This window comes from Musa acuminata, chromosome BXJ2-3, assembly GCF_036884655.1.
Source record: "Musa acuminata AAA Group cultivar baxijiao chromosome BXJ2-3, Cavendish_Baxijiao_AAA, whole genome shotgun sequence".
NCBI classification, from domain to species: domain Eukaryota; kingdom Viridiplantae; phylum Streptophyta; class Magnoliopsida; order Zingiberales; family Musaceae; genus Musa; species Musa acuminata.
Window position 1 is genome coordinate 10582503 of NC_088340.1, and position 142505 is coordinate 10725007.

Genomic DNA, 142505 nt, shown 5'->3' on the forward strand with positions numbered 1-142505 from the left:
TCTCTATATGCTTCGTTCTTTCATGAAACGTTGGATTCTTCGTCATTGCAATTGTGGTTTTATTGTCACAAAATATTTTCGTTGCTTCTTTTTGTTTTTGATGAAGATCTTTGAGAAGTCTTCTAAGCCATATTGCTTGGCAAGCTGCTGATGTTGCAGCTACATATTCTGCTTCCAATATCGATAACGCAGTTGTCGCTTGCTTTTTAGAACTCCAAGATATAGCTCCCGATCCGAGGCTAAAAACATTGCCTGAAGTACTCTTTCTATCATCTAAAGATCCTGCCCAATCACTATCAGTGAAATCAGATAATTTACAATTAAAATTATGATAATATCAAATACCATAATCTGTAGTTCCAGCAATATAACGTAGAATTCTTTTAATAGCTCCAAGATGATGTTTGCTTGGGCTATGCATAAACCTGGATACTACACCAATAGAGAATGCAATATCTGGTCGAGTATGAGTTAGATAAATCAAACCTCCAACCAAACTTCTGTAGTATCTTGCGTTTGTCAGACTTGTACCACCTTAAAGTTTCAATTTCTCATTTACATTCATGAGTGTTGTTGTAGCTTTGCAATTAATCATGTTAGATTTTTTGAGTAGATCCATTACATACTTTTTTTGTAAAATAAAATTTTCATCTGATCCTTGTTTCACTTCCAACCTAAGAAAATAGTGCAGTAGACCTAGATTTGACATTTCAAAACTATTCATCATGCATTTTTTAAATTCTGCTACAGAAGAGTTAGATGAACCCATATATATAATATCATTAACATAGAGGCAAACCAATAGAATATTATATTCACCTTCCTTCTCTAGATAAAGAGTAGGTTCATTATTACTCCTCTTAAATCCATTTTGAAGAAAATAATGATCAATTTTACTATACCATACCCTTGGAGCTTGTTTAAGCTCATAAAGAGCTTTCCTTAGCTTATACACCTTTTCTTCATGTCCTTTAATCAAAAAACCTTCAGGTTAAGCAACAAAAATCTCTTCATGTAAATCTTCATTTAAAAACGCAGATTTCACATCAAATTGATAAACATGCCAACTCAAGTGAGCAACTAAAGCTAAGAAAGTTCTCACGGTTTCAAATCTAGCAACCGGAGAAAAAGTTTCATTAAAATCAATACCTTGTTGCTGTGAATATCCTTTTGCTACAAGTCGTGCCTTATGCTTTTGGATACTTCTATCTACATTAAACTTTGTTTTGAACACCCATTTTAACCCAATCGCTTTCTTTTCTTTCGATAGATCCATTAGCTCCCAAGTTTCATTCTTCTCAATTGACTTGATTTCCTCTTTCATTGCTTTTCTCCATTCCTCTTTTTCAACTGCTTCCTTAAAAGTTGTTGGATCTGAAATAAACAAAGCAAATATTGAGTTATAAATTTCTGTTAGTGATCTTGGAGGGGTTTCATCTAAGGAATCCAAATTTGAATTGCTATTGGGTGAGGTTGACGATGAACTTGTTGGAGCAGGATCTGTTATTCGATTATACGGAGTGTCTAGTTTTGTTGGAATCTGCATTTGTGTTCTACCTTTATTGGCCTCCCAATTCCAACTTGCCCTTTAATCAAACATAATATTTCTGTTAATAATAACTTTGACACTAACAGGATTATATAATCGATATGCTTTCGATTATAAGAAATAACTAATTAAGATGCATTTTTTCGATTTTTGATCAAGCTTGTGATGATTTTGTGAATTCACCAAAGCATAAGCAATACAACCAAAAATTCTTAGATGTCTAACACTTGGTTTCATATCATACCAAGCCTCAAAAGGAGTTTGATTCATAATAGTCTTTATTGGTGAAACATTCAACAAATAAACTGTTGTTGCAACTGCTTCTGCCCAAAACTGATTTGGAAGATGTTTTCCTTTAAGTAAACTTTTGTCATTTCAACGACTCTCTGATTCTTACATTCAACTACACCATTTTGCTCCGGTGTATATGGTGCTATCAATTCTCTATAAATACCATTTTCTTCACAAAAAGAACTAAACTTATTAGATAAAAATTCACCACCTCTATCTATCCGAAGTGTCTTTATATATCTACCACTTTGTCTTTCTACAAGTGCCTTAAACTTTCAAAAATTATCAAATGTTTCAGATTTCAATTTCAGAAAATATACTCAACTCATGCGGTTATAATCATCAGTAAACAATAGAAAATATTGACTTACATCAAATGATTTTGTATTCATATGTCCACATAAGTCAGCATGAATTAATTCAAGATAATTAGATGCTCTCCATGTTTTTCTAATAGAAAATGATTTTTTACTTTGTTTGTCATAAATGTATCCTTTACATACATCAAGTGTATTAATCTTGGGCAATCCGAAAACCATTCTTTTTTGACTTAACAACCTTAAACTCTTAATGTTAAGGTGTCCATATCTTAAATGTCATAAATTAGACTCATTCTTTTGAGTTACGACAAGCGCATGTCTTTCAATATTTGACATATCAAGTGGAAACATCTTATTTTGCATTATGCAAACATTGATTATAATCAAACTAGATTTTTTATCTTTAATAGTGCATGAACCATCATCAAATATTACTAAATATCCATCATCTACTAATTGTTCAACACTTAATAAGTTATGTGATAAAGTAGGAACAAAGAAAACATTATCAAGGTATTTTACCTTCTCTTGATTTGTCTTCACCTCAATTATTCATTTCCCTTCCATTTGGATTTGCTTGTTATCTCTAAGTCTAACGTTCAACTTGTGAGTTTCATTAATATCTCTAAATATTGATTTTATACCTGACATATAATTAGAACATCCACTATCTAGAAACCAAATATCATTTGAGATATTACGAACTTATAAATGAGTCATAAAACTTATTATTTTCTTCATTTTTCTCCACATAGCTTCTTGTGTCCTCCTCTTCCATTTCCTCTACCACAAAATCCTCCTCTGCCACATCCTCTTCTTGTTGATTTTTTATCTTCTTTTGAAGTAGAAGACTCTTCCTTAACTTGAAATATTTTTTCTTCACTTTTTTCAAGTGACCTGTTCAACCTTGCTTCATATACTTGCAAGGAACCCATTAGTTCATCAAATGAATATGTAGATAAATCTTTTGACTCCTCAATTGTAGCAACAACATGATCAAATTTCGGAGTTAAACTTCTCAAAACTTTTGTAACAATTATATGATCAGAAAGATGTTCACCATAAGATTTCATTTGACTAACAATTTCAATCACTCGAGAAAGAAAATCTTACATTGATTAACAATTTCAATCACCATAAGTTCAACCTTGCTTCATATGCTTGCAAGGAACCCATTAGTTCATCAAATGAATATGTAGATAAATCTTTTGACTCCTCAATTGTAGCAACAACATGATCAAATTTCGGAGTTAAACTTCTCAAAACTTTTGTAACAATTATATGATCAGAAAGATGTTCACCATAAGATTTCATTTGACTAACAATTTCAATCACTCGAGAAAGAAAATCTTACATTGATTCATTGCTTTTCATGAACAAAATTTTAAACTCATGACGGAGGGTTTGAAGTTTTACCGTAATCACCCTTGTTGAGCCTTTAAATTCATTTTGAAGTATCAGCCAAGCTTGCTTTGAGGATGACGTTGCTGCAATTTTTGAGAAGATTATCTCATGTACAGCTTGTTGAATGAAGAATAATGTCTTTATGTCCTTCTTTCTATTCTCTCTCAGCCTGATTTCGTCATTTGGATCTGCATATCTATTCTCTATTAAGTCCAAAAGATAATTCATAGTTTTTTCCCGAGAAGATGAGAATAAGGGGTTGAGATATGGAATTACCGTTGAAAGCCATAATGCCCAGTTTAGATTGAAACTAGGCTCTGATACCACAAATGTTGGAGAATGGAGGAGCAAGGAAAAAAAAAAAACAGAATACTACTGTAGTATTAAAAACAGAACGATTCACAAGAACACTTACAAGATATCAAATGCACACTCTTTATATCGTTCTTCATGAACTATAACCCTATAGGATCTAGTGATAACTATCCTATAACTACTAGATTGAAGTAGTTATTGAAACCACCCTATAACTACTAGATGATGATTAAGATAATTATTGAAATCTACTAGATCATGATAACTAGAATCAAATATCTAATCGTTTTTACCTCTGGTTTCAAAGACTGACGAAAACCATGTGGAGCACTAGTTTTCAGTTTCTTCGGTGGGTTTCAACTCGATGAACATGAGCAATCTCTAATCGTTTTTACCTCTGGTTTCAAAGACTGGACGAAAACCATGTGGAGCACTAGTTTTCAGTTTCTTCGGTGGGTTTCAACTCGATGAACATGAGAACTGCTGGAAGCCGAAACCCCTTGAGAACGAAGACCAAAACCACGACTCTGCAGTTCTCGAACACGAAACCTGTGTGCGGCTCGCCGAACCATCGGACGGCCAGGATCGAATCGAGAGGCCTCCGGTGATACGACGAGGCAAAGACTGCGACAGCCTGTTCGCCTCGTGATTGCGCAAATCCTAGCCGTCCTTTTTCTCTACTGATCTCAACGTCTCGGTCGCCCGCAGAAAACGACAACGGATGCCAACATCGTTCGATCTCCATCACAAGGACGAGAATCTTTCGATGATAAGACCGTTGTACCCCGCTTTGCGGCCACCACACCGCCATTGTGCACCGTTAACAGCTAGTGAATTGAAGGGTAAATGAGTCTTTTCAATGTTATGGGCTCCCCTTCATGAGCCCCTTGTCAAGCGCCGATGAGGCCGCACGCACTGTCCTAATCTTTGCCGCCGTAGGAGACTCCCTTCCTCTGCTTTATCTTTCTTCTCCCTCGGAAGATCTCGGAAGTACGTTAGCAGGGTTGGGTGTCTGGTGTCTCTGTCAGGTGATGCAGCAAGATGATACGGAGAGCATACTGTGAACTCGGGGGTGGCCGGAAGCCAAGAAAGCACGCCGGCAGGACGTGCCACCGGAAGCACGTCGAGGACGGGTAGACTCCATCTGCACCACTTCCACACCACCGTCTCTGACTTGTTGCGTTGTTGTCTTTGAGAGAGAAGAAAGATCTTGTGCAAGTAGTATAGATATATAGATGGAGGACGTGCCACCGCCCTCGCAGTCTTCGGAAGGCCGCAGCGTCCTGCACGGCCGGTACGAGCTCGGCCGGGTCATAGGACAGGGCACCTTCGGGAAGGTGCACCTCGCGCGGAATCTCCTCACTGGCAAGAGCGTGGCGATAAAGGTGGTGGGCAAGGAGAAGGTGATCCAGGTGGGCATGATGGAGCAGGTGAAGCGCGAGATCTCGGTGATGAAGATGGTCCGCCACCCCAACATCGTGGAGCTCTATGAAGTTATGGCCACCCGTTCCAAGATCTACTTCGTCATGGAGCTCGTCCGCGGCGGTGAGCTCTTCGCCAAGGTTGCCCGCTCCGGCCGCCTTCGGGAGGACGCCGCCCGCAACTACTTCCGCCAGCTCGTCTCCGCCATCGACTTCTGCCACGGTCGCGGCGTGTACCACCGGGACCTCAAGCTGGAGAACCTCCTGTTGGATGATCAGGGCAACCTCAAGATTGCCGATTTCGGACTCAGCGCGTTCGCCGAGCACGTCCGGCCCGACGGGCTCCTCCACACTGCCTGCGGTACGCCGGCTTACGTCGCCCCGGAGGTGTTCGGCAAGAAGGGCTACGACGGTGCGAAGGCCGATCTCTGGTCCTGCGGCGTCATCCTCTTCGTTCTCCTCGCAGGGTTTCTGCCGTTCCACGATGAGAACATCCTCGCCATGTACAAGAAGATTCGGCGCGGCGACTTCCGGTGCCCTCCGTGGTTCTCGTCGGACGCCCGAAGGCTCATCACCAAGCTACTCGACCCAATCCCCAGCACGAGAATCACCGTCGGCAAGCTCATGGAGATCCCGTGGTTCAAGAAGTCTTCGGTGCCGAAAGGGGTGCCTGCGCCGGCGGCCGTGGGGGAGAACGGAGACAGAGAATGGGCGAAGAAAGACGGAGAGGAGCCGGAGACGCTGAACGCGTTCCATCTGATATCGTTCTCGGACGGGTTCGATCTCTCGCCGCTGTTTGTGGGAGGCGAAAGGAGGGAGGAGGAGATGCGGTTCGCGACAAGGGAGCCGGCCAGCGTGGTAGTGTCGCGGCTGGAGGGCGTGGCTGCGATAACGGCAGGGAAGTACCGGGTGACGAAGAGCAGCATGACGGGGGTGAGGCTGGAGGGGGAGCAGCGGGGAAGGAAGGGGAAGCTGGCAATAGCCGCGCAGATCTTCGCGGTGGCTCCGTCGGTGCTCGTGGTGGCGGTCAAGAAGGACGGCGGCGACACCCTCGAGTACCAAAGGTTCTGCAGCGACGAACTCCGCCCTGCGCTCAAGGACATCATGTTGGCTTCATCATCCGACGGTCAGGCCGCTGCACCCAGACAGTAATTACTCTTCATGCCAATTGTAATTATTCATCAACGATAACGAGTCGAGTTAAGAGTGTGGATTGCATTGTTTGCGTGCTTGTTCGAGGGATTAACGTTTCGTCTTCGTCTTCGTCTTCGTCTTCGTCGTCTGTAATCACATCGAGTGTGTTCAATGCATTTGGCAAGGGGATTTGTATTGTTCTACTTTTCCAGCATTGAGTACGATTTCTTCTACAACGATTTGATATGGTGCAGGAAAAACGTTGGCAGCTGGTGTCTGTAGGTGCAAAGGGAAGGCCAAAAAGCGGCATAATAGGTCTATTTTTCTTCTGCTGCTCCTTCCTTTTTTTTCTTCTCCACTTCCGACGCTGATCGTCTGGTGGCCATCCCGGAAAAAGCCGGGATGTACGACTGCAGCAAACTTGATCGATACGCATCACAGTTGATGAAGGTTGGTGGTGCTCTCCAGGTGGAGCCGTCACTTATTTCTCTTCCGTTTGATAAAACTTAAGCCAACATGATTTAATTCATAGGGAAGGGATCCATTTCGACGGATATATATATATATATATATATATATATATATATATATATATATATATATATATATATATATATATATATATATAATTTATTTTAATCTATATTGATTTTTTTTATTTTTATGATTTATTCGTATTTAAAATAATTTTTATATTTTTTAAAATATAAAATATAAGTTCTTTCATCAAATCTAAATTAATAGATATTGAAGTATGAGATATATTAATTTATAATAAATTATTAATATAATAATATATATTATTTAATATTAAGATTTATTTTAGTTCTTGTGATTTTGATCATGGACCTTTTAAATCAGTATGGTTTACTCATGTCTAAAATAACTTATATATTTTTAAAAATATTACATATAAGTCCCTCTAATCAAATCTGAGTTAATAGACGTTAAAGTTTACTTATATAACATACCAACTTACAATAAATTATTAATATAATGATACGTATAATTTAAGTTAAAAAAAAAAACTAAGACTTTATCAATAGTAGGAGGAGATATCATCGCGGAAGTAACTACCAGCTCAACCACTCCTTTCAATGGATGTCACTCGCCTACTCCAAGGCACATGCTACCACGACGTTGCCCGCCACCACGAACAACACCCGCTCCAATCTCGATGAGTATCATCATACCTTGTAAGTCACCTTTTCTGCGAAGCACGACATCACGAAAACAGAGAGTAAGCAGAGGGCGCGGTTGAGTTGGTCCATGTAGCTCATTCATACTCACTCGTTCTCATCGACTAGCTTATCAAGAAAGAGAAAAGAACAGAGGTCATAGTGACGAACGAAGGTAGAGATGCAGAGGTAAGAGAGGCCACAAGCAGATGTGAAGGAGAGCTGAAGCACCATATCGTAAGCGTAGTGGGTGGGAGTGCAAGAGAGGACGAAGTGAGAGGTAGTGGGAAAGGTTTCTAAGAGAATGAAGAGGAACTAAAAGAACACTACATGCCTAGTATCCAATTGGTCAATGCACATTCATTTGAGGTTGGACTAGAAGCTCTTGAGCTCGTAGGCGCAAGAGAGGCTACGTGTATACGATGCCCTGCTAGGCAGTAGTGGGTCAATACTGCTACTAATAATTGCTTCCACGATAACGTCTCCTCCAGCTAGTGATAGAAGTCTCTGTTTTTTTTAACTTAAATTATATATATCATTATATTAATATTTTATTATGAGTCAGCATGCTACGTAAGTAGACTCTAACGTATGTTAACTCAAACATGACAAAAGGGGCTTATATGTTATATTTTTAAAAATGTATGGGTTATTTTGAAAACGAGTAAATCATAAGAGATTAAAAGATCTACAACCAAAATTACATATATCATTATATTATATTAATAATTTATCATGAGTTAACATATTATGTAGGTAGACTCTAACATATGTTAACTCTGAAGAGAGGCTTATATGTTACGTTTTTTAAAATATAGAAATTATTTTAGACATAAGTAAATAATAAGAGTCTGATAGGTCAATGGTCAAAATCGGTTAAAATAAACCTTAACCAAAATCATAACACACACACACCATGAACCCTGGTGTCATTGAAGACATTTTGTTGGTTTCGTCTTTCTTGATTCTAGCTCGTCTTGCCTAGGGTTTGAAGGTAAACTATTAGGATTTACCCGGAAGAGGTAGCCGTCTGAGGTTCGTTTAACCCCTTCCGTGGTGGCTTCACCAGAGCGGAGAAAGATTAAGTCTTCAATGACACGCCATGAACCCTAAGTATTTCTTTCTTGCATATATCTCGCGAACCGCCACCTTCACCTTCATCCCTTGATCCCTTTTTTTGATTTGCCAGGTCGAATCGTGAGTCGTCAGGATCACCCTTTTTTGTGCATTTCTCTATTCGTTTCAAATGCTTCTTGTTTCAGATAAGGAAGCATCATAGTTTTTCTCTCTTTTTTTTTGGAGAATAGTGATGAACCATCGATTATTATCCTCCCTTTTTCTTGTCCCCTCCACCTTTTATCCACTATTTGGAATGATACTGTAAAAGAAGACTGTCAGCAAGGAGCTTCTTTTTGCTTGTTATTTCTCCGGCCTTACAAGTTACTTTCGGCAGATGATGACTCTTTCTCACTTGCTAACCACTCCTCGTGGTCCAGCCACTCATTTGATCCTCTGTCATTTGTGGTTGAAGATTGATGGAAAGACCGACCATTAAAGAACGCGTTCTTTATTGTTTTTTCCCCCAATGGAGGTAAGCTTGCTTCATTTGCATTTTCCCCACTCTATAAATGCTTCATTTTGTCATGTTGCTCAAAATTATTTGTGAACAATGTATATTCCTTGTGCTATGCAAATTAGAGATTGTAGTTTCAAGGTAGAAACCTCATAGTTTGTCTAGGAGTATGGGCCTCTGATCACTAGGGATAACATTTGGTCTAAGTCTCTGTTGCAGTATTGAATAAGAGTGATATGGTTCCATGAAAGCTGGGGATTTTAGGTTTCTAAGCATAGTACGACAATCTTATGAAATTTTTGGTTAAGATTCATCACATAGCAGTGCAATTATTTCGGACCTATGTTAATTATTAGAGAAATATGCTAAATTTAGGTGCCAAAGTCTGTCTTAACTCGAGAAGAGTTATGACCTATGCTTTTTGTTAGTGAATCAAAGAATTCAACTGGAATTTTCTTGCTTGGATGCTTTTAATAACAGTAGGTAATTAGGGTTGTGTCACTTCATCAATGAATATAGTTATACTTAGTACCAATCAGCTATCAGCAAAGCAAACCCCGTCTTACGTAACTATTTATATGGAAGGGGAAAATAAAAGGAAACTTGTGATTGAACTGAAGTTGTAACTAAAAATATGGAGTTATTGAAACCTTGGTTGCAGTTAGAGAATGGATATCAATTAAGATCTTGCTTAAGCTATTGAGCATGCATATGTGAACTAGGCCTGTGGTTTTAGGGTATGCATCATAGGCATCATCAAGATCAACAGGGAAAATAATTAGACTTATTCCATTCCTTTTCTTTTCAAGTTTTTTAGTGTAACAATTGGAGGAAGTTCTTGTTTGAATCTGTTTGTCAGTAATAATTCTGTTCGTTCTTTTTTTTTTTCTTTTTCCTTCTTTATGTTTATAACTAAAACACAAACTTGTAGACCTAATCGTGAAGGGGAAACACTCATGCTGTGCCTCTAAATTTTATGATAGAACTGCTATACTTGTAGATGTCCAGATTATTGTGTGTGTCGACTCCCACAATTAGTACCGGTAGCTGTGATGCATGCCATTGATATGGAAACTGGATAACTTTGTATAAACGTTGATCCACAATAAGTAATGCTTAAGATGTCTTGAGACTGCCAGCTCTATCAAAAATAGCTGTTCCTGCCATGCCATTTATCATAAATGATTTCACAGTATACCAAGAGAGGTAGAGGAATGATTAATATTGATGGTATGAGAAGAGGTAAAAGGTAGATCTAAGAAGACTTTAATACAAATTATAAATAATTTTTTAAATATTCTAAAATTAACTAAACATACAGATTTTTACAGATCTCAATAATGACAAAAGATATATAAAGTCAATCACAAATAATTAAAAAAATTTACCATTTTATTGTTGTTATATCTCAACTACTTATTGCATGTATCATCATTTTTCCTTTTTTAGATGGACCATGGTTATCAATAAGCCAATAAGGAATCACATATGCATTTTATTGATAATTGTTATCTTGAATTTTAGAGAAAAATCTTCATTATAATATCACTTAGATGAAGGTCAATTGCCATCTCCAGTAACGCAATGATCATCTTTTTTCCAGTTCATTGTGATCCAGTGTTTAAACATGGTGAAGACTCTAGCATGCAGAGAGCTAAATTGACTCTTGAAAGGATGTTAGTATGATTTGGTTTGCTTCTTGTCTCGTAAGAATTATCACCGTCTACTTTTGCTTCTTTCGTATATAAAATATCCTTGTGTTTATTAATGTTAATAGCAGTACAAGCCACACATAATAGGCTTATATGAAGCTGCAAACACCAGAGTACTTTAGAGATAGAAGGACCGAGCATAAAGCTTACCGAACTGTGAAATTAGGCTTATATTCTACTCAGTAGTTACTTGCATAGGAGAATGATTGTGGCTGTAAAGTTAATAGCATCATGTTCAAGTTGCATCAACATGAAATTCATACTAATTTTGTATGCAAAAAGTCACACCTTTGATATATACATTGAGTCTGAACTGGTTTATAAATGAAATATAGGAGTCCCATATTAAAAAGGGAGGAGTATTAAATTAGTATTGTGAATTTAGGAATCTACTACTATTAATTTGAGATTAAATATTAGTTTCTTTGATTGAACTATCTTATTTGTTCAATTGAATTAAGCATGAACCTAAGCCCTTCACTCGGGCGCTCGCTTGAGGCGCTTAGTTTTAGACGAGCACTCATGTGATGCTTTATCGAAATGCCTCACTCGAAGATTCTATGAGACGCTCGGGTGAGCACTGACTGCGTGCTTTAATGGTAACCTCAAGTGCAGTGCACAAATTGATCCTGCAAATTCGCAATAGGTATTAGTCAGATACTGCAGTTTTATAATGTGTGTATGCATATAGCATGCAAATAATGTATCATGATTACTGTTTGGCAAAGCATATCTATTATCAGCATAAATCAGTGCCGATGAGGTACCTGTTTAATCTACATGTATATAGCATGCTATGCATAAACATTAGCTGTGTCAATGTCTTGGGAAATTGTTCTATTACTGTGTTCTGCATTAGTAATGTAAAAAAAAAGGATTTCTTTTTAGCATTCTTTCCAAAATAACGGGAGAGAGGCAATCTATTTAAACAGTTTCCTCCCTTTCGGGAATTGTCATATCCCCTCTACTGATTACTTAAAAGGTTCGTGTTCCCTTCTGGAAAAAAAAAACATGTTTCTTTTTTTTATGGAGAAGTAAACTTTCCCTTTCCTTGTTAACTTTCGTTTTGGTTGCTTCGAGCACAATAATTGGTATTAGTCCTTATATAGTCCTTATCAATAACCTACCTCTTATGAACTTTATGTTCTAAAAATTCTTGTTCATATTTGTGTTCTTTTTGTATGCATGCTGGTGTTGCATATGAATATCCGTGCATAAATATACAATCTCGTTTACATATTCGCTAACGTGTGTGCAATCATGAGCAGATAAATTTACCAGAAATGTGCCATACAAGGGACATGCAAGATACATATTTGTTTCTATAAAGAATTTGTTCATGTTTCTTGGATTATGGAATCAAATGTGGGTGGTAATTGCCCGATCCAAGGCTTAAGTGCATAGAGGTGATTGAGACAGAAGAGGTGAAGACCACGCAATCAAAAGCATGTAGGTCTATCTCCCAGGCAAATATGACTGCAGAAGACACCACCATATCAAAGTGTCACTTTGTAACTCTCTAATACCCAGTTCATGTCTCTCTAGCACCACAAAGAGAGGAGGAATACTCTATCTAAGATCGGGTGGAACTGGATGGTGCTGAGTAAGTTTTCATGTGAAGTTGACACCCCACCTTGATGGTGAATAAAATTCTGTGTGCAGTTGGAAGAGAAGCAATCCGGCTTAGGCTTCGATTAGAGATCTCTGCCTCTGGAGCCCTGCTGAGCAAAGCCCAAAGTTACCTTCTGGGGGTCAGGTACGAGTAGTATGGAGAGTGATTTTGATGTTTGCAAAGCTGGTACAGTATTCATTGAGATGTGACTTGTTTGATGTGATGAATGTGCTCATAGGTTGGTGTTAAGCAGGAAATGTACCGAGGTACAAGAGAAGCTGGTGGGTGGTGATCTTTGGGGTACTGTCGCCCTCGGGATTTGCTCTGCACGATACTGAATGAGACCGTCACTCACCCATAGCTGCACCCACCCATTGAACACTGTTCGCACACTCTTATTATGAGAACAGTGGCTTGCTTTCTAATATGTATATGCTCCCTTGAAGATCACTTTGGGCAAAGCAAAAATTCTAACATAACTGAAGTTGTAAATTCTAAGTTGATGTGTGAACTTGCAGATCGACAGCAATGATATCTGCCACTTGGATGAGTTGCAGGAGATCAATAAAGAAATGGTGCGTTGAATAGGATAAGTAGGTAGCAAAATATAAAAAGTATTTTTTCACAAATAGCGAAGATAGAATTTGAGTTCAGGATTTTATAATAAATTATTAAATTTTTGTAAGAAGCTATTACAAATGATATCTTTAAGATATATAAAAGTTGATCTGAGTAATGATAATCTCGGAGTGAGGTATCTCTCTATTGGATAATTACTATATCTGGAATAAATTACTATTCTTAGATACATGATGCATCATCGTACAAAACGGTCCACATGTGGCTCAGGGGGCGCGGTCAAACCCTCACCACTAACGGCCGTCCATCGCCGTCAGCAACGACTGCTTCCGTTAAAAGACTGCCGTAAAAACAGCGTGACTGGACCCCCCCCGCCTAGACGCCGTTAATATTACTCGGTCAAGTGCAGTCAAAAGCCGAAGAATCTCTCTTTCTACCTCCTCCCTCCGCTCGGTTCTTTCCTCCTCTTTCCCCAATCTTCGAAACTGCCTGCCTCTCAGTCTTCTCATGGTGAAACCCTCGGAATCTTTTTGAAGATTCGATGACGGAGGAGGGCGACGGCTCGGCGACGCCGCAGGAGGATAAGCCAAGGGGCGGCGATGACGACGGCGGGACTCCGCCGTCACCGTCTTCTGAGAGGCCTCCGCCCGCCGATCTCGGGTCCGATGCTACCGCGGTGGTGAAGGGAGGCGGTTCCGGGGCTGTGCCGGCGGCCAAAGCTGATGGCAGGTCGTTCTCGCAGCTCCTGGCGGGGGCCATGGCATCGCCGGTGGGGAGCCCACGCCCGCCGCCGATCCTCACCGTCCCGGTGGTCGCCGTCCCCTGCTTGCTCGCCCCTGCCGCGTTGATCGAGTCGCCTGGGTTCACGGTTGGCGGCCCTAATCTCTCCCTCCTTCCAATTTAAGCCATCAAAACCCGAGGGTTGCTTTTTTTTCGTCTTTTCCCCCCTTTTTTGGATAAGTAGTGTTTCGAACTGAATTCTGTCGTTCGGATGGCTAGTCTTGCTTTTGGCTCAATTTCTTAGTGGTTACTTGTAGGCTTTTATGAGCTCGTCATCTCTTCTAATGGCGTTGGGGATTGTTTTGGGACGACTGATTAACTTTCTTAATGGAACTCCTTTCTTTCCTTGCATGTATCCTTCTTTCGTGTCAGAATTCCCTTTTAGGATTAAATATGGTATTTTGATTGTAGATTATAACTGACTAAGATACTTCTATCTTTAATTGGTTTCAATTGATCTAGTTTACTCAAGTCACAAGACATACTAAGGGGAATCTTTTGGTTTATGTATGCTCTGCACTGATATTTTTATGTAAGGGTTGAAACTTTCTAATTGATATATGAATGAGTAGGGGTTGGGCTCATATGAATATTGGGATGAGGGAATAGATCTGACCAGGCAGGTCATAGTTTAGATATTTTTATGCTTAAAAAGCTATTAGTAGTTGCATTATTAGCTATGTAGTTTTAAACTTTTAATGATTCTTAATTATAAGTATTGTATGTAGAGATATTTCCATGCTAAATAGGGTATACAACATTGTTTTCCTTGCATTCCCATAGATATTAATATGGTTCCCATGAAACTATAACAAAATGTCTATGCAAGCATCTGATTAATGAGAAATAACTTCAAGTCCAATTAATGTGTTTGAAACTCTCCTTCCAGGCACACATATTTTCTCTCACCTCTGTGTGAGAGTTAGGAATTACACATGTCAGGTCTGAAGCTATCATTGACACCGAGTAGAAAGCTACATGTCTTTAAAGGGCAGAAATTACTCCTTGCCAAATGAGGAATATTAAACATTTAATAAATTGAAGATGAGTTTGTAAATGGTAAAAGACCTCCAGAGTCTTGACTAAAGAAGTGTGAGAGACTGACCTTGACTTACCTTAGTGAGATGAACTAGAAGTAAATGAGCATGTTTCCCCAAGACAATATTGGAGACAGATTGTTAGAACAATTTTTTGGTACTCCAGTTTAGCTCACATTAGACGTGGGAGGGTTATAGGATTAGAGTTGGTCTACTGCATTAGCTTGAGCTTAAGTATTCTGGGTTAGTGATTCAGTTATTAAGTTAGTGAATTAATTATCCCATTTGAGGGTCATGACAGATGGTACCGGAGCGTATCTAATATTGGACATGGTGAGGCATTCAAATAAAAAATATCTATATATGGATGGTGTTGGAGATACATCACTACATGAAGTCGTCATTAGTTGGGCCTCACAAGGCTCACATGTACCATAGTATAGGGTTTGATTTTGGGTTATGTTTGGGTCTTGACAATAACTTTAAGCAGGGGAGATTAGAACATCTTAGTTTAGTCCCACATTGAATGTAGGAGGACGATCTAGTTGACTTATAGAGCCAGAGTAACACTCAACCATTATTAACTTCGACTCCATTTTTGACTCATGGTTCAATCGTTTTGAATGAAGTCATGACAACTTATGAGATATGAGTAACTATGAAAATGCCTTAGTTTTAGGTTGTAGTAAAGATTAATTGTTTGGACACCTGCTAGTATGGTTGATGAATTAAAGTTGTTTGGACATATCCCGAAAGAAAATTAAAAGAGCCCTAGTTGAGCAGGGTGCGTAATTTTGATTAGTGCTACTAAGAAAAAGCACGAGTAAGATAGGAAGACCTTACCAGATGACTCTTGGTTTGAGTTGCACTGTTGCTCTTGGGAGAGTTTGCTACTGGGAAAGGATTTAATTAGTTGACCCAAATATTTGTTATATACAACTTGTTTTTGTTGTTGCCATTGAACTTAGGTAACATTTACTGAACTTATAAACAAGGTTTTTAATTTCGAATGATACCCCCTGTACCGAGCGGTATATACCGGTCCGCTAGCAAACCAGTATGCGGACCGCTCGCTACTGGGCGGTACCGTCGATTGGGGTTGTTTCTCCCTATTGCCACTCAAAATTGGTTGGTGATAGTTGATTTCGACCGTCGCTTCCCACTACCAAGTGGTATTAGTCGAGGGAGAAGGAAGAAGAGGAAGAAGAAAAGGGAGAATTTGGAGATCCAGCGCTGCTCTCCCTCGACGAACCTGATTTGTCGCTGCCCTTCTTCGCCGAACATCGTATATGAGATGTCGCCTCCTCCTCCTCTGAGGTGACGAGGCCTCGGCGTCGTCGAGGCTTCACGGGGAGAAGAAACGAGGCGACGTCGCCTCAACGACATCACGTTTTCTTTATTTACTTTATTATTATTATATATATATATAATAATAATAGTTAGCAGGATACTCCGGTACGCCAAAGCATACCGCTCGGTATACTCGTACTGTATCGTACCAAGCTGAGCTCGATACTCCGGTACGGTACGAAATTACGAACTTTGCTTATAAAACAAAGAAACTAATTTAAGCATCTCTATCTTTTTTCACACACAAATAGCAGGATAAGAAATTGATAAGTGGTAGGTGCTAAAATGCTATAAGACATTATATTTTGTGACTACCATCAAACATATTTACAAATTGGCTTTGATAAGACGTATTCCAAAATTTGTGACTACTCTATATATTCCCCTAAAAATCCTAAATTCGGAGTAATTATGAATTAATTTAAGAATTACGGAATGTTTCATCCCAAGTGAAATATTTAATTTCTTTTTAAGTGGATTTGATGATAGGATGACTTTAAAAGGAGTTTTAAACTTATACCAACTCTTTTTAACTTAGGAAATAGATAAGAGTTGATTGATTAAAAATTAATTACGAAACCCTCCCTATTCATCATAATGGAACAAGGCCTCGGTCTAAGCGAAGAGGCACGAGGCCATTGTGAGACAGGTAGGTTCTCAGTCTCTATATATTTGGTATATGTAAATTCGTATTTTCACAGTTCAAAGTCTGCATAATCTGATTTATAATTTTTAGGAATTGTTCAATAATATTTGAAATTATTTATTATGGTATTTAAATTTAGTGCATAAAAAATTAGATTAATTGATTTGATTCTAATGGTTATTTAATTGTATATTTATCTCTCTGTCTTCTAAGTATTTGGCAGATTTTTATCTGGATTTTTTTATGTATTACAGGAATTTTTATATGATTTAATTAATTTAATTCATAGAAATAATTTTTAAATCCTGTTTGATTATGTTTTTATTTTAAATAAAGAGTTCTTCATGATTAGAATGTAACTGTGATTTTCGGATATTTGTAATAATTATGGGAATTTTTATATGTAATTATTGATTTTACATCAATTTTAATACACGAAGATAGATTTAGAATACTTTTAAATTATATTTCTGTTTGAATAAACTATTCTGTATGACCAATATTTTGTTTCCTTATTTTGAAATTTTCAAGTAATTATAATTCTAATTTGGAATTATTGATTTGAATAATATTTTAATTCATGAAGTATATTTTGAATATTTTTAATTATACTTCTGTTTCAAATAAACTATTCTACTTCCTTAGAATTTTATTTGTTTATCCGGAAATTTTCAAGTATTTTTATGTATTAATTTGGAATTATTGACTTGAATAATATTTTTAATTCCTGAAAAATAGTTTTTGAATATTATTGATTATATATCTATTCTGAATACTTTAGGATATATTTTCTCTGACCTAAAATATGTTCACATGATTTTATCTGAATTATTTGTGATGTGTTGAATTTCTAAATTTGGAAATACTTGTTATTGATATTTAATTCATGGAAAACGGTTTTGTGATATTATAATTATGTTTATTAAACTCTGAATGTTTGGTATTCTTGTTTGATTATTATGGAATTTTTGAGCTATTATATGATTTGTTTTGAAATTTTAAAGTTTTGTGAAAGCTAAAGGAGATTAATCTGATTAGGTTAGCTCAGATCTGACTCAAGTCAGATCGTCAAGTAGATTGTGTCAGACCCAACCAAGCCAGCGGCGTGTAGTGCCTCACTCAATTGGGTGCAGACCCAACTCGTGCTTGCGGCTTCGCTCGGTGTGGTTATCTTATATGCGGCGCGACTCAATAGGTTCGACACATGTTCAATGCGAGTTCTGCTCAGGCTCGGCTTGGTCCAACAAACCAAAGTTGAGTCAACAGCAAAGCCCAATTAAGTGTGGCCTGTCGTGGCCTATCGATTACGGTGATCCAGCACCTATGGCCCCGATGTGGTCCACTGCACAGCTAAACCAGTTGTCGAAACTTAGTATTTATTCATGTGCATCCCACATTAGAGTGGGCCAGATCAGAGCTTGACTCGGTGCCTGCATACAGGCTGAGCTTGATATCGAGCCTACAAGACCCTTTTCGTATATATTTGGGTCAGAGCTGGCTAACAACATCATTGGGTACTGTTTGAGCCAGCCCAAGTTTTTTCAGTTTGTGCATTCGGGCCTGGGTTGGCCTAGTGGCTCTATTTTGACGTGTTTTATGAGTTTGGATCCAATTGATCCCTAAATTGAATCTGAACTGAACCAGTTTGGTCGACTTTAATTGGTTCAAGGTGATTCCCGATTGATCTAGACTAGTTCAAACTGGTTTGAACCAAACTGGACCTAACCAAGTCCAAGTTAGACTAGTTTAGGGTAATTCCATACTAGTTTTATAAGGATTGTAAGTTGGTTCAATTAGGTTATAGTTGAATTTAGTTTAGTTTGAATCAATTGGATCAATTCAACTAGGGTTCAGACCAATTGAGGGTTTATTAGGTTATGACTTCCTGATGTTAATAATGTTGATAGATTATTTATGAATTTAAGTTATTGAGGTTGCTTTACGAGTTTGATTATGATTTTTCGACAGACAAGTGATCTACTGAGATTGGTATGGATGTGAGATCTCCACTAATTATGCCCCACGCGAGTGGAGCTTCACGCCCATCATGTAGCGAGTAACACCTACTGAATCAAATCCCTCATATGATCCTTCTAGTATGATTTGCTGTCGTTGATGGATGTATGTGGTAGACATGAGACATGAGATTGATATTATAAAAAGACCTGGATGATCTTTGTCAATTATAGAAGGGTTTGTATACTAGAGGACGATTTCCTTCGGGGATTAGTGGGCTGTTAGACATGATAGCTAGATGATTCTTTCATTTATTGTTGGGAGGAACGTGATCCCACTTTGATGGGTGAGGGACATGACTCCATTTACTGTTGGAAGTGGGATATGAATTCACTTCATGTGCTGTTGGGAGATAATCCGTCTTGAGGGATAAGACATTCATCAGCTATTGGGATAAAACTTCATGTGGTTTTGCTACCAAGATTGGTCTTGAGATTTATATCTTATGTTTTTGGTACTGATCATGACTAACTAATGTTTGCACATGAAATGTTGATGATTTTATTCCATGTTTCGTGAGGATGTCTAGGAGGCTCCTGCTCAGCTTTTGTCAAATTCCGTTGCTTATTTTTTTCAGAGTAGTTTCATGATCTAATAACTGAATCTGGCACAGCGAGGAGCATCATCTACTGCTAGATAGAGCTGCAAGAAGACAATTATGTCTTGGTTTGTTTAATGTTGAATTTTGCGATTTTAAAGAAATATTTTGAATAAAATTATTTAATTAGTGGATACTGCTCTGAGTTGTTGTGTGGAAAGTAGGTCACATTTTGTCCAAGTGTTGAAAAAAAAAAGAAATTTAGGCACGGATGTGACAGTCAATGACCAAGCTAGACATGGCTTTGTACCTTACTTTCTGTCTGTAGTTATTTGAAGCTCTTTCAGGTCAATGGAGTATATCAGCCCTAATCTTGAATAGCCTTCTCACACAGATAAAATTTAAGGGTTTCTGTGTATCCAATTTGTTCTGCCATGCTCTGCCAATTTGTTTTCTTATACTACCTTATTGATTTTTTTTCCTAATGGAGTATTCAACTCTTGAAGTTTCCAGTACAAATCCTGTATGTCTTATCTTTGAGGTTTGCTCTCCCAATCTGATGCAGGGTCAGTTTGCAATGACCCATCAAGCAGTATTGGCTGCAGTCACAGCTCAGGCACAGATGCAGATGCAAGCTGCATATCCTCCTCCATCAGAAACAACGACGAATTCATTTCCACACTCTATGCTTCCAGCTGTTAGCCCTGTACCATTGCAACAAATGTCATCGGTGCCTGAGGTAAACTTTACAAGAAAAATAAACATGATAGATTCTTTAATCTTACCATACATCTGAATCTGTTCATGTTATTCCATAGGCATGCTCGGGTGATATTTACCACTGGCGGAAGTATGGCCAGAAGCAAGTGAAGAACACAGAGAATTTCCGAAGTTATTACAGATGTGCAGATTCCAATTGTTTAGCTAAGAAAAAAGTTGAGTGTTACCCAGATGGCAAAATTTGTGATGTAATCTACAGAGGTAAACATAACCATGACCCACCTCAAAAGTATCGATACACAAGGGACAGAGGAGCTCAGTCTGGTGGATCCTCCAGGGAAAATGAAAGTATAGAACGTCTGAAAAACGAACTTAATGAGTCAGGCTCTTCATCCTGTAAGGCTGAGCAAAATTCTGGAAATGACACCCCTGAACAGCAGTTAGATCATTCAAGTGATTGCAAAGGGGTTGCCGGGGTTACAACCAAGAAAGATTTTGGGGATGAACCAGATCCAAAACGAAGGCAAGTAGTCAAGAGATTATTGTGGGGTTCTATTTCTTGTTGGTATCAGTTGTCTTGACTTTTTTGCTCTTTGTATAACAGGCTAAGTGAAAACACAAAAAGCTTCTCAATGCCAGTACCTAAACAGGTTAAGGAACATGTTGTACAGACTGAAATCGATGCAAAACATTTGAGTGATGGCTACAGATGGAGGAAGTATGGACAAAAATTAGTGAAGGGGAATCCTAATCCTAGGTATGTAATTTCTTTGCACATCAATCACAAAACTATGATTCTTTGCCACAAATCATAACATTCTGGATGGTGGTTTCATTGAGATAGATATTTCCGTTGTCAAAGCTCCAAGTTCGTTTGACATGGACAAGGTGTGCCATTGTCATGGCCCGCTTCTGACAGAGAGTCAAAGTTGTTATACCTCTTGGACGAGGAAATTAAATTTAACTTTCACTTGTTTTGGAGTACTGTTTTCATCAATAATTATTCCATTACATTGTCATGGGGGGACAATTGTCTTGCATGCCTTTGTTTGAATTATCACATTATTGAATTTGGTGAGTGACATGAATGAAATTTGAAAAGTTGACCATTGAATTGTTAGCACGAGAAATTAACACTGGTGTTTTAATTATGGTGGAATATCCTACATGGGCTCTCTAATGGCCTTGATGCAGGGTGAACAAGATTTGAACCACTATCTCGACTGACTAGGTAGGTTATTGATGGATTATAATTCTCATGTCAGGTTGTTATTTAAAATATAAGGTGCCTTGTATCAAATAAGATGGGTTCAAACTCCACAACCTAATTGGGGGCATAAGTAAATATAGTTTGTACAGAGAGAACCCAGCTGTGTTAATCTGCATATAGGTGTATTCTAGACTCCATTGTTAGCGATGGAGAGAGCATTGAGGTAAATTGTGCATGGGGTACTTCAATACTCAATTATTGTATTTTTCTGTCAAGACCAGGGGTCATGGCTAGCTGCCAGCTTGAAAAGTGTTATGCAATATGAATAGTTTGGCCTGACACTTGCTTACATCACCTGTATCCATGAGGCCCAATATATGGCTTCCTAGCTATATATACATACATAGATATCTTGATAGTAAATCCTCATATCTTTATATGATAAATGGCACTTGAATTATAGTTTCATATATGTCAAGTTTAATACTTCTTGTTAACATATTGCTGTTGTTGTCCATCTCTTATGAACCTTTTCCTTTGATATTTTGCAGAAGTTACTACAGGTGCACACATGATGGATGCCCTGTTCGTAAGCATGTTGAGAGGGCATCTCATGATGCACAATCTCTTCTCATCACTTATGAAGGTAAACACAATCATGACCAGCCAACACCTAAATTTGCCAGTGATCAGCCAGCTAGTGACAGTCCAGTTAAAGAAATCGATTCAAAAACATCTTTGTCGGATAGAAATTCCTCGAAAGACTTGAATCCAAATAACTTGGCCAATAATTTAACTGGTGACAAGGCATCAGAATTTGGAGGTCACAAAGAACCAGAAGGTGCTCAATCTCTCCCGAGCAGCAAGGGAGGCAGTGAGAGTACTGACCCTGATGGTATGAGAAATCCTCTTCTCAGTGAAAATCCGGCAGCAGTCCCAGTCGAGAACTGCTGAATTTATATTCACACCGTCTATGATATGTTGTAGTGTTGTACCTTATGACATGTCCAATTGTTGTATTTAGTTTGTATAGTTTTGTAATGCTGTGTATCTTATGTAAGTCCACAAACAGTTCAATGTAGTAGTTTTTATTTGAAAGGATAACAACTGATCAGAAACACAAATATTTCTTGTCTCCTGTTGAGAAGATGGGACTTCCATCACCAAATCATTTGCATTGGGATTGGACCTCTAAAACTCTACCTCTGCTGAATCTGATTTAACTGCAATAAATGTGGTTTTGGACATTGTTGTTTTTATTTTGGAAGGTGACTATTCTATCATCATTTTTTATTGCAGCAATTCTGTTTGGTTTTTCTTGAAGTTGAGTTTGATATTCACTGGAATGCAGAGGCTGCAGAAGTATGATAGTTGTCATTCTATTTCATGTGTCATCTCAATTTCGAATAACATTGTAAATATCCTAAATTTATTGAAAATTTTTCAGGACAGGGAGGTTTATGTTTCACCATCAAGGAAGTCTTAAAGATGATCTCTATATACTACTTGACCTAATTGTTGGAAAGCAAGTTGTATCGTCTAAAATAATAGAATCATGCTCGAGCAAGTAATTTGATATTGGTTAAAATATAGTCGATAAATTCTGTTGAGATACTCAGATTGGCTAAAGTGTTAATTATCATGTTCAACTCCAGTGTAAGTGTCATATACGATGTAATCAAAATTTTTAATAAATTAAAAAATATTTGGATAATAGTAATAATCATAAATTAAACTACTAGCTGTCCATTAGCATAATAATTTTAAAATTTAACTTGATATTAATGTCATTTTAAAAACTATTAGATAACATAAGGATCAAATAATTGGTAAAAGTACTAAGGGATACAAGTCAACAGGAATGACATATATGAAATGTCATTTTATATGCGAGATATATGTATATATATACACCAATTCCAAACATGGTAAAAGGACCTAAAGTAAAGAGCATACTTTAATCCTAGGTGGCTAGGTGGACGGTGATGATCGTGCCCATCGTTAAGGTCCGACGGCTCCGCTTCATTTCCGTACCCGAACGCCGACAAAACCCTCCGTGGTACTCTTCTTCCACTCTACTCTTTTCTACTTCAAAGGGTCGATCTTTGACCGGAAGATGTGACCTTCGATCACGGGAAGGATTAAAGACGCCCTCTTTGATTCGATCTTTGTTCCCGAGCACATGTAATCGGATGTCTTTGTTCCTCTTTTGCTTTTTCTTTATTGTTGAGTCGTTTGATTTTTCGTCGATTGGACTCTTGGCATCGAGAGAGCGGAAAGGGGGGGGGGAGAGATGAGTGTCTCGATCTCGGTTATGACTTTTAATCTCCACGAAGGGGATCAGCCTAGCGATAGCCCCAATTCGTGGGAGAAGCGGAAGGATCTCTGCGTGAGTGTGATCACCAGCTATTCCCCTACCATCCTTTGCACTCAGCAAGGTGAGTTCTTGATAGATCTGCGCGGATCTAGGTACTGATACTTGCGTGGAACTCTTATTGTTTTTCCTTTTTGTATTAAAAGGAGGTTTTTTCATTTTTCTATCTTTGTTGGTTGTTTTGTAGGCTTGAAATGGCAGTTGGAGTTCTTGCAGCAGTGTCTGCCAGGTGATTGTTAGATATGTTATATCATTTCTTCATCCGATACACTAAAATTCTTGCGTACTGTTATGTTAGATTTCCTTTTCGCTGCTCTACTGGTCACAAGATTGCTACAGTATTGTTCTTGCTTATATCTTTAATGATTCTGGAAGCACTTTGTTGAATCACATAAAAGTTTCATTGTTATGCAAATATGTACCGATTTGTTTCTTAATTGTGCCAAAATATGCCATTTCACATTTCTGTAATTACGGTGATGATACAAGATTTCGCTAATGATCAGGTTAACGACTTTAATTTGTTAATTCTTTGTGTTAATGTGGCAGTATGGCAGAAGTTAATTCTGCCTCATGCTCTCAGCGTACAGCTCTGCACTGTTACTAATGTGTTGCCATTGTTATGTAACATCATTGTGGATCATCTTAGATGATGCAAGGGTGCATAACTGTTATAATTTCATGATATTTGGTACTCAACACAAGTGTATGATGGTGTTATTTTAGAATGAAAAATGGCTCTTTGGAGTAGGAGTGTAGGAGAACCGTGGTTTTTTTTTTTTTCAATTTGAATCATTATGCTCAACTTCTCATTTGCAGTCTGATCTGATTTCTCGATTGTAACCCTTCCATTATCATAAGTGCCTCAGTGTCACAGACTTAACTGGTTCTACCTAATTCGTGCGGTACCCTTGTATGTTCGTTCGCAAAGGGTCAATCTTTCTAAAACCTCTTATAGTCCCTTAAGGACATGCAAAAGAGAAGATGGGTTAGAATAAGCGTTTATCTCGGGATCCAACAAGCAACCATTTTAGGAAACACTTGATAGGCAACGCAAATTATAAATATAGACTTCGCAAGTTCTAAACGGTCGTGCGACAAAGGGTCCAAGGTTGTCCGTCATGGCCGAAAGTCCCCACAAGTGCCAACATGACACTGCTATGGAGCAAGACAACAAACTAGCCCTAGACACTACCCTAAAGGCCCAATCAATCATGTGTCACCCAGGTAGCTCCTGGGTGCTGTGCTAGTTGACATTCCGCACCACTCTATGGAGCTAGAAGACCCTCAAAATTGCTGCTTGAATGGTATGTTTCTGGATAGTTTTGCCTCTATCTGACGGTTACACCAACCAAAATGGGGTTGCCAAACCTATTGCAAGCCCTATACATATTGTGCAAAGCATAAATAAAATCGAAAGACACAAACATATATGAGCATTACATTGAACACTCTGTTTACAGCTTTGTTCATGATATTCTCTCCCACTTATTCCTTCGATGCCCTCGTCGAAGCCTTTGCAAACGCTACATCTCCTCGCCTTTATTGAATCTTTAATCTTCTGCTCCAGTTACAATGTGTCTTTTGACTTCTAACTGCTCTCCGTTGCTTTTGTTAAGTAGTTGAATTTTGATCCACCATGTGGCTTCAACTTGCCAATGACTCTAACTCTAGTGTGGGGTCGACCGAGTTGTATTGATCGTTATTGGTTCTTGCGGATCCTTCAGATGAAGGAAATTTTCTTATTATGCGTCAGTCTCTCAAACGTCTTACATCGCTTAAACTGGGTGGATGTCTATTGGAGCTTTAACAAGCGTCGAAACTTTAAAGTTTTTGAGGTCTTCCTCCGTAAAATTTGCTCATCGATTCCTTTTCTACGTAGTTATCGCCTTCAAGTAGGTTTGCATCACCTCCTTTTTTATTGTCATTCTGTTGGGAAATGAAGCAGACAGACAATCTACTTTTGGTAGCACCGATCGCCATTGGTGAAGATTTGACAACTGTTGCCTTCCACTTTCTTTGAAGGGTCTTTGAACATGTGCAGAGTTTTTCTGCTAAATAAATAAGTGAACTGGGGTACTCGGTTTCTCCCATTCTCTTTAAAGTTGAGAAGACAAAGATTACTCGACTTCGCTCGCCTTCTCGAGGGTTATACTCCATGCATCGAGCTAGTTACTAGCCTTCGTTTGCTCTTTGCTCACACTTCTGAAACACCCGAAGTGTTTGCACTCCTTATGTTGAGTTAGCTAATGTGATTCGCCTTCTCATTGCCATCGAACTTCTGAACTGCAAGAAGTTTTGCTCGAAAAAAGCAAAAGTTTGCCCCGACTTCGAGCAAGTCTTCAATAGTTTTGGTCTAGGATTGTACCATCTTCTCCATCATTTTTTGTGGCCTACTTTGAATAGAAAAGGTACAACACCGTATACTGCCTACTTTGTTCTATTATCGAGCACTCTTGCATTGACCCAAAGTCCCTCACTTTCGGCTATTTTAATGAGAAGCCCATTGACATCGGTCATACGAAGTTCCCTAGCCTCTACCCTTCAACCTTGTCTTGGTACTTGGAGTTTGCCTCTGCATTCTCCACCTCTTCGACCCCTTTCACGACCAAGCACTCTCCCTCCATGAGAGTAGGAGATCGATGACTCTACGGAAGTCTCGCCTTTACGGTACCATAGCGCTACAATGCCCATTGCCCTACTATCCATCGTCTCGTATCTGCGTCTTTTTCTTCGCGATTGGTAAATCCGCCTTTACGGCACTGCGACACTCATCCAAGTCCACCTTCATTCTAATTGATGCTTGGTTTTGGGTAACTAAGTCCCTCTAAACCCATTGTCACTTCCTCGCCCCTTTCAACCACCTACTTCAATACCTTTGTATTCTCCGAGCAGTTCCCTTTGGTCGATAGAAAGACAGATTGCAACTCTCATATATAGCCTCCGCCATCATGTTATAGGGCTCACGTCAATCCTATTCTCCTTTGCTTTCTTAGTAGTAACATTTGCTTACTCGACCTTATCTTCTGATTTGTCGAGCTCTCTTAAGTAAATATGAGCTCTGGAGCAGTCCAACTCTCCAGCTGCTCCGATCATACCTCTGTATAATTAAGTCCCACATGGGACTCACTGGTACTTGGACTCGAAATTTTCCCTTGGTGGTACACAAGCCCCCTATGCTGATATAACAAAGGCTTTCATCCGATGCAAAATTCGATAAATGCATTGTCACACACTTAGCTAGTTTTGCACTAAGTCGTGTGACACCCTTGTGTGTTCGTCCGCAAAGGTTAGCCTCCCTGAAATCTCTTATGGTCCCTTAAGACCTACAAAAGAGAAAACGGGTTAGAGAAAGTGTTTTACTCGGGATCCATAAGCAATCATTTCAACAAACACTTCATAACCAATGCAAATTACAAATAGACTTCACAAACTCTAAACGGTCGCACAACAAAGGGTCCATAATGGTCTACTACATATCCAAATCCCCACAAGTGCCAACATAACATAACCTTTGTTTGCAAGCCTAAGACGGCCACTAAAACAAAATAAAATGGGGCTGCTAAGCCTACTATTAGCCCTTTACATGTTGTGCAAAGCACGGATATACATGAGCATTACATCAAACACCCCGTTTACAGTTTTGTCCGTGGCATTCTCTCCCACGTATTCCTTCGATGTCCTTGTTGAAGCTTTTGCAGACGCTGCATCTCCTCGCCTTTGCTGGGTCTTCAATCTTCTGCTCTAGTTGCAATGCGCCTCTTGGCCAACTGCACTCCGCCGCTATTGTTCAGTAGTCGAACTTTGATCCGCCATGCTGTTTCAACTCGCCAATGACTCTGACTCTAGTGTGAGGTTGGTTGAGTTGTGCTGATCCCTATTGTTTCCTACGGATCTCTCAAATGAAGGAAAAGACCATCCTTAGTATGCGTCGGTCTCTCAAATACCTCATGCCGCTTGAACTAAGTGTGGATGCTTGTTGGAGCTTTAATGAGCATCACCTCGCAAACTTTAAAGTTTTTGGATCCTTCGTAAAATTTGCCCATCGATTCTTCTTCCACTTAGTCATCACTTCCAAGTAGGTTCGCATCACTTCCGCTTTCGATTGGCATTCTATTGGGAAATGAAGCGGATAATCTACTCTCAGTAGTACTGATCACCATTGGTGAGGATTTGACAACTATTGTCTTCCACTATGTTTCTTCGAAGGGTCTTTGAACCTGTGCAAAGCTCCTCTATTGGATAGATAAGAGAATTAGGGTACTCGGTTTCGCCCATTCTCTTAAGAGTTGAGAAGGTAAAGGTTACTTGACTTCGCCCTCCTCCTCGAGGGTTGTACTCGATACATCGAGATGATTACTAGCTTTCGCCCACTCTTTTGCTCACACTTCTGAAGCACTCGAAGTGTTTGCATTTCTTGCGTTGAGTTAGCTACTGTGATTCACCTTCTCAATGCCATCGAACTTATGAAATGTAAGAAGTTTTCATCCAACTTGAAGCAAGTCTCTAATAATTTTAGTCGCCTTTGGGATTGTACCATCTTCTCCATCATCTTTGTCGCCTACTCCTCTGAGTCGCAAAGGTATAGCACCGTGTACTGCCTATTTCGTTCCTTGGTTGAGCACTCTTGCATCGACCTGAAGTCCTCCATTTTCGACTATCTTGATGAGAAGCTCGTTGATACCGGTCTTACGAAGTTCCTTGGCCTTTGCCCTTCAGCCTTGTCTTCGTACATAGAATTTGCCTCTGCATTCTCCACCTCCTCGACCCCTTTCACGACCAAGCACTCTCCCTCCATGAGAATAAGGGATCGATGATTTCACGGAAGTCCCACTTCTACGGTACTATGGCGTTGTCATGCTTATGGCCCTATTATCCGTCACCTCGCATCTGCATCCCTTTCTTCGCGATCGGTAGATCTGCCTCTGTGGCACTATGACACTCCTTCGAGTCCATCTTCATTCTAATCGATGCTTGGTTTTGGGTAACTAAGTCCCTCTAGACTCGTCGTCGCTTCCTCGTCCCTTTTAATCCTCTACTTCAACACCTCTATGTTTTCCGAGCAGTTACCCTTAGTCGATAAAAATACAAACTACAACTCCCATACATGGCCTCCCATCATCATGTTGTAGGGTTTGCACCGATTCTGTTATCCTTAGCTTCCTTGGTAGCAACATTCATTTACTCGACCTTGTCCTCTGACTTGTCAGGCTCCCTTAAGTGAATATGAGCTCTGGAGTAGTCCAACTCTCCAATCGCTCCGATTATACCTCTGCATGGTCAAGTCTCCCCCCATAGGACTCACTAGTACTTACATTCGAAATTCTCCCTCGGTGGTACACAGCCCCCATATGCTAATGATCAAAACTTTATCCGATGCAAAATTCGATGCACACACGGAAGACCCGCCTCTGCGATACCATGACATTTACTCCTTGAATACATAGCATTTCTTGTCGTCGTGTTGTTCCCTCTTTGCAAGACATCAGGACTTATCCATCGCTCGTTTTTAATTTAATCAACTTTCTGTTTTACAGGTCTTTCGGAACCTGTACGAGGTTGCAACTAGGCTGACCCTTTGCGGACGCGTATGTTGCAAGGGCGCCTCATGACTTAGGCAATCCCAGCTAAGTCCGACAAGTTGGCGCAAGGGTGCTTCGCGACTTAGCCGCAAAGGTGCCTCACGACTTAGGCAATTCCAACTAAGTCCGTGATATTATGGCATCAAAGCGGGCAAGCAATTCGAGCAAGCAGCAAAGGAACTTCGCAATTTCGCTATGGCAAAGCATCGTGGCGAATCAAGCAAGGCAGGGCAAGCCAGACCTTTGCCCCAAGCAACCGCAGGTAGGCTGCAAGTGCAAACTCGCTCTCATGTCGTTGGAGCCGCTTTGGAGGGTCATGGCAGCGAACATGATGAGCGAGACATTGGCTACTCTCCACGAGCGGAGGAGGCGCAATCTGGAGCGCCAACCGAGAAGAAAAGCCATAAGGAGAGACTTATAGCGGCGGAAACCCGCTTAGACGTTCTTGAAGCGAGCTTGGAGGAACTCTACCAAGGCCAACGAAGGCTTCTTGGGGTAGAGAGCTTGCAAGAAAAAGCTGAATCCCGAATCGACAAGGTCAAGGCCCTAGTCGATCGATTGTCGGACGACACCAAAGACTCCGTGCAACATTTGCAGGAAGTCGTGGCAGAACTCACTTCCAGGGTGACCATGCTCACAAGGGCACTAAATGCAGGAGGAAGCAACACCTGCGTTGCGCTGCCACAAAACTTGAGGGCACCCGAGCCACATTGTTGTGGAGGTGCCAAAGATGCTAAAGAGCTCGAGAATTTCCTGTTCGACATGGAACAATACTTTCGAGCTACGAGGCCTGATTCTGAAGAAACCAAAGTTTCGATAGCAACCATGTATTTGAATGGGGATGTAAAACTTTGGTGGCGAACTCGTTGGGAGGAGATCCAACAAGGTCATTGTCGGGTGGACACATGGGAGGACTTAAAGCGAGAGTTGAGAACTCAGTTTCTACTTGAGAGCACAGAGTTCGTCGCAAGGAGGAAACTAAGACAACTCCGCCAAAGTACTTCCATTCGAGACTATGTAAAGCAATTTTCTGCACTAATGCTGGACATACAAGACATGTCCGAGAAGGATAAGCTGTTCAGCTTCCTCGATGGTTTGAAGGCATCGGAGCAACAAGAATTGCATCGAAGGAATGTCATCGATGTGATCGGGGCAATTGTTTCCGCAAAAAGACTCACCGACTTTGTTTCCTCCGAGGACCCGGGAAAAAGGAAACAATCTTCAGGAAATCACCCTCCAAAATATTCTCGTGGGAAGGAACCCGAGGGCGAACAGAGGAAGAAGAGTTCCCACAAAGGGCCAAGCTCAAAAGGCAAGGCCCCAAAACATGGTGGATGCTTCTTGTGCAGAGGGCCGCATATGGTGAGAGAGTGCCCACAGAAGCAAGCACTAAATGCCTTAGCAGCTTCTATTCATCCCCCCAAATCGGACAAGGGCAAGGTTGCCGCTCTCAGTTTGAGTAGTTCAAAATCCAACAACGACGATGAGGAGTCGGAAGGTCCCCGGATGGGAGCAATGCGTTTATTGAACGCTATACGGGGTCAAGTGGGGGAGAACATGAAGGCAAAGCCACAAAAAGTAGGAAGTAGCGAGCTGATGTACGTAGATATTAAGCTCAATGGCCAAACGACCCGTGCAATGGTGGACACGGGTGCTACCCACAACTTTATTGTCGATCGAGAAGCAAAGCGACTTGGGCTGATCTTGGAGAAGAACCCAAGTCGAATGAAGGCGATAAACTCAGAGGCCAAGCGAATCTCCGGGTTGGCAAAGGGAGTTCCCATCAAGATCGGAAAATGGAGCGGGAGCACAAACATGATGGCGGTGCCATTGGACGACTTTCAAGTGATTCTTGGAATGGAATTCATGCACGCGGCGAAGTTGGTGCCAATGCCATTCCTAAACTACATATGTATGATGGGAGTGACGACCCCTGTGTGGTTCCCGTCTCTTAGAGAGGAACCAGGATACCCCAACAGATATCGGCATTACAATTGAAGAAAGGGGTACGAAATGACAAATTAACATTCGTGACTGCTATAAAGCTAGAGCCACTCGACGAGAAGGCTATTTATGAACCTGCTGTGGTGGCGAACGTCCAGAAGGAGTTCACAGATGTTGTGCCACTCGAGTTACCGAAGACCCTGCTGCCATGCAGAGGCGTGGATCATCACATCGAGTTAGAGCCAAGAGTGAAGCCTCCAGTGAGACCACCCTACCGCATGGCCCCTTCAGAGTTGACAGAGCTCAAAAAGCAGTTATGTGAACTGCTAAGCGGTGGTCTCATCCGCAGTTCTAAAGCACCCTTCGTAGCTTAAGTTCTTTTTCAAAAGAAACAAGATGGGAGCCTCCGACTATGCGTCGATTATCGAGCCCTCAACAAAGTGACGGTGAAGAATAAGTATCCCATCCCGCTCATCGCAGATTTGTTCGACCAATTGGGCAAAGCCAAGTATTTCTCTAAACTTGACCTCCGATCCGGGTACTGGCAGGTGCGCATTGCTGAAGGCAACGAAGCGAAGACTACCTGCGTGACCAGGTATGGAGCATTTAAGTTCTTGGTTATGCCTTTCGGCTTAACCAACGCTCCATCCACGTTCTGCACTCTTATGAACCAACTATTCAAAGAGTATTTGGATAAGTTCGTGGTTGTCTACTTGGACGATATCATCGTCTACAGCCAAACGCTCGAGGAGCATGTCGAGCACCTTCGGACAATTTTCAAGGTTCTCAGGGAGAAACTTTGTTCGTGAAAATGGAGAAGTGCTACTTTGCTCAAACGAAGATCTTATTCTTGGGGCATCGAATCGGTGATGGCTCTATTCAGATAGACAAATCGAAGGTGCAAGTTGTTGCGGAATGGCGAACTCCAAAGAAGGTGCCAGAGCTGAGATCCTTCCTTTGTTTCGTCAACTACTATCGACGCTTCATAGCGGGGTATTCGAAGCGTGCAACTCCACTGACAGAGTTGCTGTGTTGGAAGAACCGGTGCTCAAATTGTCGGACTATGGCGAGGCCCTTCGAAGTCCATACTGATGCTTCAGACTTCGCTATTGGGGGAGTACTCATGCAGGAGGGTCATCCGGTGGCCTACGAGAGCCGCAAGCTCAACGAGACCGAGCAGCGGTATCCGGTGCACGAGAAGGAGATGACAGCGATGGTCCACTATCTACGAGTTTGGCGACACTACCTTCTTGGATCGCGATTTGTGCTGAGGACAAGCAACATCGCTTTGAGCTATTTCCAAACTCAGAAGAAACTTTTCCCAAAGCAAGCACGATGGCAGGATTTCGTGGTTGAGTTTGATATGGCAATGGAGTATAAGCCCGGAAAGGGAAATGTCGTGGCTGATGCATTGAGTCGGATAGTGGAGCGTGTGAATGTCGTACAATTGGAGGACATAGGCCAAACGAGTCAGTTGCACTCCAACTTCCTTTTCAGGATTAGGGATGGACTGTACAGTGATCCCTAGGCCTGTTAGTCCAAGGAACCCGCGTAGTAATTTCACGTTTGTAGGTTTCGGCCAGCCTTGCATTGTCTCAATTTTTGTTGGGTCTACCGCCACTCCTTCTAATATTATGTGCCTAAGGTACTTTACTTTTTGCTTGAGAAAGCTACACTTTGGTTGCTTAACAAAAAGAGTATTCTCCCGAAGGATCGTTAGAATAATCCGTAAATGCTGAAAGTGAGTCTCAAGAGAAGGGTTGTAAATGAGAATATCATCGAAAAATACCAGCACAAATTTGCGAAGAAAGCTCCAAAAAATATCGTTCATGAGACTTTGAAAGGTTGAAGGAGCTTTAGTGAGTCCAAAAGGCATTACCAAGAATTCATAATGACCATCATGTGTGCGGAATGTAGTTTTTGGAATGTCATCTTCACATACTCGAGTTTTGTGGTAACCGGATCGGAGGTCCAACTTCGTGAAGACTCGAGCTCCTTTTAATTCATCAAGAAGTTCATCCACCACTGGTATTGGGTACTTGTCCTTGACGGTGATGCCATTTAAAACTCGGTAGTCGATGCACATCTGCCAAGTTTCGTCCTTCTTGCGTACAAGTAGCACTGGTGAGGAATAGGGGCTGCAACTTGGCCAAATCACCCCTGTTTCAAGCATCTCCTTTACGATCTTTTCAATTTTATCTTTTTGGAGGTGAGGATATCGGTACGGTCGAGTGTTCGCTGGTGGCTTGCCTGGAAGGATTGGAATTCGATGGTCATGTTGTCGAGAAGGAGGAAGACCGCATGGTTCAGCAAAAATGTTGGCAAATTCAGTAAGCAATTGGGCAAGATTTTGATCTTCAATTTCTATTTTCTTCTCCTCTGGTTGCTGTTGGAGGTGCATCAAAAAGCCACCATTTACCTTGTGTAAAACTTTCTCCATTCATTGGGTCGAAACAGTGGTAACGTTGCTTCCGCGCTTCCCACGTAGGATGATCTGTTTGCCTTTATAGTAGAATTTCATAATTAATTTAGAAAAGTTCCAAGAGACATCACCTAGTGTAGTCAGCCATACTATACCAAGCACTGCCTCATAGTCATCAAGTGGTAGGAGGAAGAAATCGGTGATAATTTCTTGATCTTGCAATAATAGTTTCACCTGCGGGCATCTTTGGTCGCATTTTAGGATTCTGCCGTCGACCACCTTTACATCGAACTTGCTGCAACCTTCAATATGCAGTGTCATCCGAGCAGCAACCTTACTATTCTGGAAGTTATTAGTGCTGCCCGTGTCGATGAGAACAGTAATCGGCTGTTGTTTGAGAAGGCCTCCAACTAATGCAGCTCATCAAAGAAGGCAAGGCACGACGATTTTGGGTCCAGGAGGGACTCGTTTACATAAAAGGCAATAGGGCTTATGTCCCTCGAGTGGACAATTTGAGGCGTGAGCTCTTAAGAGAGTGTCACGATTCCCTTTGAGTTGTACATCTAGGTATTCACATAACCTTGGCTCTCGTGGAGAGGGCCTTTTACTGGCCGAAGATGGGGATTGATGTGGAGGAATATGTTCGAACGTGCCTCGCTTGCCAACAAGACAAGGTGAAACAGCGGAAGCCGGTGGGACTTTTGTAGCCGTTGCCCGTACCAGAAAGGCCGTGGGAGAGCATTTCCTTGGATTTCATATCAAGCTTGTCGGTAGTAGGGGGACTCGGATCGATACTCGTGTTGGTCGATCGATTTTCAAAGTATGCAACTTTCATTGCTGCACCCCTATACTGTTCAGCAGAGGAGGCAGCCAAGCTGATGATGAAGAATGTGGTGAAGTATTGGGGACTCCCGCACAATATCATCAGTGATCGAAACGCTCGGTTCCTGGGACGATTCTGGACCGAGCTATTCAAATTATTGGGGTCTAAGTTATACTTCTCCACAAGCCTCCACCCCCAGACGGATGGCCAAACCGAAAGGATAAACTCGCTCTTGGAGCAATATCTTCGGTACTACGTGAGTGCCAACCAACAAGATTGGGTGAAGCTGTTGGACATAGCCTAATTCTCCTACAATTTGCAGCGGAGCTCTGCGTCCAACAAGAGCCCCTTCGAGATCATTACAGGACAACAACCGTCAACTCCTCACACCTTGGCTATCGGATATATTGAGAGTAGTCTGTCAGCATATCACTTTGCAAAAGAATGGCATCGAAATGCAGATATTGCACGGACTTACTTGAAGAAGGCGGCCAAAAAGATGAAGAAGTGGGCCGACTTAGGAAGGCGACCGCAGGAGTTCAAAGTCGGCGATTTGGTGTTGGTGAAGGTCCAACCAGCATCACTTCAATTCTTTAGGAACAAAGTACACAAAGGATTGGTGCGCAAGTATGAAGGGTCTTTCCCAATTATCAGTAGGGTGGGCAACGTCTCCTACAGGTTGCAGCTTTCGTCGTGGCTCAAAATTCATAATGTTTTTCACGCCAGCAACTTGAAAGCCTACCACTCAGATTCGCAAGATGCTTCCCGAAGTTTTTCAACTTGGCTACCCCCCACCAGAGCCTCCTACGAGAAGCGAGTTGAAACCATTCTGGCGGATCGCAAGATAAAGCTACCCAATGGAGCTGAGCAGACCGAGTACTTGGTGAAGTGGCAAAAGCTTCCTCGAACTGAAGTCAATTGGGAGCCCGAAGACGCCCTACGACATGAAGAAGCAATAATCAACAACTACCAACAAGCGTTGACGAGGGCGTCGACAGTTTAAGTAGGGGAGAATATCACGAATGGTCGTTGCGCACCCACAACAACTTCGTTCAATGAATCGTTCGTCGCTTTTACATGCTTGTACCGAGATACGATAGCATGTTTTGCCTTAGTTTTGTGTATTTTTGCTTGTAAAAATACATGTTTGAACAGGTTGCAACGCTGCAGTGCGACCGCTCGCCGCGTCGGGCCGAACTTGCCCAAAACAGCTTCGTTTTCACGTGCCACGGCTTGTTTTCTACAAGTCGCAACTGCGCACGAAACGTTAGCCATCTCAGCACCCTGGAACCCCCCGGGTGGCACAGGGCTAGATGGGGCTTCGGTATATTGTCGGGCATTGAAAAAAACTCTTCACAAGTTCACACGTTAACTTGACGGGAACTTGCTTTCGCGCTTGGCACCCGGTGAGCAGTTGTTTGTAGACTTGCAACTGTTCGTTCTACCTTCTAAAGTCCTTGTTTTCCTCCTTCCTCTCTTTTCTCCTGTGCGCACATGGTGCTTGCTGAATTGCTTGTAAAGCTTTCCTCTTTGCGAGACGTCGGGATTTGTCCGTCGCTCGTTTTTAATCTAATCAACTTTCTGTTTTATAGGTCATTCGGGACCTGTACGAGGTTGCAACTAGGCTAACCCTTTGCTGATGTGTATGTCGTAAGGGTGCCTCATGACTTAGGCAATCCCAACTAAGTCTGAGAAGTTGGCGCAAGGGTGCTTCGCGACTTAGGCAACCCAAGCTAAGTTCGCGTCTTGGCCGCAAGGGTGCCTCAAGACTTAAGCAATTCCAGCTAAGTCCGTGACACTATGGAACGACATGATCCTGCTCTTGCCTTTACAAGAGTTCATGTCCTTGACCTCTGTCCAAGGAAAGCTTCATGCCTTCGCACCATATTTCATCTTCTATGCCAACTCCTTTCGTGCAGCTTGGGTACTTCACCAAGTTACACCCAAGTTGCTCTGCTCCCCGATTTGCATTGAGTTGATGGTGGCCCTTGCGCTCACCATTTCACAGGTCAGTCCTCTGTTGAGTCTGATCTTCATATCGGCTCTAAGTGTGCCTTCATTTTGTGTTGCCTTGAGTCGTTCCCCCACTTGATCTCACAATGCATCCACTAATGCATTACCTCATACGAGATCATGCGATGACTCCTCGCCACTCACTCGGTCTGTTGAGCTTTGTGGGGTTGTTGTCTTGAGGTACTCAACATGTGCGGTCCGTTGTACATGATTCTCCCTCTGGAGAATCAGGACTTATCCTTCCAAAGTATCTGTCCCGTTGGAGCAACTTCACTCTTCGCATCTTTCCCTTTGGAAGTTTCGAAGACCATCATCCCTTTGGACTACTCCACCTTGCTGAACAAACTGTGCATTATTCTACCCCTACAAATGCACTTGCCAGATTGAGACTCCTAGCTAATACAGCCCTTGCTGCACCCCTCAAGGCCTAACAATATGCTGAACTCACTGCACACTTCAACCTCCTACGGGCGTATCCTTCTCATGCCGAAGAGAGTTTCAATGCTCCACGGCGTCGAGTTTCAATCACCTTGGGATGGCCACGAATATTCCATCGTCCGCATACAAGCGCCCTTGCATGAGTATCGAATTATTTGAGTTAGCAATTCCCTTCACCTCTGCGAGCTTTGCACAACTCTTTCAGTCACTAAACAACTCATTCCACTTTACACGGTTTCATCCTTTACCAAGCGCCTCGCTTGCCTTGAGCACCATCAAGTATGGTTGCTAACGTCAAGCCGTAGCTCGAACTCAGCCATCACAACCTTAGTGCGCTACGCATTCTTACCAGCTTAATTGTTCTCGTAGTGCCTCTTGCGCGAAGGGTTGGCCATTCCTCTGAATGTCAATCTCAGATGCCCGCTCCTCTGAGCGACTCCTTTTCCCTATATCTTCATGCCCGTTTCCCCTAAACGGTCGCGCGTGCTGGCTGCCCTCAACGCAACCCGGTTAGATCCCCTACGTTTACATGCCAAGTGTTTCTATGTGTGCTTGTCCCGCTCTGATACCATATGTCACGCACTTAGTTGGTTTTGCCTAAGTCGTGCGGCACCCTTGCGTATCCGTCCGCAAAGGTCAGCCTCCCTGAAACCTCCTATGGTCTCTTAGGATATACAAAAGAGAAAACAAGTTAGAGAAAGTGTGTCACTCGGGATCCACAAGCAATCATTTCAGCAAACACTTCATAGCCAATGCAAATTACAAACGGACTTCACAAACTCTGAACGATCGCATAGCAAAGGGTCCAAAATGGTCCACTATAGATCGAAATCCCTACAAGTGCCCACATGACACAACCTTTGTTTGCAAGCCTAAGACAGCCACCAAAACCAAAGAAAATGGGGCTGCTAAGCCTATTATTAACCCTTTCCATGCTGTGCAAAGTATGAACAAAGCTGAAAGACACGGACATATATGAGCATTACATCAAACACCTCATTTACAGTTTTGTCCATGACAGCATGGCAGACCCGCCTATGCGATATCATGGCATTCACTTCTTGAATCCATAGCCCTTTTTGTTGTCATGTTATTCACCGAATTGGAGCTCCCAATAGCTCCCGATCATACCTCCGTATAATCTAGTCCCTTGCGAGACATGTCTTGTGTGTGTCGCATTGTCTCGAACTATTTCACCATAATCTGTTGCATTATGTGACCTCCTAGTGACATCTTCATTGCATTCTGATCCTTGTGAGATGAACTTAGATTGCGATCTCTCAATGTATAACCTCTGCAAACACATCGTAGGGCCTTTGTCACCTCCGATTGTGTTCGCTCATTTGGCAATCGACATTCGTCCACCCACTCTCGGGTCACACCCGGACGAACCACAGCTCTATGACAGTCTGTCGCCTAGTAGCTCTAAGTCCATTGATTTCGTTGAAATTGATGCGCCATTGAATGGATCCTGGGCCTTTGGCCCCCAACACAATCTCCGCTGCACACCACTTTCTTCGTGACAACTCGAATGGTAGCACTGTGACATATTCTTCAAGAGTACTTGCCTCTGCGTCCTCTTGCCCCGTGCCAAGGCCTTTGACCCCAACTTCACCTTCGTAAGTTGAGTTGCCTTAGTTCCTCTGTCAAATGTTTCGTCGAGATAAGGTGCATGTGTTTCGAAGCTCCCTTCGACTTTTGCACCATACAAGTCGAGTCCATTGCATCAAAATGAGGGACCCATGGAACAACATGATCCTGCTTTTGCTTGCAAGAGTTCATGTTCTTGACCTCTATATAAGGAAAGCTTCGTGCCTCCGCTCCAGGTTCTATCTTCTATATCAACTCCCTTCATATGGCTTCGGCATTTTATCAAGTTTCTCCACTCGGTTTGCATTAAGTTTATGGTGGCCCTCGCTACCACCATTCCACTGGTCAGCCCTTCGTTGAGTTTGATCTTCACATTGGCTCTACATGTGCCTTTGTTTGGTGTTGCCTTGGGTCGCTCCCCACTTAATCTTGCAAGACATCCACCAACGCATTACCTCGTGCGAGATCATGCGACGACTCCCCATCGTTCGCTCGGTCCGTTAAGCTTTGTGGAGTTGTTGTCTTGAGATACCCCTCCTCAACATATGTGGTCTGTTGCATATGATTCTCCCTCTAGAGAACCGAAACTTATTCCTCCTGGATATTTATCCCGTTGGAGTAACTTTTCTCTTTGCATTCTTCCCTCAGGAAGTTTCAGAGACCACCATTTCATTGGACTACTCCGCCTTGCTGAACAAAATATATATTGTTCCGCCCCCACGAACGCACTTGTTAGATTGCAGCTCTTCACCAATACAGCCCTCGTTGTGCCTCTCAAGGCCTAGCAACATACTAAACTTACTGCACACTTTAGCCTCCTATAGACGTATCCTTCTCATGTCAAAGAGAATGTTTCAATGCTCTATACCGTCGAGTTTCAATCGCCTTGAGATGGCTACGGACAATCCATTGTCTGCATACAAGCCTTGTCATGAGTACCGAACTCTTCGATTTAGTAATTCCCTTCACCTCTGTGAACTTTGTACAACTCTTTCGGTCGCTAAGCAACTCATCCCACCATGCATGGTCTCATCTTTTGCCAAGCATCCGCTTGCCTTAAGCACCGTCAAGTTTGGTTGCCAACGTCGAGTCGTAACTCGAACTCAGCCATCCCAACCTTTTTGCACTACGCGTTCTTCCCAGCTCGCTTGTCGTCGTGGTGCCTCTTGTGCGAAGGGTTTGTCATTCCTCTGAATGCCAATCTCGAATGCCCGTTCCTCTAAGCGACTCCTTTCCCTACATCTCAATGCTTGTTTCTCCCAAATGGTCGCGCGTACTGATTGCCCTCAATGCAGCCCCGTTGAGTCCCCGACGTTTGCATGCTAAGTGTTTCTAAGTGTGCTTGTCTTGCTCTAATATCATCTGTCACGAACTTAGCTGGTTTTACCTAAGTCGTACGACACATTTGCGTGTCCATCCACAAAGAGTTAGTTTCCCCGAAACCTCTTGTAGCCCCCTTAAGGATCTATCTAGAAAAGAGAAGACGAGTTAGAGAAAGCGTTTAACTCGGGATCCACTATCAGCCATTTCAGCAAACACTTGATAGACAATGCAAATTACAAATATAGATTTCACAAGCTCTGAATGATCACACGATAAAGGGTCCAAGGTGGTCCGCCGCGGCCAAAAGTCCCCACAAATGCTCACATGACACTAATGCGAAACAACGCAGCGAACCAACCCTAGACACTACCCCAAAGGCTCATATAGTCATATGCCACCCTCAGTAACCCTTGGGTGTTGTGCTGGCTGACACTTCGCACCGCTCTACGGGGCTAGAAAACCCCCAAAATGACTGTCTAGATGGCTTGTTTTTGGGCAATTTTGCCTTTGCATGATGACTGCACACAACTTGCGTTTACAAGCCCGAAATGGTCACAAAAATCAACTAAAATGAGGTTGTCAAATCTACTACAAGCCCTCTATATGCTGTGCAAAGCATGAACAAAACTAAAAGACGCGGGTATACACGAGCATTACATTGAACACCTTGTTTATAACTTTGTCTGTGACATTAGGGCAAAAGGATGCAATTTAATTCCACTTGTTCTGTCTTGCTAGATTTTTCAACTGACATTTATGTTTGACATGGAGAGAGGCTGAGAATATACCTTAGAAACAAAATTTCCTAATGTATTATAATTTATAACTTTTACCATTTTCTTTCAATCTTAACTGTGTATATGGGAATTATTTTGCTGACGACATTTGATAGCACATTTTTATCTCCGGAAATAAGCTCAGCTTATAGTGGTGGTTGTTTTCACTAACTAGTGTGAATATCCAGCATATGAACAATTTGGTATTTCAAGGAAAGGATCTCAAGACACCTCAGATGAATATTGCACAATCTTCTATGATAAGGACAAGGTTTATATTTTTCCCTTGCCTTTGCTTCATTGGGTTTCTCATAGAATCTATTACTAAGAGAATCTATTACTTTCTGAGTTTTAGTAATCATGTCATTGTTGTCCCTGAACGATTTCTTGGATTTGATGAAGGTTGAGCTTCTTGAAGGTGGTACATTCTGGTTGTCAGAATCACCCTCTGTTCCAGGGAGCATGTCATGGGGAGCCACAGTGCCATGCATTGCTACTTGGGCGATATCCTCTCATAATTTGTTGTTAAAGTATATTATAATCTTTGATATTTGATTGTGTGGAACCTGCAAACACTTTTTTTGCTATTTGTTACTTTGACCTGCTTTGCACACTTTTCAACTCAAGAGAGTTGAGCCACCAGGATTCAGCTTCCAAATCGTGAATACAAACCTGGATGAATTCAGTCCTCGTGCACGTAGACGAAGTGCCTTGCTCACCTGGCAACACATAGCTTCTTTGCCACCAAACTTGCCTGTTGTATATTGTGGAGGATTTAATACTCAAAAGGAATCAACTACAGGGCGGTTTTTGCTCGGGAGATCCAGGTAAATTGTAAAACATGATGTGTACCCATCTTTGTAGGTTATGACATTTTTAAGCTGATCAGTTTATGGATTTGCAGTTCGAGTGATTCCTGTGAGTTTTTTTACCCATATTGCTGACTCAGTAAAAATGTCAATCATATATAATATATTTTTTTCTCTTTATAAGGGAATAGAGCATTATCAACTAATGAATTATTGTCTTTTGGATGTTGCAACTTCTAATCTGTTTTCACTCTTCTTATTCTCTTAAATGTTAGACTTGGTATTCATGATCCTCTAGAACATATGTGCTTCAACGTCTATTTGGCTAGATTACATATGGACTGTGAATGTTTAGAAGTTATTTGCAAAGCAGAAAGTCTGCGTGTTGTTGATTTGAAAGTCATCTTTCTTCTAGATTGCCACTACAATCGGTCTGACTGTTTTGTCTGAATTGCTTCTAGCTTCAATCTTCAATTAAGATGTATGACGGTTGAATGAACAAGTGAGATGGTTTTCTGTAGTAATGAAATTTTTTCTCCTATAGATAAGCTAGAGGTTTTATTTTGATTTTGTACTTTATTAAATGTACTTGAGAATTGCTCATCAACAAGGACTACATTATGAAAAATGATCATAATTTGTTAAAGCGGACTTGCATTTATTTCTTTTATTGATGAGGTACCATAGCCAGCAGTGACAATGAAATATCTAAATCAAATAGACACATTGAGTTCCATTGGGGGATGCTCTTCATGTCAATCCTTTGAAAACTAATTTTGAGTCTCTTCACGTTGGTATTTTCAGATTTAACAGCCAGCCAAGGACTCATTTTGCATTTTCTTTTTTCCTTCTATCTGTTAACACTCCCAAGTTGCTTGCGGTAAGAAATCATGTCCGACTCTTTCACTTGGGTAATATCTGGCTACATTTATGGCAACATCCTTGTTTCGGATTTGCTTATTTTGTGCCATCACCACCCAAGAGTTTATTTTTCTAGCTCTTTGTAATATGCACAAATGAGTCCCAAGTCTACCCATTGCCATTCCCAATATTGTTTTAGAGTGCATTGTAATGTTCAATCTTGTCACTTGCCATAGTTTAATACTTTTATCTTGTCTATTAAGTCAATCACTCATTAGGTAATTGTTTTTCATGATCTAATAACAGAGAGCATGGAGTCGTGGGCGATATGAGAGATGCTTGGCCAAATGCTCGGGTTCGGAAAAATATCTCTCTAATACGCACATATCATGGGTTCAAAGGTAAGCCATTTTATCTTCTTGATATTTTCTTTTGCTGAGCTGAGAAAAGATTTCATATTATCCACTTGACTGTCCTTTAAATTTTCCCACCAAGATAATCAAAGAGCTCAGTAGACATTCTCTAGCATTTATTCATCACAGTATGGTCTTGCAGGTGACAAACAAGGTGCTTTGGAATTCCTAAAGCTGATCTTTAGAGCTCTTTGCCTCTGCTGGGATCGCCAGACTCAGGATTTGCATGTCGACTGGATCCTGTTCCGAGGGCGGTCACTGGTTCCTGCATCCTGTGAAGTCGTGAACGATAACATAGACAGCTTCTACCCATCATCTCACTATCCCATCTTCGTGGAGTTCATGCTTCCACGCAACGTGCGGTTCGTCGAGACATCATAAAAAAAGATTTGTCACTTTCATTTCACGTTACGTGCTCTTTTGCCTTCTTTTTTTTCTTCTTTTCTGAATCCAAACTTTAAGCTTGAAAGTTCACCCAGAACACCAGAGTTGTATTGCCCCATGGGCGATCTACTTATCTAATGTAGGGTTCTGCTTGTTGTTTCCATGCCCCCTCAAATTAAGTGCCCTAATAATAAAATGATTAAACATAGCTTATTGTTTCTTTAATTTAGTTTGATCAATAGTTGTTGTGGCTTGTATTAGCAGTGGTTTGATCAATGGCTTTTAGTAATTGCTAAAAGGGATCATTTGTTTGTGAGAATTCATATCCAAACATGTAGAGACAGCCAATCCTTCCTTGTATCTGTGTTCTAAAATTGTGTATTTATTTCTATAATTTAAAATTTCCTAACATATCTCCATAAAACTTTAAATTTTACATAAACGTAAATATATATTACGTTAATTTTCTAAAAAAACCCTAAAAACGTTATATTATATTATATTACAGTATATATATATGTATATGTATATATATATGTATATATATACGTATGTATATATATATATATGTATATATATATATATGTATATATATATATATGTATATATATATATATATGTATATATATATATACATATATATATGTATATATATATATGTATATATATATACACATATGTATATATACATATACATACATATATATATACATACATATATATATGTATGTATATATATATATACATATATACATACATATATATATGTATATACATATATATACATATATATATATATATATATATATATATATATATGTATATATATATATATACATATATATCTATATATATGTATATGTGTGTGTGTGTGTGTGTGTGTGTGTGTTACGAATAACGAGCTGCAGCATTTGGAGTCGAGAAAGGGAGGGGGCGAAGAGGAGGATTCACGTCTTTGTTAGAACCCTAACAAGGAAGACGATCGCTCTTGAGGTTGAGAGCAGAGACACCGTCGACGAGGTCAGATCTAAGATCCAGGTCCCTTTCTTGACTCCGACGGAAACCCCCTCCGATTTGCTCCAATTTAACCCTTTTCTCTTTTGATCTTTTTGCCATCCAATCTTTGTCCTTTTCTTTTCTATTCCTTCGCAGATATCGTGAAATCGTGTGTTCTTGGCTTTCGTCACGCTCTAGTAGTTGCTACTTTTCGTTGCGTATTTAGCTTGTTTTCCTCGTTTTTCCGCAGAGAGGAGAATTCATGTATACGTTGCGATGGTCTTCTTGAACGGAACTTGGAATGCTAATTATGTCTTCAAGTCCATTCAAGAATTCATCTTGAAGCAATTATATATTGTCGTTGTTGCAGCCATTCAAGGATAAATTGGCCATGAGAGGTTTCTTCCTCAGACATTTCGATAGAGGTAGATAGCAAAGTGCACAGCTATCATGTATACTTCAGTTCGCTATACGAGGCATCATTTCATGTTAGGTGATCGGCTATTATGGTGCATGTATATAAGAGGATTAGGCAATAGGTCTCAGTTAGAGTGTCTTTCTATCCAATGATCGCCCATGATTGTTTGAGGGTACTTACTTGATGATTATCAAATAAATGTGTGGTTTCTTGCGATAAAGATACTATCACAACACTTAACAGTTTACATTTCCTTTCACTTGCTGGTGCATGGTGATGGAATTGTGAATGATGAGGGCATATAGGATGATATGGTGTAAGAAAGTGTCTATCTTTCTTTGGTCGTATGCTAGATTATAGGTTGTGTGCCTACTGTTGGATTCATTATTTTGGCATTTCAGAGCTTCCTGCACCAGCACCTGTTGTCTTGTGTTCTTGGTGACTTTATCATAGAACTTTACGATTTATGTCTAATTTGCAAAGAGGCCATGTCAAATTAGATGCTAGTTTCATAAGTTCCAAACCTAACCAACATATGTTCTCAGAGGAAGCTGAGTCAGGTAACTGTCACAACGGAATTTTTTTTTTTTTTTGCAATATAATATGTTCTGTCAAAATAACAAAATAATGAAGGGAAAAATTAGAAGAAGTAATACGATTGCCGATGGATACACATTTTTTACACATGGACATCAGAGAGACATTAACATCTCAATATGTCAATCTGCTGTTAACTATTTTGATTATCCACTGTTGTGATTGTGAAGGTCAATTGTGGAAGATAAGTGTTTGCTATATTTGAAAATTTGTTAATCATTTTTAATTTGTTTGGGATATGTATGTGAAAAAAGAATAACCACAGCTGAGATATGTTTATAAATTTGAAAATTGTCAATGGTATGGTTGTATCCTGTTCTATTGCAATCTTCATTCTTTCAATTTTTGTTGGATAACCATTTCTTTGTGAAACAATATCATTCAGTTTGATTTGCTTTGAAAGAAGTGGCAAGGACATTTTCATCGGATGTTCCTCGAAGAACTAAACGTCTGAGATTTAGGAGAGGGGTAGCACATAATGGAAGTAGCATGTAATCTGACATAGAAGTGCCTAATTTGCTACAATCTGCTCATATGGACCTCGCTGATGCTATGGTATATTTTTCAACCCACAATATTATTTCATAGTTTTCAACTCAGCCCACTCAAATATGACAGTTCATAAGCATATTTTTTGGATAAAGTTATAGATGTTTCAAGGTGTTTTTTTTCATGACTAAGGAATGCATTAAAAAAGTTAGTTACCAACTATAAAACATTTAATTTCGAAATTTCCTATGCATGAAGAGTTGTTTCATGCATTAGTACTTATTTTGGTGTTTAAGAGTTAGAAAGAACTTTAGAAACTGATGATATTGGCAGAAGCTCTCTTGGAGTGCTCTCTTAAACTCTGTATCTCTTGAATGTGTCCTTGAGTGGTGAATCTTTTGTTTTTAGTTATGTATCCTTGTTTATTATCTTTAGCGTGGTGATCTTTTTGTATCCCTTTGTGATTTTAAACTTGATGGTGAGCTTTCTTTTCGATCTTATTAAAGTTTTATCATGAGTTTGTTCTTTTCTTACTATCGGCTTTCTTCCGAAATCCATTCTGCATTATTCCCCGGTATCAATATCATAATCTCAGCACTCGAATCTATCTATGGCACACATGAGAACACTGTAAGTTGGATAAACATCTTGAAGTTTAGGGCAACAATAAACCCTTGCACCGATGATATAAGGCCATTGGTTTCTTATTATACATTGACCAATTTATCCACTGAATCTATTGTAGATGCATCAATCAGTTTCTGCAAAATTTGTCTGTCTTGTACCAGACTAGTGTTTCCAGATGTCTACATAATAGTCATATTATTTCCTACAGTCTGATATTTGGTGAACCAGAAGTAATCATGATTGACGGCAAACATGGGATATCAGGGAACTAGAATCAGTGAGCTCAGCACATATCTATATTTGATCTTGATTTGATAAAGATGTCCTGAAAAGTTAGTATTATAGGAATTAACCTGCTTTTACCTGATAAAGAATTACTTTATCTATTAATTAGTTTATTCTGGTGCAGGCAGGACAAGGAAGGCATTTCCTCGGATTAACAGAGATTGACTTTTGCCGGGAGCCAGCTGGAATATGGTTGAAACACTTGCGGATTACAATACTTAAAAAGGAGTCTACATTTCATCTGATTCCGAGGCTTAGGTTTGGAATGATAACAAAGGCAAAGACTTTAACAGGAAAAGAGATTGAAAATGGGCATTGAACCCACATACACTGTTTGTAGGATCGAGGAATGGGTTGGGGTGATAGGGAATACCCAACTTTCTTTTACTTGATCACCTGGGCTCATTAGATGGACCACGGACCAATTGGTACCATGTGGTTCTCAAGGACTGCTGGTTTACTAAGGCCAAGTGAATCGTACTTACTGCTGGAATTGTTATAAAAGGGGAGAAATAGACATGGTGAGTGAAATAATATGCTCATAGGTTTGTCGAGAAATGCTACCTCGGTCTCACCATGTTAATTCTAGTTCTGTTTTGGCCGAGGGTTACTTTGTAAACACAAGATATTAGCATGTGCAACTTAAACCATTCGATGTCTGAGTCGACAATCATTAGCAACAATGTATTAGCCATTCAATGTCTGAACACAAGATATTAGCAATGTATTTGCTACTCGTTTCCTACAGAGTATCCTTGACTATTAGAACAATTTTTGCCACTTTAAGTTAATGGTTTCAGCATATAATCGATCCGTTGAGTTGGATTTCCAATGACAAAACACTTTTTAAGATAAGTAGAATCATATGTTGGATGCCAAATCTTTAGCTGTTGCAACTCAAAACACTGATCAGTTGCCTGCAACACCTCTTCATGGAATTATATCAACACAAATAATAGTCGTAGCCTACACATTTGTTCAAACACAGAGAAAACCTCCTATTTTTTCCTCCTTTTTGAAGAACATTAAGGTGTAGGATTCAGTGTGACAAGCACAAAACAAAAGAAAAGGAGCAAGCGACTGAGATATTTATATCTTGTAGGTTCATCTTGTCTTCCCTACATACACCAAGTTGATGGATCTCTAAATATTGAAGTCATGATAAAATGCAAATGGATCATCCAATGCAAATCAAAACCAGAAACGTCCATCACCTCCTCCTTTATCCCCAAGCTGTGATGTGACCTGCTCAGGTGGTGGCAACTGGAGACCATCACTTGATCCATCAGATTCTTCCCATAGGACTAGTTTATCTCTCCCCAGTCTAATCACTCTCCCAAATCCAACTCCCACCGCCTTTGGTAATGCTGCTCATCCCACCTGCGCACCTTTGTTTTTGCTCCCTCTTAAAAGCAGCATCTACACAAGTCATAATCCTATACCAGTCTCCTTTTCCTCTTCAAGATACACTGGTGAAAAGATACCCTCTCCAACCAATGCCACAGCTTATTCCCACCACATTCCATCCCTCCCTCGGGCCACAAATGAATGCCTCAAGGTGGCTTCTCCTAGGGGGAGGAGGGGTGGTGGTGGTGCTTGCTTGCTACAAATATTATATGTGGCGTGGGAATGAGGATAAAGGCATGGATAGAACTGGACACGTTTCTAGTGTTGATTGGGAGCTCTGAGCTGAGCTAAAGCAAGACACATGGCTCCCCCCTTGCCTGCTTTTATTTGCTTTCACCAATTTTCTAGTTAGGGCAGAAAGGTCTCCAACTTTCTTTGCCTTAAACTTATGCAAAGTGATCACTGCTGCGGCATCTGTTTAGGTGCCAAAGCTAGATTGGCAAGATGGAACAATGATGGGGTGTATAAGCGGTTGATGTTCCTCTAGCAGTACTTTTATCACCTCCTCTGTGATCTCAGTACTGTTTTCTCTTTGAAGCCCTTCTTTGAAACTTTAAGGATGCATAGAAACCTAATTAATTAAAGCTCTCTCCTCTTTAGTTCATGCAACAAGAATGAGGTTTCTTTTTGGTGGTGCACTTCTTGGTTACATCAACCTGAATGACCTTCATGCCAAAGGAGTATACGTCCGGAGAGTATCTAAAGAGGGATTACAATGTCTCACCCTAGTACGAGTCTCGTCAATTAGACTTGCTTTAGTCTCACTCCCTGCACCTCGCATGCATGCGGAGGTGAAAGAGAGTGGCTCGACAGGCATTGCAACGCCACCGTGTGTGACTCCACCGAGGGATTGGTCTTCCCAAAATAGAACAAGCATGATGCAGAATCTTAGGCCACGCTGCCCGGGGAGAAAGCAATGTTCCCAAGGCATGACCCACTCACAGGAGGAGGAGAATGAAGAAGAGTTTAGATTGGAGGAACAATGATCACTTCACTTTTCTGTGAAGAACAAGTAGATGTGCGAGCGTGAGTAGAGCTTAGAGGGAATCATAGGATGCCAGCTTTGTTCCCTGGAATATTAGTATAGCGATTGGATGGTGGCGTTCCTGCTGGAGAAGAAAAGATTATGCGGTGGATGACGCAGAGAGAGAGAGAGGGTTTTGGTATCACGTCCCTTGTTGTCTTCTCGGGTCGTCCTGGATTCCCAGCCGAAGATGCCTTCTCCGAGCTTGAGGAGCGGCAGATAGTTTCATGTCACGCATGATTAGCGTCCCATCTACGTACTTCCCGTGCAGTGGCTGCATAATGCGACGCCCGGCGAGTCAAAGATAACTCGATCCCGGCGGAGACCCTTTTTTGGCCTCACACCCGCCTCTGCGAGAGAGAGATAGAGAGATAGAGAGGGAGGCTTGTTTTGGCTCCATATGTTGATAGGACTCCTCAAGCAGTGGGGCCCACCTTCGACCGGATCTGATTGGCCAAAAGATGTATTGGCAATTTTAGCAGGATGACAACTTCGTTTAGGTATTAAGTCCAATTTTAGCAGATTTTTTTGTTTGTTTTAGAAAGGGGATTTTAAGTGGGTTAAGAGAACCAAAAAATAGGACTCAAGTGGACCAAAAAAAACCCCTGAAAAAAATATATAAATATATATATATATATATATATATATATATATATATATATATATAATATTCAGAAAATTATATCTACAATAAAGCTATAAATAAATATTAAAATAGATATTTCGTATTTCCTTTACATATATAGGAATGTCTACATGTTTCATTTTCTATTAGTTTATGGCGTTATATGCATAACTTAGCCACACAAACTGCTACGAGAATAGTGAGGGCAACAACCCATCACATATGGCCCCACTTATCGTCGTGCAAGTTGTGGTCCTCAATCTCATCACACGATTCGAACACCATTTGACGACATTATCGAACCTCACGACAATCGGCAAACAAATCGTCCCACGAGCGAGCATCCCGATCGCCCATGGCGACCATAAACACCGTCCACAAAGAGCCACTACCACCATCGCCTTCGTCGTCAGTCTCGACGTCGATCCATCTTCATCAATTAGACAACTTGCAACCGATCCATCCCCGTCTTCATTGACTGCACTGTTCCCCCACTCCCCCGATGATTGATCGAATGGTGGGATTGGCTCGGATGGTCCAAATCATTTGGAGGCGATCGGGCTCACAAGGAGGTTGTCTTTTCCATGCTAATAATGGCAAGAGGAGATGGTGTGTAGATTCGATTCGTTGTACGAATTCAAGATGGATACATCTCGATCACGTAACTTCACCTCTCAACCACCTCAAATTAATCAATCCGAGCTTCAATTATTTTAAAGAATTTGATTGGAAATCCACAGATCACCACGAAATTGTGAGTCCCAATGCTCATTTGATTTCAGGAAATTTTATGCATGAAGACTCGACTCGAGTAATTCGGGCACCGAATCGTTCGAAGCTTGGCAGTGACATTACAATGCGCGGTCTTCATCATCGTACGTACACCAAAACATGAAGAAGACATGCGACGACGGAGAAGAAGAAGAAGAGAGAAGAGACGATGGATGACGACCATCCGATCCATGGCTCAGAACTCGCGGGGGTCCACGAATATGACGTCCGTCGTCGGCGGCGAGGCGAGCCAGTCGTCGCCGTGGATCGCGTCGTCGCCGCCGCCGCGTAGTCTCTTCATGCACCACACGTCCTCCTCGCAGGAGAAGCGCTTCCAGTGCGGGACTGCTGCACGAACCGGGTCGCCGCGTCCGAGCTCCGCCACCACGGCGGCGCAGTTCTCGTCGGCCACCGCCGCATTGTGCGCCAGCCGGCACAGGCTCCGCATCAGCCGCGGCCCCTCGGGCCCCGCCATGTGGAGCCCGTACATGATGTAGACCCCGAAGGGCCTGAAGATGTCGCGGATGGAGGGGACCCGCATCCAGGGGGCCCTGGCGTCGACGGTGCGGAGGAGGGCGAGGGCGGCGCGGGCGGCCGGCGGGGCCCCGGCTACGCGGAGGCGGAGGACCCGCGTGGAGTCCCACAGGCTCATGATGGCGAAGGAGGAGGGGAGGTCGGAAAGGGAGAAGGCGTTGGTGGTGATCACGGAAGAGGCGGAGGAGGAGGAGGGGATGGCGAGGAAGGTGGAGAGGGTGAGGTCGTGGGAGAGGAGGGTAGGAAGGTCGGAGGGGAGGAACTCAACGGCGGAGGGCGGCAGGAGGCGGGAGTAGAGGGCGATGGCAGCGGAAGGAGGGAGGCGGAGGACGGCGACGGAGGGGGACAGCGGCAGGAGATGGGAGTGGACGGGGTGGGCGAGGAGGACCGGGGAGCGGAAGCGGGAGTAGGAGAGGCGGCGAGTGAAGAGGTTGAGGGAGGCCGAGTTGGCCGGATCAGTGGCCATGTACGCGTACTCCGCGCCGCGCGCCGCGCACCATAACTCCACTCGTTCCACCAGCTTCGTCCCGATTCCCAGCCGCCTGCGAACTCGGACGAGTCAGAAAAAGAACCGAGTGAGTATGACACACGACTCACCATAATAACTGAGTTTAAAAAACAGCACTCGCTACCAAAAACAAAAAAACAAAAAACAGAAATCAACACAACATTATTCATGTTTCCTATCATCAATGTTGTCGTCGTCTTCTTTGGCTTGCAGGTCGAAGAACAGCTGCTGCCCCTGAAACAAATGGGTGCATTCTTGGACTAATCCGTGGACGGACACCGACACTTAGTCATCTCCAATTTTCCCATCCACATCTTCCCCGAACGCCGTACATGTTGATGTCCCATACAAAGGTCGATGGGCTTTATCTCCCTCCCGTCTCTTTATACATAGTCTCTGTGTGTGTGTATATATATGATTCTCCTTTTCTATGTGAGACGACCGTCCATGTGCCCGAGCACACCCTCTCACTATCTTATAGACTCGTGATGGACCAACCAAAACAGGGGAAGGTCGTAAGAACCTATTGACCTTCTTCAACATCTCAAGCTGAAGGTTTCATCTCAACCATCCATGTAAACAAAGACGCCGACTGTTCTCTCTTCTACCGGGGCTTCGTCCTGATCCATGGACTGCTGCTGGATCTGCTGTGTGGGGTCATTTGGTGTACTAAAGCTTGTGACGCCAAGTACATTGTTGTACCTGCGTCACTGTTCTCTCCTCTTGTTGGCCTTCCGATACTGGTGCAGCTTATACACGGCCGGCATCTTTATCCTGCTATCATGTTTCCCTTTGGGGCCTATTGGATAGTCACTCGGATTATGGGAACTGTGGCTCGGGTTGCAGATCTGCATTGGATACGACACCAATCTAGACTGTGTCTACAGCAGAAAGCAAGGGAGAAGAGCTACAGAATCACTTATGTTTCTCCATTCTTCTTATTGAAAAGATCATTCACCAATAGGTGAAGGGAATGGCAGACAGTACTTCCATCCTCCTTTGCCATCTATACGTTGTTCTTGAGATTAATACAAGCAAACATATATAGGTTATGGAAAGATTCAACCAACAGAAGGCCTACTGAATCACCCACCTGTGAAAGGGAGAGACTCGGAGGCCGAGAATGTAAGCGATCCTGACGTAGGCAGGGAGAAAGCCGGAGGATGTCCGTCCCCTCGTCACCATCTTAATGCACGCCCGTATCACCCCCACCATCTCCTTCTTCTCCCCGTACTCCGCTACCTACATGCCAGCACAGCCAAAGTTATAGATCGGAACAAGCACCAGGAGAGGTGGACTCGACGGAGAAGGCAAGGTGAGCAACCAGCATAACGTGGTCAGGCGCATGGCGGACGCGACACAAGGGATCGCCTAACAGGTCCACATAGAGAGACATGCTTCTCTTCTTCTTCTTCTTCTTGTTGCTGCCGGCGCCAGCGTCCGTTGGACCGACCTCGCATCGGCTCTCCATCTCCTCCACAGCCTTCAAGTCCTTCTCCACATCGAACTCCCTCACTCTTATCATCTCTCTCTCTCTCTCTCTCTCTCTCTGTATGTATGTAGACCTCAGGCTCATCAAGATTGATGCGCTTTTATAGGGAGATAAGAGCACATCAACACTAACGAAAGGATGTGGCGAGAGGGTTTAGATGGGAATATAATGATAAGATGTTGGTAAACCGGATTACCATAAAAAATGGCGACCTGCACACCATTTAAGTCCCTCCTCCCCCATATATTCCCTCTCTGAATATGTGATTAGATTTGCATATACACTACTCTACAATTTCTTTGTCACTGCTTTTTTCTCCTTTTGAAGATAAAGGTGAGCATATCTCCTTTGCATCTACCCATGACAAACAATCTCTGCATTGTTATGTGCTGTGGAGTGATGTAGCCGGAATCTCACATCTCTTAATCTTTCTCCATCTATTGGAAACTTCGCAACCCCCAAGGAACAGGTAGCGTACTAATGGCCAATCCTGTGGCGTGGGATTTTTTGTAAAAGGCACTCATGAGAAATGAATGTTACTTTCACGTTAAACCATTAATGGCTTCTTGTGGTTCAAGTCTTAGGTTCTGTTTCATGTATCCCACAGTACACGTATCCACAGACTCACACAGGGCATACGTATACTTGTCTTGAGCCACATCCATGACTGGAATTGGAGCTACGAGTGCAGAATGCATGAAATCACCAATGCTGTTAAACTCGACAAGCTTTTCGACTCCTCTTTAGATGTTCTAATGCAGCCGTCTTTCGTAAAAGATAAAGAAAAGCAAAGCACCCCACCCCACTATGAGAAGTCTAGGAATGACTACCACGGAATAGAATTCCACTGATCGATCACATGACATATAATAGCACCGAGGTCACCTCCAAATCCAATCAAAATCCAGCTGCCGAGTGACCCGTCAAACATGCTTGTAAGAATGCCGTCATATCAGAGGAAAGGCAACGAGGACCTGAGCACCAACTTCATGCATCTTTCTTGTCACCCATTTTTACCAGATGATGCCTTATTTGCTTCGAAGAACCATCGATGTACAGATTAATACTCCGATCTGTACAGACTAACAAGTGTTCATCAGCATCATCGCTGAGCATATTAAATCGAAAGGTTCTGAAGACTCCGAAATGGACTTAAAAAGTTATGCCTCTCTGCAGACTAGTCGCACAAGCAGCACCAACTCATGCATGCAAAACATGAAAACAACATGGATAGATATGGTCATGCACATACGTACTTCCATGACTGTTAATGCAGTCCTTCTCCAATCATCAGTCGGCCCTATGTTGGCCTCAACAAGCATGCAATGTTTGCACCAGATATGGCATGGTCGGATGAGGAAGGTTGTGAGTGCCTCATGCCATTAATTCCCAGTCCAAACTGCATGAATGAGGTCTCACTTTGCCCACAGGTGGTGTATCCGCTAGTCTAATTAAGCCTAGCTCACTGACATCCCTATGTCAGATATGATTCTTACCTTCTTTGACACATGTAGCATTTATCTCCTACATTTATTCCTTCGGTCAAACACTACACATTTCTTGAGAATCGTGTTGCTGATATAGATATATGTAGCCACTGCAAACTACCCTCTCCCACCACCCAGCCGCAGGGAAAGATCACAAGGGACATTTTGCTCATATAAACTAATTGGTTGATCGCCAAACTTGTACTGCCGCTCTTCCGCTTAATCATTGTTGCCCATTAATTTAGCTGCGTCCGAAGGCAATAATTGAGTGAAAGGCAAGTGCAACACAATAGCTATCGTACAGTGAGAGTCCCTGTTATCCAATCAAACTTGATCCTGGAAACCACGCTGCAACAGCTGCTGGATGTATGATCCGAAGCAGAATCAGATGGTAATGGTTGGCAATGGATGGAGAATCCCTCTTCCTGCTGCTTAACCTCCACCATCGACGGGTTTGGTTCTCGAGGAAGCGGGAAGCTAAATGATCCGTGGGGCCATCTCGTTCTTGGCGCCACATGCCTCATGCATGCATCCCATCATCGTCAGATATGCTGGCAGAGGCACGAGTTCATCCAGCGGTGGGGTCCGTCTGCGCGTCAGTAATCATGACGTGGCAGTGTGCCGGGCTTTGTCTGCTATTGGTTGACTTATCTGCCCGGGTCAAAAAGAGGTAGACCCACATGCATGAAGCTGGTAGCGTGCATGGTTCATGGGTCTTCTCAGACCGATCGATGGCCCTCCATAAATTTCCACCGAAAGGGGAAGAAGATTAATATTGAGTTTGCGTTTTAATGCGTCATCAAGATTTGCATTTGGTCTTCCATTGTTTTTGCAGTATTACATGTGATGCTGACACATGAAAGCACGTGTCTCTCTCTGTCTCTCTTTCTCTCAATCAAGTCCAAGTCTAAAGGCAAAAGTTTTGGAACTCTTTTCTTGTGGTCCTCCAAGAACATATCAACCTATAACAAGGATATCATTCATACATGATCTCCACCACACACCAAATCATTAACAGCTAGTTAAAACATGCTTTTTGGAGACTAGTCTTTCGTTCTTTGTGCTATTCTTCGTCATCTTTGGCGTAGGTTTTCTGGCATGATCTCAACTAGATTTACTGACAGGGAAAAGGAGTAACACTAGGAAAAAGATGCCACTATCTAAGTTGTTCAGAAATGAGATCTAATTTTCCATTGTTAGATCTCAAAAGTTAGAAACTTAGAGCAGAATCATTCCTCAAATCATGCCCACTGCTGCACCACTGAGCTGTGTATTATATGCAATGAACATGAGGTGCTCCCAGTTCATCATGATCATTCTGCATGCTCTTATCCTGCAATCACAGAAGAGTAGTATGGTCTTGGTATCATATCTATCTATATATATTAACCTCCTCATACTAATTGGGTTCCAACTCTTACCATCATGTATTTATTTATTTATAACAAATACACAACATATAATCGATTTTAATTGGATAATAGAATTCACCGAAAACAGCTATTATCGACGTTTAATTATAAGATGACGTTCAATTATAATTTCTGATAAAATTGGCCTTATAAAATTAAGCTTATTAATTTCAATATATTTATGCTCAATCTTTGTATGAAAACTAGACTACTTTTTTATTGGTGATAAAATTAATTTCACAAAAAAAAAAAAACATCATCAAGTGCTAAAAATTATGGAGTGGAAGAGATAGTGTTGACCCGCAAAAGACAATATGGCCAAGAAATGGGAAACATTCTAACCTAAACTAATTTTATCCAACAACAAATGAAGAAAACAGCTTTTAGTTAATACTGTATGCAACATCGGCTGCATCTTCCACACCTATCAATCCTAATAAGTGATCAATACATCTTTCTTGTAGGCTTATGAATTAATTGTGTCCATCGATGGCCTTTTACTCGAATCGTTTGTGATCACAACACTTCTATATACTATGTTTATCTAAAGAACAAGTATATGGCTTCATTTATATTCTTGCCATAGATATAGTAGCTATTTTAATGGTTGTAAAGGCAAATGCTACTTGCACTAGTGTTCCGTATCATCACTAAGGTACAACAACAAATAATCTACGCTTTTATCAGGTATTTTTAGAGGAGAAGATACGGAAATGGGCTATTAAATATATCGTATATGCTTTTGTTAGGCCTTTAGCATCTTCCACTGAGCCTAATCCTATATGATAAACCATCAGATAAGAACATATCTAATCCAAACTATTCTTGTATAGTTATATGTCATATCAATGCTAGCTTTATGTGGTATATACTTGAAAAGCACTAGCTACATGATAAATCTTTTATACTATTTGATGAATGAGTGAGTGAATGAAGGGAGGAATAAAAGTTTCATACCTAGAATTAAGTCATGGATGTTCAATGATGCAACATTTGGATTAAAAGTGGAGGAATTCTGTGATTGATGTGGCCCTTGTTTGTAATCAAAAAGTAAACAAAAAGTTCTTATGAAATTTTCTGATTTCAATGGGTAGATGTGCTTAGCAATACCAAATATTTTAAATTTATGTAAAGGTCACATATGAATAATTTAATGCCCCAAATGAAACAAGAAGTGATCAAAGAAGGATGGAACTAGATGGAGATAGAGATGGATACTGGAAGGCTTCTTTTATTGGATTTTTTTCTTGAAGCTTTATTTTATGGGCTTGTTCATAGATATTCTATTTTTAATGCACGGTAATATTTCACTATTTAAAGTCGAGTGCATGAATTGTTCTGAGTTGTATATAAGATAATATCCTTAGTTAAATTAGAAACACATAAATTCTTATCTTTCCTAATAGTACCTATACTAATTAATTATTAATAAATATTTAATATAATAATAATTAAATATAGATTTTAACTATTTCGGGTTTGTTATATAGATATTTTATTATTGTTGAGATCTGTAAAAATTATATATTTAATTAAATTTAGAATACCTAAATATTTTTAGGTATCCTGAGCATATGTTTATATCATCTTAAATGATTTTATCATATTTTATCATCTATCAAAGTGATATTTAGTTATTCATAAATAAAAATATTTTTGTTCCTAACTTTTTTAATAAACCCATCGATCTTAATATTCTTATCTTGACAACACAAACGTATATATATATATATATATATATATATATATATATATATATATATATATATATATATATATATATATATATATATATATATATATATATATATATAGTTTCTTAGTTACCCAATATTCAAGATCCATAAAATATTATTGGTCCTATGACCATCTTATAAATTTTTTTTAATATTAAAAGTATTAAATAATCACACTAAACTCCTAATATCCCTTGTCATTTTAACTATCTTATTTTTACTTTGTGAATAATATCTTCATCAATCTCTCCATCTTGTTGAATAATTAATTAAAGATACCTAAAGCTTCTACTTAAAGAGATTTCTTGTCCATTCAGTTTAACTATACTCTTTTATCTATTTCTAAAATTACTAAAATTATATTTTATATATTTAATTTTATTCTACTTAATCTAAAGTATTTAGTTTTTAAGGTTTACATTTAATTATATAGTCTCTTATAAGAAAATAATATTTATTCTTCTTCTAATCATAGTGTCTATCAATTCTAATCTCTTCTCTAAAAGTCTTTATATATTCCAAGTTACTAATATAATTTTTTGTTCTTAAACTAACCTTTTTACTTTCATCAGCACAAAATAATGAGAGAACTCTTACCTAGCACTACATCCAAGCACTGATGTGATGGGTTACTTTTGAATGACTTTTTAGCCCATCGTTTGTAGTTTGGGATATCTAAATGGTGAAAGTACCTTGCATCACTTCTGAGTAATAACCTAACTCTGAAATCGATTAAGATATATGTTCATCAGATCTAACATAGTTTTACGCTAATTATCAATGACCTAATGTAACCCATCATCCTTTTAATTAAAGCTTGGGATTGACATAGATGATGTTTTTTAAATAAATATTGAATATTTTATCTAAATCCAAATCTTGACTAAGTCTAAGAAATAATGAACTACATAAAGTAATCAATTGATCTTGATCCCTAGTTAGTTCTTAGGTTCTTCGCCAAATATGTATTAATTATGAGCTATATGGAAATGTGATTTTATTAGTGTATCATCTCTATGATATGTACAACAAGAATGATGCTCCTGACTTGGGCAAATCAAGTTGCACATATGAATGTAGAGAGATACATTGCAAGAGCAACTTAGAACAAATGATGGGCCAATCTTGAATTCCAATGGCCCAGAATAATGTCAAGCCCAAAGGATGATGAGTTCTTGAACCAACAAGGACAGGCATTATGACTTGACTCGGAGAAGCTATGAAACAAACCATAATTGAGTAATATTCAATACTGTATATTATAGTTATTAATTAAGTGTCCTTTCAAAATATGAAAATAGAGTATATATCCATCAAAAGAAACTCAGGTTAACCACAATTAATTAATCTAAGTTAAAAAGATAAAAATAAGACCTAAAATAACTATATTTTATTAATTTTATAAAAAGAATATATTAATTATTAGAACTTTTAATTAAAATCAAATTATAGTCAAATGACATAGATTAATTATAATGGTATTTATATATACAAGTTTTAGTATTATACATATGTGTACATATCTGCTAAATTTAAATTTAGAGAAATTAATGCTAAAACACTTATTATGGAGAAATGTATATGTGGTTTTTTTTTTCTTATTATTATTTCTGGTCTGTTCGAATCCAAAGCGTCAGAGTTACGGCCGTATCAAAGTCAATTATTCCTCTCCGCCATGGTGGCTATGATCATGCTGCGAACACTGTACAGAGATGCCTCCAAGTACAACCAGCTTGAAACCCAAGAAGCCCAAGAAGTGATAGGGTGGAAGCTAGTTCATGGGGATGTATTCAGGGCTCCAACCAACTCAGATTTGTTGTGCGTATATGTTGGAACAGGTGTTCAGTTCTTTGGTATGCTACTGGTGACCATGATTTTTGCAGTTCTCGGCTTCCTCTCTCCATCAAACAGAGGGGGACTGTTTGGCAGCTATTCTCCTACTTTGGGTCTTTATCGGTTGACGGCATTCACTTTTCCTTGTATCGTTTCAGCTATCTTCTTCATCTTGAATGCTCACTTGGGCTTGATAAAGTGATAGAATAAAGAGTGAAATTATAAAGGTAAAAAAAAAGTACATCTCAATTAGTATCAAACAATGTCTATTTATATATAGTGAAAGAGAGGATTTTTTTTAACTGAGTAGCGAGATTTCCTTATGCAGTCGAGGAAATCTCTCATATGTTATCATGCTTCCACAAGATCGAGCTCATGTCAAGGATACCGATCTTGGACCAATGCAATAAATATAATTTGTAAGCTAGAGGCTTCGTGAGTGAGTTTGCTAGTTGATTAGCTGTATGAACATGAGAGACACGAAGTTGACGTCTGACAACTTGATCTCACACGAAGTGAAGGTCGATGACAATGTGTTTAATGCATGAGTGGAACACTAGATTGACGCATAGGTAGGTAGCTCCAACATTGTCACAATATATTGTAGGAGTAAGGGTAGACCTGACTTTGAGTTCTTTGAGGAGATTTGTAACCCAATTGAGTTCAGCAGTAGCGGTAGCAATGACATGATATTCAGCTTCAGTTGTAGACCGGACGATTATCTTTTGCTTCTTAGAACTCCAACTGATTGGATTAGACCCAAGAAAGACGACATACCTTGAGGTGGAGGTGCGATCATCAAAGTGCTAAAAGGAAGTCTATGACTTTTATTACTGAGACAAACATCAGATCGAGACATCGATGCCACACATCAATTAGAGCTACAACTGAGGAGTAGACAGTGGGTTGTTTTATTTGTGTAACTGACAGCCATTCATAAACATTGTCTTTACTCTAGTCTTGGACTAAGGATGCTCCCATGCTCAAATCTTTGACAAGAAATGAGTTAGGAAAGAATTCAATGGAGGTATTATTTTGTTTGCAAAATTGAAAAACGGAAATAAGATTTCGTTTAATGTGAGGTGCACACAAAACATCATCGAGTGTAAAATTATGGTAGGTGAATTAAGCATTGTAGAACCAGTATGAGTAATAGGAATTCCTTTACCATCACCGATGATGATGTCTTCATTTCCACTGTAGTTGTTGTGGATGGACAAGTTCTGTAGATCAGATGTGATGTGATGAGATGCACCAAAGTCTACGATCCAATTTTGATCACTAGTGTTTAGAGTAGTCATGAGATTTACTTGAGGCCAATGTGATTGAGTAGGGAGTCTGGGTCGAGATCGATAGACCTTTGCAGAGTGATCGACTTTGTCACATAGTTGGCACACAACTTTTTATTGGTAGTGAGGGCGCTAGGATTGCTGAGGAGTAAAGTAGCCACCTTGGGTGTTGTGATTGAAATATTGATGATATTAAGGAGGTATGGTTTGTTTGGAGCTTATAGGTTTAAGAGGTATCTTGGTCAAACCTTTGTTGACAGTCTTATTATACGGATTGCCCCTCCTCACTTGAGCTATGATGGATGATCCTGATAATTTGTCTTCATGCTTTAGATATATCTCAAAGTCAGTCAGCTTATCGTAGAGTTCTTCGAAAGATACTGATGAGTCACATGCCCGTATTACTGTTACCAATTCCTTGTACTCATTGCCGAGGTCATTGAGGATATGAACAGTGATTTCTTCATCAATGAGAGAATGATCTATCAAGGCCAAATTATCGATGATAACCTTTATATTGTGTAGATAATCAGTAACAAGACTTCCCTCTTGTCTAGTTGTCATGAGACTAGATAGGAGACTAAGCATACGAGTGCGTGAACTATTCGCCAGGGTAGTTTTCAACTTACATTAGGCTTTGAAGATATGAGCGGGGCGAGGGATCCAGCAACCGAGGCTTGAATTGTCTGGAGGATGAGACGATCCTGGCATAACCATAGTTTGTGGTCCGAATTTGGTACTAGACTAGGTGCTCTTGGGATGTTTAGGATTGCCGGTGGCCAACGAAGGGAGCCATCGATATAGCCTAGAAGATCATAGCCAAATAAGAGATTAGAAAATTGAGCACGTCAGGATGCATAGTTGCCTAGATAATTTGAAGAGGATGAAGGTTGCTGCATTGATGGAAATAAGGCTTGTATGTGGGAAAGTACTATGGTTCCCTGCGACAACAACTAAAGCATCAGAGGTAGATGATGATGACATATGGAAGTAGGTAAAAGGTTGCAGCAACGCCAATGATCAGGGAAGAAGAGGTGGTGGTGGTGCAGATCAATGTCACCCGAGGAAGGTTGTTGGCAAACGAGGTCTTTGTTGAAGGAGAAGATTAGCTTTGTGTAAGATAATTGCAGATCTTTGTACAGCATATCAATAGTTAGGAATCTGGGCAGCGATGTAGTGATGCAGCAAGTGGTATAGAAAGATTCCAAATGCTGCTTATCGAGGCAAAGGTGGAGCAAGATGCAGTGGCTGCCCCGATCACCGACCAAAGGCAACGGGAGAGAACTGCAAAGATTGTTTGGTAACAGTAGAAAGGGATGGTAGGCCTATACCAAGACAAGGTCCTCGCTAGGACCAAGACATGACCCGGTAGGAGTGTCTCTGTAGGAAGATCAAAACGTTGCCATAGGATGCCGCTGGAAGCAGTGAGGACGATGTTGCTAGAGGCGAGGATAGCGATGGCAGAGGCATTGGTAGGAGTGGAAGGTGGGAGGTGAGAGGTGGGTGATTGCGGTGGCTTGAGTTCGTGCACGTAGCAGTGATCCACGCGTTACTGTGCATGGCACAACTGTATGTATACGCAGAGGAGAGCACCAGACCGCCCAGCGTGTAGACTATTGAAGGCACAGGCGTCCCCTTCGATCTCCTCAAGTTTACTTTTATGGCAGATCAACGAAGACTGCCACAGTGAGGAAGATGAGGATGAGGATTGACCGCAGAGTCTTGCTTGGGAATGTAGCTGCAGCGACGATGGTCGCTGGCCGGAGACAAAGAGTAAAATTGTAAAGGAAAAAAAAAAATACATCTCAATTAATGTCATATAATATCGATTTATATATAGTAAAAGAGAATATTTTTCTTTGAGCAGCAAGATTTCCTCGTGCAGTTAAGAAAATCTCATCTGCAGTTGAGAAAATTTCTCATCTGATAAGCTGTCCCCTTTAATATTTGCTCTTGTACTACTTTGGTTTGGTATATCCGTGCCTCGTGTTTGTTGGAAGCTATGTTGGTTTCAAGAAGCCTGCAATCGAGGATCCCGCGAAGCCGAACAAGATTCCCAGGCAGATACCAGAACAGGCTTGGTACATGAACAGGCCAATTTTCTCGATACTAAATGGTGGCATTCTCCCTTTTGGAGCTGTTTTCATTGAGCTCTTCTTCATCCTTACATCAATCTGGCTTAATCAGTTCTACCACTTCTTCGGGTTCCTCTTCGTTGTCTTTTATCATTCTCATTATCACCTGTGCGGAGATCACAATCGTCCTATGCTATTTCCAGCTGTGCAGTGAGGATTATTTGTGGTGGTGGAGATCCTACCTGACGTCTGGATCTTCTGCTCTTCATCTTTTCCACTATGCAACCTTCTACTTCTTCACAAATCTGGAGATTACCAAGCCAGCCTCTGGAATTCTGTACTTGGGATATATGTTGATTGCTTCTTATGCCTTCTTTGTGCTGACAGGCACAATTGGCTTCTGTGCATGCGTCTGGTTTACTAGGTTGATTTAGTCATCAGTGAAGATAGACTGAGGATTCTCGACTCATATTGGTGTTCTGAAGCAAAGATCACGGTCAACTGTCAGCTCATCTGGAATCAATTTTGTAGTCATGGATGTTCCACTTAAAAGAAAATTATGGGGTGAGATTTTATCTTCTTATTTAGATCCACTCTTACTCTTTTTTCCTTGATATTTCAATGTAGCTGGTGTTCAACTGATGATGATGCTTCTTGAAATTGTAGGATTAAGGTCACTGTATAAGACATCCTTTCAAGGCTGTGTTCTTTTCATCAAAAAGTGGTTGCGGAAAAATTATACGAGTTAGAGTCCATACCCATGTCATGTTCAAATTGTCATGCAATATCATCCTACATAAGTCAAGAAGATTTCACTGTTTCTTTCAAGGCCATGAAAGCTTTTACGCTATATGAGGGGGCCTTGACATAGTTGGATTTGGTCGTTCGGCCTTGTAGTAGAGCTCCAAGTAGCCGATGGCGGCGACGACCATGAAACCGCCGACGGCCATGGTGGTCGGGCTGTGCGGCATCTTGCGCCGCTGGTGCACCACGCCGAGGAGTCGGCCGGTGGCCGCTTCGCATCCCTCTCCTTTCTGCTCATCGCTTCTCTCTCGATCTCTGCCCTTGCAGTGAAGGGAGCAGCTTGGCTTTAGGTGCCACGTTCGTACGTGCATGGCGGATTCGAAACGTGGCAACTGGATGATCCGTTCGTGGGCACGCGCGTGAACCGCGAGGAAGGAGATGGTTACGTGGACTTGAGGGCTTTTTAAGGGGGTGGCAGCACAGTTGATATTTTAATGGCTTTTGCGCTGTACCGAGCTTCGCCTCACATAATAATAAAATAAATTCAATGCAAGAACTAAAACATCAAAATTCGTGCAGCCTCATCAGGACCGAGGTAACACGGTAGCTGCGAAAGCTCGGTTCACATCAGCATCCCCAGAACCACCAGAGAGCATGCCATGCCACTCCCGAAAACCACCGCCCTCCGAGCGGCGCTGGTCGGAGCGACCGCCGGTCCCTCGGACTCCGCCAGGGACGGCGCCGTAGCGAGGCCGCGGAGCGAGTGGCGCTCCGACATCACCACCACGATCAGCTTCTCCCCCTCCTCGCAGGCGCCTGCTGCTCCGCTGATGAAGTAGTTCGCTCCGGGGAGGTGCAGCCTCACGACGGTCGCCCCGTCCTTGTGCTCCGCCACCGGACTTGAGCGGTTGCAGCCCAGGTAGGCGTCCCTGGTTACCTGCAGTACCGAGTCCTTCGCGGCGTCGTACTTCCAGACTGGCGTGCAGGAGATTGGAGACTTGTCAGTGTCTTGTTTCTCTTGCCTGGGAAAGATGGATGTAAGGAGCGGAGAAGGTTACCGAGGGAATCGCCGACTTGGAAACGATTCTTCTCGGCCCATTGGTTGAGGGAATCCGTGGTGTTGGGTGGGACTCGCCACGCGTTGTCGTTGCCTCCGACCAAGAAGTCCCTTGCTTCTGAGCTTCCCAAAATGCTTGCGAGGAGAAGGGCGAGGCAGAAGGGCGACAAGGACTCGGATGAGGCCATGGAGAGAGAGAGAGAGAGATGGTTTTGTTGGGAAGCTTGGTAGGGCTTTATTTAAAATTGAGGGAAGTAGCCGTTGGAAGGAAGCTGGGGGTGTTGTTGGGAATGGGAACCAGGTGTGAGCTCGTCCCGTCGTGCATCAACGGCCACAACATATCTATCGAGGAATCTGGGGATCAGACGACACATTTCAACGTTCGCATCACTCGGTTCAAGATCTAGGAACAGGAGATCTATGTGTTGATTTCATCCATGTTCTCGAGTTACAACTTCGGCCCTAACAAAGTTTGGCACACATCAAAAAGCATACATCGGATGATAATTCATTATCTTGCGGCGTTGCTGAGAAATTTAAATGCGAACAAAAATGATAATTCAACTTCAAGGGCGAAAGTAAATGGTATGAGATTATAGGAATTGCAACAAAAATGATAATTCAACTTTAAGGGCGAAAGTATATGGTATGAGATTATAGGAGTTGTCATCAACTTGACTGAAAAGCAAATCAACAAAATGGCCCCTCGACTTCATATCACGAATTCTGTCAAGGTGAGGAACACGAGTTCCATGTAGACCATGGTTAGATGAACCGGTGTATTCATTGCTTCAGTCCTTCGCTGAGGCCTGGTGGCATTCCCAAACTCTGGGCAAGATTGCTCATTCTCTCTTTCATAGCCTGGAAGATACAAACATCATGTCATCATGCAAGATAAATCTTAAGTTGGATCACCATATGGTAGCAAAGTAGATCTAACCTGAACACTTTTCTGGTGCGCATCCTTGTACGCTTCGGTTACCAACAGAGAGAGCTTCTGCGAATAAGGGAAACAATCTTGGTCCATTGAGATGTTGATGCATTGAAGACGAAAGAGGTTTTGCTAAGAAATTGTTGAGTTCATGATGAGACATGGGCAACTTCCAGATTAGTGGAGTAACAGGTTTGAAGCATTGCATGACAAATACCAATTTGAGATTCACATTGGGATGTCATACAAGATAATAGTACAAACACAGGCCAATGCAGCTGACAATTCATATGTTCTCACACAGTTAAGACATTAGCCTGGCTGCATAAGAATCTTATCAGTAAAGCAAAACATTTTTGTGTGGTTGCTGAGCATGCAAACTGCAGTCCACAATTTTCAGTGTCAACTATTTACCAAAGATACTGATTGGACTTGACGATAGGGCCAAGTCTTGGAAATGCAGTTGGTATAAATTAACAAATGAGAAAAGTTATATGTAACTACTTAAAGATGCAGGCCACTAAATAAAGCTTTTTCTCATAATTCTGTGTTGTAATTGGACTTACACAGAATGTACCACAAAATGAGGACAGGTTCTGGTACAATTGTATGGTTGTTTCTTAGACCTACCCAAGGTTGAGAACTCAAAACCAAGGATGTCATCTATCCTAACTGGTCAAGACTATGACTGTTTGATATCAGTGTCTAAGTACCTACAGTCATCACCATTTGCCAAAAATAAAAAGGGAAAAAGAAATGGCCGTTTCTGTTCATGGCACATCACAAGGTCATGCATGTCCCTAGACTAGGATCACGAGACCCTTGTGCTCAAGAAACATCGCCTAAAAGAATGTACTGATAAAAATCCAGAATAAAAAATCAAAATTATCTTTTCCTAGCAATAAAATCAGTATATTAAATCAGTTTAGTGTTCTGTAGATCAGCGATACCAACATAATAACACAATTAGAAACAGCAGTTGGAAGTTGTCATGATATGCACAATGCACATACAGTTTATCTGAGAAGTACAGTTATATCATTGGTGCAAGACTGGAACTTACTTCAGAACCCAGCTCCATTGCAGCCTCGGTGATTTCAATGCGTATGGGTTGCTGGTTTCCAGAAAGAGTTGCCTGGCAAAAGCATTAAATGTAACCAATTTGAAAATTGCATACACAACTATTTAAGGTTGCATTCATTAATGTTCAACAGCACGGAATAAATGTAAAAAAACCACCACCAAGCAAAACTGAAATTGACAATTCCTGAATTGATCTTATCTTATTTGATACAGAATAATTAGTGACTATAAGCATTCCCAACTCATTACTTCTGCTGTCACATTAACCTATGGTTTTAAACCATTAAATTCTTAACGGTAACACTACAGGACCAAACCTAACACAAATGCTATAGCCTATTCCGAAAGCAATGAAGAAAGCAATTATTTGAGTGGTTCCAAGAAAAACATGATGAACCTTTATCGTCAGTTTCTGTCATATCAAAAAGGGTGAAAATAGCATTTTAAATACAATAACATACATGCACATATATATACATAACGAGAATGTTAGAGAAAATATAAGATCTGGAAAGGTGATGAACAACCAAATCACCATGTGCCAATATATGCATCAGAAAAGGAGAAAAAACTGAGACAAGGTTGAAGCTAGAATCATCATATGGGGGACCACATTAATATGCATAAAAATTGGATATTATAGAATAACAAATATAGTTATTGACAAGGTTCACAATCTTGCATACTGGTACTATACCAGTTAGAGCTTGGACTGGTACAGTACCAGTCCATACCAATGTACCTGAGTGTTGGTACTTCAAGGTACATATCAAGTTTTAAAAAAATCTAGAAAAAAACAGAAACTGCTCAATACAGAACCTATGCCAGGCATACCGGGAGGTGAAGGGCTCGTACCACTCAATGCAGGTCCAGTGCTAGACATACCACTCGGTTTACATAAGTTTGTGTACCAGTGGGATAGATAAACACAACCGTATCGAGGTAAACATGACCAGCATCAAACAGTCTGAGCTGTAACAGACAAAATTCTAAACAGGATGTTTGATGTAATGTTTATGTATGTCCGTGTCTTTTGGTTTGTTCATGCTTTGCACAGCATGTAGAGGGACGATCGAAGGCTTAACAGCCCCATGTTAGTTGGGTTTGGTGGCTGTTTTAGGCTTTGTAAATAAAGATTGTGTCATGTGGACACTTGTGAGAGATACCCAGTCTGTGGTGGACCATTTTGGATCCTTTGTTATGCGACCGTTCAAAACTTGTAAAGTCTGTTTGTAATTTGCATTGATTATGAAGTGTCCTCTGAAATGTTTGCTTGTGGATCCCGAGTGAGGTGTTTTCTCTAACCTGTTTTCTCTTTTGTAGGTCCTAAGGGACCATGGGAGGTTTCGGGGAGGCTGATCTTTACGGACGGACGCGTAAGGGTGCCGCACGACTTAGGCAAAACCAGCTAAGTCCGTGAAACAGATGGTATCAGAGCAAGACAAGCACTCATAGAAACACTTGGCATGCAAACATGGGAGACCTGACGGGGCTACGTTGAGAACAACCGGCATGCATGACCGTTTGGGGGAAAGCGGGTGTCATGACCCGAGTCTAATGGGCTAACTGGCCTATCAACTTCGTTTGGTCTAAACCACTGACCAAAATGCTTAAGCTGAAGTTGATAGTAGCACACTCATCAGACCCTTATAAGTCAATCTTAATCTTGCCCATTTTCAATGTAGAACTAATCAGGGGTGTTACAATCTCCCCCACTCAAAGGCTTGACATCCCCGTCAAGGCCCAACATAACCCAAATCAGACCCTAGCATAGTGCATGTGAGGCGTAGCCCAGTGGTGGCTCCACGCCGTGACGAGTCCTCTGGCTCCGTCTACGGGTAGCCCTTTCTTACTCGAGCCACCTCACCATGCCCAAATGCTAGGTCGGCTCTGATACCAAATGTCACGACCCGAGCCTGATGGGCTAACTAACCTATCAACTTCGTTTGGTCTAAACCACTGACCAAAATGCTTAAGCTAAAGTTGATAGTAGTACACTCATCAGACCCTTATAAGCCAATCTTAATCTTGCCCACTTTCAATATAAGACTAATCAGAGGTGTTACAGCGGGCATAGAGATGTAGGGAAAAGGAATCGCCTAGAGGAGCAGGTATCTGAGATTGGCATTCGGAGGAATAGCCAACCCTTCGTGCAAGAGGCACCACAAGGACAAGCAAGTTGGGAAGAATATATAGCGCACAAAGGTTGGGATGGCTGAGTTTGAGCTATTGCTCAATGTTGGCAACCATACTTGATGGTGCTCAAGGCAAGCGAGGCACTTGGTAAAGGATGAGACCATGTAAGGTGGAATAAGTTGTTTAGCGATCGAAAGAGTTATGCAAAACTCACAAAGGTGAGGGGAATTGCTAACTCGAAGAATTCGGTACTCATGCAAAAGCTTGTATGCGAACGATGGAGTGTTCTTGGCCATCCCTAGGCGATCGAAACTCGGCGCCATGGAGCATTGAAACTTTCTCTTCAGCATGAGAAGGATACGTACGTAGGAGGCTGAAGTGTCCAGCAAGTTCAGCATGTTGCTAGGCCTTGAGGGGTGCAGCAGGGACTGTATTGACGTGGAGTCGCAATCTAGCAAGTGCGTTTGTGGAAGGTAGAACAATGCACAGGTTGTTCAGCAAGGCAGAGTAGTCCAAGGGGATGGTGGTCTCCAAAACTTTCAGAGAGATGGAAGCGAAGAGAGAAGTTGCTCCAACGGGACAGATATCTAGGAGGGATAAGTCTCAGCTCTCCAGAGGGAGAACCATATGCAATGGACCGCACATGTTGAGGAGGAGTACCTCAAAATAACTTCACAAAGCTCAACGAACCCAGCGAGCGACGAGGAGTCGTTGCATGATCTCGCTTGAGATAATGCATTGGGGAATGCATTGCGAGATCAAGTAGGGGAGCGATCCAAGGCAACACAAATGAAGGCACACTTGGAGTCGATACGGAGATCGAACTCAACAAAGGGCTAACCCGTGGAATGGTGGGCGCGAGGGCCACCGTCAACTCAATGCAAAACGAGGAGCGAAGCAACTTAGGTGTAACTTGACGAAGTACCCAAGCCGCATGAAGGGAGCCAGCATAGAAGATAGAACATGGAGCAGAGGCACATAGCTTTCCTTGGACAGAGGTCAAGGACATGAACTCTTGCAGAGGCAAGAGCAAGATCATGTTGTTCCATAGGTCCCTCATTCTGATGGAGTGGGCTCATCCTGTATGGAGCCAAAGACGAAGGGAGCTTCGAGGCACGTGCATCTTACCTCAGAGAAGCATTTGACGAAGGAACTAAGGCGACTCAACTTGCGGAGGCGAAGTTGGGTTCAAAAGGCCTTGGTACGGGACAAGAGGACGCGGAGGCAGGTACTCTTGAAGAATATGCCATAGTGCTACCATTCAAATTGCCATGAAGGGAACGGTGCGTAGCAGAGATTGTGCTGGTAGGGGCAAAGGCCCAGGATCCAGACAATGATGCACCAATTTCAGCGAAGTTGGTGGACTTCAGGAGCTACTAGGCGATGGACTATCCTAGAGCGGTGCTTTATTTGGGTGTAACTCGAGAGCAGGTGGACGAAGGTCGATTGCCAAAGAAGTGAACACAATCGAAAGTGGAAGAGGCCTTACGATGTGTTGGCAGAGGCCACACATGGAGAGATCACAATCCGAGTTCATCCCACAAGGATCAGAATGCAATGAACATGTCACCAGGAGGCGACATGGTGCAACGGATCATGGTGGAACAGTTCGTGGCCCGATACACATGAATAAAGCCCCGTGAGGGACTATATCATACGGAGGTATGATCGAGAGCTATTGGGAGCTCCACTTCAGTGAACAACACGACGACAAGAAGGGCTATGGATTCAAGGAATGAAAGCCATGGTATCGTAGAGGTGGGTCTTCCGTGTGTGCATGGAATTTTGCATTGGATGAAAGCCTTAGTCATCAGCATATGGGGGCTGTGTACCACCGAGGGAAAAGTTCGAATGCAAGTACTAGTGAGTCCCATGGGAGGGACTTGATCATGCAGAGGTATGATCAGAGCGGTTGGAGAGTTGGACTGCTCTAGAGCCCATATTCGCTCAAAGGAGCCTGACATGTCAGAGGATAAGGTCAAGTAAGCGAACGTTGCTACTAAGGAAGCTAAGGAGAACAGAATCGGTGTGAACCCTGCAACATGATGGTAGAGGCCATGTATGGGAGTTGTAGTCTATCTTTCCATTGACCAAGGGGAACTGCTTGGAGAACACAGAGGTGTTGAAGCAGGGGGTCGAAAGGGGCGAGGAAACAACGACGAGTCCAGAGGGACTTAGCTACCAAAAACAAAGCATCGATTAGAATGGAGGTGGACTCGAAGGAGTGCTACAGAAGCAGATCTACCGATCGTGAAAAAAAGGGATGTAGATGCAAGGTGACAGATAGTAGGGCCATGGGCATGGTAACGTAATGGTACCGTAGAGGCGAGACTTCCGTGAAGTCATCGATCCCTTGCTCTCATGGAGGGAGAGCGCTTGGTTGTGAAAGGGGCCGAGGAGGTGGAGCATGCAAAGGCAAACTCCAAGTACCGAGACAAGGTTGAAGGGCAAAGGCCAAAGAACTTCGTAAGACCAGTGTCAACGAGCATCTTATCAAGATAACCGAAAGTGAAGGACTTCGGGTCATGCAAGAGTGCACGACCAAGGAACGAAGCAGGCAGTACGCAATGCTATACCTTTGCTACTTAGTGGAGTAGGCGACAGGGTTGATGGAGAAGACGGTACAATCCCAGAGGCGACCAAAACTATTAGAGACTTACTCCAAGTTAGGGTAAAAACTTCCTACATTCCAAAAGTTCGATGACATTGAGAAGGTGAATCACAGTAGCTAACTCAATGCAAAGAGTGCAAACACTTCAAGTGCTTCAGAGGTGTGAGCAAAGAGCAGGCGAAGGCCAGTAACAAGCTCGATGCATGGAGTATAACTCTCGAGGAGGCGGGCGAAGTCAAGTAACTTTTGCCTTCTCAACTCTTAAGAGAATGGATAAAACCGAGTACCCCAATTCTCTTATCTATCCAGGTTCAAAGACCCTTCAAAGAGAATAGAAGACAATAATTGTTAAATCCTCACCAATGGTGATCAGTGCTACTGAGAGTAGATTATCCGCTTCATTTCCCAACAAAATGTCAATCGAAAGCGGAAGTGATGCGAATCTACTTGGAAGTAACAATTAAGTGAAAGAAGAGTCGATGGACAAATTTGGTGGAGGAATGACCCAAAACTTCAAAAGTTTACGAGGCGATGCTCGTTAAAGCTCCAATACGCATCCACCCAGTTCAAGCAGCATGAGACATTTAGGAGACTGGCGCATAGTAAGGATTATCTTTTCCTTCATCTGAAAGATCCGCAAGAACCAACAGGGATCAACACAACTCAATAAACCCCACACTAGAGGCAGAGTCATTGGCGAGTTGAAGCAGCATGGCGGATCAAAAGTTCGACTACTCAACAACAGCAGCAGAGAGCAGCTAGGAGCCAAGAGGCGCATTGCAGCGGAAGCAGAATATTGAAGACTCAGCAAAGGCGATGAGTTGTAGTGTCGGCAAAAGCTTCGACGAGGACGTCGAAGGAATAAGTGGGGGAGAATGTCACAGACAAAATTCTAAACAAAATGTTTGATGTAATGCTTATGCATGTCCGTGTCTTTTAGTTTGTTCATGCTTTGCACAGCACGTAGAGGGACAGTCGAAGGCTTAACAGCCTCATTTTAGTTGGGTTTGGTGGTCGTTTTAGACTTGTAAATAAATGTTGTGTCATGTGGACACTTGCGAGAGATACTCGATCTGTAGTGGACCATTTTGGATCCTTTGTTGTGCAATCGTTTAGAGCTTGTAAAGTCTGTTTGTAATTTGCATTGGTTATGAAGTGTTTTCTGAAATGTTTGCTTGTGGATCCCGAGTGAGGTGTTTTCTCTAACCTGTTTTCTCTTTTGTAGGTCCTAAGGAACCATGAGAGGTTTTGGGGAGGCTGACCTTTGTGGACGGACGCACAAGGGTACCGTACGACTTAGGCAAAACCAGCTAAGTCCGTGATAGAGCGGTATGGAAAACCTTGGTTATTGAACTGAAAATAACATCCAAAGTTTCTTCTAAAGGTCAGGATAGTTCATAGATACTAAAATTCTCATGAGCTTTTGGAGTTTAACTAAGAGTCAAATAGATGATCAGAATCATCATTCCAGTCAATCACATACCTTAAGTCCTCATTTCCTGATTCAAGAACTCCAAAGTGGAGGGGGAGTCTAATTTTAATTTAGTCATATCAGAAGGATCCCTAAAATTACAAAAAAAGCAATTCTTCTACTACAAATTTACACATAAGGCTCCCTATTGCATCACACGATAGACGAAATTATGCATCAGGTGCAACCAAAGATAAACGTCACTGAATCCATGTGAAGCACCTTCATACGAACCATAAATAGGAGAATAAAAAAATTGCAATCAAATATACTGGTCCGTTTGTAAATTTGCGAGGAAAAAAACAACCACCAATCACACACGTACCTTGATTAGCTCACCTTCACAATAACCATCAAATTCCGCACTACATAAGATTAGAAAAAGGCCAAGTGTTAAAGTTTCACAAAAGAGAACGAAACAGAACTATGTAAAATAGCAGCTAGCTCATACGCTTCAAGTTCCTTTTGTACTCGAACAGCTTCAACTTGGACTACCATTTGGGCTTTCTTAACAGTCTCGTATAAATTTTGCATATTTCCCAGAATGCCTGCCTATAAAACAGATTGAATGTGAGGAGAGTGATCCTTACTTTCTGTTACATTTTATTTATATGGAACAAGGACAGACTAGAAGGAAAGAATCAAATGAAAATAGCTTCAAAGTTACAAGAAATTCTTTAAAATTTTAGTACAACCAACAAAATTGAGATATAGATGTTTTCCAATATTACATAGCCTTACAACTATAATTGTCATCTAAAACACAATTTTACTAGTAGAGAATCTACTCACTATTGAGATGCACGGAGTTAAACAATAAGAGAAAGGGACCACATAAGTTATAAGGCATAGATTTTCAGCGGAAGAGTGCTTTTCATGTCTTTACCGGGCATCTCATTTGGGCTTCATTCCCATATTACATGAAAGCCACTATAACAGTTTGCAGGTTGGAGTTTTCTGTGGTTCAGTCATTGTATTTGATTCTTGCCAAAAGTTTTGACATATTCCCCTCTTCGAAACTCTTCTCAAGCTAAGAGCAACTACAGAGGATTGCTCTATGGTTGCACAAGCTAAAACTGCAACCAATGTAGATACAGCATGTGTATCACAAATGGCCTTGCGTGTTGAAAGTGTTTTAGTACCCCTCTCTTCCCAAACTTTGCTTTGATTGCTGACATCTAGCTTTAAGAATTTGCAAAAGACTTCTTGATTTCAACTCTCCTCTAAAGCTGACCCTATGTTGATAGCAAATTGCACACGTGAAGATGTGCAATATTTGTGGCTTGCACAACTCCATCTTTGGTATGAATAATGGGTGTTAAGAGTTATTGGTTCCAAAAATGAAAACACACACATGGCATCTATCAAGGACTTTAGGTACATTAGTTCTCACATAAGGTCTTTGCTGATTTGCATAAATAGCCAGACTGCATTGTTTTTTCGCAATTTGAATGATTTCCATAATGTCCACAGACGTATATTTGCTTGAAATATGTTTGCACCACAAATTACGCATACATATATAAACGTAACAGCCAATCTTATTTTTGTGTAATGTAAAAAATGAATATTCTTTAAAGAAAAAGAGGAAAATCCTTTTCCATGGCTGGCTATCTTTTATTGATGCCTATGAGATTATCTCAGAACATATTAGCAATTATAAATTGATAAAATGTACTTCTATCAGCTAACAATTGTTAACCAACTTCTTGTCCAATGTGTGGATACCAATACCACCAATCTAGACAACACCAAAATTAGCTTGATATGTCAAAAATTTGTCCGAACTGCAAAGTATTGGATTTATCCGGAAAGAGAATATGGAATTCATATCCCTTCATTCAATTATATGAAAATAATACAAAGGGCTAAATTCTCATGATGTCACTGAGAAACATAAGGAATTTAAGGCATCCTTAAAAGTTCTTGATTGTATGGCTCTCTTTCTAACAACATGTACTTCGAGGAGTCTCCTCTTCTCCAACAGAAGCAATGTCCGGTTCATGTCAGGAGAAAAGGAGGCAAGTGATTATGCTAAATTGTTGGCTCTAGTATTACAATGATACCAACCAAATAAATCTAATATTAGAAGTACTCCAAAAGTCTCAAGTTACTTCCATATCTGAATCAACAATAGAAATTGCAGAGCACTTATGTTATTCACCAAGAGCATTCTTATGTATAAAAGTACAGAACAATGAACAGGACATCGTTAGATCACTTACCTTTGATGGTGCATCATCAGCGTTCTCGCTCTTGTCCTTCTTTCCTCCAAATAAACCATATACACGCAGAGATCTCATTTTATGTTCTCCTCTGCTAGAGGGCCATGATATACATGGTGCACAATTTGCATTTAATCTATGACCTGAAAGAGAAGATGCACGAGTTCATATAAAACTTATAAAACTGAGAATAGGATGAATTGAAACCAAAAAAAGAAAATTATCACAAGCTGCCATCCACTCCAATAAATATGATCTGAATTTTAGATCAGACTGCAACTTAAGACATATTGTTAGATAACAAAATGCATCAACACTATATTTGTCGATCTTACTTAAACAAATACGTGACTCAATAATTTCCTTTTAGGATATATACATAACCCTATTGCACAGGTTAGCAAAAAATAGTCACAATTACAGCTAATTCTTCATCACATGCAAATCATACTCCGCACTGTCCTCGTCACAAGTCAATCCTATTCTGGACGCCCAAAAGATCTCATGGTCACAGGTAAAGCAATTAACAAGACGGTCAAAGAACTGGAAGAAAAAGTAAATTAACGGAGGCAAACACACCAAAAATTCAGAATCTACTATGCAAGATCCAATTCCTTTAAAGTGCCCACGAATTGCAACAGGTACGATGGCCCCAAAAAGAAGACTTTCGTAATCTAAATCTCCTAAAGAACAACGCTCGTAAAGCAAAAACATAGAGAAAAGAGAAACGGGAGGCAAGATGAGCAGGGAGAAGACAACCTAAATCAAAAGACCAGGGAACACGAACAAGGGAGGGGAAAAGATAGCGCCTTGGGACATAAACCCTTACTTTGGGAGGGGCAGGCGGAGGGCTTCCACGCAGCTGATCTCAGGACGTTCGACATGTGACCGCCGACCGCGCTCGTGGACGCCATTCGGGAGCAGCAGCAACCCCAAAGCTTAGAGAAAGCGAGAGAGAAGGGAAGGGAAGGGAAGGGAAGGGAGCGAGCTCGCTTGAGATGGATTAGAGTGGCTGTGGATTTGGAGAGCAAAAGAAACATTATTATATTCGCAGTGCCACCGGGTTGGGGAAATTGGTGGAACAGGATCCGAGTACATCTTATCGGATCCGAGTACAATATCACGAACCCTTTATACGTATATACGTACATAAACGATTAATACAAGTACAATACGAAACATAAATAAAAGATATCTTATGTTATTTTAATAGTATTCTTCACGGACGGCCTTGATCTTCCAAAGCCCTGGCACGAATCGTGGGGCATCCATTTGGTAACAAGCGCAGCACGCGGAGGGGAGCCCGAAGAGTCTAGGGAAGCATGGGCCGTGGCGAAGGAGGACCGGCGGAGAGCGGCTCCATTCCCATAGCCGCTATAAGCGCAGTCGGAGAAACCCTAGCCACTGTGGACGACCTCTGCTCCCATCTCCACCAGTTCCTCTCTCTGGCCGACCGCGACGTGCTTACCGAGCTCCCCCCTCTCCACCGCGCCCGCGCCTTCCTCGTCCTCGCCCAGGCCGCCTCCACCCTCTTTTTAGGTGACCTCAGTCTGCTCCCATCTTTTTCCTCTGGTCCTTCTCTTCGATCGCATCTCAAGTAATCTCGATTTGTTTCCTTCGCTTTGCTTTGATTGGACAGTGAAGCTGAGGTGTAGCGGGATCCAACCGGATGATCACCCTATCAGCAAAGAGTTTGTAAGATTTGTTTCGTTTGTGTTTTTGATAGTTGCATTCTTTTTTTATATCTGTAGAGAAAAAAATTAATTGGAGAAGCTGCTTTTGATGATTTCACGATGAGGGTTCTGACTGCAGGAGAGGATAAGCTTGTACCGAGAGAAACTGGAGCGATTTGATGAATGGAGTAAAGGTATCTATTATACTTCTGTTGTTTTGTTGATGGTTTCCTGTTTAACTGTTTGCTTAGTGTAGTTTGAGTGCTTTCTTACTGTTACCATTTGTTCTACAACATCCGGTAGCTCCTTTGCGGCCATCGACTAGGTTGAATTCCCAGGCAGCAACACGTTTCATTGGGCACTCGCTGCCCAACTTGACTCCAGGTACGCAAGTACACTTTAATTGCCTCTTGTGGATCATTCCACTTCTTCTGTTGGACTCAAATAGGATACATGTTTATATTTCAGAGCAGAGGCAAAGTTTGCGGGATATTAGTCGAGGGGACTTTGTCAGAATTAGGCCTTCTGACAATCATAGAGCAAAGAAGAAGAGGAAACAGCAAAAACCCGAAAGACAATCTGCTCGTGCTGCTGCACAAGAGTTTCTTGAGAAAGCAGCTCGTGAGCTTCTTGGTGCTGGTGAGCTTGGTTTAAAGGGTCCCTTACAAGAGATATCAGACGAAGAGGATGAACAGATTGGTTGACTTTCATTATCTGTCTTTGAGGTAAGTTTGAATTTTGACATAAGTTATGCTCTACGGTCTGCTGCAGTGTTATTGCTATTTCAATTTCAGCAGCTCTTAAGTAGCTACATTCTTCCATGTTATAACCTTGAAAGTCACAGTGAATCATAGTCCTTCATCGTAAGGCAAAGTTCAATCTTAGTAAGCATCCTACATATAAATTGTTGTCGAATCATTCATGGAAATTCATAGAAACATGTTATGTTTATCTTTTGTCAGTGAATCATTCATGGAAAAACATGGATCTTTAGTCTGCTAGAGATCCATGTTTTTCCCCTCCACCAATGATTTAGGTAATGGAAGTTGCTGTTCACTTTTAAATTTCAGCTATACATTCTTCAATGAATTTGGATCAGTTTAAACAAAAGATTGTTGACATGTTGTTGTGATTCTAAGTTATAGCTCATATTTAAATTTGTACAAATTATTGAAAGTAGATCTATTAGAAAAAGGAATTGAAATTAGATGTGTCTGTTCATTTTCTGAATTATTACACATTATTTTGTTGTATTAACATTAACTACTTTAGTATATGTATATATTTATATATTTGAGAAACATTTGACATGGACAGCTGTGTAAAAATTATGAAAAGCATTTTGCAGTCTTCCCCCTTGTATAAATTGGCTATACACAATGTCAGTCATCAAATGACATTATGATTTATAATACTCAGTTACTTCTTCTGTTTAAACTAACCATAATTAACATTTTGATAATTGAATGAGCATGGCTAATCTTGAAGCCTGAACACATAATGGTTACAAACTGAAATTTAAACGGCTATGGAAGGCTGCCTTGCTCTACATGTCTCTGCCATATAAAGGTATAAATCATCTTGCTAGTAGTGAACAATGTTTAGCCTGATCTGTGTTGCCATAAGCTGAACCAGAAAATCTGACCATTAAATGTCATAAACCTGGAGAGGCCAGATATGTTTTCTGTTTGATTTCCAACAGCATTCAGGGATTTCAGATAACATTATTTTCCAGTTAACTTCATTAGTCGAGTTTTAAGGAGACTCATTCCAAGTTCACCATCGAAGGACAGAGTCAATCTATGAAATTCATCAATGCTGAACTCGGAACTCTGAGACTGAAAACCAAATTGATGAATAAAAATGTTCATATTCTTGGGTGACTCGACCTAGAATTGTGTTTTGCAATTGCATATTAGCTAAGTAAAAATAAAGGATTACTGACCAGCATCTATCCTTCTGAAGTTGCCTATTGATTCTCACAAGGGACTTTATTTGTTAGACAGAAGAATCATGAATAAGAGAAGCTACGTCTTTGTATGAAGCTGTTGAGAGAGCAGCCATGTTTGATGTCTAGAGGCATGGGCCAAAGTTGCCTCTATGTTCTTCTCTGAAGCGCCTCTATTATGACTCCATAAACTGGCATAAAGAAATAAAGGAGAAGAATTGAAGAGATACGTAATTATGGAGAAAGGAGACGCAAAGAAAGGTTTATGGTAACTGGAAGGTAGTCTGATAACTTTTCAGGATAAGTGGACAAGGATGTCAGCAGCATCAGGAGAATGGGTGCTATATTTGAGGATTACAAACATTTTTGGAACTGACTAGGGCATTGATAATGGTGGAATGGTGCAATCAAAATAATCTCAAAAAAATGTGGAATTTCTGATCATGATATTATTATAGGTGAATAGCAATTATCTAAAATAAAGGGTCAAGTGACTACATACGGTTTATTGAGACCTGAACAGATTAACCATTTTGGACAATGACTCCCATAGCAGAGCTATATATTGTTAATAAACAGGAAGAGAAGAGAAGAAGTGTAAGAAATAGTATAACTTAGTGGTGGTGTAGATAATGATGTCAGTTCATTTAGCTATAGTTGGATGAAGACTCTGTAATGTTGGTTACATTCCATTTTAATCATCAACCTGGCCTTCACTTAGTGGTCGTTTCTCTTCTACATTATGAATGGGTACTTCCCCTTCGTATTTTTCTACTACAATGTTTTTTTTTCTATTTAATTATTGCTTTCTTAGGCCCGTTTGAAAAGAATAATAGGATAGTGTTCATATCCATGTAATGAAAGACTAGTACTCAAGACTTTATATCCGTATAATGTTCATATCAATGTAATGAGGCTCACTCTAGGGGATCTGATTTAGACTTTATTGTAAACATGAACGATGATGGTGTGATTACAGATATGAACTAATGAAGCTCTTTTTTTCTTTTTAAAAAAAGGACTTGTACTTTATCTAGGACATCACAAAAGTTTATAGTGGGGATAGCTAAAAGTTTACATATATGAGTATGTTGTGGTGTTTTCTGCACTTACCTCAAGTCTTAGTAATGCAAGTGCTATAACTTACACAGCGAAAAAGACCTGTTGGCTCCATGCTTGCCTTGTAATCAAATCCCTTGGAATTCTGATCAAGCAGAGGAAGATTTCGATGAATCATAGTGATTATTGATCCAGGCAGTTGTAGTCTTAGGATGTACTAGCAGAATGCTGTTGTAAGCTGTTAGTACCATTCATTAAACAAATATTTTGTTTGTCCTGCTTTTCAGTTTTATGTGCATAATCCATATAGTAACTATTGTTTTAGACCTTTCCACGATGATCTTGCCAATGCTTTTAACACTATTTTACTCTTGGAACAGGAGTAATCAGCTGCCCGGAGGATTTTGGATTGTTGGTTCTTTCAAGCAGTAACTATGGGTTTGCATGTTCTTTTGTCATTTTATTATCTCAGACTGCTGTTAAAAGCCATATTTTTGTTGATTTTCTTTCATTGAAGTGGTCATCAGTGGCGTTGTCAACATGAAGCTATAACAAGTTTAACATATTTATGTGATAATTCCAGCTTGGATTTGAGTGTTTTTTTTTTGCAGAACAAGCCCAAGTTTTACATGGACTTGTTCTTAATGTGGTTGTGTTGGAGTTTGTCCTCTTCCATCAGGAAACTGAAAACTTGTTGATGATGTTGGCATGTTCATTCCCACTGGAAAGAGAGGATGTTGACATTTTCTACTGACTGATGATGACAGATGGTCCCAATTCTTGGATTAAAATGATATGCTTGCATTCAATCTTTTCCGGCAGCAGGAATTATAGCTGAGATTTATGTGGTAACCAAGACTGAAATGGAAATGTAATTACTTTGAACTCTTTATTGGTTGCTCCCTAGCTATTTGCATGTATAGAATTATTTATTATTACAGTGTAGCCAATGAGGGGATTATTCATGCAATCTGAAGAGTTTGTGGAAACTTGAATATATATATATATATATATATATATATATATATATATATATTCTCATTTAGATCCATAAGGTTACTGCAGCTATCACATGAAAGGAGTATTCGAACATTATCTCAATAAATTGATTTTTTTATTACCAAACTGATTAATTTTTAGGACATTTAGTTTAATAATTTAATTTAAAAATCTAAAATCATACATTTATTGTTTCAAATAAAGACAGCTTGTCCATTGTTTTGAGATGAATTTAGTCTAATTTCTAATAGCTTGCTATCTACATCATCACCATTTGGATCATGAAACATCAAGTCAGAGGTTGGTGTATTCGAACACCTACAAGGTAATCTGCCTACCCATGCTGTCCTTGTCACCTTCTCAGCCTTGTGCAGAGGCCAAAAGGACTGGCCATGGTGATGGCTATCAGGAAGGAAACAGGTGGAAACTTCAACAGGCCCTACAGTGAAGAACACAGGTAAAAAGACCAGAATGGAGCTAAAGTCCATCTCAAGCTTCTCCAACCCTGAAGCACACTTCCAGGGAAGAGGTGGAAACTTCCTCAAAGCAAAAGACCAGAATGGAGCTGAAGTCCACCACAAGCTTCTCCAACTCAGAATCCCTTCCTTTTTAGGTGCTATCACCAGCATCTCCATGACCACCATGCCCATGATGATGATGCTCTCAACATGTTCATGTTCCCCCCCCCCCTCTCTGCCTGTGTGTGCTGTAGTCATAACTCACAAGCTTCCTCAGGTTGCTGACTCTTTTAATCAACCAGCCAATTTCATTACCTTGTGAGAGAGAATCTCTTCGCTTTCTGTGCAAATTTGTCAAACAGTCTACTGTACACTGTAGCAGGGTTTGAAGCACAACGCACAGACTGTCACCCCTTGATCCACAAGCAGGAAGGAGGAAATGGTGGGAAGCTTTGGCATGTTGAGAGAAGAAGAATGGGAAAAGGTTATTCCATGGAACTTCATGGGCAAGAAAAGGCAAGCATTTATGTAGGCAGACAAGGACTTATCAGAGAGGTAAAGGGAGGACATTTTGGTAACTCCGAGCAGAGGCCACCAAATAAATGCCACATTCCACCATCTCCACCCATATGAGGCCATGACAAATGTACCAGAGCAGGCAGCAGCAAACAGCTGCAACATCACAGCACAGCAACCATTCATCTCTCCTCCTCCTTTCCATCATGTACACGCCCCTCCAATCTCTCCTTCCCCGTCAACCAAGCCAGGGAAGAAAATTAAAAGAATCTCCACCCTCCAAGAAGCAGTGCAGGCTCTCTCCCAGCCATCTTTGCTCCCGATGGCCCATCTGGACCAGGAGTTATGTGAGGGGAGGAAAACCAACGCCAAGGCCAAAAGGAAAAGAAGCGAGGTGAGAAAAAAGGAGGAATAGGAAGGGGGGGGGGGGAGGGGGGGAGAGGGAAGACAAGGCAAGAAAGATAACGAAGGGGGGTGTCCTCAGATGTGCATCACCCAACCAAACCTCTCTCTTTCTCTCTCTCATCCCTCCAATTCCCAAACAATACCACTGCCTTGGCTTGCCACAAATGCCCCTCTGCAGCCCAGGAAACCCTTCCACCCATCTCCACCGAGCAGGAAAACGCTAACCCATCTCCTGTTCCCGATTTATATGGGCCTTTTGGTCATGGTCAGACCTCAGCAAAACAGGCGAAGGAAGAAACCCCACCTTTGTTTCTCCATCGTCCCTTCTCTCTCTGCAAAGGGGGAACCTTTTCCCGTCCCGTTCCTTCCATCTGTGGATCTCTCCTCGTCTCCCTTCTAAAGGTGGGATTTTGAGGCCGTGGTGATGAAGAAGGGAAAGAGATCGGTCATGGGGTCTTCTCCGGCTTCCACTTATTATCCGGTCACCGAGGAGGCCAGGGCGCGGTTCAGGCACCAGAGTCTCTTGCAGGATTATGAGGATCTGCTAAAGGTAAGATCTTTGGGTATTTCTTCTTTTTTTATCTGTGCCTGCTATGTTTTAGGTGTTTGGATTTCCTGCATAAGAATCTGAGTGAGATGTGTTGTGTTAAGGTCTTCTTTAATTTGATGATCTTAGAGATTTGGGCGTCTTTTTAGTTTGGTGGATTGTGTGGGGGAAATTAGGGATCTGTAGCCCTACTTTTTTCAGCATGAATTTTTGGGAGTCTTAACTTGTGGGGTTTGATTGTCACCAAAAAGTTATTTGGTTTTAGGTATTTTCTTTGTTGGGTTGGATCTTTTGATCAATTATTTTAAGATGTGTTGTGTGATGGGTTTCTTCAATTTTTTTTTCTTTTAATCAATCTACTTTTATAAGGAGATCCAAATCCAATGTTTCTTGATGTTACCTTTTGTTGTTGTTTTATTTTCTCTAAATTCTGCTTTCTCAGATCTACATGTTTCAGATTATTGTTTCCTTTGGCTACTAAGGAATTGCTCCTTTGTTTCCCTCTTCACTAACAAAACCCTTAATCTGAGTATTAAGAGATATAATCATCCTTTTTGTTTCATTAATGGAGAGTTCTTTCTTCGAAATGTCGGATTAGTTCTTTTGTTTTAGGCTTTCTTGATCACCATAAAATTTTGTACAATCTTGCTTCTCCAAAATCTTACCAGCCTTTTGTGCCAGGAAACTGAAGCAAAGAGGAAGAAATTGCAGAAGGCAAATGAGAAGAAACTTAAGCTTCTGGCTGAAGTGAAGTTACTACCTCTTCCTTCTGGCCTTTTACATTATGTTTCTTTTGTACTTCGGCCTTTTGAGTCCAAATTGCAATAGTTGTGATGGAAATTGTTCTCTAAAGGTTTATACTTCTTGTTCATCTGTAATGCTATAGATTCTTGCGAAGAAAATATAGGTGCCTGTCGAGTAATCCATCAGGAAAGACTCCATGTAGGCTGAACAAGAAGCCACAAAGCTCGCCATCATCATTGCTGTTAACTGGTCGGCCTTCAATTCCATCCTTTCAACTCCCTGCCAAAGACCAGAGCTTCACAGCAAGAGATGCTACTACTCCAAGCACTGCAGCAGTAATAGACTTGAACCAGGTCTCCTTGCCGGTAACTAATGCGGTCGAAAACTACATGCACAAATCACTGATGTTTCATACTTACTGTGAATGTTCATACAAAACTACATGCACAAATCACTGATGTTTCATACTTACTGTGAATGTTCATACGGCAGATTGGCGAAGAAATGGATGAGTACCAGATCAGCTTGGAGCCTGCAAAAGCCGATAGGTTGAGGAAGAGTCCAATGGAAGGTGATGCCATGGCTAATGATCTGAAGCTCTCGATCTGCCGGGATGTTGGTCATGGATCAAACCAGGTGGTTAAGAGAAAGATCACATGGCAAGATCAGGTGGCTTTGAGAGTGTAGGCTGGTTCTGTGGCTTATGAGGGCGAAAAAGACATGCCCTAAACTAATTTAGTTTCTGTTTGTTGGTAATTGTTCTGCCTGTAAAGGATAACTTAGAGGTCTGATCCTCTTAATAGTGATCATGAGCCTGTAAAGTTAATGTTCTTTGTCACTCCTGAGGATGAGCTTGATAAATTAGTCATAACCAGCAGATGAATGTTTATCATTGGGTTTGAGGGTATAGATTGTGGAAGTTCTTGGAGACTCCATAAAGTACTGCCTTCTCTAAAGATTATTTTTCATTGCTGCTTCTCAACTAATCATTTGGCTTCATCAGTTGTCTTGGATCCATCAACTCATCAATTGGCATCAAATGAAGTTAGAACTTTCATGTTCAAAGTAACATCTGCTTGATCTGGATCTGAATGCAACAGTTGAATTAGTACAACTTACCAAGAGACAGTAAGCTAATCACAGTACAGATGATATTATAAACAGTTTATCTTCTGGCATGATTGATATTCTAAACACATTTGAGTGACACATTTTGCACTTAAACCAAAAAACAATCTTTAATCTTCTTACTAACCATTATAATTATCTGTCATTCGCACTTAGCATCACAATCTGCCCATTAAGATAAGTCCTATAGAAAGTCCAACTAATTGACATCCAATTAGAAGTTATTACAGAATGCATATGCATCATCAACATTGTAATGAACATATATAATTACATACATATATATATAATATTTCCAATAAAGTCAGTATACCATCTCAATAAAACAAGTAGGATTTTTAACCAATGAAAACAAGGAGAAATGCTTGGGATCAACAGCAGGAGCAGATTGATGATAGCAATAGCTTAAATAACAAATCAACATCAGACAATTTGTCTAATTAGAATAGAAATATGTATCTGAGTTAGGCTTGAATACAACAACCCTTCTTTATGTACATGTTTCTGTATCAGAAGGAAGTTTATTAGGAGTTTGATTAGATGTAGGGGTTGATGTGGGATGAGTAATCTCTGGTGCCAGCTCCCTCCCAACCCATCCATTCCTCCCACAAATCCCAGCTCGGGTCATACATCCCACTCATCGGATTGCGATCGACATCCTTGCTCCATCCTTGTGGCTGCCACTGCTGTTGCTCCTCCTCAGCTCGTCTCAAACTGCTCATAACAATCTGCAGCAATCATGGATGAATTCAGTCACACACCAAGAACAGTAGTATGGATCAATTCATCGATAGTTTACGACACCTCCAAATGGTGAGGTTGCATTTCTCACAATATAGAGACTGGAACAACTAAGAGAAATAAAAACATACATAATAGATAAGCATATAATGTAGGATTAAGGGTCAGCAGATTTGGTTCAAATGGCAAGAGTTCTGGTAGTCTCCTTGTCATGGAGATGATGAACAAAGAACAAATTTTGAACATGATGAATAATAATACTAGGTCTAGCAAGATCTCCAAGCGAAAAAGCCTCTCTTTAAATCCTTGATTGCAAAATCCAAAAGGAACACAAAAAAAAAAACAGGGAATGTGGTTAATACTTACATCATAGGCTTCATTGATACGATGGAACTGGACACCGCAATTGCTGCCTTTGCAAACATCTGGATGATACTGCAAGAAAACCCATATAAATATTTAGCAAGATCACAAAAATAAATGACTTTTGGTCGAGAAGATAATGCATTGATAAACTCAAAAGTCAGAACAACGTCCTACATCTTCAGGCAAGATCCAAGGTAACAATTACACACCAAAATCATAAGGACTCGACTGATAGAAAGAAACCAGAAGGAACGTCGGCATCAGACAATCCCCATGTTTAAGATGAATTAGATGTCTTTTTTGTCCCTCTGGTTGGTTCAAAAGAATTGATGATGGGACTGTGTCGTTAAAAACTCTTCAAAAACACATCATTCATACCGATTATAAACTAATTTGTCCCCCAGTTTGCTCCGCCTACCGAATCAAACCAAAAAAAAATCCCTCCTTTTTAAGAAATCCTGATTTTGAAGACCAAAAAAATAATCAAAAGAATTTTTTTTTTAAAGATTTAATCCATTGAAAGAGGGGCACCTGAAGAGCGAGCTTCCTAAACGCCTTCTTGACTTCCTTCTCCGACGCTCCCGGATGAATCCGAAGCATCCGATAGTGATCCGCCATGCTTCCTGCGGCGGCGGCCGCGGCCGCGCATCTCACATTGCCTCCGCCCCTCCCCCCCTTCCTCATCCCCTTCAACACCTCACCTCGCCCCGCACACCTCCCGCTCGAAGACGAAGACGCACCGCCCATCGACCCCATCATCACCAACGACATCGCCATCCTCCGAAGCTCAAACTACCCCCCCCAAAAAGCCCAACTGAAAAAGAGCGACCTTTCGCACAGGAACCGAAATCACAGAGGAATCGCAGAGAGCTGCAAACGAGAAGACCGACTTGGAATCGCTCGCTCCTCGAGACCCGTTTATATAGGCAGTGGCGTCGGGAATGGCGTGCTGAACACGTGCTAGAGAACCCTTTATCTCATCTTATCCAACCTTATTATACAATTTTGGATAATTCTAAACCTAATCAATCCAATTTTTTTTTTAATGGTGTGAAAAATGTGAAACATGCGGATAAAATAAAAACCCAGGCCGTCACACCCGTGATCCGACACGTGCTTCTTGCCATTACATCACGTGTTGGGACCGGAGGACAATAGGATGATTGCGAAGAACGATTCTTGATGCACGCACCTTCCCGAAAATTTTGCTGCTTTGCATGATGACTTGGAGCCACGTATTCAAGTCTCCGTGTAGTAGTTGCAGAAACGTGTTTCTCGGTCAAACTGTAGTGGTTGGTGGCAGGGATTTGTCGAGAAAAATGTTCTTGTTAGAATATCACATCAGAATTTTGATTATGGAGTTTTTATTAGGATATAATATATATATATATATATATATGTGAGTTATGATAATTGAAGGAATGGGAGATGAAAAATTAAGATTGGGAGAGATGAAGATGATGATGATGATGAACCGAAAAAAAAAAAGAATTTGCGGTGCCAATAAAACAAGATGTGTAGCGGTAGATGCATTGCACCTATTTGCTTGAGGACGACAACCGAGATGGTGACAGCAACTCTGCATGTTGATGCCTTGGGCTGAGGTGGAAAACTTATCTGATCACATCACGCTCCCTCGCGGGGTGACAAATGATTAGTGGAAGTATCTTTGGATGTAATATCATTTTAAATATTTGATATTATTATTATATTAAAAAAATAAGGATAAGTGATCTCAATTTAAAAAAACTTAAATTAATAGATAAAATCCATTCATATGATTAGATAATTTTATTGCTATTTACTTGAACATAGATTTTTTCAAGAAATGATTCAGCTTATCAAATTAATGTAAGCATAAAGTCTATAATTATACTATATCTAAAATGCGGAAATAACTTATATGCCAGGATTGAAATCAAAATGTATAGATCTAAATATTACGATGCATACCTTTTGATACCATCTCTTCAGAGATCTGGTTTGATCTGCTAAGCACTATCTTTAATCCAAGATTGCTGTAGCCAGCCATCGATCCAAAGTTGTAGGCACCATCACCGTCTGCAATGCAAGGAGTAGATCATTTCTCCTCTCTTTCTATCCTTTCACAGGACCCATTAAGAGTGATGGATTTTGGGGAGAAAGGGGTTTTGGGGAAACTGAAATCCAACGGAGAGGTGCGTCTGTACGTAATACCAACGCTCTAACACTCTCTCAACCCCTAGAGGTATGGCTAAAATATCTGAACGGAACTCAATTAGTTATTCTATTATATATCTTATTCAATTATAAAAGGGCCACATATTCTAACATTCTCCCACTTGACCCATTAATTGATAAGATATAAAAGAGATATTTAAAATCAAAATAAATAAAACAAAATTTGTTTAAAAACCAATTTTACCTAATTGGATTCCAAGGAATTTTGAAAAGCATTTTATATACATGGTCATGTTTTTTAAAATAAGCCAATAAGTCTAATAAACATAATAATACTATATTAAATCCAACTATCAATGCGAGTCATAGTGGTTGTATTTCATCAATGTCATACTCCATTCTATGTACCACAACATTGTTAGTTTTTTCTAATATAGTCCATAATGACCCATGTAATTTGCCTTGTCAAGACAATCCTGTTATTACATTCAACCATAATATACATAAACATAAATGTAAACAGGATAGCAGAAACAGATAATTAAGCAAGAAGAATGTCAATAATAGCATCCACATAAATATGCATCACCATATCCTTTATGACTTGCTCACAAGCCCCATTCTAAGAACATGTTCTTTGAATATTTTACACTGTAAGACTTTTGTCAATGGATCAGCAATCATCATAGTGGTGCTCAAGTTCTCAATTGACACTTGTTGTTTCTGGACTTTTTCTCTAACCATCAAGTACTTTATCTCAATGTGCTTGGAACCACTAGAGTACTTGTCATTCTTAGAGAAGAAAACTGCTGTAGTGTTATCACAAAATATCTTCAGCGGCCTAGCAATTGAGTCGACCACACCAAGTCCTGAGATGAAATTTTACAGCCATAAAGCTTGATTTGTGGCCTCAAAGCATCCCACAAATTCAGCTTCCATTGTTAATGATGCAATAAGAGATTGCTTTACACTTTTCTAAGAAATTGCCCCACCAGCTAACATAAATACAAATCCTGAAGTGCACTTTCTACTGTCGAGGCAATTTGCAAAATCAACATCTGAATATCCTATCACATCAAGCTAATCTGATCTCCTGTATGTGAGCATATAATTTTTCATCCCTTGCAGATATCTCATTACTTTCTTTGCAGCTTTCCAATGTTCCATTCCTGGGTTGCTTTGGTATCTTCCCAACATTGCAACTGCAAAACTGATATCTGGTCTTGTACAGATTTGAGCATATAATAGACTTTCAACTGCGCACCCATAAGGAATATTCTTCATTTGATTCTTTTCTAAGTCATTTCTTGGGCACTAGTTTTGACTGAATTTTTCACCTCTAGTAATACGTACATCATTGGCTGAGCAAAGCTGCATATTAAATCTTTCCAAGATACGATTAATATATCATCTCTGAGACAATCCTAATAATCCTTGAGATCTATCCATGAATATCTCAATGCCAATAACATAGGCTGCCTCATTCATATCAACCATCTTAAAGTTCTTGTTGAGAAATATCTTGGTTTCGTGCAATAAACCAAGATCACTACTGGCAAATAAAATATCATCCACATATAAGACCAATATAATAAACTTGCTCCCACTTACCTTCAGCTATATACACTGATCAACAGTGTTTTCCTTAAATCCAAAGGAAGTAATGGTATTATGAAAATATACCATTGTCTGAAGTTTGTTTAATGTCATAAATGGATTTCTTAAGTTTACAAGCCCAATTTTCTTTTCCCTTTTTAATGAATCCTTCATGTTGTTCTATATAGATTTCCTCATCCAGATCCCCATTCAGAAATGATGTTTTCACGTCCATCTGATGTAACTCAAGATCATAATGAGCTATCAATGCCATGACGATTCTTAATGAGTCCTTTTTTGAAACTAGAGAAAAAGTCTCATTATAGTCGATGCCTTCCTTCTGAGAAAAACCTTTAGCCACAAGTTTGGCTTTATATCGTTCGATATTGCCCTTTGAGTCACGTTTTATCTTAAAGACCCATTTACAACCGACTCTTTTACAATCATTGGGCAATTCAACGAGATCCCAAACATCATTCTGGACCATTGATTTTAACTCTTCTTTCATTGCATCATACTATTTTTCAGAATCGTTACTTTCTATGGCTTGTGAAAACGATAAGGGGTCTCTTTTTATTCCTATATCATAATTCTTGTAGATATACTACATAATCATCAAAAATGACATGTTTTATTTTCCTTTGAGATCTTCTCAAATCTGCCAATTGTGATTGTTCTACAAGATCATCAGCGACGACATCAACATCATGTGAGAGTTCTTCGATGTTATTTTATTGTTCACCCTCATCAATACTCTCATTGATTTAAGGAACAACAATCTCTCGAATAGGAGATGATATGGGAGAATTAACCTAAATCTCCTCGATATCAAAATTAATCCTTCGAGATTTTTCACTCCCACTGATTTCGCCATTTTCAAGGAATTTTGCATTACCAGATTCTATTATTCTCATACTATGATTAGGGCAATAAGATATGTATCCCTTAGATTTTTCTGGATAACCAATAAAATATCCTGAAATAGTTCTTGGATCCAATTTCTTTTCATGTGGATTGAATACTCTTATCTCTGCGGGACATCCCCAAATATGTAGATGTCGTAGACTGGGCTTCCTACCAGTCCATAACTCAAATGGAGTCGATGAAACTGACTTGCTAGGAACTCAAATGGAGTCGATGTACATAGTTGTCCTAAGAGCTTCACCCCACATCGACTCAGGTACAAAGGAATAACTCATCATGCTCCTAACCATATCCATCAGAGTACGATTTCACCTTTCAACAACATCGTTCTACTGTGGCACACCTGGTAATACATATTGAGCACAAATACCCCGTTATTCTAGGAATCTAGCAAAAGGGCCAATATTCTGACTAGATCCATCATATCTATCATAAAATTCACCACCTCCGTCAGATCTAACAATTTTAACTTTTTTATCTAATTGTCTCTCAACCTCATTTATGTATACTTCAAGAGTATCAATGGCTTGAGACTTTTCATGTATTAGATATGTTGGGAAATCATGGGGGTGACATCACATGCGCAGCGGAAGAACAAGAAAACAAAATCCCTGATTCCCAAAGAGATGTTCGTCGTCATGCGAAGATTGGTGCGTAAAATCCGCGAAACTTAAAACTGTGTATAGAGTAGGTTGTGTTACCTAGGGAGATCGTATATCCCTGTTTCCTTACAGATCCTTAGGAGAGGGTGAAGGAGGTCAAGCGTCCTCCTCTCTAGCGGTGATCCACACAGCAGAGTTGCGACGACGCTCCTCAAGACTCCAGGCAGGTGGAGAGGAAGAGGAGAATAGGAAAGGCAAGCAAAGGCTCTAGCCTATGAGGCTCTGAATCCCTCCTATTTATAGAGGTCCCCTGTTAAACCCTAATGGGTCCTCCCCTAGTGGGTATTGGATCTGCATCCAATAAGACAAGGGCTCCGTCGGATATCTCATATCTGAACCTCTACTCATCGCAATGCCTACCATGTGTGTGACCCTCTAGGCCTAATATCGAGCTGGCCGTGAGTCATATCTGTCAGAACTCCTTCTAACTCAGTGAATTATTATCTCTATAATAATTCACTTGACTCATCGACTACGGAAGTACTAGGCCACTACGCCGTAGTCCCCAAACGATACAGGGGAATCCAATCCATTGGACTTGTCTGTCCTCAGTTACCGTGTACCTATAATCCATCATCCATCTAATATCCCAGAGACCGTATATCGAGCATGGTGTTGTCAGACCCATACGGTTTCTACTCGAGTCTCACTCTAATCGGATTCTCCCGGAGAACTCTTTCTCTCTCAACCCGAATGACCCTGGCCAGGGATTTGTCTTAGCAAGAACACATGGGATATTCCTCTCATGATGCCGAGAGTGGATGATCCTTTATCGACACTCAATAGCCCTTGTAAGGTCGACTACCACTCCCAATGACCAGCTGTACTAGATCTGGGACAGCCAAACCTATAAGTCTGGTATCAAAGAGTGGAGAACTCATACAGGACATCCTTGGTGTCTCAAGTCTAAGGATCAAATACACCACTAGGACTACGGAATCGCTGTCTGACAATAAGGCATCATCAACCATCCAGCATTCCGTAAGCGGATCAATCAGTGAACTCATTCTCCATTGAGCACCTGTACTGTATCCCTAGTGTCCCTACACGAGCAGCTATGAGACCAGCTGCATCCACCATATGGATGGGTATACAGAACACCAGTCTGTCCGGTTATCACGATGTCTCTCTCGAGTAACCTATGACCGGGATTATTTAGGATATGTGTTTAAAGGTGAATCGATCTCATTATCGTGATCTCATCACGATCCGATTCCCATTGCACAAATTCAAGGACATCACAATATATGTATGCATTTATACAATAGTTATAAAGTGATATACGCCAAAATATAATAAGCAAAAAGATTCTGTATCAAGTCACACGTGCCATCACTCACGTGATTGGCTTGCTGGGCACCTATGACTAGCAATCTCCCACTTGACCTAAAGCCAATCACCTATGTGTCTGATCCCTATCAGACCCCTGTGACGCTCAAAGACAAAATGAGACAACGACTTTGTCAATGGATCTGCAATGTTATCTTCGGATGGAACTCTTTCCATTGCTACATCTCCTCGGGTTACGATCTCTCTGATAAGTTGGAACCTCCTCAGAACACTTCTGATGAGACCTGGGTTCCCTTATTTGAGTAATCGCCCCGTTGTTATCGCAATATCAGGAGATCGGCTCCTCGCTACCCGGCACGACTCCCAAATCTGTGATGAACTTCTTCACCCAGACTCCCTCCTTTGCTGCATCTGATGCAGCAATATACTCCGCCTCTGTGGTCGAGTCAGTAGTAGTATCTTGCTTGGAACTCTTCCAACATACTGCTCCTCCATTCAAGGTGTACATATACCTTGAATTCGACTTGCTATCATCGACATCAGACTGAAAACTTGAGTCTATGTAGCCTTCAACCTTAAGGCTATTACCTCCATAGTAAAAGATCCTTAGTCCTTCTTAAGTACTTAAGGATACACTTTACTGCTTTCCAGTGCTCCAAGCCTGGATCCGCCTGATACCTGCTCATGACACTCAGAGCATGCGCTATATCAGGCCTAGTACATAGTATGACATACATGATAAACCCTATTGCTGAGGCATAAGGTATCATATTCATGTTCGCCCTTTCTTCTGGAGTCTTTGGGGACATACTCGTAGAAAGCGATATCTCATGTCTCATCGGTATGAGACCTCTCTTGGAATTTTCCATGCCAAACCTTTTGATAATGGTTTCTATGTACCTGGACTAGGACAAGCCAAGCATCCTCTTGGATCTATCTCTATAGATTCTAATCCCCAAGATATAGGATGCTTCCCCTAAGTCCTTCATGGAGAAGTGTCTAGATAACCAAGCCTTTACTGTGGATAGCATTCCTACATCATTCCCAATGATGAGGATGTCATCCACATATAACACCAAAAAGGTGATAGTGCTCCCACTTACCTTTCTGTATACACAAGGCTCATCTTCGTTCTTAACGAAGTCATAAGATCTGATTGCCTCATCAAATCTTATGTTCCAACTTCGAGAAGCTTGCTTTAGTCTATAAATGGATCTAAGCAACCTACACACCTTATCTGGGCAGTTCTTGGACACGAATCCCTCAGGTTGCATCATATACACCTCCTCCTCAAGGTTCCCGTTGAGGAATGCGGTTTTCACATCCATCTGCCAGATCTCATAATCATAGTGTGCTGCAATAGCCAATTGAATTCTGATGGATTTTAGCATTGCTACGGGTGAGAAGGTTTCGTCGTAGTCAACACCTTGCCTTTGACGATACCCCTTAGCCACTAGCCTTGCTTTATAGGTCTCTACCTTTCCGTCTACTCCGTCTACTCCGGGCGCATCAACTAGGTTCCAAACCTTATTGGAGTACATAGAATCCATCTCAGAATTCATGGCTTCTTGCCACTTCCCGGAGTCTATACTCATAATAGCCTCCTCGTAAGTCTAAGGATCAATATCCTCAACATCCTCTCCTCTAATATGTCCCACATATCTCTCAGGAGGATGAGATACTCTATCAGACCTGCATAAAGTTGAAACTTATGTATTAGGTACCTGAACAGACTCGGGCTGTAGAGTGGTGCTTGAGCTTGGTTCTCCAACCTCGCTCAACTCTATCATTCTCCCTCTATCTCCGCCAAGAATGTGTTCCTTCTCAAGGAACACTGCTCTCTTAGCTACAAAGACGTTTTGGTCCTCGAGATGATAGAAATAATACCCACAAGTTTCCTTGGGGTGTCCCACAAATTTGCATCGCTCTGTCCTTGATTCTAACTTATCGGGATTGTGTCTTTTAATGCGGTCTCTAGGGCATATCCCTAGAATAAGATGGGTAGGTCAGCGAAACTCATCATGGACCGTACCATATCTAATAACGTACGATTTCTCCTTTCAGAGACACCATTGAGTTGAGGTGTATAAGGAGGTGTCCATTGGGATAATATCCCATGGTCCTTGAGGAACTGAGTAAACTCTGTACTTAAGTACTCACCTCCTCGATCTGATCGAAGAGTTTTGATATACTTTCCAGTCTGGTTCTCCACCTCATTCTTATACTCTCTGAATTTCTCAAAGGCCTCAGACTTGTACTTCATTAAGTACACATATCCATACCTTGAGAAATCATTAGTAAATGTAATGAAGTAGGAGTAACTTCCAATGGCATGAGTTGACATGGGTCCACATACATCACTATGTACGAGTTCCAACAACTCAGTGGCTCTCTCTCCAGTTCCACTAAATGGAGAGTTGGTCCGTTTTCCACGAAGGCAAGGCTCGCAAGTTGCATATGACACATAGTCAAATGGATCTAGATATCCATCATTTAGCAACTTTTGAATCATTCCCTCATGGATATGACCTAGCCTACAATGCCATAGGTATACACTATTCACCTCCTCTCGTTTCCTCTTAGGCACTTACATTCATGATATGTGGAGTAGTGTCTTGCATAAACAAACATTTATGCAATATTCCTCTCGTCAATCTCCCCTTATCTTTGCTAGAATTTACAATAAATTATAGATGTGATAAGCAATATTGGTATCCAATACCAATGCACTATCACAAAAATCTAACAATTGGAGATTGATCATGAATGTACCTAAAGCTTCACCAAGCTTCTTGTTTCGCCCTTTCTGCAAGGTACTCTTTACAGTTCCTCTTCCAGTGCCCATCTTTACCACAGTGGAAGCATTGGCCTTTGTCCTTTACTGGGTCTTTCTTAGCAACCTTTGCTTTACCTGGTCTGCCCTTGCCCTTTCCCTTCTTAAGGGACCTTTCTACTTTCCTTTTCTTTTTGGTCTCACTAGTGTAGAGAACTGGCTTCTTTTTCTTAATAGTACTCTCTACCTCCCTCAACATATTGAGGAGCTCTGGGAGAGTCACCTCAAGCTTGTTCATATTAAAATCCATTATGAACTATGAAAAGGAATCTGGTAGAGACTGAAGTACAATGTCCACACACAAGTTATCCTCTAGGACCATTCCTAGACCTATGAGTTTCTCTATCCACTCAACCATCTTTAAGACATGGTTCTAAACTGGTGTCCCCTCAGTCATCCTAGCACGGAAGAGGCTCTTAGATATCTTATATCGCTGAGTCCTTCCCTGTTCCTCAAACAATTTACGGACATGTAGGAGAATGGATCTGACATCCATCTTTTCATGTTGTCTCTATAACTCAGGAGTCATAGAGCCCAACATATAGCACTGAGCAAGAGTGGAGTCATCAATGTACTTCACGTAGCAAGCGATCTCATCCTCGCTTGCCCCTTCTTCGGGCATAGGCATCACTGTATCAAGGACGTACACGATTTTCTCCGCTGTGAGAACAATTCTCAAGTTACGGAGCCGATCCATATAATTTGGACCAGTGAGGCGGTTGACATCAAGTATGCCACGTAAGGGATTTAAAAGCGACATTTTCTGAAAATAAAGATGCAGTAGAAATGAATAACATACAGATTTTGCAAGAAATAAACTATCAAGATATGGACTTCTATCTTAATATGCTCCCACTATTTTACTAACGAGTCACGCGACACCCTTAGCACGTGAAACGGAAGTCTCCGGCAGACTTCTAGTGGGGATCAGGATCCAATCAGCGTCTTAGTGTAACCTCGAGGGACTCGACCAATCACACTAAGCCTAAAAGGTAGGCAACTCTTGCCGATCACAACTCCTTGTGATTCCCGTCTTGTTCGACCTCCGAATCACCATGGCCTCGAGGGACTCGACTAACCATGATGCTCGGTTAAGTCAACACCTTCGTTACAAGATGAGTCTGATTTGATGATATACCCTCGAGGGACTCGACCAAGTATACCATGCCTTCAGGTCACCGGTGACATCTCTATGTCATAAGCAAGATAGCAAATCGCGATATAGGTGAGTCTCGAGGGACTCGACCAACTCAACCTACACTGGGAATCGGTTCCTACTTATAACGATGGAAGGCCACGTGGGTCAATCTAATTGCCTCACGTTTACCGACTTAATATTATCGAGAGATGTTTCTAAGATTTGGTCTCCTAATATGACATGTCACACATATACATATTTAATATATATCTACATCACATGCAAATATATATACTTATCTAGTATGTGTATAATCAATTACACCAGATGATCATGGACCACAACCTAATGTGATTAGGCCCGAGCCAGTAGGCCTAATCACTCACATCAAGATCTATGTGTGCAACGGTGCATCTACATGCCCTGTGATCGTCTATCTCGTCCTCATCGGTTCCGTCGACATCTTGATGCATCTTGATGCATCGCGATCGTCCGTCTCGTGGGTCCTGCTATCGCATTCACGCTCCCGCTTCTCCTCATGTGATTACAACTTAATCATAGGCACGCAGGCCCGATAATAAATGAGAAATATAATGGAGGCTCGCATACCTCAATAATAATAATCACAAGTACACACATCACACGGTCCATGATCATCCGTCCACACATCATACATCACATGTATAAATAATCATCATCATGTAGGACTACTAGATAATAATAAAAATAATCATCATCATACATCACGGTCCATGCCCTGTGCTGCCCGCCTTCAGCTGCGCTTCACGTACGCAGATCGAGGGCAACAACTGTTGCTGCCCTTTCTCGCTTTTGCGTCAATGATTTTGACGTCAATATTCTTCCTAAACACAACACACGCAGTTCAAAACCAATCACACGCACGAACAACCTGGCTCTGATACCACTGTTGGGAAATCATGGGGGCAACATCACATGCGCAGCGGAAGAACAAGAAAACAAAATCTCCTATTCCCAAAGAGATGTTCGTCGTCGTGCGAAGATTGGTGCGCAAAATCCACGAAACTTAAAACTGCGTATAGAGTAGGTTGTGTTACCTAGGGAGATCGTATATCCCTGTTTCCTTGTAGATCCTTAGGAGAGGGTGAAGGAGGTCAAGCATCCTCCTCTCTAGCGGTGATCCACACAGCAGGGTTGCAACGACGCTCCTCAAGACTCCAAGCAGGTGGAGAGGAAGAGGAGAATAGGAAAGGCAAGCAAAGGCTCTAGCCTATGAGGCTCTGAATCCCTCCTATTTATAGAGGTCCCCTATCAAACCCTAATGGGTCCTCCCCTAGTGGGTATTGGATCTGCATCCAATAAGACAAGGGCTCCGTCGGATATCTCATATCTGAACCTCTACTCATCGCAATGCCTACCATATGTGTGTGACCCTCTAGGCCCAATATCGAGCTGGCCGTGAGTCATACCTGTCAGAACTTCTTCTAACTCAGTGAATTATTATCTCTGTAATAATTCACTTGACTCATCGACTACGAAAATACTAGGCCACTACGCCGTAATCCCTAGACGATACAGGGGAATCCAATCCATTGGACCTATCTGTCCTCAGTTACCGTGTACCTATAATCCCTCATCCATCTAATATCCCAAAGACCGTATATCGAGTATGGTGTTGTCAGACCCATACGGTTTCTACTCGAGTCTCGCTCTAATCGGATTCTCCCGGAGAACTCTTTCTCTCTCAACCCGAATGACCCTGGCCAGGGATTTGTCTGAGCAAGAACACATGGGATATTCCTCTCATGATGCCGAGAGTGGATGATCCTTTATCGACACTCAATAGCCCTCGTAAGGTCGACTACCACTCCCAATAACTAGCTGTACTAGATCTGGGACAGCCAAACCTATAAGTTTGGTATCAAAGAGTGGAGCACTCATACAGGACATCCTTGGTGTCTCAAGTCTAAGGACCAGATACATCACTAGGACTGCGGAATCGTTGTCTGACAATAAGGCATCATCAACCATCCAGCATTCCGTAAGCGGATCAATCAGTGAACTCATTCTCCAATGAGCACCTGTACTGTATCCCTAGTGTCCCTACATGAGCAGCTATGAGACCAGTGCATCCACCATATGGACGGGTATACAGAACACCAGTCTGTCTGGTTATCACAATGTCCCTCTCGAGTAACCTATGACCGGGATTATTTAGGATATGTGTTTAAAGGTGAATCGATCTCATTATCGTGATCTCATCACGATCCGATTCTCATTACACAAATCCAAGGACATCACAATATATGTATGCATTTATGCAATAGTTATAAAGTGATATACGCCAAAATATAATAAGCAAAAAGATTCTGTATCAAGTCACACGTGTCATCACTCACGTGATTGGCTTGTTGGGCACCTATGACTAGCAAGATAAACATAGCCATATATGGACAGATCATCTATAAATGTGATGAAAATATTTTTCTCCACTAAAACAAGGAATATGGAGTGGTCTACAAATATCAATACGAATAATCTCAATGAGTTCTTTACTTTTTGTGGCATTTTTCTTTATATGTTTAGTTTGCTTTCCCTTTATGCAATCTATACAAACATCAAAATCAGGGAAGTCTAAATGTTCCAAAATATTATTCTTCACTAATCTTTCAATTCTTTCCTTGGAGATATGCCTCAATCGTCTATGCCACAATATAGAAGATCTTTCGTTATTGAAACTACGTTTCAATCCAACATTTGATTGTAGGGTCATTAATGTCTTTGCAAACTCAAGATCCAAATTAATTCTGTACAAACCATCACAGAGAATTTCAGAACTAACTTTTATTGAATCATAAAATATACTGAGTTTGCCACTACCAAAAGAAAGACAATATCCTAACTCATCAATTCTAGAAAGAGAAACCAAATTTCTAAAAATTGTAGGGACATAACAGGTGTCAACAAGATCCATCAAGTGACCCGTTTCTAAGCGTAGATGATAAGTTCTCATTGATATCACTTTCGCTTTAAGACGATTTCCCATAATGATGAATTTTTCATGTTCTTTTAGTTTCCGAATTGAAAGAAATCCCTGCATGTTATTTGTAACATGAGTTGAAGCACCAGAATCAATCCACCAAGTGTTAGAAGGAACTTCTGTAATGTTTGATTCGAAACATACAAAGGTCGAGTTAATGCCTTTCTTTACGAACCAAGTCTTGCGTTTAATGCAATCCTTCTTCACGTGTCCTTTCTTGCCACAAAAGAATCACTTTACAATAAATGCTTTCTTTTCATTAGTCCGTTTAATATTTCCAGACCCAACAAATTTCTTTGATTGATAATGCTTCAACTTTCTTTTCTTATTACTAGCTCCTTGAGTAGTGGTCATGACATTATGTGAACTTTCCTGCCTTAATCTCAATTCTACCTGAACACACATGCTAGTCAACTCATTCAAGTCCCACTTATCCTTATTTGTGTTGTAGTGAATCTTGAATGGGCCAAACTGAGAAGGAAGAGAATTGAGAATAAATTGCACGAGGAAAGATTCATCAACATTCATACCTAATGTTTTAAGTTTTGCAGCTTTGTCAGCCATATTGAGGATATGATCCTGAATTCCTCGAGTGCCATCATACTAAGCCGTAGTCGGTTCTTTCATTAATGTGTCAGCGAATGACTTATCAGTATATTTAAATCTATCTTCAATAACCTTTAAATATTCCTTTGCGCTAGTTGTAGTCGGTAATGAAGTCTTTATGTTATTTACAATTGTCATTCTTATGAATATTAAACTAAGTCTATCAGATCTTTCCCAACCCTTCATTTCATTTACTTGTTCTACATTACTTTCATCAGTCAAGTCTGTAAGCTTTTCAACTAGTAATGCTAAATCAAGATCTAATACACCTAGTGTGAATTGCACATGCTCTAACCATTCTGAATAATTTGATCCAGAGAGTACAGGGACACTTGAAGCATATGAATGTATATGCAGAAGTACCACTGTAAAAATATAGAATAACATTAATGCTTTGAGTTTGTCAAAAATTGATGAACTATTGATATCATCTATATTACACCTTTGGGTGAAATATTGACATATCTAGTGTTCACTCAAGAATATTTATGGATGACTGATACCATCCTTATGGAATAATGTTGTTACCTTTAGGTATACAACCCTAAACTATAAGGATATCCAAAAATAGTATCATCCTACCCCATCATATAATTATTTGAATTAGATTTTCCTTTGGGATTATCTAAATCTCCTAATTATATGTGTCATTATGAATATTATTTTTTTAATATCATTTAGGACTAATTCCTTAATATTATTTTATAAGTCATTAGTTCAGGTCACTTTGATGGCTACAAGACTAATGCAATGATATAAAATAAAAATATCCTATAAATGATAAAACTTCTATTGTAATTCATATCACAAAGGTCTATCATCCTAGGTCACTTTCGCAGCTACTAGTCAAATAAAACTTAGGGAAATGAATTACAAATAATATTCATCAATTTCTTTAATTTTTACTAAGTAATTCAATAATAAAATGACCATAATAATTATTGAATATTAATGCAAAGTAGTTCAATAATAAATAACAATAATAATTATTGAACATTAATACTAAGTAATTCAATAATAAATAATAATAATTATTATTAAACATTAATGCTAAGCAATTCAATAATAAATAACAATAATAATTATTGAATATTAATGCTAAGCAATTCAATAATAAATAATAATAATAATTATTGAATATTAATGCTAAGCAATTCAATAATAAATAACAATAATAATTATTGAATATTAATGCTAAGTAATTCAATAATAAATAACAATAATAATTATTGAATATTAATGCTAAGTAATTTAATAATAAATAATAATTATTATTATTGAATATTAATCAATACGAAAACTTATATGATAATCATGATAATATATAAATCATGCCTTCATGAGAAAGGTAAATATTATTTCACAATTTCATATATATACATGTGAATAAATAAATAAAAGTCCAAAAAATAATAATTAGATTTTAATTTTATTTACCACATGTAAAATCAATAATTTATATAAATCATGCATGTGAAAGAGATACATTATTTCACAATTTCATATATATACATGTGAATAAATAAATAAAAGTCCAAAAATAATAATTGGATTTTAATTTTATTTATCACATGTAAAATTAATAATTCATATGAGAAAACTGTAAAATAAACCATAATTTATATTTTTTTAATCAAAAATTAAATCTAATCAAATAATCAAAATATAATTATGATTAAAATTAATCATAATTATAATTAATCATAATTATAATAAATCATATTTATCAATTTATAATTGAGAATATGAATTAAATTTCTTAATTTTTGATAAAACCATAAATATTTGAAATGGAATAAATCAGAAATATGCGAATGGTAGAACTATAATTTTTGGCATAAATTAAACCCGAGGGTAAAATCATAAATATGTTGACATAATATAACATGAAATTACGAAATTTATAAGGGTAAAACTGTAATTTTTATAAAACACTAGCCTCGAGGGTAAAACCGTAATTATGCCAAAAACCCTAATCTGCCTTCGCCGTCGCCGTCGCCTGCGCGAGTGGCGCTGTCGCTACTGCCTGCGGCGTGGCCGCTTATGCTCGGTTGCCAGCGGTCGCCTGTGCGTTGCTGCCAGCGACAGTTCTAGCCAGCGCGTGGCCGCTGCCACCGCGGCGCTGCCGCCGCGGGGCTGCTACTGCTCATGCGTGGTCGCTGCCGCTGCGGCGGTTCCTGCTCGCGCGTGGCTGCTGCCAGCGCGCGGTCGCCGCCTGTGCATGGCCTACTCACGCACGGCCACCACTTGGGCTGTCTGCCTGCGTATGGTCGACCGTCGCATGGACGGGTTCTGGCCGTGTGCGGCCGGCCGTCGCATGGACGAGTTCCGCATATGGGACGGATTCTGTAATGCCTACATATAGGACAGGTTCTGTGATGTCCGCATATGGGACGGGTTCTGTGATGCCCGCGTATGGGACCGGTTCTGTGATGCGTACGCTACCCTGCGTGGTCGCAGATTCGCAGCAAGGTCGACGGTGACCATTGCTGCTTAGCAATTCTTGGAAGATGAAGGTAATTTTATGCATCGTAAATAAAGTCTAAATTATATAATTATGCTATATCTGATACCAATTGTAAGCATAAAGTCTATAATTATGCTATATCTGAAATGCAGAAATAATTTATATGCCAGGATTGAAATCAAAATGTATAGATCTAAATATTACGATGCGTACCTTTTGATGCCATCTCTTTAGAGATATGGTTTGATCTGCTAAGCACCGTCTTTAATCCAAGATTGCTGCAGCCAGCCGCCGATCCAAAGTTGCAGGCACCGTCACCATCTGCAATGCAAGGAGGAGTAGATCCTTTCTCCTAAGAGTGATGGATTTTGGGGAGAATGAAATCCAACGGAGAGGTGCGTCTGTACTTAATGCCAACGCTCTAACACTCTCTCAATCCCTAGAGGTCATGTCCTTTTATAGGTGAGAGCAGAGGGTCTACGATGAGATCTCAGGAGATTTCCTCTCATCAAGGTTATCTCCCGCTCTAACACTCTCTCAACCCCTAGAGGTCCTGTCATTTTATAGGTGAGAGCAGAGGGTCTACGATGAGATCTCAGGAGATTTCCTCTCATCAAGGTTATCTCCCGAGGTATCGTTCCGTAGTGGACTTAGTCTATTAGCTAAAATATCTGAATGGAACCCAATTAATTATTCTATTATATATCTTATTCAATTATAAAAGGGTCACATATTCTAACAATTAAAACATATATGTGCATCATATGATGCGATTGATGTGCTCACTTAAAACATACTAAATTCCATCTGGATGAACAAGGAACAACATAAATTGTCGTGAAAGATGTTAATCACTACTCAGCCCACCATCCAAAAACTTTTGGGACTTGTAAACCCTCAAAATGCACAAGGGATCTTGGGTTTCAAGTTTCTTCGTCGATCTAGTTTTTTTAAGAAGAGTAGTCTTTTTTTTTTTCATTCAAATATATTATGATTATTATTTTCATCAATCGAGCCGCGGATAAATAGAATACAATTAGTCCCCATTGTCGGTATCTCACATCAATAATTCATTTTAAAGGAATATTCTCTTATTAAATTGGCAATTAAAAGAATACAAGTAAAATTCTACAAAAATCATAAAATTTATATTTAATAATTATAAAATATATTTTAAAATTTTATATTAATATTTTTACATGAAATAAAAATATATCAATTCATCATAAAGCTCATGCGTCAAATAAATGAATACAGTAAAGAAAATCATATATTAATTATATTCAACATATCTCGATGACATGTATGACGTAATAAAAGAGAATATTAGATAGTGCACTCTCTCAATAACAAATATTTTATTTTCTTCTAATAGTGGATAAAGAAAACTCATATCATACTCTCAATGACAAACCTAGTCGTGTCCGTCGCATGCTCAAGTGAAGATATGATTTTTTCAATAACAGAAAAATGAATCATCTATTCATCATGTCCGATGATTCGTTAATCACTAAAGGATCTCGTCTTATCAATATTAGTCTGTCCGTCCTTGATAAGGAATCAAAATTATCATTTATTTTCATGTCATGTTCATTCATATATTTATGGAAGTCATTTGATAAAATATTATGATAGATTATAATTCGTATACTATTTACTAGATTCAGTCGACTAGTAACAACACACTATAATGGACTTTTAGCTCTTTTTATAAGGTACATATTTAATGTGGATTACCTAGCATAATCACTTATATCACATGATAATAATTACATAAATATTATCTTATATTTTTTATATCTTAAACATTGGTTTGGTAGTGATGTATAATATCTATTTACCTAAGTGTCACGGATGGTCTCACACACCTGCAATCCCTTCATCAATAAACTATTTGTCGCTTTTGTTTGCTTATACATATGTTTGGTAGCATGATTTGCTTTATTTTTATGTGTTTTTGTTTGAAAACTGTAAGCATAAATAATTTGTAATGCTGCAAAACGATCACTCATCAGAATGGGCAAAACTATCCCAAAATGATTTAATTTTTACATATCATAACTTATTTTCTATGGGCTACAATATGTATTACCCATCTCAACCCACCAGAACCTCCCGGGTAGTACCTAGCTAGATAGGGATTTGGAGTAGTGTTAGGCATTGATTGAATTTACAAGTTTATATGTTAAGCCAATGGGAACTTGCCAATGCGTCTGACACCTGGTGAGTAATCGTTTGCATACTTGTGACTAATTGTTTGTCTTCTAAATCTTTGTTTTCTTCTTACTCTCTTTTCTTTATTTACTCACCTTTACGTTCTTGAAGCGAGTCTAAAGGAACTTTTTCAAGGTCAACGAAGGTTTCTTAGGATAAAAAACTCACAAAAAGAGATAGAATCTTGGATTGATAAGGTTAAGTCCCAAGTAGATCTATTGATAGAAGATACTAAAGACTCAATACAACACCTACACAAAATCATGACGAAATTCACATCTAGGATTACATTGCTCACAAGGGCTCTTAATAAGGGAGAGAGTAACACCTATATTACTTTGTTATAAAACTTGAGGGCACCCGAGCCGTATTGCTATGGGATTGCCAAGGATACGAAGGAGCTTGAGAATTTCTTTTTTGATATGGAATAATACTTCTGAGCTACGAGACTTGATTCTATAAAAACTAAAGTTTTAATAGTAACCATGTATCTAAATGAGGATATAAAACTTTGGTGACAAACATGTTAGTAAGAGATCCAACAAGGTCAATGTTGAGTAGGCACATGAGAGGACTTAAAGCGGGAATTGAGAACTCAATTCCTACCCATGAATATGGAGTTCATCACAGGAAGGAAGATGAGACAACTCTGCCAAAGTACTTCAATTCGAGACTATATGAAATAATTTTAGCATTGATGCTAGACATACAAGTAATGTCCGAGAAGGACAAGCTATTTAGCTTCCTCAATAAACTAAAGTTATAGGCACAACATGAACTAAATCAAAGGAATGTAATCGATGTGGTCGAGACAATCGTAACTTCGGAAAGGCTCACTGACTTTGTTTTGCTGGAGGGAAAAAAGATAATTTTTGAAAAATCGCCCATCTAAGTATTTTCAAGCGAAGAAGTCCAGAATTGAGCAAAAGAAAAGGGGTTCCCATAAAGGTTCAAGTTTAAAAGGTAAGGCCCTAAAACCTGATGAATGTTTCTTATGTGGAGGACTGCACATGGTGAGGAAGTGCCCACAAAAGCAAGCACTCAATGCATTGACAAATATCAATTCATCCCCTAGATTAGACAAGAGCAAGGTCATCACCCTTAGTTCAGGTAGTTTAGAATCTAACATGAGCGATAAGGAGTTACAAGGATCTTAGATGGGAGCAATGCATTTGTTGAATATGTTGCGAGATCAAGTGAGGGAGAACATAAAAATGATGCCTAAAAAGCAGGGAGTAGCAAGCTGATGTATGTACACATCAAGTTAAATGACTGATAATTCATTTGTTGAATGATATATGTGGTTATCAAGCTAAATGGCTAACAACTCATGCGATGGTGGACATCGATGGCGAAAACGATGAAGAAGTAGACAGATTTAAAAAGACGACCATAAGAGTTTAAAGTCAAAAACTTGGTGTTAGTGAAACTCCAACCAACATCATTCTAGTTTATTAGGCATAAAGTATATAAGGGACTGATACTCAAGTATGAAAAACTTTTCCTAATTATTAGTAAGGTAGGTAACTCAAAAATTACAATGCCTTTCATGCAAGTAACTTGAAAGCCTAACACTCAAAACTGCAAGATGCTTCCCAAAGTATTCCAACTTAATTAACCCTCACCAAAGTCTCCTATAAAAAATGAGTTGAAATCATTTTAGCATATCAGAAGATAAAACTATCTAACAAAGTAGAGCATATCGAGTACTTGATTAAATGGTAAAAGCTTCCTCGAACAGAAGCTAATTGAGAGTCTGAAGATGTCTTGTAATATTAAGAAGTTATCATTAAAACCTACTAGCAAGCATTAACGAGGATGTCGATAGTTTGAGTGGGGAGAATCTTACAAACGATTGTCGCGTATCCATAATACTTTCGTTAGTAGATTGTTCATCGTTTTTGTTTACTTGTATATACTTGGCAATGTGTTTTATTTTATTTTTATGTTTTTGTTTGAAAACTATAATTAAGAATAGTTTACAATGCTACAGAATTACCGTTCACCATAATAGATAAAACTATCCCAAAATGATCAAATTTTCGTATATCATGACATGTTTTCTACAAGCAACGGTGTAGAGAAAAACATCAGCCATCTTAGCATCCCAGAATCTCTCAAGTGGCACATGGCTAAATGGGGGTTTGGAGTAATATTGGGCATTGATTAGATGTGCAAGTTCATATATTAAGCCTACAGAAACTTGTCATTGCTCCTAACACCTAGTGAGTAGTCATTTGCGGAGTTGTGACTGTTCATTTATCTTCTAAAGTCCTAATTTTTTTTTCTCTTTTTTTTTCTTTTACACACGGAGTGTTTGTTGAATTACTTATAAAGTTATTTTTTCATGAGATATCGGGACTTTTTCATCATTTGCTTTCGAACTAATCAATTTGTTCATTTATAAGTTCTTCGGAGCGAGGTTACAATTAGGATGACCTTTTATGGAGGAATAACGCAATGATGCCTTATGACTTAAGCAATCCCAACTAAATCCATGACATAAGGTTAAAGATTCAAAACCCCAATTAACATAGTATCAACTAAACTAAGCTTTATAGTTTATCGCAAGGTCAATTAATGGATTTGAAACCTCGAATAGTGCCTTCACCATTTATCATTTGGAAAAAGAATAATCATATCAATATTATCAACATAATCTCAAAATAATTAAAAAAAACTCATCAATTTTAAATCATAATTTTTAATAAAAATTTTAAATTTATTAAATAATAAAATCATGAGTTATCAACGCCCTCACTAGAATCGTCCAATTGATTTGAACTAGATAAGTTTTCTGCAAGAACCAACTGAACCAACATAAAATTCACTTAAGACTGGTCTAAATCATCCTAACCCAGTCTAATTTTCACTTTAACGGATCCAATTTAGGTTAAACCAACTTAAACCTGGCAAGCCAAGTTAAGAATAACTCGATCAAAATTGGTCCGGTCGAGTCAATTAAGAGGGCTCCAACCGGACGACACGGGCCACTTGATCATGTCCCGCTAAGGAGGCATAGAAGCTGCGCCCGTGTGCCACGGGCTAAAGGGGGTGGATCGGCCCGCGTCTAGTGCACAGGCGCATGGGGCCAAATCTGGACCAAGCCTAATAGGCCATGAACCGGACACGTGAGACATGACTGAACCGACGGGCCCCATGGGCTGAACAGATCAGCACCCAGACCAAACACGCACGTTGGTTAGTCTAACCGGGTCCAGTCTGCGGTCTGACTTCGGTCAGACCGAATCCCAACAATCAATCCCTCGGTTCCGATTTCAAACCATATTAAACTAATTAACATGATATTAAACACGTCCTATTTAATATAAATATGGAATTCTAATAATTCGAATTAAATAAACACATGAATTAACCCATTAATCAATAGAGATTTTAATATGCAGCATGTTACCAAATAATTAATTCAATTTGATTTGAAATAAAAAAACAAGTATTTCATAAAATTTATCGATTAAATAAATCAACATGCCAAACTAATCAGATCAACTTTATCCTTACTAAAATGGAGTGAGCTAAATAACATAATCGGTACATTTTTACTGCATAAATACAATATGGCAAAGTGTAAGAACGTAAACTTAGGAGCACAAACAGCAACGATCCAATTTACTCCATACAAAAGCATAACAAAGATGCCGATCTGTGCAGTTGCATAACAAAATTATCGAGCAAACGACGTTAATGTTCCATTCTCGTCAATAGGAATTCAGACATCATATGATATTAAGTAAGAATAGCAAATAATTGTTGTAGATGCAGTCAACATCAAAACAGGAATGCCTTCGAGAATTTTGGGAAGAAGAGAAGAAGAATATGGACTGACACAACAGCAGCAGCAACTCGTATTATTCTATTCTGCAAAGCGGAATTCCACTCGAAACAGGAAGGGTAGTTTCGTCCGATTACTTCGTCGTGAGACTAATCCGGTTCGGGCTGGGGGAACGCCCCCAAAGCCGTGACACCGACATATGCTACGATCACCTTGTCCAATCACCCATCAATGTTGGATTAATTACGACATTACTCGCTCTTAATTTTCGTCCCTTCGATCGTTAAAGGGTTTCACCCCTCCCCGTTTCTCATCGGCCCCCTCTTGACGAAGGGGCTTCCTCCTCCGTCTCTGCTGCATCGCTTTCGTTCCTTTTGTTTCCCTTATTTGCCTTCTCAGCGTTGATCGGGATCGTTCCACCGCCAGCCTTACAGAGAGCGACACGTTGAGGTATGCAGTCGGATCCGACGGTCATTAGCTTGAGGCCTGGCGGCGGCGGCAACCGAGGCAGCAGACTCCCAGCCCCCCGCTTCGATTCTGCCTCCCTCGGCTCCTCCGACATTCCTGTCCTCCGGCCCCACGGCGGCGCCGGTGCAGCTCTTTCGCTCAAGGTCCCTGGAGAGATCTTTTATTGATCTATGGTTTTCGCTCATTTGGATAAAGTTCGTGCCTTTAAGCGGTTTCGTGCCGTGTTCCAGCTAGGGCTTTTGGTTTCTCTATGTTGGATTTAGTGATTTGTTGATGTGATATCTTGCGGTTGATCTGGCTTGTCTTGCCCGTGTTGGGATGATTTTGCTGGGAAATTTATACTTTTATTCGAACTCTTCAGTGTTTGAACTCAAATTTCGTGCGTTTCAAACGTCAAAGATTTTTTTCCCAGCATTTAATACGACAAAAATTGAATCTGGCAAGTTTCTAGAATCGTGAATGCTTTCTACGTGATTGTTAGTATGAAAGGTGAGCCCATGCATTTCGTATTCAATTGAATTTGTAAATACTTTTCAAGGATGCACATTATTTAATGTTTATTTTTATATAATTTGGAAGCATTATACTCGAAATAATGCCTTGAGGTTGTAAACTTGTGTCTTGAAATTGTTAGTACTGTAATTTAATTTGAGATCTATTGAATATAATGCAAATACTGTTGGTCTGTTGGATCATTGTCCCTTTATATGCTATCCAATTTCTGATGTTCATTATGTTTGATATGCTTGACATCTTGTCCATATGTTGTTTGTGAGACAACTATGTTGTTTTTTTCTTTTTTATGTGTTAGTTTTGAGAGTAGCTGTTACAAGACTTCTTTATAATGCATAATTCTCCTGGCAGACTTGGGATGCAAGATTTGAGAACCGTGAGCGCATTTGTTACACAAAGGATCAACTTTTACAAATCCGTGAGGTACATATGAATTTTGGTTTGGACTGATTTTTTTTTAATATTAGCTCTGATCTATGGGTACGTCACCTTGTTGATCTTTAATTTGAGCCTTTGAGGAAGCTTTGGTCTGTTACAATCCCTTTTCTTTCAGAAAGGTTTTCATCTTGTACTTGATTAAAAAAACATCCACCTTTTTTCCCAAAATAATTCCTAATTTTCCCCCTTTTTTTGGTTGGGGGGTTCAAGATTAATTCATATTGCAAAATTTTTTTAGACGCTCATAATTGCTAGAGTTAATTTTTTATGTAAATCATTCCCATATCTAGTGAAGCTACTTGTTGTTTTGATTTTAGTGTGCTGTATTTTGCTGATAGAATTAGTGTCATTTCTTAAATTAGTGTTTGGGAAGAATGCTGTTAGCTTTGCCATTTGTGAACATTTCTTGTCATCAACAAATGTAATCCCATCATAAGAAAAACCCTCTCCTGCATCAAACAAGATGAAAGCTTTGTGCCAAATAAATGAGCTAAATGAAGGTATTCGTTTTATTGGATACAATATCTTCAATCATGTTCTTGATATGGCTTTGACTTTTTTTACTTGACAGCATGTTGAAGCTCTTGAAGATATTCTGAAAATCAAGCAGGAGATCGAGGCTGGTTTGTTCATTGAAGACCAAACATGGAGTCACGGTGATGCAAATGTATGTTGAGATCATTTTGTGTGGAATGGCATACATTTTGAAAATGTTTTTTCTTTTTGGTGTACTTGTAGAGAGTACAGTGGAGCAGTTCGAACAGACTAGATATTTGGTCTTCTAAGATATATTTAGTATGGATATTTCGTGCTTGTTACTTTTAAGAATGTTTGAACATTTGGTGACGTCTTGTGTAGTTTTATGTGAATATTTTCTGTTCAAGCTTCTTCAGGCTTCTGCATGTATTATTTAAATAACTATTTTTGCTTGCCAGTTGCTGAGTCAATCACAGAACCATTATTATGAACCCGACAATCGTGATTGGCGTGGCCGATCAGGGCAGTTGCCTTCACTTAGAGATGAGAATCCTGACAACAAGGAATCAAATATCTTGAGCTCCAGATCTCGTGAAACAAACCAATTGAACAGGCAGGAGCAACCAAGCAGCCAGTTCTCTTCAAAAGTCCAGGTTGCAAATATCTTCTTTTTTTTTCCTTATCTGACCCTGACTAATAAAGCAAATGCTGGCTGTATCTGTTATCTTTTAAAGCCTACTTCTCTTGTTAGTTATTGTTTATTATGTTCTTTTGGCTTGCTTCTGTTCTTGAATTATTTGTATCATTTATCTCCTAATAAAATATCAGAATTGATGTTGTGTCTCTGATGATTAAGTTATTCATCATGCTTATCTTTCAAGATTAATTCGTCAAATCATACATATAATGGTTTCTTCGTAGTTTGTTGTCTGTTCCTTCCAGAATTTCTAGTAATATACTTTTTGATTTCTTAATTTTTCACCTGGAATACATGGCTTATGCACAACTTTCAAGTTTGTTTATGCTTTCTGTTATTTAAAGGATGTATTTTGAGGGTTCTCTTGTTCATTCCTTAACTTGGTTCAAGTTCATGTTATTCTTCTTCATCTATGACATTCTAGCGGCTGAACTATGACATGTTCAATTTTACTTTGCATGTTTAAGCTTATGTTTGTCAATTGGCTATTTAATAGTTTCTTATCTCGACATCCTCTGTCCTCAGTATTTTTCAACAAGGTGACATTTATTATCGGAAGCCTCATTGTGTCTGCTGAATCTTTTGTTTTTCTCTGATATATTGCCGATGGATAGATGCTAATGGTAGGTTTGTGCCTTTGTGATCAACTTGTTTATGTATTCTAAGCTTCCATAATAATTGCCTTAACAAAAGTCTGGTATCTCTTGCTGAGCTTTAATGGAATCCAACAGGAAACATATTTGTTGACTTTTCTCTTACAAGGTAGCAATTGGTGTATGTATAACAAGGATTTAGGTTTTTGGTATGGTGCCTTTGTGATTCAGACATTAGTTCTAATTAATTTCTCTACAGTACCATACTGTTTTGTTCATCCTTGTAACTAAATTTTCTTACTCATGCCTTCTTAATTTCAAATAACAAAGAATATCCTTTATTCCAGTGATTTAAAAAGCGCTAAGCGTCAAAAGGCGTCAAGGTCCAAAAACGCTCGAGGCGCTAGGCGCTCGCCCCGAGCGAAGTGAGACACTAAAATATAAAAATATATAATATAATTATTTAAAGTTTTAAATAAAAATATGCTATTAAATTAACAGTATTAAAATCAAAATAATATATTATTAATCTAATAAATATAAATACATTATTGTTATTAGTATACTGTATACTGTTAACAGTATACAGTATACTGCTAACAGTAACAGTATATAGTATACTGTTAACAGTATACTTTCGAAAGAGGAGAAGGAAGAGGAGTGTAAGGGAAAACCGAGGGTGCAGCGACAGCGGTAAAAGTGAGCAGCGGCAGTGAGAGCAGTGAGCAGTGACAGTGGCAACGACAGCGAGCAGCAGCAGCGGCGAGCAGCGGGAGCGACGGTAGCGGCAGCGGTAGCGTGAACGGCGAGCAGGGTTAGGGTTGGGCAGCGACAGCTGATATCGGTGCTTTAGTTGGTTCGATTGAACCAACTAAAGCACCGGAGACCGAACCAGACCTAAAACGTTGGTTCAGTCGCCTGGTTTAACCCAGGCGCTCGCCCGAAGCGCCCGGCGCCTGGGCGCCCAAGCGGTGCCTCTTTGAAGCGCGCCGCCTGGAAGTGTGAAGCGAGGCGCTCGGGCCTCGCCTTGCCCGAGCGCCTTGGAAATCACTGCTTCATTCCAACTGCTGTCAAAGAATGTAGTTTTATTCAAGATGGCATATGTGCCAATAAGGTGCCAGCAGGTAAATAGTGATGCCTATATCTGTTTATAAGCATGGTTAGTTCCTGGCTGTTAGAGCCTTGAGAGACATATTAGAAAGAGAGAGAAAAGATCCAAGTATTTGTCTGCATTGTTTATTGTTTGAAAATAAAACTATAGGTGTTTATGTTTGACTGATCTGGAAATGCATAAGTAATCATGTCTTATGAACTGTGATACCTTTTTTGTCCTTTTGCAAGGGATTGTTGCTTTTCTTTTGTTGGAACATTAGTCCTTCAAGCCTGCAAGGTCCCTCGACTTGTTAAGCATCCCTCTTACTTATGCCTATGAACTCCCATTTCTTGTTCATAATTTTGATATTTGGTACTTTTTAATTGCAAATTTTAGGGAGGGCCTGCTGCTGCTCTTATTAAGGCTGAAGTACCATGGTCTGCTCGAAGAGGGAGTCTTACTGAGAAAGAACGTGTCCTGAAAACAGTAAAAGGGTAATTGACCTAATTCTTTAGTTCGCTTGTTGCAAATGTTGGTCAAATGGTATTGTATAGTTATTTAGGGTAATTGACCTAAAATATATGTGTGCAACTTTTTTGGTGTTGCATCTGTTGTATACTGGTTTGGGTTTCACTACTATATTCTTTTCATGTAACCTCAATATTGTTGTCTATATGCAATCCTATATGGCAATATTGCTTAACTTGCTTTTTTTTCAATTTTCAAATGGAAGCAACTATATGTGAAGGCTTTGTGTCAAAATCTACATTTACTGTGATGTCTTTTCTGCAGTATTTTGAACAAGCTGACACCCGATAAATTTGATCTTCTCAAGGGTCAACTAATCGATGCTGGAATTACAACACCTGATATCCTGAAGGTTCTTACTTTGCTTTTATGTACTAAAATTCACTCCTGAGAAGCTCATTTGGTTGTGTTATTCTAGATTTAACTTGGTTAACACACTAACGCTGCAGGGTGTCATTACACTCATATTTGAGAAAGCTGTTCTTGAACCAACTTTCTGCCCCATGTATGCTCAACTCTGTTCTGATCTAAATGAAAAGCTACCCTCGTTCCCCTCCGAGGAAGCTAATGGGAGGGAGATTAGCTTCAAGCGAATACTGTTGAATAATTGTCAGGAAGCATTTGAAGGTGCTGGCCAACTGAGGGCTGATATAAGAAAGCTGACTGATGAAGACCAAGAAATGGAACGAAGGGATAAAGAGAGAATGGTGAAACTTCGTACTCTTGGTAATATTCGCCTTATTGGTGAGCTTTTGAAGCAGAGGATGGTCCCTGAAAAAATTGTCCATCATATCGTTCAGGTAAATTTTCTGTGGTAACTTTTTGTCTGTTTACAGCATCTGATGATGTGTTCCTTTAAATGCTTGTGTGATTATTGCAAGTAGGAGCTACTGGGGCCTGATAACAAAGCCTGTCCTGCTGAAGAGAATGTTGAAGCAATCTGTCAGTTGTTTAACACCATCGGTAAACAATTGGATGAGAGCCCCAAATCTCGGCGTTTCAATGATGCCTATTTCAATCGGCTGAAAGAGCTAATAACCATTCCACAGCTTGCATCTCGACTAAGATTTATGGTCCAAGATGTGCTTGATTTACGTGCCAATAACTGGATCCCTCGTCGTGAGGAGGTATCTTTTCCACTTCTTTAGCCGTTTTCATTCACAGATTTAGCATTCCCTTTGTGAAGAATTAGAATTTTCTTAACCTTATTGGAGTTTTTCATGTTTTGTTACATGCCCTGATGAGGTAGATTAATCGGTAGAAACTGATTTGAATAATGTAAATAAGAGTTGGACACTTTTGTCAGTTTTCTTGACACTTCTTTGATTGCTTGGTTATGTAGGTAAAGGCCAAGACAATTACTGAAATCCATAGTGAGGCAGAAAAGAATCTTGGATTGCGTCCTGGATCAACTGCAAGCCTGAGAAATAGTCGCAATACTGGTGGTTTTCCAGTAAACCGACCTGGAACAGGAGGTATGATGCCTGGGATGCCTGGAGTACGAAAAATGCCAGGGATGCCTAATCCAGATGGGGACAGTTGGGAAGTTCCACGCAGAAAGTCGATGCCCAGGGGTGAAGCTAGAAGTGTACAGAAACCTTTGGTGGCAAAGCCATCCCCCATAAACCCTAAGTTATTACCTCAAGGTAGTGGTGGTCTGGTAGCTGGTATGACCAGTGCCTTGTTGCAGGGCAATGGTCCACAGGCTCATTCTTCTAGTCTTGTCACGGGCACAAAAGACTCTCTGTCTCAAAACCTTCCCTTGAGGCCCGGTGGCCGAGCTTTATCTCCTTTGATCTCAGATAAGCCAGTGCCAACTCCGAAGTTTAATACTAATGAACTGCATAAGAAAACAATTGCGCTTCTGGAGGAATATTTTCATATCCGCCTCATAGATGAAGCACTTCAATGCATTGAGGAACTTAATAGCCCTGAATACTACCCAGAGGTTGTCAAAGAAGCCGTAAATCTGGCTCTGGAAAAGGGGCCTTCATGTATGGAACCTGTTATGAGGCTACTGGAGTATTTAGTGGTCAATAAGATTTTTACTTCTAGGGATGTGGGGACAGGTTGTTTGCTTTATGCTGCCATCCTTGACGACATTGGAATTGATCTACCGAGAGCACCTACTTATTTTGGTGAAATTACTGGTAAACTGGTTCTTGCTGGTGGCATAGATCTCACGGTAGTGGAGCAAATTCTCAAGAAAGTTGAAGATCCACTGTTTCGATCAATGATATTTGATGCTGTGACGAAAGCTATTCGAACCACCCCAAACGGTCAGTCGATATTGAGCGGGCAGGCAGCCATCATCAGTGCGTGTGAGAAGCTGTTATCCTGATTTAGCTGTAGTAGCTGCTAGTTAAAAAGTTGCTTGCTGCTTGAAAAAGGTTCCTACTTTTGTTCCCTATTCCATTATCTTCTTTCATTTGTCTTTCCCTGCCTTAACTATGAGTACGATGCAATTACTTCAAGAGCATCTGTGAGGAACCATATGAGCTGTATATTTCTGCGAGGTAACATGAATTTAATTATTGAATCAAGAAGCATGCCATGAGAATTCGGCCATCACTGCGGTTTAAGAATGTGATGATGAGTTGTGTATATAATTTGTTTTCGTTTGTGTTCTCAATGTTTTTGCCCCTACTTATCCTTCATTTGCATGCCTCAAGATCTAACCAATCGATCACCCAGGAAGAAGCTCACTTGTAGACTGGAGGTGGGTAAGGGTAGGACCAGATTTCGATATCAATTACCATGCAATTGTTGACACACTGTTTGAACCCCATCTATGGTGTTGTCTTCCATGGCTTTTGTCATGAACCCAAAAGCTAAAGCCTGATGGCAGTGCATCACCTTCTGAGTGCATGTCAATTGAGCCATACTTGCTTCATTTATACTTCTTTCAGTTTATGGATTATATGTGGTTGCAATGGCTTGTGTTGGTTGGATGTATACATTTATCATTAGCATATACATGTCATTTATTTCTCAAGGGTGGGGAACTTTTTCTTTGAGCAAACTATATGGTGTGAATCCTGGGCAGCATGCTTCATGATGAAATGCCAAATTTGTGCGTGGAATATGGCAAGACAAAGAACTCCAATTATTTTTCCTCTACACACACAGAGAGAGAGAGAGAGAGAGAGAGAGAACATATGCCTCGTTTTGTTCTTGTTCTTCTACGTGTAAATCACGGAATCTTTGTGCCCACAGTTGGCTTTCCTCTCTCTATAAATCTATACAAAAATTACTTTTTCGATTGCATGCATGAGGTGAATCCATCAATACATGGTACTCGAACTATATTTGGTAGTGAATCGATGTACTCATCCGAGGTTGGTGGTTGTCTCAAACCTCTGACACGTAGAGCTTACGGTCGAGATCGAGTTCCTCACATTAAGATCTATCTATCTTTTTCGAGGGAAATCTCATTCCAGTCACACGACGTTATCCATCTCCCAAAACATACTGGCAACTTTTCATACTTCATGCACCGGATTGATGTGTGCTTAGAATCCACGTTATCTCGCTCGCCACAAATGCTCCCAACTTCAGTACGATCCATTTCCCCTATAAATCTCCTCCGGTTTCTGTGATCACCGTGCCGCGCCACAGTTTACCGGATCGATGAAGCCCGGAAGTCTCCTCTCCCCCCTTCTTCTCGTCCTCTTGTTTCAAGCTTGTCGGTCTGCGTCCAACCAAACCACACTCGGTGGAGCAGACGAGGCTCGCCGACTGCCTCGACTCGACCAGAGCCAGCCGGCTCCAGGTTTGACGACGAGCTACATGATCTCTAGTCCGGTTGCCGTCACAAGCACAGCTTTGACCATCGCAGGTGGCCTCAATGCGACCGTCGTCTCGAGGGCGGGGAAAGGGGAGTTGGACGCCATGAGGAGCACGACCCACTCGAAGGGTGGCGGCAGCGGTGGCGGCAGCGGTAGCGGTAGCGGCGCGGGAAAAGGAGGAGGGAAGGGCGTCGGGAGCGGGAAGGGCGAGGGCGGCGGGTCGCAGTCGGTCCGTCAGCCGCGCGACCCGCGAAGCAGCGGGGCGTCGAGGCGGCGGCCGTGCTCGTCTCTCGCGCGGCTCCTCCTCCGTCTGCACCTGTTCTGCCTCCTGCTTTGGTGGTGGTGGTGGTGGTGGTGGTGGTTGTGGCGGTGGTGAAGAAGAAGAAGAAGAAGAAGAAGAAGAAGAAGAAGAAGAAGAAGAAGAAGAAGAAGAAGAAGAAGGCGGAGGATAGTGATGAGTTGGTGATGGTCGATGCCATCAAAGAAGAACTGGCTGATGTTTTTGCTATCGTTTCCTGATGTAAATCAGCCTGGCTTTGTATGATTCATGTTTATTGTCTCCGTCCGTCATGACAAACAGAAAATGGACAGATTTGTGTTCCTCCGGAGTTAGCAATGAAGAAAATGATATGAATAATATGTTCTTTAATATTTCAAAATCGATTGTTTTTATATGCAAAATGTCAACCATCATACCATCTATTATTTCCTTTCTTTTGCTTGTCCTCCTTTGTTGTTGGATTGCACGTATCACTTGGAAGTGCCCCCATTGCCCTCTAAATCTACTGAGAGCAACTTATTTTCGTACCACATTGTGTTTGAGTGGGAATATATGCTGATGTCGAAATGCATCGACACGCCTCAATCGTTTGATGGTTAGAGGAGGAACCGAGTCTCGAATCTTATTCCTTTGTTTTAAGAGGAATTGAAGCGAAATCTAGCAAGGCAGATTTTTAGCTCTCATTGATGTGGAACAATAAGCTAAAATTATCAGAATGACATTTGTGTGACCTGTCTCATGATCTATCTTTAAGCTAACCATCATCATCTCTTCGGATGGTACATTTATTATGACACCAATTGTCTAATAGGAATACTGATTCATCAACTTGCTCTTCGAATCACAATCCCAACTCATTAACTTGAGTTAATGAGCTTAAACCACAAATTTCTTTTTCTTTAGACCCAATTTTTTTTTCTCCTTTCCTCTTTATTCTTTTTCTCTTTATCATTTGATAAAACAAGAAAATTTCAAATATTGAACATTACCTAAAATTTCTCTCAAATGATAGAATTAGAATAAACATATTTTTGGGCTTCCCACTACACAAAGCCTCGTGTTCTTTTTTTTTCAATCAATTTTTAATTCTTATCTTCCTCCCCAATATAAATTAAGTATAAATTATCTCATGTAATTAACTATCTTTAACATCTCGAATCTTATATTTTAAAAAATTATATTAACATCTACGTAGTTATGAAAGTAAAATATTTAGAAGTTAAAGAGAGCAATGAGAGGTAAAGACTACTTAATATCTAGAATAATAAAAGAGTAATCGAAGTAAATGTCGAGTGATCTTTCGTCATTCATTATCCGCAAATGCAGAATAACCTTTACTTTTATAGTTGCTCTCCTCATTCACAATAATCACCTATAAACCTCAACGATATTATCATCCACCACCACCAATTAAAACGTTAAAATTATTTTTTATTTTTAGATTTTTACTATTAAAAGCAGAATAAATAAATTTAGATATTTCACTTTCATAACTATAAATATATCAATATAATTTTTTAAAATATAAGAATCGAGATGCTAAAGATATATAAAGAAAATAATCTATAATTACCCTCCTTCCCAATATAATATTGTTAATTACTGATTCTAGTCTTCCCCACCAATCCTAATATAATATTATTATACTAAAATAAACAAAAATCCCGTTAGAGCATAACGATGATAGAGGTCGTGTTAGTAGGAATCAATACCTATTTGAAGAGAAATTATATAGATTTAAAAGCAAGTTTGATACTTACCACTCTCACAAAAGTGTCTAAGTGTGTTAAGATTATCTTCAAATCATTCATCACAGAAACATAAAATCGACAATAGTAACCCTTTCATTATTCATCTAGCAAATGTAGAACCTTTATTTTTTATCATTACTCTCCTCATCCACAATAACCACCCATAGACCCCAACAATATTATCATCAATCATCATCAATTGAAACGTTAAAAATTATTTTTTTACCTTTTATTTTTTATATTTTTACTGATAATATTATAAAATCAACGTCATTAAAATAAATAAATTTAAATATTTTATTTTTATAAATATAAATATACTAATATAATTTTTTAAAATATAAAAACAGAGATGCTATAGGTATATACAAAGATAATCTATAATTACACCCCTTCTCAATATAACATTATCAATTCCTGATTCTAGTCTTCCTCACCAATCCTAATATAATATTATTGTGCTAAAATAGACAAATCCAGTTACGATCCAAATTCGAACTGTCAGAGAGCATATCGGTGAGTAGGAATCAATACCTAAGTCGATCAGATGAAGAAACTAATGACACAAGAATTTGTATAGACTTAAAAGCAAGTATGATACTTACCTCATCACAAAAGTGAGACAAATGTTAACCATGTCAAAAAAATTTAATCGCTAAATCTGCACCATGTTTTGATGATTTAACAGTTAATTAGATGCTGAATATACAATCCCCTTCTGTAGGAAGCTATAACTGGGAACTTCGATCCAGTGTCACCATGAATGGATTTGCACCATCAAACCAACTATAAATTAGTACCAACAAATAATGCCAGATCATATTTGGCTTCGGATTCAATCAAGAAAAGCAAACGGAAAATAATTTTGGTTCTGTTGCTTTGATATGGATGCCAGATGTGTTATTATTGCAGCTTCAGTGAAGCAAATTTTGCCGCGACATCCATTGCCTCCTCAAGGCGGGATGCATCGCTCCCCTGCAAGACGAGCAAATATTTGATCATGTTCCAAATCATCGTCAATGAAATCTACTTGAGCATCTGATGTTTCTTTCAGATCACTGAACTTACCTGGCCCTGGGCGATGCCGTTTTTCCCACCACCACCCTTTCCCTTAAGGGGCTTCATTACTTCATTTAGCCATTCTAACACTGCCAGCCCAGTCTTTGATCCACTGTTGGGAACCCCAGCATAAACCACGGCTTTGTTCAATGTCTCATCTGTGCTGAACACCATCACCGCTAACCCCTATAGTAAAACCACCAGCATCTATGTCAAAAAGACAAAAAAGTGACATACTAGCTTGTAAACTAGAAACGGAGAGCAAGAAATGGGGAATCACCACTAAAATAAATTATTGCAAAAGTTTCCAATCATATGCATGTGAAGGAAAAGCTATGAAAAGGTGAAAGACCTGTAGTTCCAAAACTTTCAACACTGCTTCTCGAACCGCCGCAGTATCCAGCCCTACGTCTACTTGTGCGATGCAAAAGGCTTTTCGTTCAGAAGCAGCAGCTTTTGCAACTTCTGTTGCTGCTTTGACTGCTTTCTGTATATTTTCCTCAGCAATCTTCTTCTTTGCCTTTCTAACACGATCCTGGTAAATCGTTATAAAAGAGTTAATGAGATCTACTTGCATAGTGGCATAGAAAGATCACAAGACAAGTAACCGCCTCCCCCACCAAAAACTACTCTGATGAATCGAAGGATACAAACTTCTAATGACATGTTATATACCTCCAGTTGGGAAATCTTGGCTCTGAGGTCTGCTTTTATGGCTGCTGGAATAGCAGCTGCATCAATTTTGCTTTTCAGAGTGGCAACTTTCTGCCAAAAAAAAAAAAGAAAGATAAAATCAAAGTGACTAAAAAAATGCAAAACTAAACAATTTAAGCATCAGTATTATTGTTTTAGGTCCTAGATGTATATGATGTACCATCTAAGCAGATTGTTGTAGCCTATTGCCACCAAAAGATAGGAAGAAATAATAACAAATAAATGGAAGGATGGACAATAACTTCTGAAAGGAAATCTAAACCTATTAAAAAATAGGATTGTTAAAAAGGTGGAGCTCTACACGAATATCACTATTTTGACAACATTACCCTTGGACTACAATGCCTACATCCTATTACGAATGACGCTGTGCTAAGTTCAGATCCACCTTAGCTTTTTGTCATCTTGAAGAATACATAATGTTTCAATAGAATCCCCATAGTGGTATCATCATCTATGCCGACTTGCAATGTTTACATAACACATGCAATTTCCATGGCAGCATATGAGATGCCACAAAATTATCACATGACAAGACCATGCACTGTACTTATCAAAGATATACACAGTACCTTCTCCAGCAAGCTTCCTTCTGATTTGGATGATTCAGTAATTTCAGCATCAAGAGAGGAAGCCAACTCCAATGCCTTGAATGCACATTCAGTTGTGACAGCTGTTACTCTTCTGATTCCTTTGGCAATTCCCTCCTCAGATAGAAGGGCAAATGCTTTAGCTTCTCGAGTATTTGATATATGAGTACCTGGCAATAACGAACCATTAAGTTATAGAATACAGGAAATGACCAAGAATTTCAGGAGAAATATCTCAAAACATACCTCCACATAATTCTGTTGATATAGATAACCATTCTTTATTGTCTGGATCCTGTAGAAGGTCTTCCACTTTATGGCCGATTGACACAACCCTCACAGGATCAGGATAGATCTATGTCAAAGAATATGAGCACAATTGAGAATGCATTTAGGTCAGAAATCAACTCCAACAAGTTTGCTCATGAAACCAAGTGTGCATTTAAGATTATGTCATTCGAGAAACCAAAGCACTTACCTCACCAAATACTGCTCGCAATCCAACTATCTGCTTCGCAGCAGCCAGAGTCGCTTCACTTGCATACACATTTAACTCGTCTTTAATCTGCTGGTTTACAATAGACTCAATTTTTCTCAGATCTTCAGGATGGATGGGTTTCCCTGATACACATTGACAAATAAATTAGAGTCCATAAACATCCAAAAAAGATTAAAAAGAGTTGAGCATTACCATGTGAGAAATCAAATCTTAACTTCTCAGGAAGAACAATTGAACCCTTCTGATCAACATGATCCCCAAGCACTTCCTAAATTTCAGACAGAACAAGGATAAGTGTTTAGAAGATGAGCTAATAAATCAAACAAGGCATTAAAAAATCATAAATGTTTAATACCCTAAGTGCGAAATTAAGCATGTGAGTGCAAGTATGGTTTGGAGCGATCAAGGTACGTCTGTCATAGTCAACCTATTAGTAACAGAAAAAAAATGTCAATACACAGGGCAATCTAGAGAAGAACATATTGAAACATTATTTTTTAAAACTTTACCTTGCATATTACTTTGTCGCCAACAGATAATGCTTTGGCCCCCCCAATTAAAGTTCCAATATGAAGAACAAAGCCTCCATATACTTGAACATTATTTACTTGAAATGATCCAAATGACCCATCAATTGACCCAGTGTCATATATCTAATGCGAAAAAAACGTAAGACAGAATTCTACTTTCCCAAGACATGAATGAAGCCAGTAGAACTCAAAACACTGAGAAAAGATGGATTTGTTATAATGTTTAGGAGGAAAACATTTCAATATAATGCTTAAACAAATGACCATTAGAAAACATAATGCTGTGATCAATCAAAGTTATGAAATATCAACTGAAACACAATAAACATATAAAAAGCCTTTCAGAGTTAGATAATCTGTTAGTATAAGATCAAAGTTATTATATTACAGTTGAAACACAAGATCAACTGTAATATAATAAAATGGTTGATATTAGGGGAATATCAAACACAAAACCTTTAAACAAATAACCATATAGAAAATATTATGTTGTGATCAATTAAAGTTATCTAAATGTCATATATACCGGATTAGGTAATTTGTGCCACAATAAATTATCAAACAAGCAATTTTTAAAGAAAAAGAAAATTTTCACTATTCTTTACATCAAGTAAGAGCTCGAAAGCAACAATTAAAGGAATGTATGTTGTTTAGACACTTTACCGTTGCCCATTCATGCAGATTTCTGGGCTTCCTGAGTAACAAAAACGGTGCTGTTCTAGAGGACAAGACTCTGGCAAAAGAAAGCCACACCACAATAACATAAACATTGTTGTAAAGATTAGTCAATAGTGTCATCTCAACTGTCTAATGTTTTCCCCCATTGTTTCTATTTTTAACTTCTTTCCTGAATTCGGTATATGTTTGTGTATGGTCCTATTTGTGTGTGGGGGTGTGCCTGCATAATTAAGATGTAACTCACGCATATACATCCCTGAAAACCATTACTGCAATAGAGAAACTAGCTTAAACTATTCCCATGTCACTGACTGCACATGCAAACTTGTCCATGGCTGGTTATCAGAAGGCTAATAATACATATGCTGGTAGTATTTGTGGTCAAAAAGAAAAAGAAAATTAAGATTAAGTGCCCAACCCTATTAGTCTTATCACAGAAATTGCTGAAAAAATTTTGATCAAGTCCCAAAAAAAGAGAGTCACACATCTCCTGTAAAAGTATCTCAGGAACTACAGTAAACTCAATTCTCTGTACCCACTGCAGATTACCTTCTATATTTACAGTTTTCACATAAATGGTTATGCCAAGAAACAACCTCAGCAAAAAACAAAGTACAGAACCATACACCAAGAAAATCTAGAAACTCAGCAAACAACAAGGAACTAAATTTACAGGTTAAGTAAATTTATAGTCACAAGTTTTGATTTTTAAACAGAAATGGATTTTCATAAATTAAGAAGTCCATATAGTCACAAAAAAAAATTTGATTTTTGAACAGAAATGGATTTTCATATATCAAGAAGCCCACATTACCTGACCCCCTTGCTCAGCATAGAAACTTGTACTTTCCAAAACAATGCCTATGTCAACTCCATCAAAAGCTGTCTCTAGGAACTCCGCACCAGTGTATATAGCTTTGACCACACTTTCATGATCCTATTGAAGGACAATTTCTGCATTAACTTTCCAATCAACTTGTATAGTGCTTAGCAGATAAAGAACTTAAATTTGAGCGTGCCACCGAATAACAAAACTAGGCTGACATCAAAAAAATGGGCTTGTGATAAAGAAAGATCAAACCACAGAAATAAACTATTGAGAATCTTGCTCGTGACACTGGAAAGTTGGAAAAAAATGCAAGAGGTATAGAGAATCCTAAGATAATAGTTCTCAAGAATAAAAGCTGCAATGATATTGAAAAGATGTAGTTTGCACAGCACCCAACCAGTAGCTTGCCCCAATATTCAAAGTTCTTCTAGGTACAAACCTGGTGCCATATAAACTTGTAACTATCATCTGTTGTAGGCACACCATTCTTATGCAACTTGGATGTAGCATCAGCATCCATCACAATGGAGTCCCCAACTGCCTGCCAATCATATAAAGCAACAGATGGTTTTTAAAAACTATATACAAAAAACTAACACCATAAAATGGTATCCAATTCAATAAAGTGACAAAAATATTAATTATCTACAAACAGCCTATTATAGCCTTCCTACAGATAAACAGCAAAATAAGAAATGAAAGGAACAACAAGTGGGCGGCCCAGCGTATGAGAAGAGTAATTATAGTGATTAAAAAATCTGACTTCAAAACAAAAAAAGAGCAGAACACACCTTACTGCGAGCAGTTCTAGCCTTTTGCCTGGCTTCTTCCATGGCAATATTAAAACCTTCCACGTCGACTGATAGTCCTCTTTCTTCTGCCATTAGCTGTAAAAATAGATGATAAAAACAAAGAAAAAAAAATCAAGCACAGAGATAATTATAGTAAAAGATGTATATTAAGACACATGTATAGACACATTAAAGGAACAATGTCCAGGTAGTGAATTCAGCAATTTACCTGAGTTAAATCCATAGGAAAACCATAGGTGTCCCACAAAACAAATGCCTCCTGCAAACAAAAGAAGTTCATCAAAGAGTAAGATATGTGCAAAGAATATGGAAACAAACCACCAAAAGTTAATAAAATTTCAAATGGACATATTAAAAATATAAGAATCAAGCAAAGGAAAACAAAAGATAATCTGGTGCAAAAATGCAAAAAAAATGTGAAATTGCACTTGCATATTACACCTCTATGCTAAAAGAAAGTCTGACATGGAGCAAAGTACAAGGTTCGGGTAGGACAAAAAAACAATTCGTTGCAAGCAGAAAGGGCAAAGAAAAAAAAAGGTTAGGATTTAGGAATATGGCCAATTAGACTGCAACCAGTTCACTCAATGTTGCATAAGATTTCACAGCATAAAAGGACAAATAAAACAATTTATTGGCATAAAAAGTAGTAAACATGCCTGGCCACTTATTTTGCTGCCCTGAACATCTTGTGCAGCTTTCTTAAACTTCTCAATTCCCTGAAAAACAAGATAATTTCATCAAGCTCTAATTATAACCATTATTAATAAATAGAGTAAATCACTTGTTTCCACTTATGTGGCGAAGCTGCTGCCTGTTCCAAACTCACTGCTTTTTAATGTATGATTAGACGATGAGCAAAATAGATTAAATTTTTTTTTCAACTGATCACAAAGTGATTTGCTAAGTATGATCCTCCAGAATGTCCAATATCCAAATGTGTTCCAACAGAAATACCAGATAATGTCATTCATGTCCATTATACACTATATACATGTAAAAACAACCAAGATAATCACATGCCATGATTCATCCTGATGGCCAGTTCATCTATTTCTTTAATAGCCTTCTCATACCAAAAAGTAACAACATAATCGATAATACCTGAATATCAACAACAAAAGATGGTATCCCAAGCAGGTTAAAAGTAAAACAAGTTGGAAGAAATGACTTGTATATACATAGTGGAAATAAACTCTGATGTTTTAACAGGAGGCATAGAGTTATGATGCAACATAGAGAATTTAACCCAAATAAACAGAGGCAGAATGTTAATATGCAGCATCGTAAATTCAACATATGACATGCAGTTAGGATTCGCAACCCCAAACAATAAAAGAAATGTCTTGTGCTAAGACCTTTACTTAATTTTGCAAAAGAAGCCTCAGGTCATTCACCACAGAATGTTGATCATATGCAAAAAAGATCAAAAATACCTTTAAAAGTGTCCTTCCAAAACTTGCTTCCTCATCTGCAATTATCTCTTGTATCTTAGATTCATATTGCTTGAGCTCTGGAAATACATCACCCATCACTTTCGTGACAACCCCTACAAGACTAGATATCATTGCAGTCTGAGGTTACTCACAAGAACAAGCATGGGCAACAAGTTCAGTGTTTATAGATGCATGTGTATATCCTGTATAAGTAACAATTCTTGAATGATGAAGCATTTAAAATGAAGAAAAAGCACAAGATTTTTAACACAACATTAACAAGCATATCCTAACATTATTATTAAGGAAAGGTTTATCTGCCCTCACTTTCAAACACAACCTAGATAACATAATTAATAATGTACACTCAAGCAACAAATATACAATAGCATTGATTTAAATTGCAATTGTAGCCTGTCCAGAAAAGGCATCAGCATAAGAAATGCTCACCCTTTACAAAATTATCACTTTCTGATAAGGGATCACACTTTAAAGCAAGAATTGCCTGCATGCTGGAGGAACTTCCACAGATTCAAATCAGTTCCTACTTCCTATGTCCTGATAGTGACATCCTTTATCTATTATATAGAAAAATCAAAGTCATCAAAAAATCATTTTCAAAAGAATATCCTCCATGACAATTTTCAAGTACAATACTTGAAGATTATCACTGTCCAGCTTCATAAGCAATCTACCAATACATCTTCAATTAAATCAAATTGATGACCCTTATCCTCAGCTAGACCCTCACCTTAAGAAACTTATGAATCATCACCACTGGTCCCCACTACATATTACATGTTATAATCAGCAACTTTTCCAGTTTCATTCTTGCAACATTTCCAGATTTACTTATTTTGACAATTGCAAACCAACTATACCGACAAAACCAGTCATCCCTTTTCCAGTATGCCCTCTAATATCAATCAAATACACCCGTTGAGAAAACACGATAACTCCCAGAAGACATAAAAAGGCAGTTCACCAATAAAAATTAAAAACAGCTTTCAAAATAACAAGTCATTTTCCTTACCCACTGAAAAATCCTTCTTGTGCTTTTAAAACTTCTCTACCATAACGTACAGCTCGTCGAAGAATACGTCTAAGAACATATTCTCGCCCCTCATTACCTGCAGGTTCAGTACTCAGGCATATGATTTTTGACAGATATGAAGATGCATGAGTCAGAACCTAGATGTGAAATTAAATAAAAGTCAATCATAAGCGACAAATTTACTACACAAGCTATTTAATTTTTTGTGGGATATAAAATTTGACATGCACATTAGTTCATGATTATGCAAACTCCTGACAGTTTGGAATAAGCATGCAAAATTAGCATCATGCTATAAGATAGTACATAGTAACAGATGAACACACCCAATGGTAATTATCAAGCAAACAATTTAAAAAATTAAAGAAAGAATAAAGAACAATATTAAACATGAAACGATTATAAACAAATTAAACATATTATAGAGGAATTAAAATCATAAATCATATTATGAAACTTTGGGAAAGAGTTATCGTAAGTAAGAATAAGACTTGCAACAAATATCTCTGTAAATAGCATAATATTCAACAACTAAAGGCCACTAGTGTGAACAGTGACCCAGTCATGAGTTTTGGCTGGCTCAGTTCAAGCAACAAGGTGATTGAATTAAGTCCATAGAATCATTGGCATTTTGTATGCATCGCACAAAAAACAAATCAAGACATTTACCAGGACGGGAACCATCAGCAATGGCAATAGAAAGAGTTCTTATGTGATCAGCGACCACTCTGTAAGCCATGTCAACTTTGTCCACATCATCTGCCCCAACCTTGCCAGAGTATGGCAGAGCCCCTGTTACCTGCCACAACAACAACAGGGAAATCTCAAGAAAACATATCATGCACTTCAGAACCCATCAACAATATCTGATTAATTGAAAACATACTTGTTGAATAGCATCAAATATGGGCAAGAATATATCTGTATCATAGTTGCTCATTTTATTCTGAAGAATCGAAGTCAATCTTTCAAAACCCAACCCTGTATCAACATGTTTCGCTGGTAAGGACCTTAAACTACCATCACTTTCCCTGTTAAACTGCAAAAGAAGTAGCAATAAATACCATGAACTCAAGACAAATCTCTATACAAAAGACAAGAACATGAAAAACTTAAGCAAAAAGGACAGGAATATCCAATTTCATACCTGAATAAAGACAAGGTTCCAGATCTCAATGCAAGTAGGATCATCATTATTGACCAAGGAAGCTGCATCACGATTGCCAAGGCGATCAAAATGAATTTCCGTGCAAGGTCCACAAGGGCCAGTATCACCCATCTCCCAGAAGTTGTCCTGTTAAACATGCAAAGAAACACTGAGACAAAAATATTAAAAGAACTGTTTTTTTCTTTAATGAGCATAATATGTCTGCTTGCAGTATAGACAGCATGTCCAGAAGCTAAAAGGATTCTAAACAATATTCAGGTAGCAAAAATGTACTGAAAAAATAAAAACTAACAAAAAGTTGATATGAACAGTGATGAGCATGATCAATAACAAGAATAAAAAACATATTCTGCAAAAGAGACTTTAAAGTCACAACCAAAACAGTGATGTGTATGTGCTTCAACTCCATAAACTGTCAGCATATTATACTTTACATGTGCATCATTTTTGGTAGTCTGCTGGAACTTATCAGCATTTACCGAAGTGTCACCCATTAACTTAAAACACATCCCAGATCAATTTTATGCCAGCCAATCAAGACAAATGTATAACCCATTTGAACATTATTGTCAGCTTCCACCATTGATTTCGTCTTTGTTAGTTTTGAGAATTAGGTTCCATCAGCTGTTCCACACATGTATACCTTTAAAATGAATATTTAGGCACTGTAGCAAAATCGTCATTTCCGCTTCTTCCAAACTTTTCTCAAATTAGTCATGAGACTTCTTAAGCAACTCCAAGCAGTGAAATTTTCCCAAAGCCCAGGTGTAATAGCTCAGCTTACATATCAAAAAAGAAACTCACATAATTTTCTTAAACTACCTATTCATATGCATACATATATACATATATATGTATTGACATACACACCGAGTCTCATGCAATTTTGGGTTGATTTTGATGTATTTGACTCTCCTAGAAGTAAAATTGACACTCAGAAATGCATTAATGGTTTATTATAACTTGAAAAAACTAGTTAGATCAATTAAAATAAGATAATACAAAACTGTCACAAGTCATCTTTTTATTTTTCCCCTCAACCCAAGAATACAAAATGTCACATGTCTTTTTTTTTCATCCCCCTCAACGCAATCATCCTATAAAATGGATACTTTGCATTCATAAATACAAATGGTATACATGATGGTCCATGTAAGGACTGTCTAGACATCTCAAGGCATGTTTATAGCCAGTGTGCCAGCCTAAGCAACCAACAGAGCAACTTTAACCACCACCAATATTCGCAAGTCTACAGAAAATTTAAGATGAATGATCCCAAATTGCATGAGAGTAAACTAAAAGCTATAGGATTTTTTCCACAACAAGAATTTCTAGCTTTGCATAAATTTGCCTTAATTGTGGTAGCTTTAGATGGCTGACATTAGTGGGAAGCCCACAAAATCTCATGAAATGCTATCAAAATCTTCTTTTTTTACATCTACTTCATACAAATTAAAGATGATTTTCGTTTTCCTCCAGAAGAAAGGCAGAACTTTTTGAAAAATGCTGCAACATAATGCATATTATTTTATATGTCTAAGTGTCTTTAATGCCATATTGTGCAATATCACTTGCAATTTTACATATATTACCTTGCAACCAAAAGGCAGCACTCGTTGAGGCTCCAAAAATCTTAGCCACATATCTCTAGCTTCATTATCAGCTGGAAGGCCTAACTTCTCATCACCACCAAAATAAGTAGCATAAATCCTGTCTTTAGGCAATTCATACACCTGCAGATTGATAAGCAAATAACAATTGTCGGCTGACGAACAAGATAAAAACGCTCCACATGATTGACGACTGACACGATGATAAAATAATATCGAGAATGTCTTGTGTTACTTGTATATAGTAATTAACCTAACTGTCTCTTCACAAAGTAAAAGTTGCATCTTTTATCATCCAGTGTCTATTGACGCTGAACTATGGACTTCTAGAACCAATACTCAGATCTGACTCCAACTGCTTGCATATCTTGTTCAATAATACTGGAAATCAAACAATTGCGTAACTTCTAGAAAAACGAAAGGAAAAAAAGAACACAGATCTCTGTATTGGGCGTGACTAATAATATGTTAAGCTACATACCAAAAACCCAGATTAGGTCAAAAGATGCAAGTCTTTTCCACAGTGACATGGAGACTAAGAAAGAAATACTTTTAACGACAAAAAAAGAATGAAGAAGGTACGTTAAGAAACAAGAAAGGAACTTGAATCTAGATGTGGTTTAGGACCTCGGTGAGGAGTTCCCAGGCCCAAGTGATGGCCTCAGCCTTAAAGTAATCACCGAACGACCAATTGCCGAGCATCTCAAAGAACGTATGGTGGTAGGTATCCTTCCCGACATCGTCAAGATCGTTGTGCTTCCCTCCGGCGCGGATGCACTTTTGGGTGTTATACGCCCGCCTGAGCCGGCCAAGTGGCGTCGTGGGGTTCACAGTCCCAAGAAAGATCGGCTTGAACTGGTTCATTCCCGCGTTGGCGAAGAGAAGGGTGGGATCATCGAGGGGAACCACGGGGCTCGACCGCCAGTTGACGTGCTCCTTGCCCTCGAAAAAGCGGAAGAAGGTTTCCCTCACCTTGGTCGCCGGCCACTCCACCGGTGTCGCCTCGTTGGCCATCTTCACCGCCTGCTTGGGGACGAAGGTAGCGGTGGAGAAGACCGAGGCGCTAACCCTAGCCCTAGGGAAGACGAGGTAGCGGAGCGGCTGGAGAATGGCGAAGAAGACCATGCTCCAACGACTGCCGTCGAAGGATATTTATATTAAATCGGGAGAAAAGGGAAAGGAGCACAATGAACCGGTTCCGTCCGTCGCGCTGTGGACGGCTAAGATTGGTCGAACAGCGAGATCAATCACTGCTACAAACCGTTGGATCTCTAGCGATCGCAGGGTCTTTTCGAAACCCTAATTAGTTTGCCGTTATAACGACCGTTTCGAAGATGCTGTGGCCCTGTCGCGCATCACATGATAACATGAACAATATGATTCTTAGATCAAATCAGCATTACATTCTAATTATAACATCTTTCTAACATATTTGAGATGTCAGCTGTTCGTCACACTGATATAGTGATGATTAGATTAATCGAGAGATCTTTGTTGGGAATATGTTCCCTATTTGGACCATGGAATAGCAAGAGTCGATTCTTCATTTTTATTGGCGATAAACGAGACTGGTTTCTTATTTTATATTGATGATGAACGTGCACAAGAGTGAGTCCCTTTAATGCCGACCCTGATAAAGCTGGAAGCATGTATTATTATCAAATAAATAACTTGTTTTCATAAGCTAAGCTTTTATTTTGATCGCCTAAGATGATTTGATATATCTTATTTTCCAAATGTGATCATGTCCAAGAGAGAAAATAGAAAGGTGAAAGGAACAATTTGGTTGATAAAACAAATTTCAGATCTTACTTGGGTTTCCTGTTATAAAAGTTACTAATTCAATGGTAAAGTTAGTATATGTTCATCGTAATAAATAGCAAAAAAAAAATATTCTTAGTTTAGTAAGTTTGAAATGAAAATATATTCGAATATATCACTTTATATAATATTTATTCGTAATAATCATCAATTATAAAATATTAAATATTTTTAACAAGGGATATTCCTCTTATATTTATATGCCACGTGGCATACCTAATTGACGAATGGATTTTTGAGTAAGGGATAGTTTGGGATGTGTTTGTCTCCTAAACTATCCCTTATCTCCCGACACACTTATCAACTGAAAAATGACTGTGGTAAGATCCAATGGGTAACACACGTCGCGTGTCTAACTAAACGAAGTTTTGGCAAAGTTAATTTTCTATTAAATGGTTCAAATCTATGACATCGCAATATGACTATTGAAATAAATCAAAAAATTGGGGTATTAATTAATTATTGGTGATCACTTACTAGTTTGAATTCTAAACACAATTAATATATGCAAATATTTAAAAATAGCATCACGAAAAATTCTTAAACGGTGTTTGTTATTATTAATTAAAATTCATTATAAATATATGTACGTAAAATAAATAATTTAGAGGGATATATCTGTAATTTGACATCCTCCTTTGTTACCCTCCATCGGACGGTTGTTATCATCCATCAAGAAGGGACCCACGATTCCATCGCATTAAGTTTACGGGAAACGTAACAAGCAAATCATGAGGACCAAATAATTTCTACCCGGAGGCGTAAATTGAAGATTTGTCGAGACTCGGAAGCCCTTCTCGTTAGCCCTCCCTCGTCTCTTCGGCGGGCGCCGTCGCTCGCCGTCGCCCCCCCGAAACCCTAATAATCTTCTCTTTTGGAACCATCGGAGTCCGGACCTTCCGCTCAGGTGATCCCTTCTGTTCCTTCTCGCTTTAGGGTTTTCTCCGAGTAGTGGGGTGCTGAGCTTTTATTCGCTACTGGCTTTTATGGCCTTTTTTTCCATGACCGATCGATTTTCTCTCCTTGCCTTCGAAATCCAAAGATCTTATGTGCTATATTGGAATTGTTTTCTATTGTTTTCTTGCAAGAAAAAAAAACCCTATCTTTGTTGCCCTTTTGCATTTTGTGATGCGGTTTTGGTGGGTTTAGAGTGGAGCACAGGATGGGCTCGTCCCAGAAGAAGATACCTTTCCACAGGCACAGGGAAGCTGAAGAGGCGAGAAAGAAGGTAAGTGGCCTTCAATTTCTCTCAAATGTCGTGGAAGCGAGGGTGAAACTTCTTGATTAACGATCTTTATTTATGTGTGCGATTTTCTTTAATTGCGGCGTACTTCGAAGAGAGAAGAGGATGAAGCTGCTCGTGTTTATGCTGAATTTGTGGAGTCCTTTAAGGGCGATAATACTCCTGGTTCGAAGACGTTTGTCAGGGGAGGGGTCATTGATCCAAATGAGAAGCTTAAGGCCGGCCCAGAAGGTTAGTTATTAGAACGAGAAATTTCTTTTTTGTATCTACCACAAGCTCCTTTTCATTATATCTTATGGATGTATGCATTTTCTTATTATATAAGTGCAAATTAATAAAAGGATTGGCCTTATTCATTCGGCAATCGCAGGTGGAAAGTCCAAAGATGGGGTATCTGTTCCAAAGAAGGGAAGTAGGTAAATGAATGTACTTGATTTTCAAAAGGCGGAATCTTGGAGTTAGCCATATTCCATGCTTAGAATAATGAACCCCTTTCATATAATTTGATCAGACTACAATTGAAGGCTGACAATATGCCGCTCATTTAGTAGGAATTAAGCATTCTCGAGTAAATGGTGCTTGAATTAATATCATTTGTTTAATGTTTTGTACATACAAATAATCTTCTTTAGAGATTATTGCATTTGTGATCTTTAAACATTTCGTGTGGAGTATATCTGTTTTCTTTTGTAGTTCAGAGTCTTTCCAGGTTAGGGGCAATTCTATTCTGGTTGATGTATTCAGTGGGGTCTATTTCCTGCTTAGACTTTATGCTTTGCCTCTCTTGTCGAAAAAGGCGGTGGCTTGTAATCCTCCATCCTCATAGGCCCTGTTGTTAAGACGTAGTTGGACTGTATTTAAGTTAATCTCTTGTACATGGCATGCACTAGCTGGATTTTGCAGTTCTTTAAGAATATGCATAGTCATCTACTATCTGGTATGTTTCACTGTAGGAGATGAAAATAAAAAAAACTTGTTTGTGGTACTGTCTCCACCTTTCGTTGAACTTTGGTGTATCATGTTTTTACTGTAGTCAGTATTATAAAATAAATTTGTTTGATGAGGATTTCGATCTGACACAAATTTATATCTAGGAATGTCAATTGTTATATAATTGTCTTATATTTGATGTGTTTCTTAAGATCTAGCTTTTGCTTTGCATTATGCAAAATAGTTCACAAGAGGTCTGTTTTTTCCAAAATCATGTGTCACGGATTTTGTACACATGTGACTGAAAAGGTGGAAACAAAGAAAATGACCTGTACTTCTAGTTACTGGTCGCTGCTTTATTGTTGCTGCTGCCACATCATCACCGAGTGCTGCTGGTGTGTCACCATCAACTTTCTACCATTAGAGCAGATGAACGTGAAGCTTTCATGCTTCATCAGAAGAGATTAGGAATGCACAAATATATCTCCCTAATATAATGATCTGTGGTTCTCTCACTAACTTATAGGGCCTATGCCAAACTCATTTTTATGAGTGACCCACATAGGATGAGTAATCTTTTAGGAGTGGCTTCAGGATATATATGCATATAATATAATACATTGAAACAGATTGCAATTAGAATATCTAATAAAACTCTTTTTGCTGATCTTATGCATGCAGGTTAGCAACTAGATGCATCAAACAACTAGACAGTAATAAACTTGTGCTCACCAAAGTTTTATTCATAAACAAGGTAGGTCTGGGAAGACCGTCGAAAAGAAATTTAAGGCTCTTTGGTTACTCATTTAACAAAAAGAGAGAAGGAAACGATAAGCCAGAAGTTAAAACAAAAGAAGGGGAGAAAATTTTGGCATCTAATGCTGTACTAGTTGGTGTTAATTTTTGCCTCATTAACTTGTGACTATCAGTCTGTTTAGAAATGAAGAAAATAAGTTCTAAGAGGAAATGAAAAGGGAAAAAAATAACTTAGGCCTTCCCTTTTGTATGGTCAAACTAAAATTTCTAGAGAGACAGAAAACTCGGGCAAGAGTGATTTGGTTGTTCTGATTTCTTAGTCTTAATCTGTTGTCCTTTTATAATTTGAGGCAAAAAATTGTTAATCACATTAGGAAACTTGGTGGACATAATTTACTCAAGTTATATTTTCTAGATTTCTTTGATGCTACAGGAAGGAGTCATAATAATGTTGTTCCCCTTTCTCCTACCTTAGCTACCAAAGCAATTATTTGTTATATAATTTTTTTGTTGTCTTTTAAACAGTTACATTGTTATTCTTCCTATATTTTAGTTTTGAGAGTGAGATATTTTTGTGTCTTTACACTACCAATCATTGGATGAAGTCATTGGAGACGACCAAGGATTTTATTGAGAAGTACACTATGGTTATTTTAAATCTTTCTTTTAGTGTAGGTTGCAAGTCTGAAAAAGGAGGGAGGTTTTAAGTGATAGTGATGGCGATTAATTTGACCATTGTTATCACTCCTTAGTATAGATCATTTTCATTGGTGAGGAAAAGACATATGTTGCAGCCTCAAGAAGGTGGGACTACATGGTTTTTTTTCTTGCTGTTGGTATATCATGGTACAATTCTATATAAAAGACTTGTTCAACAAGCCTAAATCTCCGGGAAACAAATACTACCACAATTATAATTAATGCAAAAGAAGACAAAAGATCAGATAGAAGACGCATGATTTGGTTATTTGGCAAAGAAGTTCACCACCACTGATGTAATTCTAATTGAACAACCTACTTGATTAACAATAATCATCATATGTGACCATCTACATATAGGTAGTTGCCTGGATGTTTGTTAAGTTTCAGTTTGGGTATCTGGTACTTCCTGGTGGCTGGTGTTTGGGTTAGGCACTGTGCTCATTAATGAATGCTTAAGGTTGCCCAAGCACCAAAAAACTTGCATGTTCATATGTGGCTTCTTGCTTTTTTAAAATGTTTTTACCAATTACTTTGCATAATCTTTGAATTATTACCATGCTAGTGTCTGTAAACACTTGTTTGCTATGCTTCTACATTGATTTGTTCTCTGGCACTGTTTCATGTTTGTAATGTTATTTAGGAATCAAATTATCTTCAGTTTTTGGAGTATGGGTCATTCAATGAAAATCAATTGTGTATTTAATACTTGTTAACCTGAACTTCATATTTGCTACTAAAAGTTCATGAACATAGCAATATAATGGTATAATCTTATTAGTAATACATATTTATTCATCTCCTAATAAATTATATAGTTTAGGTATGAACTAAAGGTAGTATTTCATACCTAGTCAAAGGTGTCAGAATCACATGGTTGGATATAATAAACTGTTAAGGAGATGTACATAGTGATTTTTTTCTTTTTCTTCCTTTTTTACCCAAATAGTCATATTTCCAAGCCTTAGGGTTTTGCTTCTGGAGGTTTTGTCATGTATGACTTAAATATGAACAAACAAGCTATGAGGTGATTTTCATGGCCAGTCAACTTTCTAGGATCCTTATTATTATTTTGTGCCCCTCAAAGTCTTAGCTCAAGTATATCCAAACTCTGTCATTTTGTATTAGATTTGAGGCACATGCTGAGCAAGAATAATCTCCCATGAGAATTGCTGTGCTGATCAGTACATCTGGCATGCAAAGGGCCCCGAGAGTTGTGTTGGTTATGTTGACACAGGAATGATCAAATTTGGCTTGTTCTATCTAGCACAAGAGGCATTTGGATCAGTATTACATGGTAAATGCTGCTATGCTAAAAAGGTGGCAACATATGTTCCTTCGACTTTATAATCCCATGCCCAATTGTAGAGAAGTTTTTGAATGGCTATCATCATTTAACTGATTATTGTCTCTAGTGCTTTAGACTTTAAGCATAGGAGCTCCATTCCCTAGTATTCTATTATCGGGGAAAGTTCACTATTTGACTTAGGAACAGTGATTTAAAAAGCATTATACGTCAAAAGGTGCCAAGGTGCAAAAATGCCCGAGGCGCTCGACGCTCGCCCGAGCGAAATGAGGCGCTAAAATATTAAAATATATAAATTAATTAATAAATATAATTATTTAAATAAAAATATAATATTAAATAAAAAATCTTACATAATCACAATTTCACATTAACAAAAAATCTCAAAATTCAAAACAATAACAATAATTTCAAATAAATAAAAATTAGCAGTATTAAAATCAAAATAATATATTATTAATCTAATAAATAAAAAAATATTGTTACTAGTATATAGTTAGTATACTGTTAAGATATTGTTAACAGTATACTATCAATTCGATGTGAGTAGAGGGAGTAAGAGTAACAGTAGCAGTAATGGCAGTGGGAGCGGGAGCGACGATAGTGGCAAGCAACGATAGTAACGGTTGTGGCAGCAGTAGCACCGACAGTGATGTAAGAGTAAGACTGAGAGAAGCAGCAGCGGTAGTGGGAGTGGTGATAGTGACAATGGCAACAGCGACAGTGGCAGCGGAGAGCAGTAGCAACGAAGATAGGCAACGATAGCGGAGAGAGGCAGCGACAGTAGAGAGGAAATGTCAGTGGCAGAATCGCGAGCAGGATTAGGGTTGGGGAAGTCGCGAGAGGGATGTTGGGAGGCTGATATCGGTGCTTTGGTTGGTTCAATCGAATCAACTGAAGCACCGGAGACCAAACCAAACGTAAAACACTGGTTCAGTCGCCTGATTTAACCCGGGCGCTCGCTCGAAGCGCCCAATGCTTGGGCTCGAGCGAACGCCTAGGTGACGCCTCTTTGAAGCGAGGTGCTCGAGCCTCACCTCGCCTCGCCTGAGCGCCTAGGTGAGCGCCCGAGCGCCTATTGAAATCACTGCTTAGGAAAGCATCATTAGTGTGATATATATGCAATAAATGATGTAAATTGTTGAGTACCTTTTGAATAGTTTATTTAAGTTATAATTTCTTAAGTAGCACTCTTGATGACTCAGCCTGAATCTCTGGCTGCCCTTTTATTATTTGAAGATGATATTATTGTTCTTTTTTTTTTCCATTCCAAACTCTGGTTCATGTTTGTTAGCTTTTAGCGTAACGTACATCACAAAATAAAAAAAAAGACTCTACATATATTGGCTTGGTACATCTTACTGAACTGTGGACAATGTTCCTTGATAGTCTAAGATTATCTACTGCCAAACTAGTTTCTCTTAGAATTCCATATGGTCATATTTGTTAAGTCCATGGGTATCTGGATCTCAAGGCTTTTGGTGATTGATGAGTCTGGAAGTTTGGTTTCTTTTTCTTATGTTGTCTGATCGATAACGATGTGCGGAGACACAGTACATCGATGCATATTGAAGACTCAACGAGGAAGAAGAAGAAGAGGAGGAAGGAAGAGGAATGAAGAACGGGAGTTGGTGGAGGAAGAGGAGGAAGGAAGAGGAAGGAAGAAGAGGAGGTTGTGGAGGAAGAGGAAGAAGTAGGAGAAAAAGGAATGAAGAGGGGGAAGAAGGAGGAGGAAACATACTCAAAATTGGTGATGTACAGTGGGTGACAGACAACGACCAACGTCAGTAGGCTCTGCCTGTATGGCAAGGAAGGCTCGCGAACGTGAGCCCTAAACCAGCACGATTAAATTGGCTTTCTTGTCTTTGTTAATGTTTTATGGGTCGGATCGAACTGCCTGAAATGGGGTCGGTCCGCATATCGGTTCATGCTTGGACCAATACATAACCTGTGTACTGGTTTGGTTGAAATGACAGCCAATGGTTTTTGGCATGTTGCCCACATGCAGGATGTAATTTATCTTTGCATCATTAAGGTTATCATTTGGAACTCTTTTAATCGTTGTGTAGGCCTGTTTTCCACGATTTCATGAGTGAAGACATATATACATACGGTGCAAGTACAACTTGGGTACCAAACTGATGCAAACACAAGTTAAACAAATATTATAAAGGATTGAGAGATGGGATAGGTAGAAGATTGTGGTAGCTAGATGGGATTATAATCATGATGAATTTCTGACTGTAGGAAGAGATAGTCCATAAATAGAGTGAAAGGAAAAGGAGGTAGAATACTGTTGTGGGGAAGATGGAGGTCAGAAACAGGATGAAAATATTAGGAATGAGAAAAGGATGATTAAGGACACACTACATAAAAATATATTGTTAACAGAAAAGGTTTAACACTTCCATATACAAGTCTTTTAATTTAATCCCTATTTATAAGATAGATTACTAAGCAAACAAATAGGGGGACAATTCTCTACGTAATCAAATCTTATCAAAATCTTTTGGAAACCTAATGATCATACGATGCACTTGGATACCCCTTTGGACTTATGGAAGTCTAGTTAGCCTAAAGTAACAAACATAGAATCGGATTTTATTAAAAACACCCTTCTTAATTTTTTGAAAAATCTGAACGAAAATTACAGAAATATAAGTGCATTGTATTGATCATTAGGTTTCTTAATTTTAAGAAAATGTTTAGATCCAGTTAAATGTGACTCAATTACAGAAATATAATCATAAATAAACTTGACTTGACCCCTAAACTAAATCTAACTAATTTAGACTTTATCTAGGAGCATGGTTGCATCAATGTGTTTGTGCAACGGGACCATTATGTGCCAATTGCATTAATGTGTTTTTATATGGGTGAAATTTGTATGTATATATAAATAACACATGTATATATATGTTTAAATCTGCACTGTACAAGTTTACTTGTATAATTGTGTTTGAAATGTATTCTTGATGATACTGAATTTTCTCTAGGTATGTGCCATCTTTTCTGCCACCACCATCTCAAGGAAGGGAATTGGAGAAAAAGGTTAGATGCGACTTCATTTCAAACTAATGCATGTCTAGAATTTTGGGCATTTTTATAATTTGAATAATATTTTACACTGGATATGGTTGCATTAACAAAGTTGTAGGTCACAAATTGATTCTAGAATTGTGCTTAGACAACAAAAGAGTGATTATATTTAATCCAAGGTTTGCCATACCGGACTGTACCGCCCGGTACGGGCGGTACGTACCGGTCCGACAGACCAGCGGTACGCGGACCGTACTGTACCGTACCGATACTGTAGCACACTGTAGCACACTGTAGCACACTGTAGCTACACTGTAGCTGGGTGTACCGCTCGGTACACCTGTGTGTACCGCTCGGTACACCGTACCGTACCGGTACCGAGCCCGGGTCGAAACACCGGTACGGTACGATACGGCGAACCTTGATTTAATCATTGTCTCATTTTAGTGTTCATCTTCTTTGGGCTTAGCCTTCTATTGGGTTTCTACTGCACATTAGAGTCCTGAACAAACATAAGAACTTTTAGAAAGGATCACAGATTTTTAATTCATGTAATGTGAACTTAGTCAGACCTCTTCTTTTGGATGGACGTAGGATTGAGTTGAATTAGGTTGAAGCTGCATCTTTACTTGAACTTTGTTTAGTGTCTTTTCTTTTCTGCTTTTTGGAGAAGATGACCAAGGAAAACTCCATCAACTATTTCAAAGTTTAGCTTGGGCTGCACTTATTCCATGGTATATCTAGATTAAATTAATTTTGATTCTCCTTTTTTGTTTGGTTGCTAACCCAGCTAACTAATTAGGTTATAAGGCTAGTTCCCTTCCCATTTTTCGTTCTCCCCTCTTTAAGTGGCTTGTTCTAGTTTGGCTTATCTGGGTTTAAAACTAACTTTTTATCTCCACCATCTTGAGTATTAAACCTTCTATTATCAGTTTAACCCTTAGCAATCAACAGAATGTGGTCCTAGTTTTTAAAAATGGCAAATCATGACTTTAGATCTGGTCTGTGCTGACCACACTGGTCCAAAGCCAAGTGGTATAGGGTGTATATATTATTAACTATAATAATTTAAATAAATATTCAATCCTTTTTGCATAGTAGTATATTGCTCAATGGTGGGAGAAGATCCATTTAGCTGACCCAATTAATTGGCACATTACATATTGTTGTTGACTTGTTGCACTCAGCAATATACTGGGGCATAATGTTTGTATCCACTGGCTAGCCAATACTTGGTATAGACTGGCGATGAAATCCTTCTCACTCTATTGTTGACATGATTTTGCACTGACTTAAGATCTAAACTCAAAGAGATATAAGCTTACTTGGTTGCACAGAAGCAGAGAGTAGAGAAGAAAAAGTTCAGTGAGAAATTTGCTTTTTCTTGTCTGGTTATACTAATTGGAGGAAGAGTGGTGAAAATTTATTTAGGAGAGAATTGGAGAGAGTGAGTGTGAACTGAATTTCTCCAAACCCAATTTTGCTTTCTTCTGGTAATGGTGACATTTGAAAGAGAAAGGAATAATTCTTACTTTCTCTTCTATTCATCTAAATGAGAGTGTAAAGTGATGTTCACTCCTCTCATCGCTTCCCTTTTTTCCCTCCTTTTCTGTCCTTACTCTTCTCTTTTCTGGTTAAGTTAATAACTAACAGGGATTTAAAAAAATTTCTTCTGAATTATGGATGGTGGGAAAATGTCTGAGCTGTCTTTGTTGTCACATGTTCAGTTTGCTGCATGCACTGGCTTTTTCGTGCTAATCATTTGCAAAATAATTTGTCTGGTCATACGTTTCCTATCATACTTTATATTGTCTGAGATAAATGTTGTTTTAGCATGTATCATGTTCAACAATATAAACAACCAAGCAATACAGAGTTCTTATGCTTAGGGCAGATCCTCCTCTATGATCTGCTGTGCTTTATTAGCTTGACAAAGTGATAAATGTGCCTAGAATCTCTGAAACCCATTTTTGTTACCTGCTGAAGGATGAGGAGAAACCTAGGGAGAAGGAAAAGGGAAAAACACGCCATATTGATAAATTCTTGGAGGAGCTGAAGTTTGAGCAAGAATTGAGGGAGAAGCGAAATCAAGAACGTGAAGGGCGGCATATTGATAATTCTGCTGTAAGTAGTTACTTCAATCATATGTTTTTGAGAAATATTTTACTATTGCCTCGGATTTTCTGGTTGGATTAGTAGTTGAAATTGTTTTGCCAAAATTGACATTTGGGGTCCGAATAAAGGGTAAAGGAAAATTACCAGCAATCATCCTCCAAAACAGAAATAAGAAGATGAAGTGAACTAACATGTCAACTGAAACCACAGAATATCCAAAATAAGCTGCCATTTCATCTATTACTCATGAACTTAGTAACATTTGATGTATCCAATGTTTTGATATTTATCTGGATCACCCAGATCAACCAATCAAACTGTTCTCACTACCTTTGTTAAACCACTGGTTATATGTTCAGCATATCTTAATGGATTCTGCAATTAGGTTATTACATCTCTGCGAAACAACTTTGTCTATTATGTGTTTTGCTTAATCCTGTATGCAGTTTGTGATTTCATTTTGTGCAACTGTCTTAATGGTTATGTAGTGTGAGATACTTTGGATTGTGGAAATTGTGAAATCATTTTTGCTTACTTTAAAGCTTATGGTACATCCTGCAGGCTCACTCATAACAACATCTGCTTTTATGATGCAAACTTTTTTTGTTGCTTTTATCAACTGCTTTTGCTACTGAAGTACACTGCTATATGTCCATTATAAGCCCTTTTTTCATATAACCTTACACAAAGCTGCATAGAAAATGT

General features: G+C 39.7%; 13 protein-coding genes and 3 long non-coding RNA genes across 20 annotated transcripts in view; 11 read left to right on the forward strand and 5 right to left on the reverse strand.

Annotated features, from left to right (window-relative positions):
* The first annotated feature begins 4784 nt into the window (after nt 1-4784).
* LOC103973881 (CBL-interacting protein kinase 6) lies at nt 4785-6637 on the forward strand. Its single transcript, XM_009388553.3, has one exon. It carries the CDS (start codon nt 5115-5117, stop codon nt 6450-6452), a length of 1338 nt encoding a protein of 445 aa, XP_009386828.2. The 5' UTR covers nt 4785-5114; the 3' UTR covers nt 6453-6637.
* Nucleotides 6638-8546: 1909 nt separating this feature from the next.
* Nucleotides 8547-13094, forward strand: LOC135607364 (uncharacterized). The gene is made up of 3 exons (XR_010485155.1): nt 8547-9203; nt 10789-12653; nt 12748-13094. It is a non-coding gene; the product is annotated as an uncharacterized LOC135607364 (long non-coding RNA).
* A 438-nt stretch (nt 13095-13532) lies between these two features.
* LOC135607363 (probable WRKY transcription factor 4) lies at nt 13533-22509 on the forward strand. The gene is made up of 5 exons (XM_065099130.1): nt 13533-13956; nt 20021-20194; nt 20274-20698; nt 20780-20932; nt 21937-22509. Exons 1-5 carry the CDS (start codon nt 13630-13632, stop codon nt 22337-22339), a joined length of 1482 nt encoding a protein of 493 aa, XP_064955202.1. The 5' UTR covers nt 13533-13629; the 3' UTR covers nt 22340-22509.
* Nucleotides 22510-23461: 952 nt separating this feature from the next.
* Nucleotides 23462-43362, forward strand: LOC103974833 (uncharacterized). Its single transcript, XM_065099131.1, has 7 exons — nt 23462-23823; nt 23947-23988; nt 40859-40941; nt 41073-41174; nt 41283-41497; nt 42647-42741; nt 42896-43362. Exons 1-7 carry the CDS (start codon nt 23679-23681, stop codon nt 43132-43134), a joined length of 921 nt encoding a protein of 306 aa, XP_064955203.1. The 5' UTR covers nt 23462-23678; the 3' UTR covers nt 43135-43362.
* Nucleotides 43363-44024: 662 nt separating this feature from the next.
* On the forward strand, nt 44025-47296 carry LOC108951958 (uncharacterized). Of its 4 annotated transcripts, XR_010485159.1 has the most exons (5): nt 44025-44175; nt 44384-44558; nt 45534-45703; nt 46473-46596; nt 46674-47296. It is a non-coding gene; the product is annotated as an uncharacterized LOC108951958 (long non-coding RNA). The 4 variants fall into 4 exon arrangements; XR_010485156.1 differs by lacking the exon at nt 46473-46596; XR_010485157.1 differs by lacking the exon at nt 46473-46596 and having other exon boundaries at nt 44025-44157.
* A 3052-nt stretch (nt 47297-50348) lies between these two features.
* Nucleotides 50349-52963, reverse strand: LOC135607365 (acetyl transferase GW6a-like). Its single transcript, XM_065099132.1, has 3 exons — nt 52743-52963; nt 52512-52660; nt 50349-51452 (listed from the first exon to the last, which is right to left on the reverse strand). The coding sequence occupies exons 1-3, from the start codon at nt 52941-52943 to the stop codon at nt 50573-50575; spliced, it is 1230 nt and encodes a 409-aa protein (XP_064955204.1). The 5' UTR covers nt 52944-52963; the 3' UTR covers nt 50349-50572.
* Nucleotides 52964-59112: 6149 nt separating this feature from the next.
* Nucleotides 59113-63197, forward strand: LOC103973884 (transmembrane 9 superfamily member 8). The gene is given in 4 exon segments (XM_065097728.1): nt 59113-59576; nt 62574-62651; nt 62653-62887; nt 62889-63197. Coding segments are annotated over 4 exon segments (1086 nt in total).
* An 812-nt stretch (nt 63198-64009) lies between these two features.
* LOC103973882 (early nodulin-like protein 15) lies at nt 64010-64802 on the reverse strand. Its single transcript, XM_009388554.3, has 2 exons — nt 64545-64802; nt 64010-64461 (listed from the first exon to the last, which is right to left on the reverse strand). The coding sequence occupies exons 1-2, from the start codon at nt 64729-64731 to the stop codon at nt 64109-64111; spliced, it is 540 nt and encodes a 179-aa protein (XP_009386829.2). The 5' UTR covers nt 64732-64802; the 3' UTR covers nt 64010-64108.
* A 306-nt stretch (nt 64803-65108) lies between these two features.
* Nucleotides 65109-76019, reverse strand: LOC135607366 (nucleoid-associated protein At2g24020, chloroplastic-like). The gene is made up of 7 exons (XM_065099133.1): nt 75830-76019; nt 75001-75143; nt 73227-73327; nt 73101-73140; nt 66538-66609; nt 65484-65540; nt 65109-65404 (listed from the first exon to the last, which is right to left on the reverse strand). The coding sequence occupies exons 1-7, from the start codon at nt 75912-75914 to the stop codon at nt 65327-65329; spliced, it is 576 nt and encodes a 191-aa protein (XP_064955205.1). The 5' UTR covers nt 75915-76019; the 3' UTR covers nt 65109-65326.
* A 255-nt stretch (nt 76020-76274) lies between these two features.
* LOC135607367 (uncharacterized) lies at nt 76275-80274 on the forward strand. The gene is made up of 6 exons (XM_065099134.1): nt 76275-76539; nt 76640-76695; nt 76813-76867; nt 76977-77057; nt 77142-77398; nt 80061-80274. Exons 1-5 carry the CDS (start codon nt 76323-76325, stop codon nt 77375-77377), a joined length of 645 nt encoding a protein of 214 aa, XP_064955206.1. The 5' UTR covers nt 76275-76322; the 3' UTR covers nt 77378-77398; nt 80061-80274.
* A 1481-nt stretch (nt 80275-81755) lies between these two features.
* On the forward strand, nt 81756-84187 carry LOC135607368 (uncharacterized). 2 transcript variants are annotated; one of them, XM_065099135.1, is made up of 4 exons: nt 81756-82608; nt 83287-83357; nt 83492-83726; nt 83842-84187. In XM_065099135.1, exons 1-4 carry the CDS (start codon nt 82483-82485, stop codon nt 84034-84036), a joined length of 627 nt encoding a protein of 208 aa, XP_064955207.1. In that variant the 5' UTR covers nt 81756-82482; the 3' UTR covers nt 84037-84187. The 2 variants fall into 2 exon arrangements, with proteins under 2 accessions (XP_064955207.1, XP_064955208.1); XM_065099136.1 differs by having other exon boundaries at nt 81758-82608; nt 83492-83714.
* Nucleotides 84188-84842: 655 nt separating this feature from the next.
* LOC135607370 (chaperone protein dnaJ 8, chloroplastic-like) lies at nt 84843-86484 on the reverse strand. Its single transcript, XM_065099138.1, has 3 exons — nt 86116-86484; nt 85585-85653; nt 84843-85205 (listed from the first exon to the last, which is right to left on the reverse strand). The coding sequence occupies exons 1-3, from the start codon at nt 86359-86361 to the stop codon at nt 85014-85016; spliced, it is 507 nt and encodes a 168-aa protein (XP_064955210.1). The 5' UTR covers nt 86362-86484; the 3' UTR covers nt 84843-85013.
* Nucleotides 86485-108570: 22086 nt separating this feature from the next.
* LOC135586568 (eukaryotic translation initiation factor-like) lies at nt 108571-115661 on the forward strand. Its single transcript, XM_065099139.1, has 9 exons — nt 108571-108897; nt 109619-109690; nt 110277-110372; nt 110641-110835; nt 112962-113059; nt 113358-113445; nt 113543-113893; nt 113978-114220; nt 114436-115661. Exons 1-9 carry the CDS (start codon nt 108739-108741, stop codon nt 115432-115434), a joined length of 2301 nt encoding a protein of 766 aa, XP_064955211.1. The 5' UTR covers nt 108571-108738; the 3' UTR covers nt 115435-115661.
* A 783-nt stretch (nt 115662-116444) lies between these two features.
* Nucleotides 116445-117481, forward strand: LOC108951959 (uncharacterized). The gene is made up of 2 exons (XR_010484823.1): nt 116445-116865; nt 116932-117481. It is a non-coding gene; the product is annotated as an uncharacterized LOC108951959 (long non-coding RNA).
* A 2060-nt stretch (nt 117482-119541) lies between these two features.
* On the reverse strand, nt 119542-131029 carry LOC103973872 (alanine--tRNA ligase). Its single transcript, XM_009388541.3, has 22 exons — nt 130519-131029; nt 129874-130014; nt 128261-128407; nt 128000-128152; nt 127783-127912; nt 127093-127189; nt 126060-126180; nt 125283-125342; nt 124832-124882; nt 124603-124698; nt 124251-124352; nt 123797-123919; nt 122284-122427; nt 122130-122201; nt 121967-122042; nt 121754-121896; nt 121522-121630; nt 121258-121445; nt 120647-120736; nt 120324-120506; nt 119981-120157; nt 119542-119887 (listed from the first exon to the last, which is right to left on the reverse strand). The coding sequence occupies exons 1-22, from the start codon at nt 131014-131016 to the stop codon at nt 119816-119818; spliced, it is 2973 nt and encodes a 990-aa protein (XP_009386816.2). The 5' UTR covers nt 131017-131029; the 3' UTR covers nt 119542-119815.
* Nucleotides 131030-132460: 1431 nt separating this feature from the next.
* The window catches only part of LOC103973871 (protein RRC1), a 21353-nt gene continuing 11308 nt past the window's right edge, over nt 132461-142505 (forward strand). Inside the window, exons 1-6 of the mRNA XM_009388540.3 lie at nt 132461-132619; nt 132862-132940; nt 133051-133186; nt 133326-133371; nt 139643-139697; nt 141672-141809. Coding sequence (XP_009386815.2) covers nt 132875-132940; nt 133051-133186; nt 133326-133371; nt 139643-139697; nt 141672-141809 — 441 coding nt within the window. The 5' untranslated portion in view covers nt 132461-132619; nt 132862-132874. The remainder of the gene's footprint in view (nt 132620-132861; nt 132941-133050; nt 133187-133325; nt 133372-139642; nt 139698-141671; nt 141810-142505) is intronic.

Bases quoted from the DNA above. Each gene is read 5' to 3' on its own strand.
- LOC135607363 (XM_065099130.1), top strand. From the start codon at position 13,630: ATGACGGAGGAGGGCGACGGCTCGGCGACGCCGCAGGAGGATAAGCCA. The intron at 20,195-20,273 runs GTAAACTTTACA...GTTATTCCATAG, and splicing joins AAATGTCATCGGTGCCTGAG to GCATGCTCGGGTGATATTTA. The intron at 20,933-21,936 runs GTATGTAATTTC...GATATTTTGCAG, and splicing joins AAGGGGAATCCTAATCCTAG to AAGTTACTACAGGTGCACAC.
- LOC103973881 (XM_009388553.3), top strand. From the start codon at position 5,115: ATGGAGGACGTGCCACCGCCCTCGCAGTCTTCGGAAGGCCGCAGCGTC.
- LOC103974833 (XM_065099131.1), top strand. From the start codon at position 23,679: ATGAGTGTCTCGATCTCGGTTATGACTTTTAATCTCCACGAAGGGGAT. The intron at 23,989-40,858 runs GTGATTGTTAGA...GTGAATATCCAG, and splicing joins CTTGCAGCAGTGTCTGCCAG to CATATGAACAATTTGGTATT. The intron at 41,175-41,282 runs ATATCCTCTCAT...CCTGCTTTGCAC, and splicing joins CATGCATTGCTACTTGGGCG to ACTTTTCAACTCAAGAGAGT.
- LOC135607367 (XM_065099134.1), top strand. From the start codon at position 76,323: ATGGGCCGTGGCGAAGGAGGACCGGCGGAGAGCGGCTCCATTCCCATA. The intron at 76,540-76,639 runs GTGACCTCAGTC...TTGATTGGACAG, and splicing joins CGCCTCCACCCTCTTTTTAG to TGAAGCTGAGGTGTAGCGGG. The intron at 77,058-77,141 runs GTACGCAAGTAC...TTTATATTTCAG, and splicing joins GCTGCCCAACTTGACTCCAG to AGCAGAGGCAAAGTTTGCGG.
- LOC135607366 (XM_065099133.1), bottom strand. From the start codon at position 75,914: ATGGCGTCCACGAGCGCGGTCGGCGGTCACATGTCGAACGTCCTGAGA. The intron at 73,328-75,000 runs GTAAGTGATCTA...TCTGTTTTATAG, and splicing joins CTGATGATGCACCATCAAAG to GCAGGCATTCTGGGAAATAT. The intron at 65,541-66,537 runs GTAAGTTCCAGT...CCTTATTCGCAG, and splicing joins CAATGGAGCTGGGTTCTGAA to AAGCTCTCTCTGTTGGTAAC.
- LOC135607370 (XM_065099138.1), bottom strand. From the start codon at position 86,361: ATGGCGATGTCGTTGGTGATGATGGGGTCGATGGGCGGTGCGTCTTCG. The intron at 85,654-86,115 runs GTGCCCCTCTTT...GTTTTCTTGCAG, and splicing joins TTAGGAAGCTCGCTCTTCAG to TATCATCCAGATGTTTGCAA. The intron at 85,206-85,584 runs GTAAGTATTAAC...TGATTGCTGCAG, and splicing joins GTATCAATGAAGCCTATGAT to ATTGTTATGAGCAGTTTGAG.
- LOC103973882 (XM_009388554.3), bottom strand. From the start codon at position 64,731: ATGGCCTCATCCGAGTCCTTGTCGCCCTTCTGCCTCGCCCTTCTCCTC. The intron at 64,462-64,544 runs GTAACCTTCTCC...CCTGCACGCCAG, and splicing joins CCAAGTCGGCGATTCCCTCG to TCTGGAAGTACGACGCCGCG.
- LOC103973872 (XM_009388541.3), bottom strand. From the start codon at position 131,016: ATGGTCTTCTTCGCCATTCTCCAGCCGCTCCGCTACCTCGTCTTCCCT. The intron at 127,190-127,782 runs GTAAATGTCTTG...CTGAACCTGCAG, and splicing joins TGCTGATGGTTCCCGTCCTG to GTAATGAGGGGCGAGAATAT. The intron at 119,888-119,980 runs GTAAGTTCAGTG...CTCGTCTTGCAG, and splicing joins ACGGCATCGCCCAGGGCCAG to GGGAGCGATGCATCCCGCCT.
- LOC135607365 (XM_065099132.1), bottom strand. From the start codon at position 52,943: ATGATAAGAGTGAGGGAGTTCGATGTGGAGAAGGACTTGAAGGCTGTG. The intron at 52,661-52,742 runs GTTGCTCACCTT...GCTGGCATGTAG, and splicing joins CGCCTGACCACGTTATGCTG to GTAGCGGAGTACGGGGAGAA. The intron at 51,453-52,511 runs GTGGGTGATTCA...CCGAGTTCGCAG, and splicing joins CGAGTCTCTCCCTTTCACAG to GCGGCTGGGAATCGGGACGA.
- LOC135586568 (XM_065099139.1), top strand. From the start codon at position 108,739: ATGCAGTCGGATCCGACGGTCATTAGCTTGAGGCCTGGCGGCGGCGGC. The intron at 108,898-109,618 runs GTCCCTGGAGAG...TTCTCCTGGCAG, and splicing joins GTGCAGCTCTTTCGCTCAAG to ACTTGGGATGCAAGATTTGA. The intron at 110,373-110,640 runs GTATGTTGAGAT...TTTGCTTGCCAG, and splicing joins GGAGTCACGGTGATGCAAAT to TTGCTGAGTCAATCACAGAA.
- LOC135607368 (XM_065099135.1), top strand. From the start codon at position 82,483: ATGAAGAAGGGAAAGAGATCGGTCATGGGGTCTTCTCCGGCTTCCACT. The intron at 82,609-83,286 runs GTAAGATCTTTG...CTTTTGTGCCAG, and splicing joins ATTATGAGGATCTGCTAAAG to GAAACTGAAGCAAAGAGGAA. The intron at 83,727-83,841 runs GTCGAAAACTAC...TTCATACGGCAG, and splicing joins CCTTGCCGGTAACTAATGCG to ATTGGCGAAGAAATGGATGA.